A 138,299-nucleotide genomic window follows, 5' to 3' on the forward strand; every position below is an offset into this window, starting at 1 on the left:
TCTTGCAAACGACTCCTGCGTGTAGGTGAAGGTGTGAGAGATGCCTTACATGAGGTCTGATCCAGCCCTATGCAGCCAACGACTAAATTCCCAGTGACAAGAGAAGAAGCACAAAGCCTGTTGCAATTCAGACTGCTGAGGTAGGAAGGTGTCAGAGCTGAGGACTGTTGCATCAGTATTTTCAGGCTAGTAATAGTGTGGTGAAGTGCTAGTCCAGCAGTGGAACAGAGCTGGGATGGAGAGTGGTGGCTTTGCCCTGCTCTGTTCAGCTGGAGTTGCCTGCTCCAGTATGAGTGTTGTGCCTTGTAGTCCAGGAGATGGTATTGTCACTCAAGAGGTTTCCAGCCCATCTGATGTTTGAGATTATACCTTGGCACTTCCTGCATGTTAAAAGTGTCTAGGCTAATGTGAGTTTTCAGCAGAACTAGTAAGATCCTGGGGGAGCATGTACAAGGGAGGTTGTGGAGCAAAAACCCACGAGGAGGAAGCATCCCTGTGGCTTCCAAAACAGCTGTCCCTGTATGCCAGTATGCCCCTTTGGAAGATCTTCTGCCTTCAGAGGTCTGATTTGTGCCCAGCAGGATGCCTGCTCTGAGCAGGAGCAGGACAGAGCCTTCATTTCTTGCTGGATATTAGTTGCACAGGTGTTTGAGATGAATGTTTAATGTCTTTACAAAGTGTATATATATGAAGATCTGAACGATGAGTTGTTGAGTGTTGATGCCATCAGTTTCTTCTTGTTTGCAGTGGCTGGGATTGATTGTGCTTATTTCTGGTGGAAGCATGTTCTTTTGTCCTGTTTCAACGTAGCTTCCAGTAATTCCTCTTGAGTGCAAGACTCAAAGCTGTCAGATTTCACCCTCCACATGGGACTTGCACTCCCTACCCCGCTTTTGTTTTCAATTATCTCTTTATTCAGAACAAAGTAGAATTAGTGTCTACCCAGAACTACTTGGTGAAATAACGAGTTCAAAGCAGCAAGTAAAGCTTTGAGAACCAACTAACTTCATTATATTAGAATGGAAAATGCTTTCCCTGCTATTGGCATTTGGGAACACTTTCTAAGCGGGATGGTGTAGTAATGCTGTAACCCTTGAGCATCATTTTGTCTGAGCCTGGGCGGTGAATCAGAGAAGTCACAAACTCTGAGCCTAGGGTGTCTCAGCCCTTGTTCCCTACCAGGAATCACAGATTGATAGAATGGTTTGCGTTGGAAGGGAAGTTAAAGATCAGCTAGTTCCAACCCCTACTCCAATGGCAGGGATACTTTCCACTAGACCCCATTGCTGAAGGCCTGGAACACCTTCAGGGAGAGAACACCAGGAAAAGTGGGTTGTGTTTCTGCTGTGTGTGTCTGTGTAAGAGGGGCTGCTTGGCTGCTGGTGTGATGCTCAACTTCTCTCAAGGCAATAACAAAGCATAAAATAACTGAATCAGCCAGATGAGGACACTGCCTTGATTTGCCTGTTTACTTGAGTAAAGACTCTCTGTGTGCTGCTCAGTTCTCCATGCAGCTCCTTTGGAAGGGGAAGAGATCTTTGTGCAGTTTTTACTTGGGTGTTCTGCACAGTGGAAGTTCAGGTGTTTAATTTTAGAACATGAAGTGCCTGCTGTTTGCGTTAACAAAATTGCATGTCTCACTCCAGTGGGTTTATTGGTCTCCTTCCCCCCACCACCTTTCTAGCTACATGGCTTTTAATCATGTAAAGTGGAGACATTAGTTTTGCTGCATTTTATTACAAAACCTTTGTTGCAATAAAGATGCTGCTAAATAAATTGAATTAAATGGGTTCCCCCCCCCCTCCTATTTTCAGCTGTCTTTCTTCTTGATTTAGTAGTGTTTATGTGTAATTAAATCTCTTCCCTTGTTGTGCAGTGGAAAGCAGCAGCAATGGAAAATGAGCCTGTTTCTGTAGATGGTGGGTGTTTACAGAATCACGGAACGTTAGGGGCTGGAAGGGACCTCAAAAAGTCATCTAGTCAAAACCCCCCGCCCCTGCCAGAGAAGGATCACCTAGAGCAGATACCACAGTGATGCATCCTGGTGGGTTTTGAATGTCTCCAGAGAAGGAGACTCCACAACCAATCTGGGCAAGCCTGTTCCACTGCTCTGTCACCCTCACAGTGAAAAAGTTTTTCCTTATGTTCATGTGGAACGTCTGCTCCAGCTTGCATCCATTGCCCCTTGTCCTCTCATTGGACATCACTGAGAAGAGCCTGGCACTGTCCTCCTCACACTTGCCTTTCAGATATTTATAAACATGAATGAGGTCACCCCTCAGTCTGCTCCAAGCTAAAGAGCCCCAGCTCCATCAGCCTTTACTTATAAGGGAGATGCTCCACTGCCTTCAGCATCTTTGTGGCTCTGTGCTGGACTCTCAAGCAGTTTCCTGAGGTCCTTGAACTGAGGGGTCCAGAACTAGACACAGTATTCCAGAGGTGGCCTCACCAGGGCAGGGTAGAGGGAAGGAGAACCTCTCTGGACCTACTAACCACACCCCTTTAACAAAAGCATTTGTCATTTCTCCTGTCCCTTGTGATTGGGTAAATGGCTACAAACAGGCAGATCAGGCATTTGCTAGGTGTAACTGCATTCCCTCTCTTGAATGTTTTTCACCTGTGAATGCTGTCAGCAGCCCTTGGCAGCCACCAGCTGGAGCTCTCGCACCAGCTATGGCACAGCCACAGCTTCACTGGCCAAGGTGAGCCAAGCTCACAGGGCAGGAGGGGGCCCTGAGAAGTATGGAGACACCTGAGTATAGAGAACTGGCTCTGTCAAGTCTCTTCATGCAGTCATCTCATGCTTAGCCCCGTGTGTGTCCTTGTGAGCAGTATGGGCTTGGCAGCACCCTGGTTCTGCTTTGTGATGCCCCAAAAGGGTTGGGTGGGCACTCAGGGCAGTTACAATTTATGTTGTTACTCGTTCCTGATTTTTCACACACAGGGAAACACTTGCCCTCTGGGTGGCTTTCAGAAATATGCTGATAACCAACCACGTTTTGATACGTTGCATTGGCTCCTCTGGAGTTCATGTAGGTCCTACCATAGCAAGTCCAAGGTTTTCCAGGAGCCTCCATCAGCCCTTATGCAATTCAAGACAGGACGCAAGTATCAACACAGCAATTGGCTGTGGGCTTTTGGGTTGTGGCTGGTGGTGGGACCTGCTGGTAGTGTTTTTGAGCTCATTGCATAGCTATCTTGGTCACCAGAGAACAGGGAGGACACAAGTATCACACCAGCAATTGGCTGTGGGCTTTTGGGTTGTGGCTGGTGGTAGGACCTGCTGGTGGTGTCTTTGAGCTCGTTACATAGCTATCTTGGTCACCAGAGAACAGGGAGGGAAGTTCCTCCATATGCTGTTGTGTCTGGAGGATTTTATTATGGCAAAGCATTTCTGTCCTCTTCCAGGTGTCCACATGATGTCCTGCAGTTTAGGGTGGGATAAGCAGGGAGAGCTACAGCCACCCTACAGCCACCCCTTCTACAGTCTTCAGAGATAGAGGAATCCAGGTGAGCTTTCAGCAGTGTCATTTCATACAAACTCTGGTGGTTCTCTGTGCTGCTGAGAAACATCAGTGGCTCTTATCCTGGAAACATTAATCTTGTGAACTCATTTTCCATCTGCTGTTGTGCTGGTTTATAGAATGTTCCTGCTCTGCTGGAGCAGAGAGCCTGGCTCACACTGACACACTGGGACAAACCTGAAGCTCTGTAGTTTCATCCATGGGCTGTGCTGACTGGGAGTAGCTTCAGGATTAAGCAGCTGTCCCGTGGAGATGACTCCTGCTCCTGTGTGAGTGCTGCAAGCAGAGGTGTGTTCCTCAGGTTGGACTTGACAAATTAACAGCTTGCTGTGGTTCTGCGTCATGCTGACAAACGAGTGTTTGTGCTGTCCCTCTAATTCTAAATGACTTCAGAAAGCAGGTTGTGGTCTCTTAAGTAACCATTTATCAACCTGTGTTCACAGAAGAGGAGGAAACCAATTCCATGAGCCATTAGGCAGTCCTGCTCTCTGCCTTCCCACAGCCCATTTCTTAAGCTCCAGAGACTGGTGCAGCTTTTTGCATCATGTGAGGCAACCAGAGCCTTCTGCTCCAGTCCAGTATCCTTGTTTGGATGACAATTATTGCCTAGTTATTCTGCCAAACATGGGAGGCTTAGCCCCATGTTGGACAGAGCTGCCTGTTACCTGTTGCTACCCATCCCAGGGGCTCTGGGTTCAGGTGCCTTGGTAATGAGGTGATGGAGGCATTTGGAGCAGCTCAGCCCTGTGTGGGGTAGAGCTGCTTCAGGGATGCAGCCCTTCTCTTTACCTTCCCTATCACATCCCTCCAGCCATGTGAGAGACATGAATCTGGACATTCTTGGAGTCCAAAACACCCCAATCAAGAGAAAAAGGAGCTGAAGCACCCAGCCTCCTTTGCAGTGTGTGGTACCTAAACACATGGTGATTGTGTTCTTCCAATGAGCTAAGAGAGAGCTCTGACTCCACATTTATAGAGAAGACTAAATTCCTGTGAGAAACCCAGGGTGAGTTTAGCTGCTCTTGGAGTATTTCAGCAGGTGGGTTGAATGGCTCCCTCTGAGTTCTGTGTCTCCCTGTCTTTGTAGCCGCCCCTTCCACAGGAGCAAACGCCTGTTGAAATCCTCACACTTTGATTTTTGGGTTTTTTTTAGTAGGGAAAGGCTTGTTCTAGCAAATGCTCATGCTCTGGCTACAGCAGCAACAGCCCTGCTCTGAACCTGCCTCCAGGATGCCAGCAGAGCCCTTTCCTCACTTAGTTTGTTTTCCTCTGAAATTCTAGGAATATTTTAAGTTGGACTTTTTTCCTATTTCTTGGAAGAAGAAAAATCTGTTCCCCCTTACCCTGGCAGGGTCAGTGCCTAGAGAGGCTGTTGGGGTGCAGGATGCTGCCCCTCCCTGTGCACCTCAGACCTGGCCCCAGCCCTGCCTTGACTACTGGGAGAGAAAACACGGGACAAATAGCCACAGCCTCACAAGTCACTCTTCAGCTGTGACCCCTGCCACCCAGTTAGGCTTTTGGTGCCAGTTTCCCCCCACTGCTGGCGAGATGTCAACCGTGGCACCTGCCGAGGCCACCTGCCTGCCTGTTGGAGCTGAGCAAGTGCGCAGTTCCCATGGAGACTCCTCCCTGCTGCCACAGCGCTGTGGCCAGAGCCCCAGCACTTCACAGCCTTTTCAGGCTGCTACAAAACGTGTTTTCCACCATGTTCTAAAAGGGAGGTTTATTTGCAGTTTGGTGAGCTGGAAGGCATGTGTGCATTCTGTTGCTTGCTGCTGGAGGGAGCTCACCTCAGGGAAGGTGCTCACCTCTGCTCTTCACCATGCTGGTCTCAGGCACAGTGGGGCTTTCCCCATGCTGCTCTTGAGCTTCATGTGGCCAGGCACAGCAGCAGCCCTGAAATCCCATACCAGCAGCTGTGGTTGTGCAATGCTTAAAGCCAGTCCTTGGTGCAAGAAGGCACCTTGACTTCCTTTGGCTGCTGGAAGTTGAATCCTCCTGCAGAAGAGCCTAAAGAGTCCTGTGTGGTCCAGCCCCAGCCTTGTTCCTACATGAGGATGGCAGTTTACAATCCTTAGTGCTTGCACCCACGGAGACCCAAGAGAAAGGATTGAAGATTTAGCAAAGTCCTTTTGAGGCTGAAATCATGGTTTATTTTTCATGTTTGGGGTCACAGTGCTGGTCTGGGACAGGGTAAGGGGAAAATACTTCCTTGAAGAAATTACAGCCTGGGCAAAATAAACTCTCTCTTCATTTATGAGGTTGGTAATGAAATTGCAAACAGTAACTGAGATTAAAGGGCTAAATTTTCCTCCCCAGCCTCAAGTCTTCTCTCAAGATGAGCATCCTCCAGGCTGCCCCTGCCAACAGGCCTATGAAGAGCTATCACCATTTAACTCTGTCTCCTGAGTGTCAGGAGTTAAGTTTGTTTTCCTCACATCTGCCTCAATGTTGTTTGTCCCATGATGCTTTGACACCATTGTCCTAAGAAGATAGCTGCTTACCTACAAGACCACAAGCTCTGTGATTATAGCAGCTGATAACCAGGCAAGGCCACAGGTTCCTGGTTGAAGAGTGCTGTATTGCAAGCTGGGGCTCACTGTGAGAGGTTTATGTGTCTTTTGATGGAGAGGACCCTCACAGATGACCATGCTGCAGTTCAGAGCCAGAAGAGTGTGCAACATACTGTGGGACCGAGTCTGACACAGGTAACTAACCGTGGGACGCTGCTGACACCAGTTCGACATGCTATAACCATGGCAACTGAGTGAGAAACTGTGATCAGTATGAGACTGGAAAAGGTATAAACCCTTAAAGGTAACAGGGGAGTTTGGAGCTCCCCCACTGATGGAAGCTTTCATGATCGGCAAGACGTTGCTTGATCTTCAGCGGTAACTGTCTCTGCTTTTGCTATCTTTTGCTTTTTTCCCTCCTTTTCTATATTTCTTACTTTTCCCCCTGTACATGTAAGTGAAATGGAATTCAAGTGCTTGACCCGGCAAACTACTTAGTTCCTTCTTGGTTTCATTCGGGGCACCCATGAAAGACCCATCTCTTCCACAGAAGTGGATTGAGACATGGGGACAGGTGAGAGCCATCACGTTCACCCCACAAGCTTCCCTGCTTGCTCCCCATGCAGTGCCAGGCAGTAGCTTTCCCAGAGAAGTGCCAATTTCAGGATTTCCTCTCTTAAAAGCAAACAGCAAAGGGCTGCTCTTGCAGGCAAAATCCTTTGACAGGAAAACTTGAGATGCTGCACCCTAAATTAAGCCTTTTACTGTGGTGTTTGACGGTTGTTCAGTTGAAAATGTAAAGTTTGTTTGCAATGGGAAGTCAAACTTGCAGGAATGGAGTGGAAACGAAGTGATTTGAGCTTCTGGAAGCTTTCTCCAGGCTGTCTTCCAGGCAAAGTTTTGTCTAAATAGTTGTGTTGTTGTAGAACTTGACTGGGTTACAGTTCAACTCCCACAAGCAGATGCAGTATGGTCTGCTGCAGCACAACCAGCTCTCCCAGCAGTCATCCCTGTGCAGCTCCATCCTGGAGGTGCTGGGCTCAGGTTCCAGCTCCTCACAGCAGTAGCAGGTCAGTCTCGGGGAAGGATGGTGTGGAGCTGCCATATGAGCTCCGAGACTGTTGTAGTGTCTAATAAGGAGAAAACCAAAAGCATGAAGACAGGCTGAGGGAGCTGGGGTTGTTCAGCCTGGAGAAAAGACGACTCCAGGGAGACTTAATGTTAGCCTTCCAGTGCCTTAAGGCACTACAAGAAGGCTAGAGAGGGAGTGTTTACGAAGGCCTGCAGAGATAGTACATGGGGCAATGGTTTGAAACTAGGGAAGAGTAGATTTAGGTTGGATGTTAGGAGGAAGCTCTTTAACATGAGGGTGGTGCAACACTGGAACAGGTTGCCCAGGCAAGTAGTTGAGGCTCCGTCCTTGGAGATAGGACTCAACAGGGCTCTGGGCAATCTGATCTAATGGAGGATGTCCCTGATCACTGCAGGTGGGTTGAACTAGATGACCTGTGGAGGTCCCTTCCAACCCAAACCATTCTATATTTCTATGATGACCAAAACATGTTGTGTTAGGAAAGTGCCAGAGGGAAGGGCAGTGGTGCAGGGCTGGAGCTTGGGGCTGGGGCAGCTTCCTGCTCACTCAGTGCCACACTGCTTTGCGTTCTGCTTTAGGTCTTCACACCAGGCAAAAAATCCCTTTTGTGTTTCTAACAAGGATGGTTTTGATGGTTTGCTTGTACCTTACTCCGCCTTCCCTTTTCCTTTTTCCTTCTGCTTCAGATTTTCTTGGGAATAGATGAGTAAATACTGTGTACATTTGTGTGGGAGCAGTGGTGGCTTGTGGTTTTATGATTTCCCCCCCAGCTGTGATTCATTGCTTTTTACATTTTTTAATATATTCCCCCACACCCCCTCCTGCTTCTCCCTTTCTCCTCTGCAGCCCAGCAGCTGTCGTTATCAGTGAAATGACTTGACATTATTTTGCCATACTTTGTTTCTATTCATTGATTTGTTGAATGAAAACTATTTATCCAGCACTGACACATGAGATTGGAGCCTTTCAAGAAAAGCCAACTCTGCGCTATAATTTTGCTCTGAAATGAGCAGAGTGAGAGCTCCACATTAAAGCAGCCTAGCCCGAACCCCTGCTCCTGTGATCATGCAGAAGCAGTGGCTGCAAAACCTACAGAAGTGTTTAAAGGAAAAACATCTCTCCTTTCCCTGCCCAGCCCCCTGGGCAGCCCTGCTGCAGACAAATCTGGGGTTTCTCTAGAGGAAGGGAAGCAGGTGCTGGGCAGCAGGCATCTGGGTGCAGACGAGCTCTTCCCCTTTGCACGATGAGCACAGTGGTGTCAGAGCAGTGCCTGAGCATGCTCTTTGACCTCCATCCCATTCTCTGTCCCCTGTGAGTGCTTTCCACTTCATCCAGCAAAAATAACCCTCAGGATTCCTCCTGGGACCAAATAATCCTGGAGAGCAGGTTGCACAGCTCCAAAAGTCGGTGCTGCCTCATCCCCAGTCAGAAGGGATGGAGTTCTGCAGGGAGCACATCCCCACCAGCCTGGCTCCTTGGTTTGTGCATTAACGGTAGGCATCGCTTTGGGTGTTGAGGTTGCAACATCAGCAGGGTTACAACATCCTGGGTTGAGGCTGCAGCAGGCATCGATGCTCATCCTCGTGAGGACTGGTGGGATGTGCAGGACAAGGTGCATTGACAGAAGTAGGGCTGGAAAACACATCTAGTTTTCTCGTTGTCCATACTGTGCTGGCTGCTGTGATTTTAGTTTAAAAAACACCCAAACCTGGCCACTGTCACCTGAAACAACATAAGCTGTTTCCCTGCCAGTACTGCTCAGAAAACCCCACATCTTTGGCTCTGTCACTACCATCCCCAGAGCCTGAAGGACAGGTTTTGCCTGGGGAATACACTCTTGTTTGAGGGATTGAGGATCCCTTTTTCCCACAGAGCCCCGGGTTTTCTTCCCGGCACAATCAGCCCTCTTGCTGCTTTTCTTGCCTTTTCTTCTACCGCTTTCCCACATTCTGTTCACACCTTCATGAATATTCAGAGCCCATTGGCCATATGAAGCTATTGAGAGCTCTTGTTAACACTCCTCCTAATGACATGCACCTTCAATGGAAAACAAAAACACAGATAAGAGCTTGTTAGCAGAGACCCTTGTTCCCCACCTAACAAGGTTTCCATTGACTCGGACACTTGTGGTGACACATTGCTTGCTCTCTCTGTTGCCTCTTTTGATTTGCGAGTGGCTTTTAGGGAGGGTTTTTTCTTTTCTTCTTTTTTTCTTTTTTTTTTTTTATTGTGCAGTTTTAAGCTAATTAAGAAAAAGGTCAGGTCTCCTCGAACAATGAGTTACGATGCCACAATGAGCCCAGGGAGCAGCGGGTGACACAGCCCCAAACTGGTGGGCACTGAGCTCGCACGCCACAGCGCGTGGGAAAGTTGTGCCATGAGTGGCATCCCTCTGCCCGCGCCAAGCGAAACGAACCCTAGTTGGGTCAAGAGGTGATTAGAGACTGACAAGAGACTCTGAGAAGGGGCTGAGACCTCCTGCCACGGTTCCCAAAGGCTCACCGGGTCCCAGTCTGACTGGACATCCCCAGCAGCCAAATCAAGGCCTTGCCACACATCCAAGATGCCCCTGGTGCTGTTGCTCCTGATTTGTGTCTGTATAAAGAGAAAAGAACCTCATACAGCACAGAATTCCACAGGGCTTTTCCCTGGGACAGAAATTCTATCCAGATTCAGTAACTATTTCCCCCCACCCATCCTCCAGTTGTGTTTCTCCTTCCTGCAGCCATCCCTGTTATTTGCTAGGCTTTCATTAGGCTGGGCCCACCCACTCGATACTGCGAGATGCCTTGCTTCTTGTTGTTGGGGTTTTTTTTGGCCACACCTCATTATTTCTGCTATTATTAAGCTCTGGAAGCATTGTTTGTCATCTTGTCAAGGCCCCTGAGTTTCTATGGAGACTGCTCCCCGAAGTGGCCACACTATCAATTAAGACAGCTTGGTGTCTGAACTCTTCCAGAGGACTTTGCGAAGAGCCAGAGATAATTTCCCTGCCGTGCTCAGTTCGTTAGCACGCTGCCTTTTCAGTAACGAGGGCTTGGTTAGAGCTCAGGGTATTGGGGTTTCTAAGCATCAGCAGTCTCAAAGGCAGGATCACCTGCAAATAGAATTAGAGAGAGGGGGACAGGGGTTAGTAATAAACCAGATAATATGCATATATATGGTGGGCTGTAATATATAAGCAAAAATGAGATAACCACCATAGTGATGGAAGTAAAAGGTATCAGCAAAAATATCCTGCCATGGAATAAAAAAGACATTTTCTTTATTGTGCTCTTTTGGGACTCTCTGAGGGGAGGAAAAGCCTCTTTTTTTTTTTTTTTTTCTTCTTAATTCCCAGAATGAGGACAAACATGTGCAGAGTTGAGAGGATGCTGCAGATTTCTTCTGCAAATGAGACTGCTTGAAAGTTTCCAAATAGAGCAATTAAAACTTGTTTACCTCCTGGAAAGCAGCATAAGCAAGCAAAATGAAAGGCATGGTGTTTCCAGTGGGTAAAGCCAGCAGAGAAAGATCATGCTGGGCTTATTGGACTTCCCTGGGTAAAGGCTGAGCGCAAGGAGCAGCTTCGCCCATCATCCAGCAGTTTCTCACTCTCCTCTTGATGTTTCCTGCACACCCAACCTACTTCCATGTACAAATTTGCTTCACCTGCTGAATTTGTTTTGTGGCTGATTTGGTGTCTAACAGTCCTGTGAGAGCCAGTATTGTCTCCATTCCTGTCCCAGCTCATTTTGCTCACCCTGAACAGGTGAACAGGATGGGGGCATGTTGCTGGAGGGATGCAAACTGCTGCCTGCAGCACACCCTGTTCTGCCCTCCCAGTTCTCTGACAGCTGCTTAATTTTTCTATGTCTTTCTACAACCATAAAATGCAAATATTTAGTGATTTCTCAGAAATACCAGGAGGTTTGCAGCCTTTCTGCTGAACAGCAAGCCTGAGCACCATTTGCAATTTACTCTCTGGTGAGAATTACTATCTGGGGGCAGGAGGCAGCAGAGAAAAAGGCTTTGATTTGGATTTGAGTTTTGGCTGACAATTACAATTCTTTATACGCTCTGAACTAGTTTATCTATCCCTAGGTGCATGTGTGCTGCCAGCAGAGCTCTAATATCCATTGAGGGCTGCCCAGAGGTAGAGGGAATAAACTCATATGTTATTAGCTAATACAGGCAAGTGATTCGATATGGGTCTCAGAAGCTGGAGTAGATAAATAGGATGATAAATGTTGGCATTAGCAGACGTGACTGACTCCTCTGTCTCTGTGATTTGGTGGTGCCCAGTAATTAAATAGTTGGAGTCTAATGTATTTTAAACTAGAGCCGCAGCCTGTAAATCATGGAGATTATGCTCTTCCCCGCTGCGCGCTCGCCGGGTCGGCAGGAATTTCCACTCCCATGTCGCAGCTGTCCGCGGGCTCTGGCTGGGGATTGCATCAGTCAGGACTGGGAAAGGCAGCACCGTCCCTGCTGCTGCTCCTGGGCTACAAACCCATTCCTGCAGCTTTTCTGTCCCAGCAGGGTGTCGTCTCCAACCCTGGAAGGGTCCTAGCTCTGTGTCTTTTTCGTCTTGGGCTGTCACATCTGTTCTGGAAGGAGCAGCTTCATGTGCGCATGTACCTGAGATCACTGCAGACCCTAAAAACAAGGAGTAAAACGTGTTGGGGGCACGCTTTGCTCCCCAAAATTGTGCTGTGTCACTGTGAGAGCATCAGCCGCTTGGGCTGTCTTTGCTTTCAGATGTGATTTTCATGATTGTTGTTTTTGCACAATCCCAACGTCATCACTATATTTACACCAAGGTTTAGTTTTCTTTGCAGCCAGTGGATGACCCTGTACTAAATTTAAATGTTTTGGGTTTTCTCTAATATGGGCTGTTCAGAAGTAAAGTCCAAGTGACAGCGTGAGAGGAAATGGCCTCAAGTTGTGCCCTAGGGGAGGTTTAGGTTGGACATGAGGAACAATTTCTTCCCTAAAAGGGTTGCCAAGCCCTGGAACAGTCTGCCCAGGATGGTGATGAAGTCCCCATCCATGGAGGGATTTAAAAGCTCTGTAGTTGCGGTGCAGAGAGACTTGGTTTCATGGTGACCTGGCAGTGCTGGCTTAATGGTTGGACTTGGTGATCTTAAAGGTCTTTTCTAGTCTAATTGATTCCATGATTCTGTGAAACCAGCTCTTTTGAATGCAGCTTGAAACTGAACTGAAGTCAAAGTTACTTTTTATCCTTATACACAACTAGTTTTCATTTCTCACCCTGTTATTGGACTGACCTGATTCTCCTGCCAGAGGCTTGTTGTATTATGGAGGGTTTCTCCATTAACATTTAGCAAAGAACAGATTCAAACATTTCCATGCCATTCAGCCAATTTACACCTTTTAGCATTGTACCTGGATTAGCTCAGGCTTTCATTTGAAAATGTCTCTGCTATAAGTGGCCACACATTCAGCAGACCTCACTTTGAAAGAGACCTTCTATAATGACCCTGCCCACATGGAGAAATGCCACCTGGAATGGGTGCTGGGATAAAACCTGTCCCTGCTCTTCCTGGATACAATTGTTGGTAATAAAATCTGTTTATACCTTGAATTCTTTCTTCTTCCAGCTCATGCATTTTTAAATAAAACAAATAATTCTGCCATGTCGTTACAAATTATGGCCGCTGAGGTCTGTGTGATGTATGCACACAGCAGCCATGAAAAACCTTTCCTCCCACAGGAAGAGTAAAGATGAGTTCTCCTGTTTTAGCTCCAAAATGTTTCTTCTGCTCTTTTTATTAGCAGAAGCTGGTGATCTTCAATCCTCAGCCTGAAGCAACAACTAGTATTGCTTGCAGCAAGATGAGTGGCAGGTTAACGACTGGTGTTGACAGGGATTACTGCAGAGGAGTCTCTGTTTTGGAAAGTATAAGATATAGCCCTCACCAGTGGGCTTTGCAGGGAGTTTGCTCATCTGTAAATCATCCCATGGCTTGTTTTTTCCATAAGCTGTTGCTGTTCTGCCTTCCAGTTTATTTTTAGCCTGCCTGTTCCAGGTACAACTGTGATACATGACCTGCACAGGCACAAGGGACATCACCCTGAGAATGGTTGTGTGTTGGCTGCACTTGGAAGGGGGAAGGTGGAGAGCACAAAACCTGCAGACTCTTCTGGCTCTGTGGTCGGCTACGGTACAGTCACGAATCAACCCTCTTTCCCAAGTCCCACGGCACCCCCCTGCTTTCCACACTGCTCTGTGCCCCATAGTTTGCAAGGAGGCTGCTCTAAGGCTTTATAGGTGGGGCACGAACCAAAGTTACAAAGTTTTACAAGATATTGCTAACAGTTTGAGTGAAGGAAGATGTGAGCTAATCTATCTGGAGATATGCTGTTGGACTAGAGAGGTTTTGATATGAGCAGGGAGCTACTGAAAAAAGATGTTGCTAAGTAATGGTGTAGAGCTGGCAGAGCTGTAGCTGCCCAAAGAAAGTATGGGGAAGTTTTTTTTCTATGACAAAACATCTCTGGAAGGAATGAATTCCCAGTCCTGGGTGACCTGCAGTCCGAAGCTTTGAAGAGGAGTGGAAGTTTAGGTTTTCTCCTTTCTGGTCCCCTCCTAACCAAAGTCTCCCCTCCTTCAGCAACCTTTGGTTGCTAAACGTTTTTCTTCTTTATCATAAATATAAATTACTCAAATGAGGGTGGTGTGTGGAAAGCAATAGAAGGCAACTGATCTGATCTGACACAAAAGGGATTGGGATGTTTTAGCCAAGTGATGGCTAATGGAAAATGGAAAATGGAAAATGGAAAATGCAGCTGGATGTAAATGCGAAATGATAATTGAGGGCAGTGAACAGAAAGTGTTTGCTAGCAGGAGCATACATGAAGTGTAGCAGCCAGAGAGGTGGCAGGGGGTGCTGCAAAAAATCTTCAGACCCTGATGTACATCAGCAAAGGTGGCAGTGGGGTCTGCAGAGCTTCCTCCATGTTAGCAGCCAGCCCACAGTTTTGCAGCAGGAGCAGTCAGTGTGGCTGTGGCCCTTAAACTGGTCCTTACAATGCCTTTGCGCTGGCACCTCTTTTAAATTAGCAAAGATGGGTCATTTCTCCAAGCACAAATGTTGTTGAGTTAATTCATTGGCTTTTGTGTGCGTGGAGTGGCAAACAGGAAAGCAAAGGGGTCCAGGTTTGCCCGCAGCCACCTTTTATGGTCCAATCAGCCAATTTTCTGTGTAACTATAATAAATCAAGGTGACAGACACAGAGGATGGTGTTGTCTTTATGTAATTATTCCACAAATCGCCCCATTTTCTCCCATAGAAAGCCCTCCCATTTCCTTCCCTTTTATTTGCTGGAGAAGGTTGTTATTCTGAACACAATACACCAAATGCGTTTGAAGAACTTATTTTGTAAGCAAAGGGTAAAGAGATGGAGCCTGCTCCTTTTTCCATCGCGGCTGCTTGCTCCAAGGGGGGATTTGCAAAGCAAGGGAAACAATCTGTCCCCCCTCCAAGGGGGGATTTGCAAAGCAAGGGAAACAATCTTACAGCTGGGGAAATCGAGCGTGAACTCCAGCGCTAAGGCACAAGCATCTCTCTGAAAAGCCAGGCACCACAGAGCCAGGCTGCCCAGGGCCCCAGTTGGTGAGGAGCCGGTGGGCTGGGAGGTGGTGGAGGGCAGCGGCGAGCCCCAAGCGTCGCTCTCCCTCCTCCTCTAGCTCGGTGCCTCCCTTCACCTGGGCTGTGCAGTAGAGGCGTCTCCTGTTCTCTCTGTAATGAGCTTCCCCGTGGCACTTGGCTTTGCTGCACCGATGAATTTTTGAAACCACACACCGTGGTGACAAAGAGAAGCTTTTTCCTCTTTAAGCTGTCCCTGTGCAAATGACATTTTAGGGTGTTCAGGCTTTCCAGCTGCTGCAGATGGCACCCATCACTCAGCCAGGCAAAGTCACCTTGCTGAGACGCTTTCCACACCAGCCCAGCTCCTGCCTGCAGACCGTGTGCTCTGCCACAGGTTTGCTTCTGAAAACCTTTTAATTCTCCTCTTATTCCCTTTCCATTCCCATCCCCTGGCTAGCTGCTGCTTCAGGCTGCTTAGCAGCAAGCATGCAGACCAGGGCAGATTCTGCCTGCAAGAAGCCAGATAAGCTATTCTCCTCTGGGCACTTGCAGTTATAAAAGCCACACAAATTGTGTACAGCAGGACTTTGGGGACCTCTTGGTTTGGCTAGTGTTTTGGTAACTGAGTTTGTATTGTTTCTCCCTCTCCCTGCCCTGTGGATGATATTTTTTAAAAATACAAGTGGGAAGGTAAAAACCCAAGACCTTTTCCCAACCAGGATATAAACCTTCCATCAAATCAGTCATGTCGCTAGAGACCCGAAGCTAATAAGTTGATCTTACATCTGTATAATAAACTCATTTATTAGGTTTTTATTTTAAGAGTAGATGGTATTAATTAGATTGATATAGCCCGTAAATCACTTGATTTGGCTGAGCCCTCAGATACTTGTGATTTAAATTAATACGAGTGCAGTTTAATTAATCTGATTAAATCCTGGAATAAGCAGTGCTGCTTGCAGCATCCAGGAATATGTTACAGGGAAAAGGAGGATTTTAAGGCAATGCTGCTTATTCATCTGATGGTCACATTGGCTCATCTGGTGAATTGAGGTGCAAGAGTGGAGCTGTAGAAGATGCAGCCCATAAACAAGCACAAGGTGCAAGGTGGGAAGCTAGACCTGCAGAGGCAGGCATCTCAGATACCATAAAGTCTGTCCCCCTTACAAACTCATAGCAACCACTCTGGTTTTGCGGGGTCCTGATCTTTTTTCATCCTTTGGCACCAACAGATGAATTCCCCAGAAGGTGAGTTGAGGCTATTAGTGAGCATAGGCCATGGCCTGGTTTCCTTTGCAGTCACTCTCTTAATTTTTTTCTCCCTTCAGTGCTGCTGAGATAATGTTTCCCTCGAGGAGAGAACAATCAGTGAATTGGTTCTTCCTTGCCCAAGGGACTGTGTCCCTGCCAGACACAAGCTGCCTTGTTCCCCAGGGTGCTGGCAATGAACAGACCAGGACAAGCAAACAGAGCAGGCTGATGTGGAGGTAAGTTGATGTACCCCATCTGACACATACTCACTCTAGAACTCCCTTCCCATCAAGACTATTTCTCCTCTGGTGATGTTTCTGGATGGTGGTGGCGATTTTCTTGTGGCTTGTCTGTACAGAGGTCTAGATGCCCCCTCCTGGGGCACATGCATTGCAGTGTGTGCTCACAGGGGTGCACCCTTCTGCTTCCCAGCATCGGGGGTTACTAAATGTTTGCCAGGCAGGCAACACCAGATATTTGACTGGTGTTTCCATCAAGCTTTTTCCAGAATGCTCTGGGCTGACAGCTCTCAAGATTGATGCTCCCCGTATGCACAGTCCAGACAACTGCTGGGCAGCCTTTTCCCTACACTCCTGCTAATTTGCCTTAATCCCAAGTTTAAGTGAGCTCCCCTATGGATAAGAGTGGAATTCAGACCTCATGGTCCACCCCAGCCTTGATTCTTCTGTTGCCCACAATGGTTCATGTGGGACAGTGGCATAAATGTGATATTTATATCAGTTTTCTCCAGAAGCGGGAGGAAAAAACAAGGACACCACAGCACCATTAGCAGCAAAGCACCAGCCCAAGGCTTCTGCAGCCACAGGTTGTTTCTGTTAGAGTACAGACACCATAAAATATATTTTGTTTCAAAGCAGGAGATAATGCTGTTATAGCTGTTGGAATAATCTAATATTCTCCTTCATCTTCAAAAGAGAATTGCCTAAATAGCCAGAGAGAGACACATTTTATGAGTCCTGCTTAATGGCTATCAATCAAACTTTCCAAGAAAGGAGCTGATGGCCATTTTGCTCAGGAGAGGGATATTGGATTCCTCATGGCTTTGTTTTCAGCCTGGTGTAGCCTTGCAGAGTAATAGCTGCAGCACAAATGCTCTGGACATCCTTTTCTTCTCCTGGTCCAGAGAAAATACCCACACGGAGGAAACCTGTAAGAAGAGAGGGAAAACAGCCCAATTAGAGGCAATGATCTCTTAGCTCCCTGCCCTCTGTCCCTCCTGGATGAAGCAGATGTAAAACAATAGCTTTATTTGTGAAAATTTTAATTGGGTAGTTCAAAGGAAGCAGCGGAGGCTCTTTTGATCTCCTGGTGTGTTTGAATGGCACGTTGCAATGGTGCCTGCTGGCCACAGGAGTGACCTCTTGTGTTAATTAGTGTTTATCTGAAATCGAATTAGCTCACGACTGGGAGAAAGCAGAGTGAAAATCAGAGGATAATGACAGATTTGGGTGGTTCTCAATTAGAGGTAAAAGCAGGTCTCTGGGTGCAGAAGTTTGCATTAAAATAATTCTGAGAACATTACATTTTTGCTTTGTTTCTCTAATACCCGTCATCAGAGGGTACTATTTCTCTTACTAATACCCCATGCTGCCTTCATCTTTGCTGAGTCTGCTGGTCCGTGGTGCTCATTGGAACTTAAACCATAAACCAACACCGAACAATGATGCATTATTTATAGCAGACCGAATGCTCCAAGGTTGACAATAGTGCAAAGCTTCTCTTTCTTGTGGTCAGTAATCCATAAATAAATACATCATCTATTTAGGTTTGCAGAACTGTCTGACTGATGGGAATAGCCTGCATCAAACACCGAGGGCACTCGCAACGCTCTGAAAGCCAGCACCTTCTGTTGGTGCAAAGTGGCCAGTTCTGAGTACCAGCATTCAAACTCTTTCTGTAGATAAGGTGTGCAACAGCTGCCCAGTTACCTTCCTGGTGCTCATTTAGATGACCTTTAAAGGTCCCTTCCAACCCAAAGCATTCTGTGATCCGGGGAGCTCTCTGGAAGGCAGAGGGCAATGAGGGTTCTCAATGCAGGAATAGAAATGCATAAAAGCATCAGGTTCTGTGTCTCGGTGTGAAACACAAGCAAAGCACAGAATTTCTTGCTAAAACTATCTCAAGAGGCAAGCATATGGGCCCAGTTTCTGAATGAAGAATAGCCAGAGACATAGAAGTCAAACATCTGCCCATCATGACCATCTGCAGACCTTCAGTGTGTTGGACTGGAATGAAATCCCATCCTCAGATCAGCTCCAGATCCCAAAGTTTCCAAAATGCAAGAATGGTTTTACCCCAGCCTGTTTTTTTGCCGCTAAGGTAGCTTCAGCTGACACTGAGCTATAAAGTGGATCTTGCTGCTTGCATCAGCATGGAGCAAGGCACTCTGAAAATAGCCTGGTGGCACTTATACCTCAACCTTGGGTGAACACAACTTTGTTTTCTGGGCTTAGCCACAAGAGGGTGGCATGATGATATGCACCAGGCAGCCTCCCTGATTCTAGCATGGCATTTTCTAGTCAGCTCTGTAAATCTAATAAAACTTCAGAACAGATCCTTGGTTTTGACACATGAGCACATTTCCCACTACAGAGGAGCCTGATGGGTGTTTCTGAAGGCAGCTCTGACCGTGCAGTGTTCCTTGATGTCACGTCTTCTCTATGCTCAAATCCAGCCTTAGTTAGGAGGTACCAGAGCAGCATATAAAATTTAGACTATTTAGGGCTGAAAACTTCAATTGGTAGCGAGTTAAGTGCTGTAAGGAGAAGTCCACAGATGTTGTTTATGAGCAAATATTATTTTTCATAGTCAGGCAAGTTTACAAGACAGTGATGTTCTTGCACAACTGCTTTATAACACATTGGGACGTTTCTAGTGGGACTTTATTTGATTATAGCTGACAGTGAACAAGCCGGTTAACAAATACACACAAAAACGACTCACATGGCAGCAAGGGACACTAACTGAAAAGAAACAGATTGATTTTAATCTAAAATCTACCCCAGCCTTGGCATGATTTTCTCAATCAAACCATCAGTAACCCAGCCTGAGTCACTTTGAATCAGGAATGAGCCAATGTGTCTCTGTGTAAGGCAAGTTAGTATTTGATTTTGCAAAGCCTCACTCGGGTAACAAGCCACAGTTAGAGCAAGAAACAGGTTACAGGGGATGTCCAGGTAGCAGTAAAAATTAAAAATACAAAAAACCCTACTCAAGAGTTATGTGCAAAGCTTTATAAATGCTACTTGAACATGACAGCATGTTACCTTAACAGGACAGCTCTCCCTGCAGAGACAGAGAGGGGAGGTTGGCACTCTGAATACACCTTAGCTTTGCTGTTGTTTCACAGCCTGGCATTCACTGGAATCAAACTCCCTCATCCTGGATTCATGCAGGTCTCTGCAGGGTGCAGGAGCCTCGGCTCACTCGTGGCTCTGGCTGCAGGGCCAGGGCCCTCATTTGCAGAAATCCCTTTTGCCGTGAACATATTTTAAATGCAAGCTTCCGAATCTCATTACCTGCTGTCTTTTCCTCTTCCATTCGTTTTTCACCTAACAATGCACCTGCCAATATCTGCCCCTGAGCCCCATTTTAAGTAGCATTTTCCATAATTAATGTCACACTCCTGTTCCCTATCTATCTTTGGCAACTGCCGACCGCCTGCAGCAGGACCAGAGGAAGAGGGAAAGCCCTCCCTGGGTATAACAATAACACAACACCCATTCCAGGAAGAATGATGAGATGGGCTGTGTAATAAATATTTATAAGAGCAAGTGTAATGAAATGAATGTGTAGTATACTGAGGCTCCCTTAGGGTTTGGTCATCACATGTTTTTTTCCTCTTTTCTTTCTTCTCTGTTATACAGAATTGTCCTGATGTCCCTGGGTTGTCGAGCAAATTGCTTATTGTGTTGCTCACTTACACAATGCATGTTATTATGTGCAACCAGCTGCTCCTGTTTGGCATTGCTCACACACAGAGAACAGGAGGCTGCCCTCACTTCTCTTGTCTGGGAAGTCAGTGTTCCCTCTAGCACCAAAGTTGCTGCCAGACTGGAAGAAGTCTGGCATTGAAGTGAGTCCTGGTGGTAAAGGTCCCTGAGAGACTCCTTTTCTGGGAAGACTGAGGTTGTGGTTTTGCAGTGAGTTTGAGCTGATCCAGCTTTGTGCTGCCACTGAAACCTTCCTCATGCCCCTGTCTGCATATTCCCATTGCTTTCCTCCTGCTGGCACTAACTCTTGGGTGCTTGCAGGGTGAGCTGGAGCAGGGCACTGATTTCATTGTTATTGTTGTTGCCAATTAAGTTTTCAGCACCATCCTTTCCTCCGTCCATCTCCCGGCTCATTCAAGCACTAATGCCATCACAAAGGAAAGAGAAGCCAACTCTTCTAGTAATTAGAGCAGCTTAAATCCATTAAAAAAACTCAGCTTTGGTGTTGCAGACCTGTCTGGAATCAGAGATCGTCAGAAACCAGAGCAAGGCTGTATCTGAGACTGGGAGGTTTAATCCTGCTTTGGAAAGAAAGAACCTAAACATGGTCCCAAACACGCCCCAGACACTGACTCTCTGTGAAACAGGGACTTCATACCTGCCAGACTGGGGGGCACCAAGCCCCCGGGGGGAAGCTTTCACTGAGGAGGAAAGTGCTTCTGAACAAGTGCATCTGCCAAAGTCCTCTAACTTCGGAGCTGTAGGGTCTGGCACCATGGGGATTTGTGTCTGAGCTGCTTTTCCTGATCTGGAAGGGGTAGGGAAGTGTGGGGGCAGGCTCAGTCTGCAGAAAAAGTGCTAAATTTAAACAGTCCTCTTCAGTGTGAAGTGGATTAAATTAAGAGACTGTAAAGCAACCTTTTCCTGGAATAAGAACATCCTCATTGTGATTTTTTTAAATAGCTCTTCTGTTTTAAACTGTTCTCTCCCTTAACTTTGAGTTAACTTCCATTTCTTTCTTTAATTACTGTGACCTTGGGACACAGCCTCTTGATGCTCTGAACCCCAGCCCACAGGAGGCAGCCAGACAGCAGCTCCAGCAGTAGGATTCGGAATGAACCTGAAACTGGATGCTGTGTGTCTTCTTGTTCCTTGCTGCTTTCTCTTTGAAACAGCTTTTCCCTGTTTGTTGGGTTTCTTTGATTTTAAGGGGTCTTCTTTGGGGGCAAGCAGCGTTCTTTACCTGCATTTGTTTAGTGTCTTGCACCGCTGGATCCCAGCAGTCTGAATCCCATAGCTGCCAGCTAGAAGTAGACAGAGGCTGCTTAGTATCTGATTCAGATACTCTGTGACATGTGCTGTTGTGCTTTGAGGTCTCTTGCAACTTCTCAAACTATGGATCCTCCCTTGGCTACAAGCTGGCTGCATGGAAAAAGCTCCTGCTGAGCTAGATAAATTTATCACAGCTCCTCCTGGATTTCCCCAACAAACTCTTCATTGCTGGGATCTTATACACACAGAGATGTGTCCCATATAGTATCCATATACCTGACTCACCAAGGATTTCTTTTTTTGAACACAAAAATGTCTCCTGAAGGGGGAACAAAAGCTGAACTACAAACACCAGCTGCTTGCTGCTGCTAGTCTTTGCCATTCACACTTTCTGAGCTCAAAGTATCAGAGGTTTGCATCTATTGAAAAGTACAAAAAAACCCCTCCTGGCTGGCAGGGATGGAAGCACTGGGGAGTCTGCAGCACATAAAAAGGGGCTTTTGCTTGCCATAAGTATTTGGGCAGAAATGACATTATCTGGAGAAGGAATGTCCCTTCTGTTGGCATGTCTGCTGTCACTTTGTTCTTTATGGACTTTCAGCCAGGGAGTTATCTGATCCTTCCCAAATCTACAAAGTGGTTCTTTTCCCAGGCTCTCTTTTCTCTGTAAGCACCACAAAAAGTCATTTCATGCAGGACAGGGCATCCCTGTGGGCAGCTGAAGCAGCTGATGCCTATTCAGGAGGTGTGACACTTCTTGTAGCCACAGGACCAGCTCCTGTGAATGCACATGTCAGACAGCATTGGCTTCAGTTGTGAAGGAGCTGCCCTGCAGAATCATTGGTTGTGGTGAACTCAGTTTGTGATGGTGCAGGTGAGAGAGGTGGATGGTGGGGACTTGGTGTTACTCTCACAGAGTACGTGTGTTGTCACTGTGAAAGGAGATGGTGCTCTGGGTCACATTCACAGTTCAGGGGCTGTTTGCTAAATCTGCTTTTTGACTTTCCCCAGGGATAGATATTCAGGGATTATATCTGTTGGAAGCTTGAATTTGTCAAAAAGCTGCATTAATTCCTGTTTCCACTGGCATGCAGCAAGACAGAGGTGCCAAGAAGGAATCAAGTAGCACTGTAATACCAGGCAGAGAGTGAAGAAAAGAATTAGACCTGGGTCTTTTGACACTAGTGCCTGCTCTTAGCTAACCTGTTTGCAGGAAGCTGGGTCAATGGCTTAATACAGGCAGGTGCTGTTAACCAGTGTGCAGAACTTTGCAGACCACTGGCAATTTTGTTTATTTATATTATACCACACTTGCCTGACTTTTAGGTAATGGTTTCCTTGCTTCGAGGGAAGCAAAACAAGTCCAGGATTTGAGGTAAAAAAGACAGGGGTGTGTCTGAAAGCAACCACTGCCAGACATAATGAGGAGACCTTCTTGTACTGCCTCATTATAGCAATTGGACAGCAACTTTAAGACCATCTGAGGCAGAAAAGAACAGATGGGAAAGACCCAGAGAGAAAGGAGGGTTTCAGGAGCTTGTTAGTCTTTAGCTCCATGCTGGAGTAGTGCAGAAGGAAGCATGGCTGTTCCTATCCCCTTTCCACAGAAGGTAAGTGTATGGGTGGTGCAGGCATATGATGAGTGGATTCGCTGTGGCCTTATTACTCCCTCCTTCCTTCCTCCTTCCTACCCAGTGCTGGGCAAAGCCTCCCTGCATGGCTGCCCAGAGCAGGGGGCTGCTGGCTCCCAGGGCTTTTCTGTTCTGAGAGTGCCAAGGACTAACAGAGTTGCACAATTGATACACGTGGGAAACCTGCTTCCCTCCAAGCAGTCTTTCTGGTTTCATTTAAGTTTTTATAGTTCATTATACAAACTAATAAATAGGAGAATCTGGATTAAAAAGGTTTCTTTTTTCATATTCTGCATAGCTGGAGCCCTGTCTGCGTTCCCCACTGCTGTAATAACTGGAGCGCTGGGCAGCCTCTTCTCCTTTCAGAGGCCAAAGGAGATTCCTTCCTACCCATTCTACATGTGGCTGCCCTTCTGCTTGGCACCAGCCACTGCTGCCAACTGAAGATCTCAATGTGATTTGCCCTCAGGACTAAACCTGCACCTGCAGCTTTACACACAGACCTGCAGCGTGACTTTCTCTGGGACCCAGCCAAGCTGGAGAGACAGCAGCTTCGCTCACCATCTTTCAGCACCCTTCAGATCCCCACCTCTCTTCCACTGCTTGGCCTGGCTGGTGGATGTGTCCTGCCCCTCTTTGCAGCGATGGGGTGTGGACAGAGTCTGCCATGTATTTTATTTACTTTATTTTTAAAGGCAGCTGAGAAGCATAGGCTAGACTTCAATCCCTGGAAAGCACAATGAATGATATACACTTAAGGAGCTGTGCTTTGAAATTAACCCCAATGGGACTACAAAGTGGATGGAACCATGGAATCATGTAGGTTGGAAAAGAGCTTTCAGATCATTGAGTCCAACCCTTAACCCACCACTACTAAGTCACCACTTTAACCATGTCTGTCAGCACCACATCTACATATCTTTTAAATCCCTCTAGGCATGGGGACTTTACCACTGCCCTGAGCAGCCTGTTTCAGGGCTTGGCAACCCCTTTGATGAAGAAATTGTTCCTAATGTCCAACCTAAACCTCCCCTGGTAAAATTTGAGGCTGTTTCCTCTTGCACTATCACTTGTTCCTTGGGAGAAGAGACCAACTCCCACCTGGTCCCAGACTCTTTTCAGGGAGTTGTAGAGAGCCAGAAAGTCTCCCCGAGCCTCTTTTTCTCGAGGCTGGACAAACCTAGGTCCATGAGCTGCTCCTCACAAGACTTGTGTTCCAGACCCTTCACCTGTTTCGTTGCCCTTCTTTGGACAGACTCCAGCACGTCAAAATCCTTCTTGTAGTGAGGGTCCCAAAATTGAACCCAGTATTTTAAGTGCAGTCTCACCAGCGCCCAGCACAGGGGTCTGCTGATTCCTGCCCTGGTCCTGCTGGCCAAACTATGGCTGATGCAGGTCAGGATGCTGTTTGCCTTCTTGCACACTTGTACACACACTGGCTTATGTATAGCTGGCTGCTGACCAACACCCCCAGATCCTTTTCTGCTGGACAGTTTCCAGCGCATTCTGCCTCAAGCCTGGAGTGTTCATGGGGTTTTGTGACCCAACTGCAGCACCCAGCACTTGGCCTTGTTGAACTTAACTATAGGCTGTGGCCCATTGTTCCAGCCTGTTCAGCTCCCTCTGCGGAGCGTCTCTACCGTCAAGTAGATCAACGCTCCTGCCCAACTGGCTGTCATGATACCGTCACTGGTGCCCCTCCGCAGCCTGCCCGGGTTGTGCCGGGCAGCAGGCTCACCTCCTCCCTGCAGACACAGCAGGGCCTACGGGAGGGCGACCATCAGCCCTCTGCCGCCCACCCCCCCTGGGCTGGATGTGGCCCGGTGAAAGCTGCTGGATGCCTTGTGCCCGTCCGTCTGTCGGCGGAAAGCAGGGGCAGGCAAGGGCTCCTGCAGCCCTGATGGGACAGAGGGGTTATCAGAGTTTTGTCCCGTCGGAGCCCCGTGAGGGGGAAAAACTACGGTTTAGGAGCAGCGTGGTGTCCTCCACGCTCACCTGAGGCAAAAAAAATCCTGAAGAGAGGCGGGGTGGGTGTATAATTAAAAAAGCACATAAAATGTTTATAAGCCCGCCTTGGCCAGCCTGGGGAGCTGCCGGCCCAGCTGAGGAGCCCCGCACCTGCCGCGGCAGCCCGCTCCCCCCGAGGGAACGGGGCCGCTCCCCGCTTCGCCGCGGGCTGGCAGCAACCTGTTGGTCCCGCCGCTGTCGGAGGAGGGCGGGAGGAACCCCCTTCGGCTCGGCGGCGAACCCACTAACAAAGGCGGAGCAGCGGCAGGGCCGGGGCCGCCCCCCGCTCCCCCCCCCCCCCTCCCCCCCCTCCGCCCCCGGCAGCGGGGCCCGGCGGCGCCGGCGGGCAGCGCGGGGCTGCGGCTGGGGCGCTCGCACAAGATGGCGGTGGGGCGGCGGGAGAACGTGCTCCCCTCTTAGATGCGGCCGCGGCGGCCCCTGCTCCCGGCGCCCGGCGGGGCTTACATGGCGCTGGAGGACCTGCTTTGTCTCTGCTTCTCCGTCGTCCTGGCCGTGCAAGGTGGGAGAGGAAGGAAGAGGTGGGAGGCTGGGAGGGGGTCGGTCGGTTGTCCCCAGAGCCCACGGACGGTCGTGCCTGGGGCCGCGGTGCCACCTGCCCTCAGCGCTGCGCCCAGCTCGGTCGTGGGCAGCGGCCGGCTCCCCGCGGGGATGCGCTTCTCGGCCGGGACCCTTTCCGTTGCCATTTCTCGCCCTCCCGTATCAGCCCTGAGTGGCCATTACCCCACCAACAGTCGCCTTTACCCCTCGCCGCCAGTGACCGCCCCCCGATAGCCGTTTCTCACCCACCCCTCTCCATCTCCTTTTTCCCGGCCGCTTTTTGTCCCCTGGAGTCGGGCCGCAGTCACACTCATGGCCTCGACCTGTGTCTGGACGGTGACTGATTTAGAGTCATCTTTTGTGGGTGACATGGGGCATTCTCCACAGGGAGCCCCCTCGCAGAGGACCGTGCTGCAGAGGGGGAGAGATCCAGCAGGAGTGACCCTCGGTCAAGTTTCCTCTGGAGGGACGGCTGCTGCTCCAGGCTGGCCTGGGGACGAAGAACTTGGCTGGCCTGGGGCTGGCCCGGAGCAGGCCAAGGTGTCTGGCAGGGCCGTGGCAGGGACCCTCATCTCCCCTCGCCCCGCACCCAGCAGTGCAGGACGCCTTGGCGGGCAGATGTCCCGCTGGTCAAGGAAGTGACCCAGAAGTAGCCGTACTCCTCGCACCCGTGTTTTGCAATGGTTACGCAAAGGGTTCCGTGCGCGGGCACACGTACGCCTGGATGGCTTTCTGCCTTTGCCGTCGAAGTTTGCGTCGAGGGGCCTTAGAGCTGTGGACCTTGGGCTGTGTGATTCATTCCCTGTGCCTGCATAGACCCTCCAAAGCTTTTGTCCTCATCCTCAAGAAGGGGCTGGAAAGGTGTAGGCTGATGGAGCTGCACCAAAATATGTGAGCCATGTGTATGCCCTGGAGTTGCTCTCGTTTAGAAGAGCCTCCTAGACAAGGGGAGTGCAGTGGAGGAGCCATCCTCATGCCATTGGACATTTTAATTCCTTTTTATGATGCATTCAGGTTGGCAGAACATAGTAACAGCATGAAGGATGTTTAGGCTTTATGGCTTCAAAAATAGCCCTTTGGGGGGAGAATACGGTGTGCTGGACAGCTGCAGGGTTGTTTTGCTTTCCTTTCTTTTTTTCAGACCACTTTGAGTCCCCATAAGGGGTGGGATATCATTTGATATAGGTGGTTGTGTGTAGGAACAAATAACGGCCCATGTCAGTAGCCCATTGTCAGCAGTGCATGTGGGTTTGTCTAGATGGATGGCAGTCTGTGACCCCACCAGGAGACAGACGGCTAAGCTGAGGTGTGTGGGAGCTGTTTCTCCTGTGTGTTTGAGCAAACAGCTAAGTGGATCCCTAGGCTTGTAATGGAGAATAATGATTTGAAAGAGAGAAGGGGGGTGGTGGAGTGGATGTTGTTTTTCAAACCTACTTCAGTGAGAAAACTTCAAATGCTTTGCGGGAATTCACAGTCTTGGCTTCTCTGCTTTATTTGCAAGCAATTAGGCAAGTAGTGGAAATTGGTTCTGTTTGTTTTCTAACAGTGGGCCATGTATTGTGTAGAGAGGTAGTAAGTGCATCCATGCAGGCTGTGGACGTGCTGCTTGGTACATGTGGATGTGCTTTCCAACAGGTGGGTTTGATTCTGGAAAGAAAATCATGGACTTGTTTCAATCTGAAATTAATTTGGCAGGGGGTTGGAATGGTTTTGGGAAAGTCTGCATTTGATCCCAAAGCCCATGTGTTTTGATCCGAAGTTCAAGCCTCACTAGGTATGAAATACATAAAGAGAGAAGTAGACAGGAAAACTTGCCCTACTCTGTGGACTTATGGAAGCTGTGCCAGTTTACACTAGCTGGGGATGTCATCCTGTGTTTTGAAAGCCTTCTGCCTGCCCTACTTTGAGACTGTTTTCCCTGCAGTACCAGGAAAAGATTTAAGAGAAGAAACGAAAAACAAAGCTACCCCTCTTCATTTGGCTCTAGCAAGGGGGTTGTGCTGATTGCTTTCCTTGGGGCTCTCTGCGGGGGCTGTGTTGGTGGGAAGTGGGCTGAGCTTTCCATCTGAGGGATCAGCTGAAATCCCTCTGGGTTTATGTCGTTTGGACTTGTGGTTGAGTCCTCTTGCTGCAGAACAGATTTCCTTTACCTAACTTTAGTTGTGATTTATTTTATCCTTCCTGTTGCATTTGTCTTGATGGTGTCACCACGCAGCCCGCTGCGTGCCTGGGGAAGTTGCTGTTGCTGTCGTTGGGGATTCTCATGTCTCCGCTGCTCCTGTCATCTGCACTTTGCAGGATGTTGCCTGCATGCAGAACCGTTTGCCCTCTCGGCTGTGGTGGTCTGTTGTCACCTGTCCCTGGCTGGGTGGCAAGGAGGCAGGGTGAGTGGTGCAGGTAAGGGGGGGGCACAGACGGTGCCAAAGATTCATGTGCATCACATTAGAGAGATCTTTGCCTGTATCATGATTCCAGGGGCAGGTTTGTCACCCAGGAGCTTACTGCCATCCTGCTGTGGCTGTCATGACAGCCAGTCTCCAGGCTGCTCCAAAGTGGAGAATGTTTCTGCTGGTGTTTCTCTGTTTCTCTTCTGGTGTGTGACTGAAGGAGACACACTCAGGCTTGGTTCTGGTTTTGTTTTCCTTGGTTTCCCTAGCTTTTTTCTTCTCTTTTCCCTTTTTTTGTCCCCTTTCCTTTCACTCCCTTGGAATTCCAAAGTGAAGCAGAACTCGAAAATCTCCTGATGTTTCCCCACTTTCTGCAGCAGACTTTTGGCAGCTGTAGCAAGTTTGATCTGCTGCGGGGGGGGCCACATGGGGTGGGTGTATCACTGATGGTACACGAGCTGCTTCAGAGTGGTGCAGGTCATAACTGAAAAAGAAAATGTTCGACAGTCTGCCTTTGCTTGGGGATGAAGGGAATGATTCTTCCTGCATGCAGGCTTGCAGGAGCTAGAGGCAGCTTTTGTGGTATGGCACAGCTCTCTCTGCGCTGGGGACACGAGAACCACCTGCAGGGGTGGGTTGGGTGTTGCAGTACAGAACATCTTGCCTAAGTGCCTGCTGTGATGTTACACAATCACAGAATGTTAGGGGTTGGAAGGGACCTTGAAAGATCATCCAGTCCAACCCCCCTGCCAGAGCAGGATCACCTAGAGGAGGTCACACAGAAATGCATCCAGGTGCATTTTGAATGTGTCCGGAGAAGGAGACTCCACAACCTCTCTGGGCAGCCTGTTCCAGTGTTTTGTCACCCTCACAGTGAAAAATTTTTCATTGTGTTGATGTGGAACCTCCTCTGCTCCAACTTGCACCCATTACCCCTTGTCCTGTCATTGGACATCACTGAGTAGATCCTGGCTCCATTCTCCTGACAATGCCCTTCACATCTTTAAAAGCACGAATGAGGTTATTCCTTATTCTTCTCTTCTCCAAGCTGAAGAGCCCCAGCTCCCTCAGCCTTTCCTCAAAGGGAGGTGTTCCACTCCCTTGATCATATTTGTGGCTCTGTGCTGGACTGCTTCAAGCAGTTCCTTGTCCTTCTTGAACTGAGGGGTCCAGAGCTGGACACAATATTCCAGATGCAGCCTCACCAGGGCAGATTTGGTCCAATTGCTGCATCTGCTTTGACATCCTCAGGACCCATCTTCAGACAAAAGTAGAGATGCTACACACACCTCTCAAATGTGTTGAGAGGATGAAGTCCATCAATGAGGATAAAATCCATCGGTAAGGATGAAATCCATTAATAAGCATTCAGCACATCTGTGATCATCACTATAGTGTACAATTATCACAAGGGCAGGGTGCTGCATTGTCCCATGTTGGCTCACAAACTCCTGCTAGAGTACTGCTTGCTGGGTGATTTGAGCTCTGCCTCCCTCAGAGCCCACCTTCCCAGAGGCTGGCTGTTCTTCCCAGGAAAAATCCCAGTGCTCATGAACCAGTTTGGACGTTGTCAGCTTTAGAGATGCTGCTCACACGATTTACACTCCCCCTCCCTGTTTAAATGGCTGCCTGGCCATTAAAGCCTAGTCATGGTTACATAATTAAATGGGAATTAATATTTAATCTGATTGTAATTTGTTGCTGGAATCCATCCCAAACTGTATCTCTGCACGAGGTGAGTGAGTACCTGAGGGAAAACTGAGGCCAGTGGTACATGCAGAGGATTTTCTGCTTGGACACTGAGAATTATAAGCCTGCCTTGGGTGATGGCAGAAACCCTAACCTTCACAAACCCAAAGTGATCCTAGTTGTTTTGTTATCTGTGGGAAGCAAATGTTTGCTTTATAGTCAGCTGTAATGCTAGAGGGGATATGGTAAATCCTTGTTATCAGTATTTGCCAAGTGCACGTTGGGCCAAAATCAACTCTGCTGCAATTGTGTTGCATTCTGGAGGAGAACTGGACTCTACTTGTCTGCAGTCTTCTTAGCCTAGTTTTCTACTTAATGTAGTCATGCTGTCTGGTTGTCTGTCCATCTCCCTTTCCTTTAACGAGTGGTTCCTGGACCTGCTGGTCAGTCATAGCTAATGTGGATATGGAAAATTCAAAGTTTTTTGAAGATAAGTGATCAAGTAGAGGAGAGAGATGCATTTTCTGCATGAGCTGAAGGAGAGGCACTTGAAAACCCACCTAGGGGAGGAACCTGAAGTGCTTCAGCTACAGGAAGAGCTTTGAACAGAGCTTGCACCTCGTTTGGGTAGGACAGGGTAATTTAGTCACAAGACAGAAAGCTGCAGGAAATCACAGGCTCAAGTCCTTGTATCCAGTTGCTTATTTTATTTTGGAATTCTTGTATGCTTTAAAACACGCTTTGGTGTTCTGGTAATGCCAGCATTCATGTCACAGGGCTTGGTAGCTGTTTTGTTTTCCTCTCCTCTTGGGAAAGCATTTTTCAAACACAGGACTTGGAGCTACTGTGACATGGGCTCTTTCTGTTGTCTTTGTGTGAGTCTTTTGCCATCTCTGCCTCAGTATCCCTGTTTGTTCCAGCTGGACAGAAGCTGCTGTTGAACACTGTAAACATAAGAACAACATTGTCACTCTAGGTACCCTTTTGGCTTTTATTAAAATCTCATGAATAAGTGACCTCTAAGTGCTGCTTATACTTGTCTGATTTAATGACTTTTTGGTGAGGAAATTCACAGTTGTTAAAACAGCATCTGCTCTCAAAGAGCAGGGTTGAGCTGTGTTTTCACAAGCCCACACCAGATGTAAGGTTTGACTTTCACTGGTATGCTAAAGTCATCCTTGAAACATGCTCTTTCTGAAGAGCAACGGAGCCTTGGTGTGGAGGGGAAGAGCTGGTCAGTGCTTATTTCTAGGAAGGTAGATATCTGCTGAGAAGTTCTCTGGGAGAGCTGAAACTCTTGTCATTAAGCCTTGTGTGACCATATCTAACGCTTTCCTGTTGGCAGGTGTAGGTCATGGTGCTTCTCCCTTGGATGTGTTTTTGTTCATGTCACTGGTGCCCTTTGGTGTCTGTTTGAGTCGGATTCTTTCCTGCCCTTAATCCATGGGATCCTGCTATTGTCACATGGGCCTACTTTATCTGAGAGTCCAGCAGATGTAGTCTGTTATCTCTGTGGGTAATAAACATACTTTGTGGTGGTTATGATAAGCAATTTCTGTATTCCACTGAAACTTTCATATCAGACATTCTGAAATTTCTTAAAAATCTGTCTCTGTGTTTTAAATGCAGTTGCCTGTTACATTGCGTTCAGCTGAGCTGTTGAACAACCTGCTTTATTCTACGCTTTCCTGGGTTTTAATATTTTAATGTTTTTTCAAGATCTCTTGAGTAGATTTCTGGAGGACAGGTCATTAATATTAAAGGTATGTTAATGACATGTAAGCATCCCCAGAGGTTACTCTCAGCCCAAATTGGTGGGAGAATTAAAATCTAGTGTGTGAAGCTGTTGCATTTGTGCTCAGACTGCACTGGTCCTGTCCTTTATTCTGCCTGAGTTCCTTGCTCTCATTTCCTGCTTGGGTCTTTGAAGCACTTTCCCTTTGGAGTTGGGATGATTTAGCACCTTGTTAAATGTAAGAATTTGGGAAATAATTAAAATGGAACTCCAGAGAAAGGTGCTGGAATGGCAGAACTTGGAGCAGAGGCAGAGCAAACCTAGGCTGCAGAAGTGATAGCAGGCTGGCCACAGGTTGTGGGGAATGTGCTAACGTCCTGCTTTATGTTTCACTGTCTGTGCTGGGCAATGTACATCCTAGATAGTTTCTGAATTAACTGTTGATAGATGATCAACCTAATTGGTGTGACCAAATAGGCCATTACTTAATGGGATGGGTTTGCAGTGCTGTGCTGTGTGAATGCGCCAGGGTTTTGGCAAAGCCTGGCTGTTCGTGCATGCAGGGCTTTGATAAATCTTCTTTTCCAAAAGTATCAGCAGTGCTTATAGGTTTTAAAAGTGCCTGAAGTTTGTACTTGATGCCAAACTGTCCTCTCTGTGCCTCCTGGCTGATTAGTTGTATCTGATTTGCAGACTGGGTGCATGTATTTTCCAAACAAAAGTGGAATTGTGCCCAATATTAAAAGAAAACTAGTCAAGTGTTTACTGATTGGTTATTACTGCAGCTGAGAAAGCTTTCATGTTCCTTTGGAAATCTTTGTCCTCTTTGTCTCTTTTTTTTGGTGGTGGTCTAGCAAAAAAACAGTGTGCTCCTTGTAGTGCTAATGTGATGTGCTGTTAGCTTTCTGGAGATACCATTTCTACTTTACAAGGATGAGATGTGTAGTCCCTCTCTTAATCGTGTTGACCCAGAGGGACTGGGCTAGTTGCAGCCCGTTTATGCCCCACCAGTCCCTCTTGTCTGTCTGACACCTGGCAAAGCCTTGAGAGAGCTTGTAGGAAGGAGATTTGGAGCTTTTCATGACCAAAAAGGACAAGGGTCTGGGAGGGCAGAGAATTAGCAGATGTTCAGGCTGATGTTTAGGGGGTTTAGCCTGCGGTGTTGGGATAGAAGATAAGGCTCATGTATGAGATGCTGGGGCTCCTTTGAGGTTATCTTCAGCAATGGGGCAAGAAGTGTGGCATGGGGTGGAGGATCTGTGCTGCTGGCTTGGCTCTGTTACTTCGTGTTTGATAGGTATTCTCCCCTGCCATGGAGGCTTAAACAGCTCTGCTGTTAGAGAATCCAGGAAGGTGACCATGTGCTTCACAGGTCTGTGTGGTGTTGTGTAAAAAGGCATCTTGGCAAAATAGACATAGAAAAGAGGAAAAAGAAACCCAGCATCTGATCCAATCCCAGCTCCTTTGCTGGGTTGGCAAAAATTGTTTAGATCTTCTTTCCCCAAAATGATTTTGTAAACATTACCACTGTCATTGGTGGCAATTGTGATGGAAAGATAAGTGTCTTGAAACTCCAGTTTGATTTATTCCTCCTGCCCCCCACCCCACCCCTGCTCTCCCCAGCTTGCTAACCAGTTGTTTGTGTCATTGCTGAGTGTGGCTTTTGTCAGAGGAATCAAAGTATTGAACAAAATTATTTAGCTCTTTTTCTTAGATCACCGTAAATGCAACTTTTCTTCCTTTTCTTTTGTACATTTTCCTCTGTACTGAAAACAAAGTGAACCTTTCCTCAAGGAGATGAGCTGTACGTTCCTGAAGTCAAATGTCATCCACTTGAAGAGGGTCCTTAGGAGGAGGCTTCATATCTGGAGGCTTTCCTCAAGAGCCTGTCAGCTGAAAATCTGGCTAGCAGCTCTACCTCAAGTACTATTGTGAGGTTTTCTTTACGTGCAAAGTGGGGAGAGAAGGAAGTTTCTCCCAGCTGCTGGCAGAGAAGAGCTTCCCATTTACTTAAAGCTGGTGGCTGCTGCCAGGATTTTCTGTGGAGCAGCAGAGGGAGTTAAGTGTGGGGTGAAAGGCTTCGGTAACACTTCAGCATCTGGGCACAAGGCTCAGCCCTCCAATAATTCTTCTCTCTTTGTTTTTTATATCAGTCAAAGCTCTTGGGTAGTTCTGTAGGTTTAAGGCTAGCAAGGTTGTGTTGCCTTTGTATGTACTGCAGGCAGCTGAGGATGTTTCTTGTTTGGGGTTTCATGGTTGTGCTTGAACAAGAACATCTCCTAAAGAGCAGCACCCACTCCTAACTTAAAAACGTCTTGTGGCTGCCTATCCATTGCAGCTCCTTGGTAAGCTGGTTTGATGTCCCCACTCAGTGATGTGCATCTTGTTGGTGCTGGATGTGGCTTTCCAAATGTAATGGGATCAGAGCCAAGCAGAGAGAGGAAAAGTCAAGAAACCTCCAGCTCTGAGAGTGCTTCTTCAGTGAGTGGTTGAGGCAGAGTTCGGGTTTTGCAGCAGGACGCTCACACACAGGAAACCAGAGGAAGGATTTATGGGGCAAGGGTGTGCAGCTACCATAGAGCTTCTAGAGAGAGGAAGGCTGCTGTCTAAGCTGCAGTTACACTTGCACAGAAAAATCCTGTCCTAGTCTTACAGCAGCTTTCACCAAATACCATCTTGTCTACATCCTCCATCAGTACGTCAGGTACAGTGTGGAGCTCCACAGGAGCATGTGGAGCTTTGCCCTCTTCTCCTCATCAAGATGCCTCTGCCCTTTTCCATGTCTCCTACACAGCACAGTTTTTATACTCTTGTGTAAATGTTTCCAGCCCCTGGCCAGCTGTGTCCGTGGAGCAGCACTGAGCTTTCAGAAGTAGGAAACCAATAGTAGTGCTTCTCAGGCTTTAGGATGGAGACATTTGGTTCCCTGCTGTGTGACACACTTAAGAGTAGCTTTAGGCAACCCTTTGTTTGCATCATAGTTTTTAATTTGTAAAATGAGGTATTAAAATTATTGTCTGAGAAGCTGAGTGTGGGGTGCATGTGTCCAGAGGCTGCAAGGCAGTGTGCTTTAGGTGTGTGCTTCAGATGTGGAGACCTGGGGAGTGGGGAATAGGTGCTGTACAAAATGCATCTGGTGATGTGGCTGTGCAGATGTGGTTGTGTCTGTCCATGGTGTGTAAGAACTGGATGTGTGCAGGTGCAGTGTGAACACAGAGATGTGTACATGGGCTGTGCAGGCCTGTAAATGAGAATTCCTGATTACTTGTTTATGGATGGTAGGGTTTGTAAGTTTCAAAAAAATGCTGGCCTTGTGGGGAATATTTTCTTCTCACCAGAAGCTTATTAGAGTGGAAATTTCACAGAACTTACTTTTATAGTTTTTTCCTAAGGTGAATTAATTTGCTATTTTGGAAAGGGGAAGACAAAACTGTGGATATGTGGTTTTATGTAGGTGTCATAAAAAATGTGACTTGGATTATCCTGTGAGCTAGCTGAGAGGAGGGCAGATCTCTGCTGGAAAATGCAAGTGATTATAGGTTGGTGACTAACAAATAATCCTTGGCTAATATGGAGTGGGCTCAATTAATGTTAATCCCTGCTCAGCAGTAGTAAAAATTGGATAAAGTCAAGGCGATTTTGTAAGGCTGTTACTGACCTGAACATGGGAGCGATCACACAGTGTTCCCTGAAATGAAACTGGTTCTTTGGAAGCAGCAGCATTCTCATTGTCCCCCTCTTGCACTAGAGAAAGAAATATTCAGAATGGCCCAAAATGACCTGGTTGTGAAGATGAGGATTTCTCTTGTGCTGATGTTATGTGCTGTGGCACACAGCACCTCATTAAAAGAGGAACAGCAGTCTAGATTAATGGAAATAAATCTCGTTTTAATAATAAATGAGGTTGTGTTCTTTGGTCCCGAGTAGTCACTATCTATAATTCTCATCTGGCAGTCTGATTCACAAAGGCAAAACCAGTCCTCATCATGGAGAAAAATGGGTGATTTGGGTGTTTTGGCTGAAACCTCCGTATCTAAGTCCAAGTGTTGTTACGAGTGTTTTGGTGAAATAAGCAGAATCACAGAGACAGTGGGGAGAAGCATCACATCCAAACCTGGACCCCTCCAAACAGGAGGGCCTCAGTATGGTGTGACGGTCCCCACAGACATTCTGCTGCTCAGATACTGTGGTGTTGAAAGTGTGCCCTTCACTGCTTGGAAGCAGACGCAGGCCTTTTACTGCCTTGTCCTCAAACTGTCAGGTTTCAGCTGGCTGCAGCTTTGGAAAAAGGGAAGATTTATGTGCTCCAAAGAGAAACTTGGGCTGACGGTGGGTAAATGCACTGTAGATGTTGGAAAGTTAAACAGCAGGGTAGGTGTGAGGGAATTTGGAACACAGGCTATGAAATGCATTTTCCTCCAGTTCTTATGATAGAAGCAAGTGCAAATTTGGAAAATGGGAGGGCAAGTTCCCACCCATTCTGACTCTCAGCACTAATCTTCTTCACTATTCCTTGTTTTCCTCTACCTTCAATGATGTCCCAGGATGTAGGTTTTATTTTGCTGTTTCTCCTAACACAATCCCTGCATTTTCAATGATAACTGAGTTTCCAGATGACACTCAGATGCTGTCTTTTGAAATTGGACTAGGTGAGAAGTTACACCAGGAGGATGCAAAGTCCTTGCTAAGGTCATTGTGTTGTCTAGCTGTGGGCACTCCTGTGACCAAACAGTTTGGCATTGCCTGTTTCATTGTTTTCAGTGTCTCTTTCTGAGACCTACCCTCTTATCTGCTATTGTCCAGGTAGGACTGGCTGGCTGGCTGTATTGATAACGGACCTTTGTGAGTTAGGTGATAACAAAAAGGAGCAGAGCGTGGCTGGATAAAGCCAGGGGTAGTCCACACCCGTGGAGGGAGCTGGTCTCTGACATCACAGCCAGGCAGTGAAGCAGAGATGGGGTTTGTGACTTCCCAGGGGCTGTGTGGTGGATGGTGGCAAAGCTGTATCTGGACAGAGCCTGGTTCTTTGTCTGGACTGCTTACACTGTCTGTTCTCTGCAAAATTGCCTCCTGGTTAAGCCCCCTCCTCTTGTGTCCTCATGCCGAGTGGGTGGGGTGTGTGGTCTGTGGTCCTCATGTCCACCCAGAGCAGTGAATCCTCTCTTAGGGTGATACAGGCTCTTGGTGGCAGGTGTTTGCAGTGGGCTGTTAAACCATACTTGCCTGTCAGTTTTCTTCATAGTTGTTCTGAATTGTGTTCCCTTCCCTTGTATGTTGGCTCATTATTTCTCATTAATTGAAGGTTTGTGCAATTAACTGGAAATACAGAAGAGTTGGCAGGAGTTTGATGAGCCTGACTTTTCCAGGGTAGGTGACTTTGTTGCAATACAAGATGGAAGAGTTGGTTCTTGTCTTCTTGGAGGGGCTCGTTGCACACCCAAGCCCTCCTTTTGGTCCTCTCTGAAGAGAGTTGGAAAGCACAAGGGGCAGAGAGAGGGTCTGGGTGTGCAGACCTCTTTGGTACTTGGAAGGGCTGAAACCAGAGCTGTTTTTAGTGTTTTGTTATTTGGTGCTTTATGCCCTGTCCTGAAGAGACTCTTCAGACTTGAGCCTCAGCCTATCAAAAATACGTGAGCAAACGAGGGAGGCTCTTTGCTTAACTTTTGGAAAACTAGAAGCATACAACAAATAGTTGTAAATACCTGCCAGGGTGTTTTTCTGTTGTGAAAGCTTCCAGCTCAGTCTGAGGGGTGCATGTGTCTTGGGATATGTGTCAGAGCAGCGTCGCCCCTGCGGAACGGCTCTTTGCCCTTTCTCTCTGCAGACAGCATTTCAGGTAAGAACAGAGGTGTGATTTGGTTCTGGTTTTGCCAGGAGAAAGTCAGCACCCAGTGAGATAAAAGGGCTGTCTCTGATTAAAACATCCCAGTTTCTCTGCCTCTAGCTTGTGTTTTAACAGCAAAGACATTGCGCCGCTGGTTTCTCCTTGTGAGTGCTCCTCCTTTTTAACGGCTGTATTCATAGATGGACTTCCCAGCTGCTAGGAAGGACCTCTTCATGGAAGCTGACAGGTGTTTTCACAGTTAGAGCTTAGGCTGTTGGTGGAGAAGGAGCTTTACCTGCCCTCCTCCTCCCTTTTTTTATTTTCAGGTGAGCTGCAGAATCTCATTACCAAGGGCAGTGGCAGAGCTTTGAAGATTTCTGACCTGATTTTCTCATTTGTGCTGAGAAGCAGTGAAATCCATGTGCTGTCAGGCAGACAGCTATTGTGCCAGCTCTGCAGGGTGAGAGAAGAAGCCCTCATGAAAGGGCTTGTGTGGAGAGCTGGTTTCTGATGATGCAGGCTTACTTGGGCTGTATGCACGTTCTTCAGCTCCACAGGTGTTGCAGAATTTCCTACAAGACCTGGATGGGGTGAATGAAGTACAAGTGAGAAGCTGCAGCCTTCTGGGCTCCATCTGTGGCCTTGTAGGTAATGCTTGTGAAGGTCCAGCTTAAAAGGTTAAGTTCTTTCTTCATCATGTCTTTCTTCATCTTATCTGTAGATGCAGATAAACAGTATGTAGGATCTGTCAGTTGCTAAACATCATCTACTGTCCTTCAGGCCAGTTTTCTGCAGATGTGACTTTTTAATGGCTTCTAACAAGAGAGACATGCAGAGCAAGACTGTAACCTTGAGAAAGCTCCTTCTGCCACTGTTTATGTTTAGGACCATGGTCCGTGGAGGACTTGCAGATTCTTTTAGCATAGATAGAGGACACCTCTGGAAGTAATAACTGAACAAGGCACAGCTATGGGTTATGACAGGACAGGCCAAAGACATCCAGGAAGGGAAGAGCTGTTTGCTGAGGATGCATGAAGCAGTTTCACAAGTAGCTTAAGGAGCAGAACCAAGATGGATATTCCAAAAGAACACAGCCATAGTGCTCTTTTTTGGAAGCTGAGGCAAGATCCTGGAGCCACAGAGATGGGCAACTCCATCCTGTCCTCACTTTGCATGCAGATGTGTCTTGTGTGTCAAGGTGGGCCACGGTGAGGTGGCAGTGGGGACTGAGCTGTGCCTTGTCCAAGGTTTTCCCTCTGACTTGGGTAGAAAATGTTGGGTGCTTCACAGAGGCCTTAAGTGAACAAAGATGCCTAGCAGCTGCTGTGGAGATTCATCCTGTTCTCTCTTTTTCTCCACAGAGAGACTGTTCGACATGCTATGATGTATAATTGCAAAGGTGATGAGTCAAACATAGCAAGTTTCAGTGGTGTGGGTGCAAGGGCTGTGACAGAGCTGTGTATTTCCACATCTTTTCCAAGACTCTGATAGAGACATATTTGTATTTAAGCTCAGATACAAGGAATCTTCTGCTATTTGAGTGAAATGGTTCAAAATACTATTAACTTTAGCTGTTTCCATCCTGCAGCTTCGGTGAAGTGTTGCCATACCTCTTACAGCGAGGAGCTTCTGAGGCAGATGTGGACTAAGTAACACTAAACGCCATGTACCAAGAAGGCAAGCAAAAGGAGTGCCTTGATCATCAGCTGAAGGCAGAGGGATGAGAAAGATCTTTGATGATTAAGATCTTTGATCTTTAAGATGATGAAAAATTCAAGAACAGTAGATTGTATTCCATCCTGGCACTGTTCCCTGGGTTTTCTTTGGGTCAGTATCTCTGTGCTTGTGTTTCCTTATGGGAACAGGTATGATCCAAACAGACCCAAAAAAGCATCAAGGAGTATAGTTTATTTTTCAGATGCTGCAGGTGACATGGCACCGAGGAGCCTGTAAGAGCTGTTTTTTTCCTGGCCTTCTGTCCTGACTGGTTTTGTATGCATTGGGAGTCATCTTTCCAGTTTATGTGCAGTTGTGGCTGGGTAGAAGGCCATCAATTGTGTCCTGTGGCAAGCTGACCTGGCGCAAAACGCTAGTTCCTGTTTGCATGACTTGAGAGGTCTGAGTGAACCCTCCCAATACTGATTCGTAGGGGAAGCCAACCAGTTTCTACAAGGCTATTGCTTACTCTTGATAATATTCTCTGTGGCTTGCATGTCCATGGGGAGTGCTGAATAAAATGAGTGTGCAGTAGTCCTTGCACATTTCAAGTGTTGCTTTCCCTTTCTCTGGTTCCAGATAGCAGCTGAGAGAAAGTTGGTTTGGAAAACAAAGCTGTTAGGAACTGTTTGTTTAGACACAAGGCAAAATAGAAGTAGAAAACATAATCTGTGTGTTCCACTCAGCCTCCCACCTTCTTTTTGTTTGCAGTGTCCACATACGGTTTACTTTCAGTAAACAAAAGATGTTTCTTATAAGCTGATGTTTACTAGTTGGGAAATGTGATTTATGAGAGAATAGAAATCCCTGCTTGTGTCTGTGTTTTCAAATTGGAGCAAGAGTTCATAATTTTATAGACCTTTCAAGAATAGATTTCCTAAAGCAAACAGTGAGGAGCTGGTAAATTACAGCCATGTAAAACAACAGTGTAAGAGTGTGATTGCTCAGTACTAATGGCTTTATTATTCTGTGCCAAACAGGAGTGGTTTGGATTAGTGGGAGATAACATGTCTTTCCTGAGATAGCTTTGGAGCTGATTCAGAGGAGAAGACAGTTTTAGATTCTTGGGTAACTTCTTTTCCTAATGAGTGAGATAACGACTGTATGGCTGTGCTCTTACTCCAGCTTTTTTCCAAGACCGTGCAAGGAGAAGTTCCAGAAAAGCAGCCTATAGTCTGAGAGCCACTGAACTCTTGCTGCCTCCGATTTAGACAGGATTTCAGGTTCCCCAGCATTTCCTTGGGGAATCTCTGTGACTTGTTTGCTCTTTTGAGGAAATAAAAAAGCAATTCATTTCCCCCCCAGAATAATGGGTATTGATGCCTCTTCTCACCCCTGTCTGAGCTCACAAGCCTCCAGGACTCTCAGAAGTGCAGTGTCCAAACCAGGGGCTTTGGGATGGAGCTGCTGTGGGGGCTGCTGAATTCCTCAAATCACTAGACAGGACCAGAAATGACCTCAGAGTGCTGGGCGCTGACATCTGTGGATGCTGTTGAGACCCAGGTTTGCACCCTATCTGCCCACTTCTTTCCACAGCTGCTCACATGAAGCTTAAGCAAGTTGAGATACCAGATGGCTGATCTTGCCTCTCTCTTCCTTGTGTCTGTCATCTCCAAGTGCTGGTGTCTTAGAGTTGTGCTGACCTGGCTGGGAACGAAGCTTTGAAAATGGCAGCCATTTGAGGAAGGTCTGTGCTCCCTTGTGCAGCTCTGCCAGCTGTTACCTGCTTGGCTCTGCTGGGCAGTGTTCTGCAGCTAGTGTGAGGCACAGGTGTACAGGTGGTCTCAGTTTGAGCTCCTGCTTCCTCTGGTCTTGCAGTTAAGTCTGTGTCTGAGGATGTATTCTGAAGCATGAGTGGCATCTCTGACAGATGTATGCAGTGACCTCTGCTGAGACATGTATGTTGATGGACCAATCTTGTGTAGTTCAGTTTCTTTCTCCTGGTTCTCAACTTTTATGTGATATATTTGGCTTATTTTTGGCTGCCCTACACGTATGCATGCTGGAAAACTTCATACCAGCGTAGTTGGGTTCTTGGAAGAAACTGTCTTTGCAGAATGAGCTGTGGATTGTAATGAAATAGCTTTGCAGTGACGTAGTTTCAGTGCTGTAGTGTCTGTGCTGGCTTTCAGGTTGTTCTGGGCTAAAAATATGGGCCATTAAGACTTCTGGAACAGAGTGTAACCATGTTTTAAAGATACTTTATTCCTTATGTGTTATTGCTAAGTGATTTAACTGATACTGCATTTGGAGAGCTGCTTTGTAAGAGTACTTTGTCTGAAGTGGGAGTTGAGGAAAGAACCAAGCGTGTGTGTGTGTTTCTGATGCTGAGGACATGGTGCTACCTTAGAAGGTTGGAACCAGGGAGATACGACTTGGGAGCTGCCCTGGTATCTGGCACTAACTAATCAGGGCCACTGGACCAGCTGTTGCCATTTCTGATCTTTCCTGCTGCCAGATGAGAAGAGATTCAGAACTGCATGACAAAGATTTGCATTAGGAATTTTACCACCTACTTCATTTGAAACTGGATGCGCTTGAGATGTGTTGAACAAATGGACAGTGGCCTTTCTTCTCCCTGAGGACAGCTTTGACATGGTTGGCAAGCTGCAGATGGGGCCCAAGGCAGAAATGCAAATGGGCAGTGCTGTGATGGGAAGCATTTGGCAGCATCTCAGGCTCCAAAGCTACCTCCTCACGGCTGCCTGCTCCTGCACTCGGGGTTGTGCTGACACAGCTGGGTGCGGGCTGCACTGCGAGCAGTGCGAGTGGAGCTTTGGCCTCAGAAGGGTGGGATTAGGGCCTGTGCTGCTGGCACTGTGAAGCTGGCCAAGCCCAGGCCGTACCAGTGCTGCTTGTGAGAAGCCCTCAGAGGTATACTGGCTTCAGAAGGACTGCTTTGATTACAGCTTTGCAGGGAAGTGTGGTAGTGAGCATGAACAGCTAATGAGTTTTTGTAACCCTTGTTTGTTTGCCTTTGAAGATGCAAGTCCCTGGCTTGCCTGCCTGGCTCCTGCTCAGTGTGGTGGCAATGTCAGTGCCGGTGTGTGAAGCTCATGTTACATGGCAAGAGTTCAGGCAGGTTTGGTTTCAGCACATGTCTTGTCCCTGAGCTGTTCCAGCACTTTCCTGACAGGAGGCCATCAGTGTCAGAACAGGTTTGGCCCTGAGACTGTGAATTTTCAAAACAGTTCTGAGGGGCAGATTTCCCACAGTGATGAGTTCAGTGGTGGGTTGGCTGTTTTTTTGTCAGATCTGTTGCCTGAGTTATGTGGAAAGGTTTTGTTCTGGAACAGCCTGCTCCTGATCACCTGCTATCTCCTCTGAGCTTTCAGGCATTTATCTGAACAGTGGTTTTCCTGACAGTTTTCTCATTGGTGAGTGTTGGAGAGGCCACTTTTTCCTCCTTTTTCCTCATCACCGAGTGATGGAGAATCTCCTTTAAGGTAAGTATGTTCATTTAAGGCTGGGAAGTTTTGAATCCAGATCAGCAACAAATCTAAAACACCCCTGATTTTGAGCCTACCCTATCTGGAGTTTGGTTTTAATCACAAGTTTGAATAAATTAAGTCTATTGAAAACATTCTCAGTGAAACACCCTCTTCTTTTTTTTTTTTTCCCCAGAAGCTGTTAGCTGTCTTCAAGAAACAATATTTTAATTGAAGCCATGATAAAAGCAGAGCAGCAGTGGTTATTATAAAGCTTAATTTATTAAACAGCTTTGTTTTTAATGCAAAAAAAAAAATTGTAAAGAAAAAAAAAAGCTGTGCACTTTAAAACTGTCAAAATAAAACCTACAACTTTGAAGTCTTAAAATACTTTGGGAAATGCTGAATGTTTTTGACTGGTTATGTGGAACAGCTGAACTGACTTAACTGGAACAAAATTAGAGGAACAAAGAGGTTTTGTTTCCAGAGTGTATTCTTTGCCCTTTGACAGCACTGTCTGGCTTACACTCCCAAGTTAGATACCCAGAGCAGGTCACTGTTAGCTTGCCCCCTTTGGTTAGACTTTCTCCTTTGTTTTAAAAGAGCAAAAATTAGAGGAAGATTTCAAGGTAAGAGAAGAACTTGAGCCTGCTATTGTGTTGTTGTTTTGATGGAGTCCGAGTCTCACATTGATAGTGCCTCTTCCCCAGTGCCATGTGTTAGTGCTGATTTTAAGGATACCACAGCGTAGCAGGGGTTTTCCTGGCTAGTGATTGATGTCACATCCGTGAGCTGGACCCTCTCAACATGACCTCAGAGTAAGAGACTCACTTTGCATAGAAGATGCCCTGAAAGCGAACACTTCCCTTGTACAGAGCAGCATTCATCAACACAATGCTGGGATGGTTTTTAGTGCATGGGGTATCCTTAGCATGGGATACTCCATGGTATCCCATGGGGTACACCACCTCTGGGAGCTGCTCATGTTCTTCTGCAGCCAGGGCTATTTGCATGAAAACAGGCGCTCTGTAAAGTCAGTCTTCTGTTAGGGAAGGAGAGACAGCAGGAGGAGATGAGCAGCTGAGAAACAGAGCTCTTGTTTCCATGCAAATACCCCAAAGAACAAAAGAGGGTGAGTAGCATGCTCAGAGATGGAGACTGCAAGGAGAAAGGCAGGTCCATGTGAAAGTGATTTTTACACTGTTGTGCACCATGGGTCTCATGGGTGAGTCACAGATGCTGCTTTTGTTTTGAACTTCTCTAGGTTAAATCCTCCACTCTCAGTCTGTGGGAATGTTGCTGCTGACTTTGCTACACCAGAATTAGGACTTTTAGGGTCTGCTGCCAAAATCACAGAATCAGGTTGGAATGATGCAAGTAACCTATTCTTCCCAAATCCCAGCTTCTAGGGGCAGCAGCATGCAAAATAACACAGAACTTGCCTCGTCTGCCCTAGTAGTGCACTCGCTGTGGCTGGCTCTGAGGGTCTTGGTCATATTTCACTGTCTCTAGACTGCCCTGTGATTTCTTTCCCAGGGTACTGGAGTGCTCTTATTTCTCTTTTCTTGGCACCTGAGGGTGAAGGGAAGGTGACAGAGGATGGGAAGCCCTGTGTTGTAGGTAAACCCACTAACAAAACAATGTTGGGAACGGCAGCTTCACTCGAGTTGCCTTCTTGAGGCACTGCCAGGCTTGAAGGTCTTTGAGCAGAGTTGGGACCGGAGGTAGACTGGAGTACACCACAGCCCTGTGGTGTACTCAAAGTAATGAGGCATTGGCAAAGAGCTCATGGATGGATTGACATTTGCTGCAGCAGACAGCTGGGATGCTTTGAGACTTGGCTGCTCAGAGCTGCTTGTCCCTGTGGAAGATAGTACCAGGCAGAGGAGCAAATGCACCTCTCCCTCTTCTTTCACTGCCCTGAGCAAGATGCAAACCTGTTCCTCAGCGTTCATGTCCTTTTGACCTGCAGCTACTGAGCAAGCTGCAAGCCAGTGTGCTGCCTGAGCAGATGCATGCTCAGTTTAGTAGCTTGCTTAGGAAGAAGTATCAGCAAGATGTCAGAAAGGTTAGGCTCATTACTAGATCTCATTAATTCTGTGGAGTACCCTGTAGAGAATATATTAATATTCTTATTCTGTTGACATATATTAACATATATAATCGTTGTATAATTGTTACTAATGATTATGATGATAATAAGCTTCGTCCCATAGACAGTAGTCAAAATGGGTGTTCAAGAGTCCCTGTAGATATCTTAAATCAGAGTGATGGACAGAAAAGTGCTGATGTGAGCAGCTTTCTGCCTGCTTCTGCCTGGGAATAGTGTGGACATGAAGGCCAGATTTCACAGGTACAGCCTAATGTGCTTATCTGTGCTGGTTGGTTGGGTCAGGCACTTCAGGTCAGTTAGTTCCTGTGCTTTTATAGCTGGAAATTGCTGTTCCTTACCCTGGCAGTTGCTGCTGTTCAGCAGAAGCACAGTGATTTGATGCGTACGTGCTCTGATGATGTTGCAGTGATGCAAAAGTAAGAGGACATTGCTTAAGTCACCTTGAGCTTGAAGTGTCAGTTTGGAAGCCTGTTCTGATTTGCCTTGCAGGAAGATCATGGTCAGTGATAGTCTTATCTGGGGGTGTCGTTCCTGGAAGCGCTCTAACTCCAAGCTTTCCAGAGCACTACCTTAGATGAGATAAAGTTCTTAGTTGTCTGTGTGATGTTTGCCTATATAGTTGTTACCCTTCTAGGCCAAATCTTGCCATTAGTTACAACAGAAAAACTGGGTTTTTTTGGTGGATGCTTTGATTATTGGATCATTAAAAGAACTAAGACGTGGAGCTCAAAAGGTTCTGGATTAAAATGTCTTCTCCTGTTTTCTTAAGTATCTGCTTGCAATCACATGGAGACCCACAGCAGTTACAGCCCAAGGCTTGGCCACACCCTGTGGCATATCTGAAAGCCAGAGCCTGGGTGGACAAACCAGCATGATTATAGCAAAATAGTATTCAGGATTGTCCACAGAAAGATGAACTTTTCAGGCCAGCTTTTACTGATGCAAATTGCCAACCGCTGTGTTGCAATAAAGAGTAGAAAAGACTAAATCCAAAATGCTGGGTGGGAAAGGGGAGTCATCTAAAGTGCTTTATGTTGCAAGATTTCATGAAAATGGTTTTGAACTGTTCTGCTGCATTTACCTTGCAGCGAGGCCAGCTCTGCCAGCTGGCAGGTGCTCTGAGCAGTGCATCATCCTGGAGATGTTTGGGTGGAGCATGTGTGCTAGAACATCCCGTTCATCTCATTGGGGTCAAAACAGGATTGTTCCCAGGGGTGCCTTTAGTTTAGAAACATACATTTTTAAAAGGCTTCATCCAGTGCAAGTGTAAAAGTCTCCAGCTTGGTTTTCAGTATCTTTTTTTTCTCCAGGGCAGCAGGTCCAGGTCACTACCTTCCCAGACAGTGTGATGGCTCTCTAAAATATGTCTTGGGGTTCCTAGACTGTAGGATCAATGCATTCAGTGAACATCTCTTTCATTAAGTTCACATTATATGATAAAAAGGACATTTTTCTTCTTTCCTAGTGGTTCCCATTGCTCTATAGTAGTTCCTTTGCATCTGGTGCCCACTGTTGGAGCTCCTATTGCCTTTATGAATTCTTCTTCCTGCTGCTTTCATTGATATTCTTACCTGCTTTGGGATTTTGTGGTGTGTTGGGTATCTTGTGGTATATTTGGTTTGTTTGAGGTTTTTTTGTTGTTCTTTGTTTGTGTTGTTGTTGTTGTTTTTTCTGTTCAATACCCTGGATTAAAGTTGTGTGCTCTTTGCAGCAACCATCTTGGCCTTGATTTTTGTGTTCACAAGAAGCATCCAGTGTAGTTTGGCCTTGATCTTCAAGCAAGACCACCCCAAGGAAAACAATACAGTCTGCAGTCCTTATCCTGCTTTAGCTTAGAAGTTCTCATTTCCAGGGTTTTTGCCAAGACCCTGATGGGCCAGGTCCAAAAGGTGGATTCAGATATGACCCAGCTTCTTCAGAACTTTGTTTCCAGCTTCAATCCTTGCATCCTCTCCCGTTAGTCTAATTAAAATCCGCTGTAACAAATGCTGTGAAGCCAGCTGCCGTGCTTTGGCAGGTAGCAAGTGCAGGGCAGTGAAGCCTCTAGCTAATCCATCCATGCTATGAAGTCATAAGAATCTTGTTAATTTTTAAAAAGCCCTTGATGCCCGCTAATCCAAATCAATTTTCATTTCTTTCATAAAGTCGTGCTTCCATTTAGGCTTCAGCTAAGAATTACAGCTAATTTGTTCGATTTTATAACAGTATAATTGAAAAAGTGATTTTAATGTCCTGGCAACCATATTCCCTTTCTTTGGTTGTTAATGAAAGAATCCATTAAAGTTAAATGATTTGGGCACAGATTCAAGTTGAATCGCCTGAATATTCTAGGGGAGTGTTCCTGACCATCTGCTGCTCTGTCATTGGCGTTTTGTGTTGTAAATGGGACTGAGAGAAGGACTTCACAGATCTTGGTCAAACCATTAAGCATTAAATGTCATTTTAATTTTCTGATCTTGGTGTAAATTGTGGGAACACTCGGGAGAGTTGGGACTGCTGTGGTCTATGCTGTCCTTTGCTCCTAGGTGTGAGTGCTGAGCTGTACTTGAACGTCCTTTTCTCAGCTCTCATGGCTGTTTGTGTTGATTACAGTACATCACCCAGCGGCGTGTGGCAAGTTCTTTTTAACGGCAGGTGAGACAACTGGAAGTGGAGGCTGTGAAGGGGAAAGCACGTGGATGGAGAAGTGTTTCTCCTGCTGCCTCGAGTCCTGCTCGGTGTTTCCATCTGTTTGCAAATGGAGCAACGCTGATGAGCGTTGAGCAGAGACAACTATTGCATTAGAGCAGCTGTTGTCATCACCTTCCTTCTTTGCCTAGTGCCCTGGTGAGTGATTTTAGGGCTGCTAAGCCAGGCTGAGGTTTGGAAGCCAAGCCTTGTGTACCCAAGCAGGGGCCGTGTCCTAGGGCTTGTGCCCTCCTTTCCCTGTAACAAGCTCTTGCTCTTTCACAGCACTGTAGAATCCTTTTGGTTGGAAAAGACCTTTAAGATCATTGAGTCCAACCATCAGTGCATGCTGCCAAGTCTGCCACCAAATGTCCTTCGCTGCCGAGCTTTCTTGCAGTCCTTGGTGACACATGACATGGCTGACCTGCTGGCAAGCAAAATGGACAACAAATGAGGGCATGAAATCCTCTGGGGCTGGCTCTGGCTCTCACTGGGTTTGAGCCCATGCCTTGGAGGTGGCTGAGGCTCTGCATCCTCTGTTAAAACTGGAAGCATGTCTGTCTTGTCAAGGGTAGCTCCCATCCCCATGCTATGACCTCAGGCTGCTTATCACAGGGTTAATATTTACCCACTCAGCTAGAGTGGTTCTCAGTCCCCCTTTCAACAGCCCTTCAGTGTGAGGAGAAGAAAACCAAACCAAAATAAAACTACAGGTGGTGCCTTTCTTTGGGGATTATAAAATGTAGCCCAAGTTTCTGGAGGCCTTTAAAATGAGGGAGAGGCAGGACATGCTCTGTCAGTTTGCTCCAGAGCTTTGCACTGCATTTTGCATCTAAAAGTCTTGAGTTGCAAAGGCTGAGGAATTGTCTGGCAGAGAGAATGGGATTTATTTGCTGGGAAGTTTGGCTGCTGGCTTCAGACCTGCAGTAGGGACACTGTTTCATTCCTCTGTGCACTGACTTTTCCCAGAGGTTTGAAACTGAGTGAGATGTTTTTTTTTTTTTTTTCCATTTCTCTGTAGGATAATGAGAAATATTCACTGTTGGAACAGAACATTTTTCAGTTTAATGTGTTTGTATTTGTGTCTTAGGCTCTACAAAGCCACTAAGGGAGGGGAAAAGAGCTACAAAATATACTTCAGAGTTTTAACTGTAGCCCACAGGTGAAGGATCTTTGTGTGTTTTATTTGATAATAATTTCTGTTTGAGTGACTGTTCTCAAGAGGCATGATAGCAAAGCTTGTATCATATTCCATACTTTCATCTTTTCATGCCTGAGAAAGCTAAAAGTGTATCCTAAAAATATGCTCAACTTCGATATTTTCAGTGCAAGAACAGGTTAAGGTTGTAGCAGGAGATCTTGTTTCAGGCTCCCCTGTGTTGTTTGCAGATCAAACGTTTGTATCCAATGCATGAAATAAACCCAGGAATTTCTGCAGCTAACAAAAGCAAGATGCCTGGCCTTCCTTTCCAGTGTCAGTGAGAAATGCAGGAAGTGGTTATGTGTTTAAATGTTGTCCCTGAAATCATACAAATCCACACCAGTTGTTTGAGCACGATGTGGTCCTTTAAAATGGTAAATATCAGGCTTGTTCAGTTGGCTGCTCAGCAGCAAAATTACAGTCAGCACAGCAAATGGGCCTTCTAATGTTAACACCAGCAGCTAACAAAAATAGCATTTAATAACTTTCATTAGAGTTAGTGTTTCTAGGGCTTTGGGGCTTTGCTCTTTCAAATAATTTACATAAATTGCAGGTACAAGCTGCTGTGCCAGACTGTCCATCTGATTCTCTCTCTGATCAGAGCGTATTAATGCACTTGTTTGATGGTCTGTTACCAATAATTACCTTGGATTACATTAGGAGCTTTTCCAACATTGCAGCTGGTCTGTATTTTTCACTAAGTGTGTTTCAGGGCCCAATTACAGGACTCTGATGTGTTATTGTTCCAGTGCACTTGTTCAAGCTTGTAATTTTAATATGCCTCTCCACTGCAAGTTGGTGAATGCAGGCTCCCCATGCAGCCTATAGCTTCTGCAGAGGTTGTCTCAAATGCCCTCATTGGCTTTTGAAGAAGAGTGGTGACAGCTAGGAGATGGAGGCTTCTTCAGAGAGATTTCCAGAGTGAAGCCTGAAGTTGAGCATGCCTTGTGTTTGGGGTGGGGCAGGTGTGAAAGGGACAGAGACAGCTTAGCCCTCCCTGGGGTGGGCAGTGTGGGGAATTACAAAGAGATTTTGAGCCAAGTTAGTGTTTGTCACGTTGATACTTTCAATAAGCATCCTTCAATGCAAGGAACATTATTGCTGATGTTCTTGCACATGGGGACGGCTCTCACTGTTCTGCTCTCAGTTCAAGACACCCTGTGAAGAAGACCTGAACAAGACCAGGTTTAACAAGTCTGGATATTGGCCTGTTCTATACTGCAGCTGCTGTTTCAGAAACCTTTCTGGAATTAGAGAGGAGAAAATATATGGGCTTAACCTTTGTTATGGGTGTGGTGGTGTTGGGTTGATGGCTGGACTCGATATTCTTGGAGGTCTCTTCCAACCCAAACAGTTCTGTGATTTTGTGAAGGAGTCAAACACTTTACTGTTATGCTTGCTATTGGTAATCCAGCTCGATGAATTATTACTGCTATTGATTTGTTTCATCTTTCTGGAGCGTGGTTGCAGGGGATACCTCAGAATGACACCCGTCTCAGTGAAACTGAACTCAGTCTTGAGAGCTGCTTTTGAGTTTATCTCTGTCTGCTAGCCGTGTCAGAGCTTTGGACAAACATGATGCTTCTGCAGAGGCATGAGAACTTTTAGTCCCTCCTAGAAATCAGTGGACACTTCACTGGGTTGGAGTCTCCATGGTTACATGAGCCATTGGTGGCTCCAGTGGTCTTGGGTGGCTCACAGGAGCAGCTGCAGTTGTCTTCAGCATTAGGAGTATCAGAAGTGTCTTTAAAGTTTCTTAGATGAGGACCTTTTCAGCCGTTTTATTTCCTTGAGGGCTGGTGTATTATATTTATACACAAAGATATTAGTTTACCCAGGGCTTTGGCAGCCTTTGCTTTTATCTGAGTCCAGTCATTAAGCTATTTACTTTAATGACAGCTTGGAAGCTTTTCAGGTATGGCCTATGAGTGCTCATGTGGCATGGCTTGTGTTTTAGATAATGTTTCTCCTATGCCATCCCTTCTGCATCTCTGATTTTACAAAAGCAAGAAGCTCTTGCCCAGCATCATTCTTCAGGGAAAGCTGCATTTGGAGCATGCTGCAACAAATCAATAAGTTATAATTAATTTAACTTTTCCGAGGAAGGGCTTCGTGTACATGTGAAAATAAAAGAAGGGACCACCATGAAGTGAATGGGTTGGATCGATCTGCTGAAGCCACACAGCCTTGTAATGATCTGTTAGATGCAAAGATCTTTCTAATTGAGTGAAGCAGAGCTGTAGGAAGAGGGTATTTTCATGTGTACTCCCTCCACTGGTCTGGTTGCAGTGGCTGGGCTCCCTTTTGATCTTTCCAGGGATGTGCAGCCCACCTTCTTGGACAGAGGCAGTTGATAGTGCTCAAGTATGTTTGCTTCCATGTAACACTTTGCTCAGAAGGAGCATGACCCTCCTAAAGTTTAAAGCAAAGCATGTCACCCTGAGAACACATGACAGTATTTCTGTCTAAAATGCAGCTCTAGAGCAGTAGCTGTTGAGACTGACCTAGTCTGTGGCCAAGCCTGTACTCAGCAGCCAGCTCCAGGATGCTTCCATTTGACTGTGTGTGGCCACTGCTGAGCTTGCCCTGCCAGTGCTTATTCTGATGTGTCCTGATATGTACCAGGGCATGAGGGACACTACCATGATCCCAAGCCCAGGCTGGGGCGTAACTGTGGCCCTGCACTAGGTCCGTGCAGGGTGTGAGGGGAGCTCCTGACATGGCCTCATCCCCTACCCCTTGACATGGGGACAGCGTGACAGTCTGAGCACAGTCTCTTGCTGCATGCAGTGCCAGGCTGCACCCAGCTGCTCATGAAAGGCTGGGATCTGCTTGGTGACAGGGGATGATCTGAGAGTCCCCTGCTACCAGCTGGATAAATATTCCTGCAGCAGTGGGAGATGCTGCATTATTAAATAAACCATCAAGCTTGCTTGGATGCAGAATTAGGCTGAAGCTTGCTTCCCACTGTGGAGCTCTGCTCAGCACTGGAACCACTCTGATGTGTGTGATACTAAGTGTTAATAAAATGATCTTTGCAGCAGCCTTGGAGATAGTTTTAGGAGCCTTCTGTTCCAGAGAGGTTAAATGGAGGGTGAAGGTGTAATTTTTCTTCCTCTTAGCTTGTTTGTGTTACCATTACAAGGTGGAAAGTTCCAGTAACATCTGGGAAAGGAACGTAGAGATCTTGATCCCTCCATCTCACAGGCCTCGTTACAGCTGAGCAGAAGAATGTTTTTGCTTTATTGTGCAATAGGGAAGCTGGAGACCTGATGCAGAAGGGGATTTAGGTGTCCGGCTCCTCTTTAAGCTTCCTGTCTTTGCTCCAACCCTAGAGCTCCTCCAGTTCTGCTTTCAGTGCTGCTGTTGCTGAGCACCCAGAATGCAAACTTCGTCAGAGACCTCCGTCCAGATTTCTTTCTGGGTCACCACTTGCCAAGTGCAGTTGCCCTAAAAACAGGCTGAGACCAAGCTATTGACTTTTAATTGTCAGTGCATGAAGTTTCCAAGAAGAAAGAGGGCTTTGTGTTGCTTTAATGGGGACATACTGAAGTATAGTCACTCTTTGAATTAGACAATGAGAATGTAAAGATTTTCTACAGCTCTAAGAGCGTCTGAAGAGCATCGGCAGAAGGTTATGCTGAGCAGAACAATAGCACAGTAGTTGGCTTGCTGAGAGGTAGGAAAACCCTTTGGAAGTGGTAACTCCACTTTTCTTCAGCACTGTTCACTCCTGATTAAATGAGATTAATTGTGCTGTTGAGTTCCATGAGCTCAGCATCCAAAATAAATACATAAATTAAGCCAGACTCAGCTGCAGTTTGAATTCCTGCCACCTCTCGTGGGATGTGGAAGGGGAGAGTGGAGCCCTTTCCTCTTTTCTCCTGATATCCCACAGAACACACACGACGACCCAGCCCTCTGCTTGCCTCGCTTGAGCTGCTTTCCTTGCTCCTGGGAAGGTTTTCTTTGGCTGGAGCTCTGCAAGGTGCACAAGCCAGTTCCAAAGTGCCAGATGTGTGTGGAATAGGAAACGTGCTGGCCAGGCTCCAGGCTGTGGGACCTGCAGCACAACAGCAGCTCCCCAGGAAAATCTCCGGCTGCCAAGAACTAGAAGTGATGTCAGCTCTGGAAGTGTGTCAGATTAGAAACCCTTGTACTTTGCTCTCTGTGAAGTATTAATCTCCCAAGGCCTGTGCTGTAATGGGTCGTGTCTGGCTCAGAGCAACTTTATTTGTTTTGGGCTGGAAGCGTTTGAGGTTTTTGCATGAAGGCACTGGAAGCTGTCAGTGGTTTAGCTGCTTTGGGTTGGGTCCTGTCCTTGAGTTGATCATGGGGCCTCATTCAGCTGTGCCAAAGATGGGCCTCCCCTGCCTTGAAGTGAAGGTCTAACTAAGCTTTGTAGTTGCCAGGCTGTGGTTTGTAGGAATGATTGTGCCTCAGGATCTTGTGTGCCTAAATCTCTTCTACTTTCCTCAGTGGAATCACTTTGTCAGAGAAGAAAATACATCCCCCCAAACAGATAGTACCTTTCTACATGCCTCTGGGACAGCCCCTTTGGGTGTTGGCTTGGTTGTTGACAACATTGTGAATGTGATGAAGAGCTGTTTGGGCTGTCCTCACACAAGCCAGAGTGGAGCCTGAGCTGTGGTGTGTTAGTGGGATGGGTTATGGCAGTGCTGCATTTGGAGCTGGGGCACATGCATGACAGTGCTGTGTCCTCATGATGGTGTGCAGTTTGGGAGCTGGCAGTAAGCTTTGCCATGGACCTTACTTAGGGATTGTGGATCAGCTGATTTCTGCTGTGCTAAGTGTTGTACCAAAAAAAAAAAGGCAGCATGGATACAGCAGTGCACAGAAACGCATCCCTTTGGCTTGAAGCCCCTATGTTTTGGTTTTAAGGTAATTACTAAACCACAACTCGTCCTTCTCCAAACAAAGCCAGTTGTCTTCTTTTGAACAGTATCCTTTCTATTTGCTCATGCTGTGTAACAGTGCTCAAGAACATGGTTACTGCCCAAGCCAAAATTTCACCAAAACAAGCATCTCCCTTCTCTAGGTCTAGGTCTTTCCTCCTTGGTTTAAGTGATTAAATCCCAGGGAAAGGAAATAACCCCATGTACAAGGAGACAAGTGGGGTGTTGTTCTGATCTCAGTCATGGAGTGCAAGCTCCCACCAGATCTATGGGAATATGCATGTCATGGATGTGAAAACGCTGCTCTGAAGGGCTTGCCTCTGACCAAGTAACTGCAGTGTCAGGACTCTGTCAGATCTCACTGTTTTCCTACCTCCTAGTTTTGAAATGACAAACCCAAGAGAATTCACTCTTGTTCCTCTTTGCTCAGTGGTAAGTTGGACTGTTCCTGCCTCTGTTTGGTGCTGGGGAGTGGAGCTGGCAGGAGTGGGCTTTTGTTGGATGGTTTAACATGCATTTTCAGATCCCTGCTTTGGATCTGGATTCAAGCCTGCTGCTGGCAGGGGCTGTGCTGCTGTGGAGGGCAGAGGACAGCTTTGTGCCTTGAAGATTTTACAACCTTTGTTCATCCAAACCGCCCTGGTTTTTATGCCACTCAACAGGAGACTTTTTAATTTACTTCACTGGGCCTGGACACTGGAAGTGGATGGATAGCTGATGGAAGTGAGGAAATAAATGGGAGAAAAAGAACGTTTTTCTCCTGGGCTGTTTTTGTGTGTAATGTAGCCTAGGGGTTAGCAACACAGGGGAGAGTAAAAAGCCCCTGCAGAGCCTGGGTCAGAAAATGTAATTTTCATGGTAACAAAATGCTTTTAACTGGCTGCATTAAAGACTGTCCATTTCAGGGCATGCTCTACATTTGAGTAGATCTGCATTGCCTCAGAAGCCTGTGCCTGTGAATGCACAGGAATGTGGTCTCTGTCTACCTGTAAGTCTGCATTTGCACATAGATCTATTATCTCAAAGCTGCTGGGCTTAGTGCAGTTTAGTAGGAACTCTGCTGGTTACCTGGGGCTGCATGGGCACAGACTGTGCTGTTCCCCTCTCCCTGCAGCTCACCACTCTTGCTTTTGGCCACTTCCCTTGCAGAGAAGTGTTTTGAGATGTTCTCAGTTGTGTTGGGTCATTTCTGGGTGGTTAATGGATGGTTTTGTGTGCTGTGATGTAACCCCCTACTTTCAATGTATATGTGATATTGCCCACTGTACAGGGTTCCTTGGCCTCCATTTAGAGATCCATGAGCTGAAAACGTCCAGTTCTCTGGGTTTGATGCTTGAAACTACATCTAGGAGAAGCCAAAGGCAAAAACCTCTTTGGCTCCAAAACACAGACCTGTAGGTGAAACACCTCAAAGTGTTTCCACCTGCCACAAAGTGACACGTGGAAAGACCTTCTGGCTTCTGACTCAGAAGCCCACTTCTATGTCATTATTGATGTCCATTGGAATAGCTTCATTTGCTGTGTGAAGCAAGTGGCTGTTCTGAGTAGTCCTCATTACATCCATGACAGCATCAGCTCAGGTATGAGGGGAAGGTGAACAGGAGGCTGCCTGAGCGTGTGGCTGTGTGCTCAAACAGGGTCGTGTCCACTTCTGTCGCTGCACAGTGAAGAATGGAGGTTGGAAATAGCAGCTGCTGTAAGCACTTAACATTCCTGGCTTCATTTGTCTTTGATCTCATTTGGAGTAATTTTACTCTCTTCTGATCCTTTTCCTCGAAGGGGCTTTTATCTCATTGTCAGGCTTGCTAATTTAGTGCAGTGTTTTGAACCAGACCTCCTCCTATGTTTCCAGAGCCTAGAAGGTATTTTTTTCCTTAATCAAGGAGTGTTTATACAGTTCTCTGAACATCTCAGGACAAGAGTCATAAGAGGGCTTTTTGCAATGCCAAGTCTGGCTTCTAGGCCTCTGCACATAAACATGGCCTGTGCCCCAAACCTGCAGTATCTGAAGAGCTAAAAGGGCAGGAAGAGAGGACTGCATGATTCAGGACAGGTTAGAACAGTCTGATGTTGGTTGGGGAGCTTCATTTGTCCAGGTGGAAGCCTTCTGGGGCTGTATTAAATGACAGAGATCCATGGATTGTCACATGTTTGACCTTGTCATGGTCTTCTTTCAGGTGCTCAGTTCAAGTCCTGAAGGTTGTGAGTACATCTGGGTTTTTACATGGCTTCTTGGTCTATAAATGTTTTTGGTGCTCCTGAATTAAAAGACAGTGGTTTCAGTGTGGTCATTAGCTCTTGTCATTATATGGAGCCTGCATTGCTTGGTGATTGAAATAGCCACTTGGCAAGTAAAAACATACTGACAGCCTGGGGGTTGGTTACGTGTAGATCGTGCTGTTACTGGGTGGATTATATAGTTGGGGCAGGTTTCCAGCGTGACAGTGACTATTGCTCTTTAAAGGTGTTGTGTGATTGTGTGGTTACTGGTGTGAAGGTATGAAAGAAGGCAGCCTCCTCTTGTGGATAGCCATCAATATGGTATTTTCATGACAGACCACTCTGGTTGGTGGTTGAGAATCCATTGCTTGTGGTGTTTGTGTGTGCCTTGGTGAATGTGCTCCTAGGCTGGGTCCACCTCTGAGGTCTAGGCTTCAGATACGCTTCCCTCCAATGGTTTTTTCTCCTCTCCTGGTATAGCAGAGAGATACCTGGACCAGGCTGCTGGGTTTGGTGTGGGTGAGCTCTGCAGTCTGGTGCTGAGTTCTGTACCTGGTCCTTTTTTCTCTAACATACCAACCAGAAGCTTGGATCCAGGTGGGTTTTGAGTTTGGGGAAAAGACCTGGGTGAGATTTAGGGATATAGAAACATGTTTTTAAAGAGCAAATACTTCTGCTGGGATCCCAAGTATGGAGCTGTCTGTTCTTATTCCACCACAAGCAGGTTGAGTTGATTTTTAAGGGATTGAAGTTTGAGAGGCTGATAATTGCTTCTCAGTGACCTGTGGTGGCGTGGGAGGCTGCACTGCAGAACTCTGCTCTATTCCTGACTGCCTGAGCCAACCAGCTGTCCCCTCGTGCTTCACCTTTGGAGGAGGAGGAGGAGTATTTTCAGCAAAATGCCATTTTAATTGCTGCCTGAAGAAAATAGAAAATAGGACAGAGATATGGGCTGCTTCTCCAAGTGACGAACAGGAGTGCCTGGCATGGACGGGGCTGACGGAGAACATGGAGGCAGGAGGACAGGCTGTGTGTGTGGAAGCAGAGGACATGTGGGAGGGCCAGGATGCAGAGCCAACTGATTCCACATGGCCATGCCCACCCAGCCCTGCAGTGTGGTGGGGCAGAGGTTGGTGTTGAAGGAGGTAGATTTAGACTAGATAGTAGGAAGAAATTCTTTACAGTGAGAGTGGTAAGACACTGGAACAGGATGCCCAGGGAGGTTGTGGCTGTCCCCTCCCTGGAAGTGTTCGAGGCTAGGTTGGATGAGGCCTTGAACAACCTGGTCTACTGGAAGGTGTCCCTGCCTATAGCAGGAAGGTTGGAATTGGGCAATCTTTAAAGTCCCTTCCAACACAACCATTTTGTGATTCTATGGTAAGAGTATGCACAGGCAGCAGTGATGCCCATAATGCTGCTGCTGCTGCTGCTGCTGCTGCTGCTGCTGCTGCACAGGAGCTGTGCAAGATGTGTTGATGTGTCACTGCTACTAAAGGAGGAGTCTAGGGAAAAGATGCAGAGTGCAGGGAAAAGAGCTGGAGCCATGGGCTAAGGGGACTGCCTTGTGACCTGCCTCTTCAGTCTCCACTTGTACTTCTAAAGATGACAGATTTAAGGAAAGGCAGAGGATTGAGACTTCAGCCACTAAAGTTTCAACATCTTTTGAAATAAGCTCTGCACCAGATGTCTCAGCCTTTGCTGTAGCAGCCCTCCCTCCCTGGAGCTGGGCTGTCCACATGGGCTGGCCGAGCCCTCTGCAACATGCTGCCAGGAGCAGCTGCTACAGGGACATCCCTTCAGAGCAGTGACTGGTTTGCTGTTCCTCTGTGGATGGGGATTCTCAGTGTGTGCCTCTTGTCCTTAACTCAGCAGAGTTTTTGTCAGCTCTGGACTGTTAACCCTCTCCTGTGTTTGGCCATGTCACCTTCTGCATGTATATTTGGTGGTAATTTGCTTGGTACTTGATTTTTCCCTATTTCATACAGTTTTTTGTGCTGGCTCTCTTGGATGGAAGGCTTCCAGTGATAATATCGTTACAGAGCATTTGGGGCAGCCTTTCAGCTTCATGTCCCCCCTACTTCTAGCTTCTTGTAGAGCCAGTGAATGAGTTTTGTAGCTTGCTGTGATCCTCAAAGTACTTATCTTCCTGAGGAGACATGAATAGAAAGAATTGTCCCTACAGGAGGGCATTTGGTGACAGTCCCTGTTTGGTGGCATTCCTCAGCTTTCTCCCTGGGCTGAGGAGGCCAGGCAGCAAGGAACCTGCCAGGACTGTGCTGCCTGAGAGGTCCACACATTACACTGCTGTGTGTATGCTGGGAGCTCAGTGGTGCTTCTTACTGTGCCTTCTCCCTGCAGAGCATGAGATAGCAGCACAGTGGAAGCATCCACGTGGGAAAACCCTAAATCCAGGGACTTGCAGGCAGCTCTTTGTCATGGAGTACAGTGCCTGGCTCTTGCACTGGCTGTATAGCATGGTATGAAGTGGGCATCTCTGCCTCCTTCTGGGGTTTGGCTTTGGGACCTGGGAGATTGTCTCCTGGACATCCTAGTGAAGATGACAGTGCTTGGGGCAGGGTCTGTTCTGCCCCATAACGATGGCTATCAACAGGCAGCAGATGGCTGGGTTCTTGTGTAGTCTCCTCATCATTGCTGGCCACCATCAAGTTGTCTGTGGTTGTTCTGTAAGCCATCAATGCCAGCAAACCTGACAAGTTCCCATCCCCAGGGTTTTGGGTGGGCACCAAATGGACCCCACGCACGGGCAGGGTTAGGCTCTTCCTGTCAGGGGCACCTGGAGTTCCTCTGGCACACGCCTTGAGATAATTCCATCTCCCTGCACGTGTAATTTTGCGTATCATTGCCCCTAATTGCATGCTTAACACACACTCTTTTAAGAGGCAGCCCTTTTATCAGCAGTAGGTAGTAGCAGGTTTAATAGGGTGTTTGAATTCCTATAAAATTAATCTGTAGCCTTCTGCTATAGAAGACGGGCAGGGCGCCATGTGGTTCATATCCATTGTTGATAAACTTGTTACAGAGGCAGGAAACATTTCTGATTGGAGCAGTGACAAAATAATTTGGAGCAGAGCCATAAAAAGAGTGGATGGTGATGGTTTGAGCACAGCAGAGATTGAAATTGCTGGTGTGTGGAAGCAGTGCTGCCAGCTAACATTGACTTAGTGTCTCTGGAGAACTCTAACAGCAAATGCATTTTATTAATGGCAATATTCTTATAGGAAATGCTGAGCCTTGTTTCAGAGGTGGAGCTCTCCTGCGAGTACATGGGTTTGGAAATCAGCCAGACCAAGACCTGTTCAGCTTAGCTTGCTGCTGGTCGCTGCTCTGGCCTCTGGCTGCAGCAGGCAGGTTGCCTAAGGGCATGTTCTGGATATTCTGCTTGCAGATGGGATATTCTTCTCTAGTGGGGAAAACACATCATCCACACTCGTTCTGGATTCACCTAAGAGGGATAAAACACTCAGAGATAGCAGGTCATGTTTTTAGCCATTCTTTCACAGGATCATAGAATGATATGGGCTGGAAAGGACCTCTGGAGATCATTCACCCCTCCTGCTAAAGCAGGTTTCCCAGGATCACATCCAGGTGGGTTTGGAATCTCTTCAGGGAAGCAGACTCCACAACCTCTCTGGGCAGCCTGTTCCAGTGTTCTGTCACTGTCAAAGGAAATAACTTTTCCCCTCTTATGTTCAGATGGAACCTCTGGTGGTTTAGGTTGTGCCTGTTGCCTCTTGTCCTGTCATTGGACACTACTGGAGAGAGTCTGGTCCCATTGTCTTGACACTCACCTCTCAGGTGTTGCTAAGCATTTTGTTTTCCTTTGAAATGAGTTCCCAGTACACAAACATCAGTGGTAGATGGTGTCTTTCTGGATTCCTACGCAGGGTTGACCTGTCACTACCAGTTACCCCTGAGAGGGAACTGCTCCAACCAAGTTGTGATCACTGGCAGTGGAGTACCAAGCTGGGTTTGAATACTGTTGCTTGCATTTAGTTGTCTTGTAGGGGTTGATCAGCCTTGGTTTGCAAGCAGATGAGGGAGACGCCTCACTTGTCATGGTCAGCCATGACAGACTGGGGCCCTTACTGCATTTTCTGTCCTTGTTTCATTTCACCTTCTTCCATTTGTTCATACCTGCTTAAATCCAGCATGGAAAAATCAAGTGTGGGCAGAACGATTGCAGAAATGGGGCAGATTGTGCAGCCCTAGGGATGTGTGATGGAGAACGCAGTGCACCAGAGTCATGGGAGGTGCTGGTCACCTAACAGGGCTGAATTTCACCTGTCATCTCCAACCACACTCCTGGAGAACCATGCTTCCTTCCTTGTGTAAAGTAGGATGGGATTAACCGAGGAGGGCAACCCCCCACTGCAACACTGTTTTTCTTTGCAGGGAGGCTGTTGGAAGGGGACTCTCTGGAGCTGAGCTGTAGTGCTGGTCCTGCAAAGGTGATACTGGAGGCAAATCAAAACGTGGTTTTGGATTGTAACCTGGCCCCTGGTGAGGCGGTGACCAATGTCACATGGAAGAAGAATGGGCTGCTGTTAGTGGAGCAGGAGCATCTGCACGTACTTCCCAATGGATCACTCTTCATCTCATCCCAGGCTGTGGCAAAGGACAGTAAATACCCTGAGAGGGCTGATGCTGAGGGTAATTACTCCTGCGTGTCTCACAGCTCCCTAGGAGCTGTCACCAGTCAAACAGCTGCCGTCAGACTTTCAAGTAAGTGTGGAAGTTTTTTGTTGATTTTTGGGTTGCCCCCCTCCTGGTGTTTATACAGACCATCTGCCTCCCAGAGAGCTTGAGACATTGTCCATGAAGTGAAATTCTATTAATGACTTGTAGGTGGGATTTGGAATAGCCCACAAAGCAGCAGTGGTGTCTTCCAGTTATCCCAGCGTTAACATCCTGTGTGGCTCTTCCAGGAGGTGCCATCAGCCAAGAATTAAAACCAAGACCCTCCTCACTCTCAACTCTTCGCAGCCCTGAGTGCAGCACCCTCTGCCTGGGGAGGTGTCTGTGGGGTTCTGGCTCTCCTGCCCAAGGCTGTGATGGGCTTGTTGCCCCAGTGACATAGGTAAGGAGCAGTGTCCAGAATCAGTGAGCACTGGCTGAAGCCAAAGGGCCAGATGATGTGGAAGCAGCTGGGAAAAAGCCCTGTTGGGATGGGGCATTGGTGAGCTGTGTGCTCTCTGCTCCCAGCTCTACTCTGCTGTGCTCCTTATCCTGTCCAAACCCCAGAGGTGGAAGTGGGTGGCCTGCAACTCTGTCCAGGTCAGGATCTGCCCTGGGAAAGAGTGCAGATCCACTGATAAAAAGAGAGTTAATCACTGAGAGACCATCAAGTGGATGTGGGTGGTCGCTTGAGGGGCAAAAAAGTGCTGGCAGTGAGCCAGGCTGTGCTCAGGTGGTCCAAGCTGCCCTTTGTCCCTGCTTTCAGTAGCTGGTTTTGATCCTAACAGGCTTCTAGGGTTACTTACTGCTATTTAGAACTTGTGGTGACTTTGACAGCTTTAGTGTGTCTGAATATGACCTTATGAAAATAATAAAGACATTGGGAACTGATACACCAAGGGAGGCCTTGGGATCTTTCATCTTCTGTGCTGTGAGACCCCTATGGATAGGATGTTGGATGTCTCCCTTTCTGATGGCTTTTGTTTGTGAAAGTTTAGCTATGCCTTGAGCCCAGTGAGCAGAAGATTAGCAGGAGCTTAGTCTTTGGCAAAGCAACCTATCTACTGAGAGGCCAGGCTGGTGAGAGTAGTGAACAGGAGTGTTGAGGCTCTCTGTATGTCTGTTGGAGCTGAGCAGAATCCAAGTGGGCACAGATGCTCTGCTTTAAGGTAACATATTTGGGGACTGAAATTTACAGTATTGTTGATTTCAGGTGTGGGAGGAGAAGAGGTAAGCCAAAACAGTTTACAAGACTTTGGTGCCAGTGAGCATGTCCCAGCATGGAAGGATGTATCCAGCACCCTGCTTTTCAACTGCATTATGCAGTGGGAGAGAGCAGTGTGTTTGGGCTTTCTGGATAAGGAAATCTTTGAGCATCACCATGGTCTGAAGTGCCTATGATAATCTCCCTTCATGCAGAGACTAAACTAGACCCTGGGCTTGGACCTGTGCTCGCAGGCAGCCTTCTGCCATTATCTGTTTCTGTGTCTGACAAATCACATGCATAGGCAGGACCTAGAGTTCCATGGCTGCCTCTCCTCTCCCTCTCCTCTTCTGAACTGTTCTTGTCCTTGACTTTCTGATGGTGTATCTGAGCGGTGTTTGCAGTGTCAGAAGTGCAGAAGGGGAGTTTGAACTGAAACAGGCAGGCAGAGCAGGGTAACCTTTTCTGACACCTTTTTGCTAATCTGAAGGTTCCCCTCCTGTGGTTCTTGGTGCTGGGCCTGAAGAGCTGGGCACAATGCAAACGAGGAGCTGGTCAAATACTTTCTATCCTGTCCTGCTGCGAGGGTGGTGGTCTGATCTCATAAGGACTTGGCAAAGCTCTTCTGTAAGGAAACTGAGAGCAAGTTCAACTGGAGAACTGCAGGAAGGAGGTCACAGCTCTGAGCAGAGAGGGTGGCAGTGCTGGGAACATGCTCTAGGTCTCACACACTGGATTTGGCTGTGCACATCAGCTTGACTGCCTCCAGGTCATCGTTGATCTCTCCTGGCATCCCTGGTGAGCAATCAGCATAGTTTGGGAGGAGGGTGGAAGGAACGTGGGGAGTTGACTGCTGAGTAAGGAATGTTGAGATCAGGGCAGAGCCAAGCAGCTGTATCTCCCTTAGTAGGTGCCACTGGGTTTGCTCGGATGTTCCCAACTGGCAGAGCAAATCTCTGAACTCCAGGAGAAACTCCAGCCAGTGAAGAGCAGTGTGGAGGCTGGGACAAAGGGCTGTCTACATGACAGAGAGTCAGCAGGTCTGCTTGGTGTCAGGACTGTCTTGTGTAGTGACTCCCTCTTTGTAATGGCAGAGATGAAAGAAAGGGCTCTTCAGGCTGCTTTTCAATTTGATCTCTGAGAAGGGCACTCCAAGATCTGAACTGCTGCATCTTTGCAAAGTGTTCAAGAATGAAATGCCTTTGTATTCAGGAATGGCTTCTGGAGCTATTTTAAGTGTGTGAGTGACAGTAAATGAGTCCTTGACCTACCAAACAGGTGAGGTTAGAAAACAATGCAAATACAGTAACACTTCTCTCTAGTACAGTGACTTATGTAAATGCTGATGAGTGCAGCTGCACAGCACACCACAGAGGTGCTTTTGCCCTTCTCAGAGCTGTGGTAGGTGAAGATTCAAAGTGGTTTCCTCAACACTCACTTCACAACAAGGTGTATTTAACTTCTGGCAGGGTAGTTCAGGTTTGGCCAAGTGTGTGTTTCAGCCTGTGAGCACTACTGTAGGAACCTGCACTCCTGATGGCAGATGAAGCTTTTGCCAGATAGGGGAAAAATCTTTGACCTTTCAACACATCCTCCTTTACTGCTCAGAAAATGTTTAGCATGCAGCACCTGCAGATTGCTGGTCACCCATCCCTCCTGTTCCCTCCTTGCAGTGATTTGTAGTGCCAGATGAATAGCTGGTCCCAGTATTTCATTAAGTGAAGGGACCCCTGAGGGCTGTGAAGAAGCAGTCACAGATCCTGCCTGCAGATATTGTCTGGGAAGGTGGGAGACCTGGAGCAGAAAAGGCATTATTTATCCAGGAGGGTATATTTGGCTGCTTCTGCCCCAATCCCAGCCACCCTGAATTAATTAAATTCCCTTTTATGGGTGACTTGTGTTGAAGTTTGCCCCATGCCCCTTGCCTGGTAACAATGGTTTGTGCCTCTGTTACAGTCCTGTGTTTGTTTGGTGTCTCACAAGTGAGAACTGAGGAGAAATCTCAAACCCCAAAATTGCCTTGGCATCCCTCTGGATTTTTCCCGAGGAGCCTATACAGGTGACGCATCTCTCCATCCCATTCTGAGTTTCTCCCAGAAACAGGGAATTTCAGGTGAACCCTCTCCTCCTGCATACTCATGTCTCCTTTTATTACCATCTGCACAGGGAAAGTGCTGCTGCTGTGGCACACGCAGACACCTGGCATAACAAATTCAGTTCTGAACGGGGAGCAGCGAGGGAATGGAGTAATGAAATGCATCTCTGGCTTCCATTTGTTTTGTGGCTTGGGCAGAAGCACTCTCAGCATCAGCATGTAGCAGGTGCCAAGAGGGTTTGTAAAGGCCTGGGTTTTATTCTTGCCACAACAGAGTGCAGAAGCCTCTCCAAAGCTGTCTGTGTGTGGGTGGAGTTATTATTTGTGCTGACTGGCCTGGGCACTGCTGGTCTGCAAGGGGCAATAGAAGAAAACCTTTTCAGCAGGTGGGATCTGTTATCACAGAATCATCATAGAATCATGGGATGGAAATGACCTTAAAGGTCATCTAGTTCTCACCTCCCTGCTATAGGCAGGGACACCTTCCACTAGACCAGGTTGCTCAAGGCTCCGTCCAGCCTGGCCTTGAACACTTCCAGGGAGGGAGCATCCACAATCTCTCTGGGCAACCTGTTCCAGTGTCTCACCACCCTCACTGTGAAGATTTTTTTCCTAATATCCAGTCTAAATCTCCCCTCTTCCAGCTTAAAGCCATTCTGCCTTGTCCTATCTCTATAAGCCCTTGTAAAAGTCCCTCCCCAGCTTTCCTGTAGGCAGGACTCCTTCAGGTACTGGAAGGCTGCCATGAAGTCTCTCCAAAGCTTTCTCTTCTCCAGGCAGAACAGCCCTGCCACCAGCTTGTGCTTCTGACCTGCAGCGTGTTTTCTTCCCCAGGCTAGGGATCAGCCATCCACACCTCATGGCTGTGGCTGATGAAGACGAGCAAATCTGTGAGGGCTCTTGGTGTGAGTGTTCCTGTGCAGTGAACAGCTGCTCAGGCTGCTGGATTAGCTTTGGGGGGTTCTCCAAGCCCTGTGTGCTCCCACGTGGAAATACCAGGGACGTTATTTTAGTTGTGGGAAGGTGTTGTTTTCTACCTGTTAATAACTACATTGGGGAAGATTTGTTAAAGTTGTTAATATAGCTTAAACATTTTGTGTGAGGGAGGTTCTAGAAAATTACAGTAATTGTGACTGTCAGATGAAGATGTTTGCTGTGCCTGGAGGGAACAGGCCTGCCTTGTGTGCCTGCTGGCAGCCAGTGCAGGAGAAGTTTGGTGTGTTACTGCCTGGGTGTGATGCACATGGGCTGTGATCCACTCTCCACAGGGAGAATCTCTTCACCATGATGCATAGTGGGTCTGGGGTTTGAGGAAGAGCAGCTTGGGATTTACTCTAATTTTTAAGGATTTATTTCATGGATTTTATGCTATTTATTTTGTGGATTAGGTGTATAGGTGAGGGAAGGCTGTAAGCAGAACCAGGCTGGGCAGGAAAACCTCCAGCAGATGAATGCACAGGCTCTGGACCATCCACAGGTGTGACTTTCAAATGTTGTTTCAAGTAGGTGTGGAAGTGGGTTTTGTGAAGAGGCAGGAACAAGCCATGTGTGGACTAGCTGGGCACTACAGGTCCTGTGCTGCCATGTGGCTGTTCTGGCTCTGCCTCTCCTATGCCACGGGGCTGTGGCAAATCACTGATGTGATTTTCTGTGTTTCCCTTCCACCCCACGGCCTTTTGAGAGGTAAGCCCTTCAGAGACAGTGTACCTGATCTCTGGGGGGGCTGAAGTTACCCCCATCTTAGAAAAAAAAAACCTAATAATAATTAGAAAAGGTACAAAGAGGACAAGCACATGGAGAGTCTGGGGGCAAAGCGCTGTGGGAGAGAGCAGCAAGCCCATTTCAGAAGGCTGAATTCCTTGCATAGACTGCATTTTCTGCCTGGGGTGTAGTGTTGCTGGCTGGCAGTCTTTCCAAGCTCACAGCCTCCTGCACTGATCAGGCTGCTGGGAGAGGGGGAGGGTGCTGGGTTTTACCATGCTGCAGTCACCCCTGGGTTTGGGGCTAAAAGCCTTGGCACACACGGCTTGGCTCCAGCTGGGTTTAGCGTGTCAGCAAGGAGAGAGCTGCATGCTCCATTCCTGGAGACAGAGCCTGGAGCTTTGGCATGTTGCTGAGGGCAATTTGCTGTAATGCTCTTCACCTTCTCACCTGCAGTGGGTAATTTTTGCTGAGTGGCCTATTAAGGTGTTCAGGGTAATCAGTGCAACAGGACTGGGAGGTGTTTTGTGGCTTGGGGTGGCTTTGCAAGCTAAACTCTAGCTGAGGAGCTGAAAATAATGTTGAGTACCTATCCGTCGTCCTTATTTCCCTTATCCCCTCAAGCATCTCCTTTCTCTGCCTTCCTGCATGAAAACCTCTCACTTCACAGACCTTCTGCAGCAGTCCTTTCCATCCGAATGTGTTTCTGGAGGAGAACAGCCCCTCCTGAGGATCCCCGTGGCCCTAGGGTGAGCAGTGTGTTGAAGCCTGTCTTGCTCTTGCTGTGACCCGCATGCACATCTGTGCAGTGTCAGATTGGCATGACCTGCTTCCACAGCAGGCTTGACTTGCTCTAGCTGGTTCTCTTCTTTTCTCCCAACACTAGCTCTGAGCCTGGGTTGGGTTGGGAGGTGCTGCCTCCTCCATTCCACCTTGGTGCCTCTTGGGATGAGAGGAGGGACACAGAGGATCACAGTACATGGTGGTCTTGGCCTCAGGCTGGTGCAGAGGATGCTAGTGGAGCAGTGATGAGCCTGGATAGAAGTCTCTCTTTCTGCCTGAGCCTTGCCTTGCCCTGCTGAGGTCCAGGGTTCTTGTTCAGTCCTACACCAAGGAAACCTTTTCACCATTCTTACCTTGCGTTGGTGTTGTTTCCTGTGCACAAGAGATCGTGTTTCCATTCCCTGTCTTCTCCTTCACTGCGGAAGCTGCAGGCTGCTTCTGTCAGAGCTTGCAGAAGTGATCTGGTTTTTCAGCCTGTGAATCCCACCCCAAGAGTTATCATGAGAAGACAGTAACAGACAAAACTTTGGTATGCTTTGTGCTGCCAGGGTCAAACTTCCAGCACCCACCCAGCTCTCAGCCTTTGCTGGCTGTGCTGAGGATCTGGGCTGTGCTCAGGAAGCCTGGCAGCTCCTGCTTGCAGGGAGAGGGACGCTGCACTCCCTAATCAGGGTCCCTCTTTAGTCATGCTCCTCCACATCCTAATGAGAAATCTGTCACGGGTGCATTTCTTGGCTCTTTGCTTTTAAAGAGCCATTCTGGAACCCAGCACAGCAGGCAGATGGGGCTGGATGGAGGTGAAGGGCAGGACCCAGTTCTCAGCAAGGAATTTCAAGCTTGTACATGCAGGTCTGGCAGGTGGTGGGGAGGAATAACCAGGGGCCCCTGGCTTTGGGACAGGTTATTTTCTGGGTAACCTTGAGGAGCCCAGGAGGCACTGTCACCTTTTGTATGCCAAAACCTGCAGAGTTCAGCCTAAATGTCCTGTCTCTCTTTCCAACCTGTACAGTACACACAATGCATGCAGCTGTAAGGGAGAGTAAAGAAGGTGGGAAGCTGCCTGCTGGGATTTATGGAGACTTTTCACCACTGCTGTGGACTGTGGCATTGGTGTTCATGTAGATCATGTCCTGCTTAGGTTGTCCAGTCTCTGGAGAGTGCTCTAAAACTCTTGTGAACTTTGGGATCACATGATATCAGCTTAGGTGATGCCACTTAATAATGAATAGAAGAGTCCAGGTGACCTGACATGAAGGGAACAGAGATGCCTACAGATTTCATCTTTCTAGAAGGATTCCTGTCTTCCATCATGACCTTTCTGGGCACAGAGCCCTTCAGAGCCTGCCAGAGTATTCTCATTTACCCTTGTAGGATGAAAAGAGGGTAACAGGAAAGAGCATTAAGGATATGTGCTGCCAGGTAAAGGTTGTTTTGATGGTTCTGAACATGCACTGGCATTGGTTGGATTTCTTCTAAATTCTTGGGTTCAGTTTTATTAGCATCATCTTAGAAGATCTTATAAATTACTCAGTGTTAAAGTGGTCTGCAGCATATATTTGCAAATACTGCAGCAGTTGGCTGAATTGGGGCCTTCCATATTAATGTCTTTTTCAGAGTTTTCCAGGAAAAGATTTCTCATTGCCATTTGTATGGAGCTGAAAAAGTAGACTTGGCAGACAGCTGGTGGGAGAGCTCAGTCTGTAGCTGTTGAGGAGAGCAATGAGTTGCTTTAAACATGTGAGAACTATTTAAATTAAAGAAAAACAGTAATGACAGCTGAGAATATGCTGAGGTTAAAATGGGTCATGCAAAAGCATTTAATTTTCAGAACTGTACCTACTCTTTCCAGCTAGCACTGCAATAAAGTGTGTATGATTGTGCTTGTGTGCAGTGCAAAGGAAACTTCTGGAGTCCTGTGAAATCCAAAGTGATGATGGATGTTCTTGGGAAGCGGCGGTGGGACAAGCACAGAATTGTGCTGGAGGACCAGAAGGTCACCGGGGGTCCTCCTAAGCACAGTGCTGTGCTTGGCCCAACAGTCAGGCCTGTTTTCTGGCTGAAATGTGTGTTTATTGTGCCACATTCAGGACTTCTGGCACTTGTGTTAGATGGATGAATTTGTCTGACTGGGTAAGTTTAACGGCAAAGGCACTTTAACAGAGAAGCAGGAACCAGTTCTTGTGGTGGGGAAGAATAAAAGCTTTCTGCTCCCATCAAGGAGTGTGCATGCATATTCAAAGCTCCACAGTGTGACTGAGATGCCTTGGAGTTATGCTGTTGATAGGACAGATGCTGACAGCCCCAGGAGGAGGATTTCAGCTCTGCTGAAGTCAGTGGGGTTTTGCTGTCTGTGTGGAAGGGGAGGAAGATGAGGCAGCTGCGTATGATTGATGGGAAGGGTGCAGTCCAAGAGCAATCACAAACCACAGCAATTTGTCTCCAAAGCAACTATAGCCTCTCTAGTAGAGAAAGAAGCATATATAGATAGGGATGACACTTGGAGGACAAACAATGTCCTGGCATATATGAAGCAAGGTGTTGTGTCTGTATCCCTTTGGCTGCATCTCATCTGCTGCAGCAGGATGGAGTTGGTTTCTGCAGGCAAAGCTGTTCACCATGGAGGAGAATCATAGCCCCCATGGTCTCTTCCCTAGTCTCCAGCATTGCCAGGCTGTGGGCAGTTGGTTTATGTAAGTAACTTGACATCTGGCCTTGTTCTTCCTCTTGCCTTGTTTTAATTTCCCGTGGCTGGCGGAATGCTACAAAGCAAGGGGAAACCCCTGCCTCTTTAAGTTGTGTCATTTCCCCTCTTTTCTCATTCTGTGTGTCCTTCCCAAATGGAGCAAGTGAACAGACAAGGAAGCAGCTTGGGAAGGTAACTGCTGAACTCAGCTAATTGCCTGTCTTTCCTCTCATGCTGTTACCTTCAAGGAGAAAATGAGGTAAGAAGCAAATTTGCCCATTGAAACCTTTCAGCTGCTGTTGTTAGGTCTGCTGAGAGCCTGTAGGTCAGGGAAAAGGGAAGAATTATGTTTCAGGCTATCTTCAGGAGAGAAAAGCCTTCCTCTTGACTCCTACATCATAACAGGTTTGCCTCTCTCAGCAGAAACACGGAGTTATTAACTTCCCTTCCCTTCTTCTTTCCCCAGCATTATCACACTTTTTCCAGCAGCCAGAGTCACAGGCAGTGGAAGAAAATGGCATGGCCCGCTTCGAGTGTCGCATCGAAGGACTGCCCTCCCCTCTCATCACCTGGGAGAAGGACCATGAACCTGTTCCAGCAGAACCCAGGTGATTCCCTGATGGCTTGAAATAAAGCAGACCAAAACCTGACCATTTAGGATGTGGAAATCCTCTGTCAAAAAGCAGAATGATGAGAGAGGTGATAGACCAGTTTTGGACCTGCTAATTAAGTGATTAGGGAGCAGGTGTGCAAAGGGCCCATGCAAACAGGTCCATAAAACACCTTAATTAAACTAACTTTCCCCCAAATCCAACCCACCAGAGGGGAAAAAAGAAAAAAAAAAAAAGAAAGAACCAAGTCGTCTATCACTGATCTCTCATTCTGGAGCCTTTGCTGTGAAGGACCAAGTGCTCATTCTATGAAAGATAGTTTCAAGGAACCGAAATGAGCTGGAAATTGGCTGATAAACAAAGTAATTGAGACTCCAGCCTCAGTTCTCCAGTGGCCTGGAAGGGTCTGTATGCAGAGATATGTCAGCCATTGTTTCCCCATCCAGGGCATTGGAGGGAAACCAGGAAGAGTAAGCAGAAGGACGGACAGCATCACAAAAGGGAACAGAGAATCTTGAAATGGTGCCAGCTCTGACAGCACAGAACCTGCACCCCACAAAGGCCTGTGTGTATGGAACAGGACACAGCAGGCTGTGGCATGGCTGCCTTTGGCTTGTCCTCTTGTGAGGAGGGAAGTGAGGGATTTGGGCCTGGTGTGGGGAATGTTTCACCAGCTGACTGTGGGGTTACAGAGCTGAGGGTACTGGGTATACCCAGCTGAGCTCCATGATGTGGTTTTTCTCTCATTTTGGTTGTGGTTTTAGGGTCAGTTGTTTTCTTTGCTGTTTTCCCCCACAGATTTGTCTTGGGATTAATGATTCTTCTGGAGCACTGTGTGTGCTCAGTAACCTGGGAGATCTTTCCATTTGTTCTGTTCCAATGTTTAGAGGTTATCTAGTAAAAGACCTTGAGTTTTCTTTTCTGGGGGAAAAGATAAGATTCCTGCAGCATGATAACTTTTCCTTAATCAAGTCAGATACAGGCACAAGAAGAGGATAAACCATTAGTTGGCTGTTAGTTGGCCTGTGGGCATCACTCCTGCAGAGGATAAGTGACTGCATTGTCCTTTAGTTCTTAAAAAGTCATTTTCTGTTCTGCAGAAAGAGCTGTTTCCCTCCCAGGAAAGTTAAGCCAAGAGGCAGGAAGAGAGGCAGGAAAGAGGGGTGGGGTAAGGTTGAGGAATAGCTTTGCAGCAGTGACTGTTTCTGTAGTAATAACTGCTTATATCCCTGAGTCTGAAGGTTTTGAAGAGGGTGTTGCTTTGTAATGAGAAGAAAATTAATTAATCAAAAAAGAAAGGGGAAAAAAACCCCAAACCCCAAAAAAGAAAGGATTGAAGTGGGAAGCATGCCATAAATAGGGCAATGGCTTTTTAATGAGACAGCTCGATGGATGTTGTGAAATTACTTGCTCGGAGATTACTTTCAACACGGGCAGCCTGAAAATTGTTTTCCTTGTAAAAGCCAGACCATAATCTCTGCCTGCTGATCTTGCTTTTTAAATCATGTTTTAGCTAATATGCTTTTTCAGAAGGATTTGCTTTTTTGTTGTTGTCTGGTAGTTGTTGTTGGATTTAATATAACTGGCTTTCGAAGGAATTAAGTGAATTCCAGGAAACGCTGGCTGCCAACCAGCGCTCTCTTATCCTTACCGCATCATGCCTAAGGACTGGATTTCAGGCCAGCCTGATTACTGTGGACTCCCTCCTGTGCACACTTCTGATGAGCCTGGGAAGATGCAATCATTTGGATAGGTAGGCGGCAGGATGATGATTTCATCTTCCAGAATAGCTTGGTTAGGTGTATGTACAAAATCAGGCTCTGGGGCTGTAGATACAAGCCTGAAGATGATAATGCTGCTGCATCAATGTTTATCATTTCTTCTAAGAGAGCTGGAATAGTCCTGGACAGCTGACACTGCTGCTTTTCTTTTTTTCTCCTTTTCTTTTCTTTCTTAGTGTTGATCTTACCTTTGGGCACTCTTCTCACCTTTGCCCTTGGGTGCAGATTCTAGCATGGTGCCACCGTGAAGGTGCTGCGGGCTGAGCTTAACTACTCTTTGAGTTGTCTTTCTTAAGTGCTTACTGATGTTTTAAGAGTACTTTGCCTGCCCTGCTGAAGTCCAGGACAAAATCTAACTCTCATATATGAGTAAGGCACAGAAAAATTTTGCAGTCCTGGCTCTGAGGTACTTTTTAAAACCATGTCTTAAATCTGCAGCAGCTGCTGAGAAGTGGCTTGCAGGTTTTCTCTGGGTTGCAGTTGTTTTGGGGTGTACATCTCTTGGTGTACTCTATTCTCTGTTTCAGGTGCTGGCTGGGTTTTACACCAGCTTCCAAATTGCTGTTTATTTTTCCTAGAGCCAAGATGAGTACTTGCTAGGAACTGGAGGTCTTCGGAGGTCAGCACATAAACACATACTCTGCAAATCACATCTGCAATCACAGTGTCTTCTTCCACATTTTGGCTAAGTGAGAGTTTTACTGTGTGGAGTGTTCACTTCTGTCGTGAGTCAAGAGTGCCTTAGTGTGGCTCACATTAGTGTGCAGGGCCCTTGAGCTGTGAGTAAAAGGTCTTTCCAACCTTTGAGTCCATGTCAAAGCTGCAGATTCCTGACTTGTCCTCAGGACTGCTACTTGAGTCTATTTAAAAGGCTATGAGGAAGGGTATGCCAGAAACTTACCTAGGAGAAAGAAGGAGAGTTTGCCTGTTAATGCTGGAATATTCTCTGCTGTACACACAGTTCCTGAGCACTGCCCTGGTAATGAGCACAGAGGAGGTGAGCAGCTGTTGGCCCCTCTGTGCTCTCTTCTCTGCCCCCACTCTTGTGTAGAATCTGCTCAGGGAGGAGCAGAGAAGGGAGCAGCTACTTATTCGTGCCCTGTTGCTCTGGCAGCTTGCTGTGTTCCCAGTAGCTGGACCCTGGTCTGAATGTGCTGCCCTTTAACCAGTTACCTGCTGCAAGTAGGGGATTTGCCTTCTGTGAGTCTCCTGAGAGATTTTGGCACTATAGCTGTCAAACTCCTTGGACTGCAAAGGTGCCAGAATTTCTGCTTCTCTCCCTCTGTCCTTTGGGTTTTGTTTTCTACTTAATCCATAGTGAAGGTGAGCAGACAAAAAAGATCTGCCCTTTGTGTGGAAGGAAAGGTAGCACCCAGTGTCTTCTCTGAATCATCAGGCAAACTTGTTTCCTTGCAGAGAGCCTGGGCAGGGTGCAGAATGCACTTGAAGGCTGCCTGGAGGCTTCTAGTCCAGGGCTGCTGGGAGCCTAAAGAGCTAGAGGCTTTGTGAGCAGCTGTAAGAAATTGTGTATAGAGAAATCCTGCCTTTCTTCCCTTCTTGTTTCCCTGGGAGAGCAAAGTTCATTCTCTGCTGTGCTTTCCTGACAGGATGTACTGCATTAAGTAGATCTCTCTGCTGCTGGACTCACTGCAGGAGGCATCTTGAGCTATGTGTTGATTGAATCTCTTCACTCCTCCTTGCCCGAAGCTCCTCTCTCTTCAGAAGCACAGTAGCTGGCTTTCTGCTGTCAAGCGAAGTTAGGCATGTAGGCTGAGCATGACCCTGGACGCAGTTCTGAGCAACCTGGTCTGTCTGTCCCTGCTCTGAGAAAGTAAAGGCCATAGACAACTTTGAGAGGTCTTTCCCGCCTCAGTGAGTCTGTGCTACATAACTGGAGTGTCTTTTTGTGGCTGGGAGATGCCTTGCCTAGTGTTTGAAATATGTTGCTATTAATTACAGACTCAAATAGCAGATGCACAACGAAAATAAATATTATCGCAGTGGGAGGCTTTCCCTCACAGAGCTGAGAGGATGCAAATATTTGTCTCCTTTCTCCTGTGTCCTGATGAGACATCTTGATGAGGGACTTCTGGGCACCACCTCTTCTGAGGTCTCTGGAGCTTGATCCTGAGAAAAGCCTCTCTGTAAGTAGTGGGAGCATGGCTTTAGGGATCGTGGGAAGCTTCAACAAGTCTGTCTGTGATTTAGGCTGTAGGATCGTGCCAGTAGAAACAGTCTGGTCACTGGAGGAACTCTGTTAGCTCTTCTCTTTCTTCATCAGCTGTCAAGATGACAAGAAGTGATGAACTCAGATTGCCAGTGAGGTTCAGGATAGACGCTAGATTTGCAGCAAGGGTATTTCTCTGGAACAGACTGCTTAGGGCAAGGGAGGCATTCATGTTACACGAGGGTTAGGATAAACGTATGCAGTAGCAAGTGTGCTATTGGTGACCAGGGCATGAATACAGGATGAATGATCTCTTAAGATCCTCCTGGTTCTGTGACCCTCTCTCGTGGTACTCCAGTTACCTCAGCAGCTGGACAGCCACGGTTTTACTTGGAGAGTTTACTTATTGTGATCTTAGTGGATGGAAGGACTGGCATTCACGCTTCTGACTTGTCTTTATGCTGTTCCCGTGGAATAGCTGCTGTCCCTCCCCTTAGCAATTGCCTTTGAATGTGTCCTCTTCATAATGAAGACTGATAACCCAGAGCTGCCTGTCAAAGCTCAGCAGCTCTGTTTATAGAAGCTTGCAATTAAAAATGGATCTCATATATAATTAAAAAGGATCATGCAGGCTTTGTGCCTTGCATTCAAGAATAAAGAGGCTGCCATCTAGGAATCCAGGCAGAAAATGGAGATGCTGACAGCCAGCTCCTACTTTTATGCTAATTGCTAATCATCTTCTTTGTTCAGTGTAATGCAGCAAGGATTGTCTTCATAGTATGAGCATGTAGTCATTTCACTCTCCATGGAAGTGTTGCCCAGTAGCTCCCCATGGGCAAATGTGGGGGGATACTGAACGCTCAGCTCTAAGTTTGTTAGCTTGTGAAAGCCAGAAACTCGTGGAAGAGCAAAAGGAATCAACCCAGGAATGGTGCAGCTTCATGTAGCTGTGTCCTGACAGTTTTGGGCCATGAAGGTGCTGCTGTGTACTCACTATGGGACTTTTAGGTTGGACATTAGGAAAAATTCCTTCCCTGAAAGGGTTGTTAAGCCCTGGAACAGGTGGCCCAGGGCAATGGTGGAGTCCCCATCCCTGAAGGGGTTTAAAAGCTGTCTACGTAGATGCAGTGATAAGTGACAGGGTTTTGTGGTGACCTGGCAGTGCAGCAGGGAAAAGATGATGTTCAGACTTCTTTGCAATGTATTTTTTTGTCTGTCTACAAAACTTCTGTGAAAAGCAAGTGGTGAGACTGGCTGTAGTGTGGGCACTTGTTCACTTGGAGTCATCTGCAAACCTGTGTGTAGAATGTGCCTGTGTAGTTGTTCTGTACTGTACAGCTGCTTTGTATGTGCAAAACTTTCTTGACTTGATCTCCCAAAAGCAGATCCTGTTTTGTCAAGACCTCCAGGCCAGCAGAGGTCTGTACCTGCTTTAAGAACCACCACTTGTGTTGCTCAAAGCTTTCATTTTGCTGTGATTACCAGAACCTGCCCATGATCAATTTACAGGAGGAAAGGAAGGGATAAAATGGCTTTGAACTGAGGAGTAGCTCAAGCAAAACATAGCCTGTCTCACATTCTTCCTTTTGATCACTCAGGTTTATAACTCTTCCAAATGGTGTCCTCCAGATCGTGGATGTGCAGGAGAGCGATGCTGGTGCTTACCGCTGCCTGGCAACTAACGCCGTCCGGAAGCACTACAGCAACGATGCAGTCCTCAGTGTCCTGAAAGGTAAGGAGCAGGCAGGAGCCTGGTGGGCTGGGCACATCTGCCACGCAGCCACTGCATGGCAGGGATGGTCAAGCTGAGCTGAAACAGCAGTGATGAGCTCTCCTGCTGGTGTGGCTCTGCACAGGGCAGGCTTTGGTTGGAACTTGAAGGGAAGGCATTTCAGTGAAGGTTTCTCTTTCCTTCAATGGGATAAGCAGGCTGGGTGGGAGGTGCTGTCACCTCTGCCCTGCCACAAGACTAGGAGGCCAACTAGGAGGACTAGGAGGGATTGTTTCTCTCTCTGCCCAGGGACTTTCTTTGGCATATGTATTTTGACAGCCCTAGAATCCTTTTTTCCTTTGGGGCTTTTAGAAGAAGGGGACAAGCACCCTGCTTGTGCCTTGGGGAAGTGTTGTAATCTTGTCTTGGATGGCAGGACAGGAGGAGGCTGGTTTGGTTGGTTCCAGAGATCTTTATGTGGTATTTGGGAAGAACCTCAGCTGGGATTTCTTCTGGTGACACAGAAGGTTGGAGCAAGGCTTTGGGTGTGAGCTGTCCTTTGCCTCCTGATTGGGGCCTCAGTCTCTGAATGAGTTTATCTTTGTAAACCAAGAGTGCAGTGGGCAAGTCTGGACATGAGAAGGTAGCTGAGAGCAGAAGTGCAGTGGGGGTCTCCAGACTCCAGCATCCTTCCCAACAGGCCTGTCTGCCTCCCCAGTATTGTATAATCCCTGCCTGCACATGGACAAACTCACCAGCACAAGGGGTCGGGCCAAGCTGTGCCTTCTCTTGGGACAGTGCCCCCTGCTGCTGTCCCCAGTTCCTGCTGACCCCAGTATGTTTCATAGGCAGCTTTAACCTTGGAAGCTCTGCAGTCGTTCCCAGCCTTTCTTGTCTTTGTTTGGGGTTACATTGCTTGGCATTCCGCTACCAGCGGATTTTCACGGAGATGGCTTTGCTGTTCATCCATCAGCAGGGAATGTAATTAACTGTGGAGCCTGAGAACACACCTCTGATCAATGGATTGCGTCGTGGAGGTAATCTGTGTGGAATCTGCAGAGAATTCGTGAGCAGTTGAATGCTCTGTATCTAATTACCAGCCCCTGCCAGATCCTCTGTGTGCCTAATGAAGCAGAGGCAAGGGGAACGCTGGCTGTGGGCAGTTCTGCACTCAGAAATAGTTCCTATCTTGGGTCTGGTTTGCTATTAATCACTACTATTGATCAAGCTACAAAGGGGACTGTGCCATCCTTGGCATCATAACTCGTTCGGCATAATTGTATCTTGTAACTCTGCAATGTTTAATCTGCTTTGCAAATGGAGGCAAGGAAAGAGGTTAAATGGGAAGCATTCCTTCTGGAGCACCAGCCGGCCCCAGCAGATTTCTGCCTGCAGTTCTCACCCAAATCTTGTTTCTGCAGCACCACACCACCCGCTGGCTGCAACAACAAATATGTGAGGTTGAGTTTTTCGCCAGATTGAGCAGATAGTGATGAAAAACATGCCTGTTAAATCTCTGGGTTTTTTTATAATTGGGGAGAAGTATCTCTGAGACAGATGGGGAACTGCAGTGACCTATGCAGGCTGCAAACTCCTCCATGAGTGATGGGCAGGCTATCGATCCCTTTTTTGTTTCAGCACTTCACTAACAGAGGCATATTTTTGGATGCCTGGACTGACTTCAGGAGTCTTTTCCTCCCTGTTCAGAAGCAGCTTATAGTAGTTTGAGCGGACTGATGAGGCAGAAATCCTTTGCCAGTTGCAAAAAATAAACCCAAACTAAACCAAAATGAACAAAAAATTTCAGGAAAAAACAAAGCCACAACAAAAACCAATCAAGCAAAACCCAAACAAAAGACCAATAGGCTGAAATACAATTATTTAGCGTTGCTTGAGCTGCTTATTGGGAGATTTTGGCAACCAAACTCCTATGTGTCTGCAGGCAGGAGAAACTAAACTATTTCTTCCCTCCCTGCTGATGGCTCCAGAGTCATTTGTGCTGAATTTGTCAAGATTCCTGTCTTTCAGCCCCACTGCACTGCCAAGGCTCCTGGAGAAGGCTTGTGCAGTGGGACCTAGTGTCTCCTTACCAACTGTGCCTGCAGTTTTGGTGTCCCACTGACGGTACTGGGCAGTGCTGTGTGCTTGTGATGGATTTTTGGGGCCACGCTGCTTATAGTACAAACACCTCCACTTGCATGGAGTTGCCAGCCCTCAGGCCTGGGAGCAGCTCATGTTGTGCCTCTGTGCCTGCCAGACAGCCCTGGATTTGAATGGACTATGCATAGCAAATAATCTGTTTCCCTATAGCTTTTCTGTCCAGTTGTCCTTTTCTTTCCCCTTCTCCCCCTCGTTCCCAGTACAATGGCTGGGAATTGTTCCATCTGCCTTATTAAAGGCCTTTCCCCAGGAAAAGCAGTGATTAGTGTGACCCCCTTCTGTCCTATTTATGTGGCCTGAAACCCCCCCAGAGGGGGCTTCCCCTGACAGTGTGACTTCTCCATCACATGGGGAAGACTGGATTGTGTATCAGTGGCTAAATACACGCTGGCCTTACCCAGGCAGGGCAGAGAGCTGTGCTCAGTGCTGTTGGAAGTGCTGCAGATGTTTTGGCGGTGCAGACTTCATGGTGCAGATTTCCAGACGTTCCCTGGGGAAGCAGCATTGTGAGCTGGAAGGGAAGAGAGCAGGCTGGAGAGCGGGATAGTCACACAGCCCTCAAACAGCTTGCTGGCCAAATAAGCATAACTCAGATTTTCCCCTTGGATCTTCACTGCTCCCTGGTGGATGGAGCACCACATCTGGCAGCTCTCCATCCCTTCACCCCTCGCCTGGACACATGGACACTGCAGCTGTGCTGCCTGAGGAAGTGTTAGGTGCTGGCTGCAGGATGCTTTTCCCAGGTGCTCTGTCAGTGGCTGCTGCCTTTCCCCCCTCTACTCTGCCCTAGTGAGGCCACATCTGGAGTACTGTGTCCAGTTGTGGGGTCTCCAGTTCAAGAGAGACAGGGAACTGCTTGAGAGAGTGCAGTGGAGGCTACAAAGATGCTGAGGGGAGTGGAGAGGAGGAAGGGCTGAGAGACCTGGGGCTGTTTAGCCTGGAGAAACACAGCCTGAGAGGGGGTGTGCTTAATGCTCAACAGTAGCTGAAGGGTGGGGGGAAAGAGGATGTGGCCAGAGTCTTTTCAGTGGTAGGACAAGGGGTAGCAGGCAAAAAGTGGAACCCAGGAGGTTCCATCTGAAGATGAGAAGATACTGCTTTCCTTTGAGGGTGCAGGAGCAGGCTGCCCAGAGAGGTTGTGGACTTTCCTTCTCTGAAGAGATTTCAAACCTGCCTGGACATTGTCATCCTGTGGGTGACCCTGCTTTAGAAGGGGGGTTGGACTAGAGGATATCCAGAGGTTTCTTCCAACCCCCACCACACTGTGATTCTTTGCTCAGGGTCAGTTCTCAGTGGGGCTGTGCCTTCCTTCTGTAGCTGCTTTTTCTGGACGCAGGCTCTGAAGCCCTACTCTGAACTTGTGCATAAAAAGTTAATCCCTGTGTGTCCTGCTCGTGTTCGTAAGTCCTTGATACACAGAAGGAAGTGCTGCCATGCTTCATAAAGCATCTCTCAAAGAAGAGTGGCAGAAGGGCTTGAGGAAGATGACATTGTGTGGTCTCAGCAGTTCACTTTGCCTATCACTTCACTTTTTTCCTTCTTCTTATGCATGTTTGCTCTTTGTGGATTTTCTTGAGGACAGGGACTATCTCCTGCTCTGTGCTTGCCCCATGACGGGTAAAATGTGGCTCTGGCATTCCCATTGCAGCACAACCAGCCATCAGAGGCTGTGCTTCTGCTAGAACAGTACATTTTTGCAATAATTTTATCCTTTCTGGTTTTAAGTGACACAAGGCATGTGGCTCCCCCTAGCTCCTGCTGCATCCTTCCTAGTGAATGGATACTGGGGTTTCTCTGCTCCACAGCTGGCCCAAATTTCACTTTCCTGCAGTTCATCTTACTATTTTTAGTTGCACAGTGCTGGGAGGCTTGAAAAACTTCTCCTTCCTCCTTGGGTTTTAATCCCTTTGAATATGTATAAACAGTGTGGTGTTCCCTGAGTGACCCAAAGAAAGTTATAGGTCTTATCAATTTCAGACCATAATAGAGTTTGGCTGGGCTGGGAGAAGGACAAGGAAGTAAAACATGACTGTTTGGAGATCCTGACCCCACAGCTTCTTCCTGGAGATTTCAGTGTTTGTGTCTCTTCACATTTACAGGATGGTCATTGCACAAGAGGGAACAAAGCACGGTTCAGGGAGCCAGGACACTTGGGTTCTTCTCTCCTCTCTGTTGCTGGGCCACTGAGGAGACTCAATTCCTTAACACTTTAATTTCTGCCTCTAAGTAGAGGTGATGGAATAGCCTTGGAGTTGCCCTCTTAGAAGTGATGGGTCAATCTGGAGAGTGATTATGGGCATTTGATGCTGGAGGTCTGTCTGCTCAGGTGAGCTGGACATCGAGGAGAAGAAGAAGATGCAGACACAGACCTGGTTGTGGGTGTGAGGTCTTTCATAGTCACAGAATGTCAGGGATTGGAAAGAGACCTCCAGAGATTATCTGGTCCAACCCCCCTGCTAAAGCAGGATCCCCTAGGGCAGGTCATACAGGAATGCATCCAAATGGGTCTTGAAAATCTCCAGAGAAGGAAACTCCACAATCTCTCTGGGCAGCCTGTTCCAGGACTCTGTCACCCTCGCAGTAAAGAAGGTTTTCCTCACGTTGAGGTGGAACTTCGTCAGTTCCACTTCGTGTCTGTTGCCCCTCGTCTTGTCACAGGATGCCATGGAAGAGACTGGCCCCTTGTGTCCTCTACGCCCTGCCCCAGGCCTGTGCCTGCAGAGTTGCCATGGTTGCTCTGACTTTTGCCTTGGACCAGGCTGAGAAGAGCCAGAATGCACAATAGCCTTCCCCTGACACTAACAAAACATCTGTGCATTGATGGTTGTGTGGTGGTCTCAAAGGGGTGCTCCATGGGATCCTCTGCCTGTGCTGCAAGAAGTGCAGGACTGGGGAGAGCAGATGAGCTGAAGAGTTTTCCAGCAGCTGAGCACGTCCCCCATGAGTTGGGATTTAGTAGTGTGTTATTAGAGATGACACTGCAAGATTGCCGTTGGCAGAACATCATTTACGTTGACAGTTGTAGCAGCTTGCTGCAGCAGTGTCCCAGGAAATGTATTTTTCAGCCAAATATTTGTATGAAATATGATAACAGGGACAGAGCTTGGAGGCAGCTGAAACACCTTCACTTTTTTTGTTCTTTTGGTGTTTGTATTGCAGTGGTTTGCAGGGACCAAGGGAGAGCCAGGCTCTAGGTGCTGGGACCTGGGTGGTTCCTGCTCCAAAAGGCTGCAGGAGAATATATCTGTTGAATGGGATGAACACTGGGGATGGAGGGGAAGGTGGTGATGAAGTGAGCAGCGCTCGCAGTTGGCCACCACCTCCCAGAAACAGACGTGCTGTTAGCACAAGTGGAGTTGCAGTCCCTGCATGTGTGAATGACGTGCTGGCTGCTGGCTTGGCACTCAGCCTGAGCCCTGAGCACACGTGCTGGGCTCCCCTCACAGCTCTTGGATGTGGGCACCGTGCAGTCCAGGAACAGGAAAGTTCAGATTTGGGGCAATGCTGCTTTGCTCTGACCTCTCTTACTACAGCTGGACATTGGTCTTGTTGTGTGTGCTGCTGGTGGTGGTGAAGGGCAGCATCAACCAAAGCAGGGTGAAGGTCCTGTCTGGTCAGAGATGGTCTTCCTCTAGCAGGAAGGCAGAGGCAGAGGCAACCAGGCCTTGTGATGTTATGGGGTAGAGCTGTTGGAGAGAGAGATTCCACAGCTGAGTTTGTGGGCACAGGAGGCTGGTAAAGGCTGTGCTGCGAGGCAAGAGCGCCTTGGAAACATGCAGGGGGAGAAAACATGAGATGGCATAAGGCAGCATAATTTTTGCTGTGAGTTGTTGATTGAACCATCAAGTCATGCCTCACTTCTGGAAAAGTAGACTTCCCAGGTCCAGCCTGCAACGGCTGTGTCCCTGTTGCTTGTGCCTCTTCTGCTGGGTACAGACCTGTGTTGCTGTCCCCTCTCTTTTAGCATCCTGTTTCTCTTTGCTCTCTGCTCTTTCTCGTTACTAATAGTTAAGCAGGGAGCTGCTCTCCACCTGACATCCCAGGAGCTCAGCTGCGAGGACTCTGTGAGTGTTTTGAAGCCCTGGTTTCCTGGGTGGCAGGTGTCTGAAGCTGTTTGCATAATGCATCTGCTGGCTTGTGAAAAATGCTCTTGATCCTCCTCTGTAGCAGAGGATGCTAAACGAGCCAGGGTAAGTGTGAATTCAGAGATGGCAGGATGAAGGAGGAGACGCACAGCACATCTAGTTTAATAAATAGATCTTTAAAGCTAGGAGTGACCTTCTGCCTAACACGGGCTGCAGACTTTCACTCCATCTCCCTCTCACTGAGCCTAGCAATGCTAGGGATTTCAAGCACGCATGGAACAGGATTGAGACCACAGATTTTGGGTGAAACTTGTGAAGGGCTGGTGCAGACACACGTCAGGCACCCACCCAAACACAACAGCTCTCTGCTTGGCTAGAGTTCGAACAGGGCCAGCAGGCATCACAGTGCTCGCAGCGCCGAGGGAGAGCTTCTCCAGCTCCTGTGTCAGCAGCCTGCTCCCTGGAGCTGAAGGGGGAGTTGCAGCTCAGCTGTCTGTGAAGTTTGGTGGGGCTATGATATGCCACGCTCCTGACAGCTCTAGCAGCCTGCGGTGACAGAGAGTTTGATACAAAATTCAGAGCCCTCACCTCCCATTAAGCAGAACAGCTAAGCCCAGGGTTGGCACTGAAGTGAGTGGCAACAGAGGTGTCAAGGATAATAGAGCAGAACAAGAGAATGTACAGCTGGGAACAGGTGAGCTCTTTCTAAGTCCTGAGGGGAAACTGGTCTTTTTCCACATGCAGTGCTGGCAGTGTGTGGTGTTTGGAGCTGTCGGATAGGGCCAGCCTCATGTGTTACAGGCAGCTCTGCCTCCTGAAGACCAGAAATGGGTGGACTCAGGGGTGTTTGTGATCCTCCAATGTTCTCCACACACATCTTTTATTAGTCCAGATCTCCCACACTTCTGAGGCTTCCTGAAAAACAAGAACGGATGTTTGGTTAAGTCTCTAACTGAAGCAGGTTTTTAAGCGTCAGGCTTCATTCAGCTCTTCTCTGAGGACCTTCCGGTGGTGGTGTAACATTGTGGTACATCAGCACATCTGCACTGCAAGGATCACACCTGGCCCGTCCTGGAGGATGTTGAACAGCTTGTGCCTGTGTGGTGAGGCTGGACAGGAGCTAAGAATAGAGACCATAATTAGGTCAGCAGCTTGCAGTGGGCTGTGGGACAGGAAGGTTGATGTGGTTGAGCTCCTGATGGCACTTGTTAATTATTAATCATCTGTCTTAGTGCAGTGCCTCAGTAGCTCTCCGAGGTCGAGGGCTGGCGGTGCCCTGCAGCACTTACAGCATCCAAACAGCTGGAGTGGAGATGTTGCAAGTGTCCAGAGGCATAGCAAAGCTCACAGTCCCATGGCTTTAGATAGGTGACAGACATCTGGAGCAGGCTTGTCCCTGTCTCAAAGGCCTCTACCAGTGTCTACAGGCCTTGTAGTGCTAAGGACCAAGAATGGAGTGAGTCAACCCAGCTCGCAGGGAAGGCTGAACCAGGAGCTGAGCTGTGCTGCTCTGAATCCTCACCTGGGTATCTTGGGTGCCAGGGATTGCTCAGGACACAGTTGGGAGTTTGCCTTCAGTAACTGAGAGGTTCCCATGGCACTGCAGCTGAGGAGCAATGCCCCATGGATCGTGGATGAGAGTGATAAGCAGGAAAAGAGAGGAAGAATAGGATAAGGAGGGGCAGGTGGTGTTACCAAGCACTGCGTCTTCAGGCACAGCCGCAGAAAGCTTCAGGCTCTCAGCAAGTGTCCAGATGAAGGGCTTTGACAGAGTCTGTGGGTATCACTAGTGATCTTTCCCCATGGAAAGCCAGCTTTCCTTCCAGACTTTCCCTACAAAAACAGATTTGCATTGTCCCGAGTTAATGCAGATGCATCCATCTGCTTTTACTTCTTCCTTCCAAGTTGGCAGTCTTCATTGCTGCCAGACTGTGTTACTGTAGGCTCCCAGCATGTTGTGTGTTCGAAGCATAGCTTGTAGGAAGCATTCTGTGTACCTGGCATCAGGGAGACCACACTATGAGGAGGCTTCCCATAATGTTTCTCTTTTCAAAGCTGTGCATGACAGTAATGGGGACATCCATTGCTGGCAGACTGAACAGGGCAGAGCACAAGCACAAGGAGAGCAGGTTGTGTCCTTCTGCACAGCCCATTCCTTCTCTGCTGTCACTGGGTGTAGGTGAACTGCAGATAGATCTGGTGCTGCTAATAAATCTGAATTGCAAATAGGTCTGATGAAATACATGTCAGTGCCCAGGAAACATCAGCCTCTGAGCATAAGGAGGAAGTTCCTGGAGTGAAATGGCTTCAGTCACTGAGACAAGTGAGGTGACTGAGCAAAGAGGAGTTTTGGACTTGTGACCTGTGAGTCAGAAGGGGCTTTTGTTCACATCTCTGATTTCTGTGTGAGAGGTAACAGAGTATCGTTCCCTGCCTTACAGCTTTTTTCTTGGAGATTTCTCCTGCACATCCTGGGCGGTGGTGTGCCAGCCTGGGAAAATGGCAGGGACTGCTGGTGTTGTGATGGTTAACAGAAGCATGGGAACTTTCCCACTGAATCCCAGAGGCTGACAAGCTTAGGTCATCAGGGCCATTTGGTATTTACTGATTTGGAGGAGAGGGTGTATAGATATTTAAACTTCTGATACTGTGGGGTTTGTTAAGGGTCTTCTGATATTTTCTGGCTGCTACCTTTGCACCTTCTCTTATGTAAATTAGCTGTGTTATGAACTCCAGGCAGATGGAGTCACAGAGGTGCTGGGAGATGTGCCCACAGCAACACAGTGAAGTAGTGGCAGAGACCAAGGGGAACTCTCTCTCTTTTGAATGACTAGACCAGAGCCTGGCTGTGCTGGTGAGCTGGGATGGTTGGTCAGGGCTGGGGCACTGTGCTGGAGCTGTGTGAAGGATTGCTGCCCACAGCAGCCAGGCTGGTTAAAGGCCTTGACTGACCAGCGTAGGACCCATCAGAGGCAAGGTCTGGCTGTGCCCTTATGCTACTGAGAACAGTGTGTTGCAGCAGCACCAGAGTTGTAAGCCACAGGACTTGCCTGGTGAAGCGTGGGGGTTTCTTCTGTGGTGATAACTTTACAAAGCATCCTCTTTCAGCCCTTGTCTGTGTTTCTGGCAGCTACTGAAGGATGTCTGGGGCTTGCAGTGCTGTAAGGGCTCAGCCTGAGTAACATAAGCTGCCTGGGTCTTAGGGTTAGGGCGAGGAGACTTCTTTGCCATTCCCCAAACTACTTCAGAGACACTGAGGCTGGGGGAGCTGGGATTTTTTAGCATGGAGAAAAGGAGGCTGAGGGGAGACCCTCTCACTGTACTACTCCCTGAAAGGAGGTTGGAGCCAGGTGGGGATCATAATAAGTGATAGGACCAGAGGACAGAGCCTCAAGTTGCACAAGGGAAGGTTTAAGTTGGACATGAGGAACCTTTCTTCCCCAGAGGGTTATCAGGGCCTGGAAAAGGCTGCCCAGGGCAGTGGTAGAGTCTCCCTCCCTGGAGGGGTTTAGCTGTGTAGATGTGGTGCTGAGGGACATGGTTTAGTGGTGGACTTGGCAGGATTAATGGTGGGACTCAAGGAACTTAAAGGTCTCTTCCAACCAAAGCACTTCTCTGATTCTATTCTGCGATTCTTGGCTGCTTTCCTGTTTGCAGAGCTGTGCATGGCTGTGTTCAGATGAGAACTGTTTCAAATACTAGTTGCTAAGCATGCTCAGGTTTGAGATCCAACATTGTTTATGTTGCCCCCAAAGCAGATATGCCAAAGGAGATGTAGTCAGGCAAGAAACTTCTTCACTGAAAGGGTTCTCAAATACTGGAACAGGCTCCCCAGGAGAAGGTTGAGTCCCCATTCCTGGAGGTGTATGAAAGTCCTGGTGGTGAGGGACATGGTTTAGCACCAGACTTGGTAGAGTTAGAGAATGATTGGACTCAATCGTAAAGGTCTTCTCCAACCAAAACGTTTCCATTATTCTGTAAGTGTCCTGCCCAGAGATGTTACATCCCAGCTATCTGCTGCCCTGGGTCTAGCCCAGATGCAGAAATAAATTGTAGATAAATTTCCAGGACAGTGTGAAGGAAGAAGGAGGGCAGGTGTGGAGGATGTTTTTTCTCCTCTGTGATTTCTGTCAGCTTTCCCCTTCAGCAGTCCAGGAGGTCTGTGTGTTGTCTGAGGAAAGGGAGAGAGCTGGGGAGCAGGAGCAGGACACGCTCTGCAAACACAGTGCCTGCATTTTTGAAGGTGTGTGCTTTGCAATGGGTAATTTGCTCCTTTATTGTCTGCAGAATAACAGCAGTGACAGCATTGACTTTCTCTAATGAACAGCTGCTCAGTGCTAGAATCTATTCCCAGAGGAGGCTCACAGGGATGAATAAGGTTTCATGCTCCTCCTCTGGAGAGGGTGAGAAAGTTCACAGACCAGAAGATGGCTGCTTGATTGTTGGATATCTCCAGATCTTGAACTGCTGACAGCTGAGAGCTGAGCATGTCACCATGCAGGTCATGTTTAACCTTCCAGCACTCTCGCCCAGGCAGGGTGTTTATGGAGGCAGGAGAGAGGTGTTAGTTCCCATCTGAAGAGTCATCCTCTTGTCACTGCAAACAACCATGGCAAATTGGCTGAACAAAAACTGTTTTCCTCCTGTTGCACTGCCTGAATTCTGCGCTGGTACTCAGCACTAACAAGAGCAGGGAGGAGGTGGCTGATGAATTATGGATGTGTTAGAGGCAGACCCAAGTTGTAAACTCGTGGAGTTTGAAATCACTCATGTATGGTATAACTCAAGCTATAACTTCAAATAAATCGTTGGAGCTTTGTCTCCAGCAGCTCCCCATGGTGCCTCCCTTCACATCCCTGCTCACAGTTCCCCTTCACTTTGAAATGACACAGGTTGGGTTTTCAGAGGTGAAGCAGCCTGTGTGCTGAGATCTGTCTGGCACATTCACCTGCTGGCACAAGGCTCCCTGTGTTGCTCCCCTCTCCACCTCCTTTGGGGTTCCTACTACACTTACACTACACTAGTGATTTGTTGTTTTCTCTGTGCCTGCCCAACCACCTTGCCCTGGATCCTAGCTCCAGGTGCTGAGAGATGCCTGTGGGAGCAGTGGTACAAGGAAGTGGAGCACACAGATTTGGCCTGACTTTCCTGTCTTGGGAAAGTGGAAAAACACATAAATTGAAAATCTGCTGCAGTGAGTGATTCATAAACAATAAAAGCAAGGGGAATGCTTTGAAATACTTCTGCAGTTCATCAGTAAGTCTTGTCCCCTGGTCTGTGATGGCACTGTTGCTGTCTCCCTGTGCAAACACAAGCACACGTGACAAACTGTGCAGAAAAGAAGGCTTCCTCTCTTACTCTTTCAGGCCCAGAGGATTTCTCTCAGTCCTAGTGCACTACTCCAAGCCATCCCACAGCCACATTTGGCACCCTACAAGGTGTTGAGGTTTTTTTTGGTAAAAAGAGGGTAAAAATGATCCATCTGATTCAGATGGGCAAAAAAAGGCCACAAAGGCCATCAGTAACAGTGAGTTCTGATGTCATTCTGTGGGTATGTGCCTTGGGCTGGGCAAAGCTTTTGCATAGAGCAGCTTTGCTGCATGGAGAGAAAAAGCAAAGCTAGAGGGGGAAAGAAATCTCAAAGCCCAGGTTTTAACTAGCAGCACTGTGAAAGCTTTGGGTAGCACAGAACAGACAGCATGGCACAGATGCGTTTGGTGACCTGTTTTGTTCAGGCACTGAAAGATGTCTTGGAAACTGCAGCTCTTTTTTCCTTTGGTTCTAATATTCCCTCTTGACCTGAAATTATCTTAATAGCAATGGAAACAAAAAAACTCATGTTGGTTTTACTCTTTGTTTGTTGGAATCTCCTGTGTGGAGGTTTTCCTGCTTTACTTACTATGGTTCTTGGGAACTTTTCAAACCGTTTGAAACCCAGTTTGTAGCAGTTAACCTGTGATCCACCCTGTCCAACCAGCCCATTGACATAGCAAGTGAGAAATGTACTCCAAGGGGCTCCATTTAAAGAGGAGCTTGGCTGGTAGACCTGCTCTGAGAGACCCATGGTGAAATACAAAGCTGGAGAGAAGCAGTTTGTGTGTGCAAGCCCTGCATGGGGCATTCATCCATGCACACACCCAGGAATGCACTGGGAAAACAAGCAGAACTGTTTGGTTTTGTAACATGATTTCAATAACAATCAGAGACAAACAGACCTGGGGCTGGGCTAATGTGTTTTCCCAATAGTTTTTCAAGGCTGAATCCAGAGTTTTGGCCAAGGCAGAAGGAAGCTGAAATGGCTGTTTGAGCTACAGGTCCCTGTGGCTGTTATGCTCTTGGCAGAAAGACTTTGACTATCAGGAAGCCCTGATACCAGCTCTCTTTCTGCCTCCTGCAATATGGAGCTGATGAGTAGCTCGTCACCAGCCCTTTTGGGTCACCAGGCCTGGCTTCTGCTGTCTCCTTACCTGGCCATCAGCAAGCTCCTTGCTGTTTCACTTCCAGGGCATCCAAGGGACAGGATGGGCAGCCCCAGAGGGAAGGTCAGCACATGCTGCTTCTGTGGGACTGCTCAGGGTGAGGAGAATGAAGCTTTTTGTTGGTCCTTCCCTAGCCAGAAGGTAGATGAACCCCCCCAAGGAGAGGTGAAGCTAAAGACTTCGCCTTCACAGCTGTGCTTCACAGCAGCTCTGCTGGACCAGGAGTTGGTGGCTCCTGGGGCTGTTTCAGAGCTTGTAAAATCCCTGTTCTACTGAGTGGCAGCTCTACAAGGCCTTGGTCTAGGAACCAAGTGATATAGGACAAGTACCTTCTCATGATATTTCTATAACCTGTGAGGTGCCTTCACCAGCTGGCACCTGGAGCTATGCACCAGATGAGTGTTTAAGTCAGGTTTGGGGAGCTTTCTCTCCTCCTCTGCCCTAAGCTGGGTAGAGAAAGCTGTTTGGGAATCTGGCAGGGAATATGCTGCCATCTGGCTGGTGATATTTTTTTACTTTAGATCTATTTTTTCCCCCAGCAATACAGAAAAGGACAGGTTTTTGTGCACAGACGTGTTTCAGCCACATCCTGCCCAGCAGGTACTTGGGCAGCTGGTGGTGTTGGGTAAAGAATCTCACTCCTGTGGTAGTCTGTCCCGTTATACTCCTGCTCCCAGGAGCTGGGATGTAGGTTGCTGCCCTGTTGGTTTTCTTCAGAAGCTCTGTGGCCCCACAATGGCTAATAGGTCTCCAGGGTGGGCAGATGAGGCTCGCTGACCCTTGTGCAGGCTGAGATGGGCCTGAGCCTGTGGTTGGTGGTGATGTGTGGCCAAATCTAGCCATGCTGCCAGCCCCTTAGCAGAGAACAGCTCTTCATATGGCTCCTTTGCATTTCTTTCCTCAGCTCACACTTGAAACTAACCTCATCACAACTTGTTGGGTTCTGTAGTGTCTTCCTAGCACAGTGGCCTTCCCATAATGCCTGCTATCAAAGTATTTTTCTTTGCTTCTGGTGCTTTCTCCTGGTGTTTCCTTTCAAATCATGGCTGGAAAGCTGCTGCTTCTTGTTCTTCCTGTAATACTGCCTCATCCCTGTCTGCTGTATGGCATGGAGAAAGGGGAGAAGCCTCACTTTAGCAGTGTGCTGAACAGCCTCACCCATCTAGTCTGGTTTCTTTGGAGTCCCTGTGCGCAGTTGCTTTGCAGGACTTACGGATTTTAGTGCTTTGTTGGACTGGAGCTGGAGTTCAGAGAAAGCTGCTGCTCCATAGAGCCTTGCATTTCTCTGATCCTTCAGCTTACGTGCCTGTTGTGGAAGCTGTCCTGCCTGGTTGTGCTGTAAGCCCTTTTTCTGTCTCTGTAGCTCTCAAGCCCGGTCTTGGCACTGCAATTAAGAGCAGCCAGGACTTTGATCTCTTTGTCAACGAGGCCCTGATTCCATAGTCTGATGTGGTTTCTTCTTGTCCCTGTTCTGTCCCCCATGGTGTTCTGCTGTGACTGGATGGCTGAAAGTGTCTGTAGGCATGAAGGATGTGAACAGCCAATGTATGTGAATGTAGCAGAGCCTTGGCCAGCCCACCCTGTGCTGTAAGCACTGAAGATGACACCTGCCTGTGCACACCAGGCTCTCTGTGTAGTGTGCTGGTTCCCCTGGAGGAGGGTGTCTGGCCTGCCTTTGCTGTGGTGCCCCTTGGCAGCTCTTACTGCTGCTTTGCCCAGCGCTGGGGCTGCAGTTCAGCATGGTCCAGCCGTTGCCTCAGGGAGGGGACCATGGGTGCTCCTCGGTCTCTGCTTCCATCTGCTGGACAAGCACTGACTCCTGCTCTCTCCCATTTTCCTTCAGTACCTTGGGAATTTTACTAGCTCCTTTTAAACTGTGCTCACATAATGCTGTAGATGGAAATCCCTTTCACATGTGTGGACTGCAAGAACATTGCAGTGTTGAGCCAGCTCTCTCTGACGAAGATTTTTGTGCTAGAGTAAATGGCATGAGCCTGGAGGTGGGCTGAACACAGTGTGTTCGGTGTAGCCTCCTGCCATGCAGGCAGGCCAGTGTGCTGAGACCAAAGCTTCTCTGGTCTCTATCCACAAGAAAGTCAACTATAGAATCATAGAATTATTTCAGGCCTCCAAGATCCTCAGATCAACCTAACACCACCATGGCCATTAAATGAGTGTTGAATGAGCGTTCCTTGGATGCCACATAAATGACTAGTGTGAGTCAGGTCACAGGCCCAGTTGTTGCAGTGGCATCTCCAGAAGTGCCCACAGCAGATGCTAGAGGAAAGCATGTGAAAAACAATGGACAGGGACGAAATAGTAATTTCCTTGGATGTCTCCTCAGAATATGGCAATCAGGGATGTGGGAACATCTTGGGCTGGGAGTAGCAGTGAGACCTTTGTGTTTAACAATCCTGGTAAGTGTGTCTTTCATGAGCTTGTCTGAACCTCTTGGTTTAGAATTCTGCAGCATCCTGAGGCAGTGAGTTTAACTGTGTGCTGTGCAAGAAAGCTCCTGCTTTTATTTGAGACCTGCTGCCAAGAATTTGCTCTGCTAGAACATGGGAGCACCTGGAGCAAGCCTAAGAATTACTTGCAGTGCATGACTTCTCTGTAGTTATTTTTCCCTTCATGAAGACAACAACAAAAGTGTCCCTCAGAGTTAGACATATTTGTGAGATCTGGAAGAGCAGGGTTGCTGCTGTCAAGGGTCATGAACAGTCTGGTCTGCTCAAGAGTGCTCCGGGTGTTTTCATCTGACAACAGAAATTTGGCTGCTGCAAAGGCATTTCCTTAACCTTCCCTTAACCTCTGCTCAACAGTGGGCTGATGCAAGCAGAAGCTTGATTTCACACAAAAAGTCCCCATCCCGTTCTCAAGACATTGTGTGGTGCAGCATATAGATCTTCCCATAAAGACTGTTTGAAGTACATGGTGGCTGCTCATCTGTGCACCTCTGAGCTGAGCAGCATGCTGTCCTCTGGCTGTGGAATGACTGATGGAGTCTTTGTGCCATCAGGTGAAGGGCTGGACACAGAGGCTTGACCTCTCTTTGTTCCAGTTTACAGTTCCACACCTGGATGTTAGAATGTCCTTAACCAAGTCATTAGATTCCTTCTGAGCTGTTACAGTGCCTTGGCAAAGGGTGTCTTGTGTGGCTGCTGCTCCATTTGAGGACAGTGATGTCTTTCGTGTTCCATCTAATTAACAAACATCCATTCAGCAGCTGAGGAAGGTGCTGGCTTGAAACTATTTATTTTCCATGTGAGTTTCCTGATACTCATTTTTACTGAGGCCAGGGTGATTAGAGTAAATCTGCAGGGCAACCCTTTGTTCATTTCTTTAGCAAAAATATTGTAGTGTAAAAAGCAAGATCTGCTTTTCTTCTGACATGGGCATGAAGCCAGTGAAGGGTCTGAAGAACAGGTCTTCTGAGGAGCAGCTGAGGGAACTCAGATTCTTTAGTCTGGAGAAAAGAAGGTTGAGAGGAGACCTCCTTGCTCTCTACAAGTCCCTGAAAGGAGGCTGGAGCCAGGTGGGGGTCAGTCTCTTCTCCCAAGGAACAAGCAACAGGACTCAAATTGCACCAGGGGAGGTTTGGGTTTGATAGTATAAGAAACTTCTTCACTGAAAGGGTTCTCAAACACTGGAAGTGGTTTTCCAGGGAGGTGGTTGAATCCCCATTCCTGGAGATGTTTAAAGGTGTCAGAGATGTGGTGTTGAGGGACATGGTTTAGTGCCAGACTTGGTCAAGTTAGATAATGGTTGGACTTCATCATCTTAAAGGTCTTCTCCAACCAAAGCAATTCTGTGATTCCATGAGCCATTACTACACGTAAGACTACCTGGGGAAGCCCAGCCAACGTGTCTGGAATCTACAGTCTGTATTTTTCTTTGCAACTTGAAAGGATTGACTTTGCTTTTTATTTTTGACATCAGGTTCCCAGCCTTCAGGAGGAGATGTCACCATCATCGCAGCTCCAGAGAACACCACGGTGGTAGCTGGGGAGAGTGTGGTGATGGAGTGCATGGCAGCCGCCGATCCCACCCCCTTCGTCTCCTGGATACGGCAGGGTGAGCCTGAGGGACACAAGGCAGCTGTTGTTGTCAGGTGGAACCTGTGGGTACTTTATTTTAAAAATCAGGAGGGGTGCTTGTTAGATTGGTGTCAGGTGTGTGTCAGTGTAGGGTGTCCTTGTTAAACTGGAGTTACTAATGCAGTCTACAAGGGGCAAAGCATGCGATTCACTTCATAGTTATTTGACCTGTGAAGTGCCTCAAGTTCTAGTGCCCAGATGCCTTTTGATCTAAATTAGTCATCCTCACTGTGTGAGCTTGGACAGTGAATGTCATGAGGTGGGGTCAGGTCTGTGCCACTCCTCTGGGATCTCAGAGGTTAGTGGGGATTATGTGGAGTCTGCCATTGCACTGAAGAAATCGCTTGGGTTCTCTTTCAGGACTACAAAGCACAGTAAGATCTGTTGATCTTTGGAGTGGCTGGGTGCCTGGCTGGGAAGTTTTATTCAATATTGTTACTGGGGTCAGATTGGTAATGGAAGGATCGAGAAGGTGCTTAGGTCTCATCAGAGCTGTATGAATGAGGCAGACTGACAAACATTACTCAGGGCTAGGAGCCTAAGTCACAAGTAGGATGTCAGTGTCACTTTACCAAGCGTCACATCCATCAGATGTGTTTCTGAGACTCTCACTGAAGATGTTCTCAGCTCAGGAAGGGACTCCAGAAAAGGCTCTCAGTCATTTTCATAAATCCAGGTCACAATTTACAACTCCTCTCCCCTGTAACCATTTATTGTGATTGGTCTGCAGCCCAGACTTGTCCACAGGCAGCAGTTTCAGTGTGTATAAATATTTCCTTTTACCCACAAAAAAAGAGCAAAAAAATCTCAGAGGATACAACTTTGGAAATCAAATGAGCAAGGATGAAATACTCTGGCAAAAATTTTTCTGCTTCATCATGTGCACTTCACAAGTACCAAAACTCAGCTTTCCCATCCTAGATGACTGCTTTACTGAGAGCTCCTGATGCCCATAGCAGAGTAGATTAAAGATTTTGGGTGGTAGAAGAGAAAGAGGAAGTGGGGAGTGGCTGGTGAAACAGTTCCTTCTGTGCTTTATTTTATAAGGGCTTGCTTGGCCCTCCTCTGCTACCTGGTGTAGACTCTTCAATTAGAAAAGATGGATGAAGAGTGGTAGCAGCTCTATTTTACAGCCTGTTTCTGTCCAAGGCTTCATTAAGGAGCAGGCTGGGTTACTGGGCCATTAGTCATGTAGGTAGCACCGAAGATCATACCTCCAGGTTGCCAGTTTGGCTCTTGCCAGCCTTGGTAGTGTCAGCTAATTGCTACCATCTGGAGTCAGGTTTTCAAACCACTTGAGTGCAGATGGGCTGCCCAGATTTTCTCCTCCTCTGAGTGGGCAACCACTGAACTGTGAGGCCTTTGAAAGACCCCTAAAATGCCTGGAATGGGCAGAGGAGCTGATCTCAGCTGCATCCCCTGCTGATGGTGCTAAGTAGGTGCAGCTGTTCACAGCAGAGGTGCAGAGCTTGCTTCTGTCTCAAGATCCAGGCTCAGTGGAATCTGTGAGAGGGGAAGGAAAGCCAGTGCTGAGTTTTTGCTGGCTGGAAGACATCAGTGCTTCTGCAGGTGGAGAGGAGCAAGGTCTGGTGGTTGCACTGGTACTGCACAAATTGGCTGGCTCTCTCCATCTACTGACTGTGCCAGAGCTGGCCCTGGGCTCTTGACCTCCCATTCGAGTCTTTTCTCAGCCAGACTGTGCCTGCCCATACTCTGTCCCCAGCTTGACTTTGTGCCTCCACAGTCATTCAAAGGTACCAACACCTTGTGCCCTGTGTTTCTCACATGGAAGGAATGTCCAGCACCAGCCTACTGCCTTGTCCATAACATGTTGAGGAGCCTTAGAGCTCTTGGAAGCTGTTGAAGAACAGTTCAGCTTCTGGCTAGGGAGCGGGAGCCACCCGTTCCTCCTTCCTTGCTCAGCAGCACTGAGCATCTAGCCAGGAGAATGGGAAGAGGGCATCTCACAACCCAGGTCTCTGACCCAAGCAGCAGAGCCCCAAGAAGAACCAAGTGTCTTCCTGATCTCTTGCAGCTCAGGAGCCAGTGTGGGGCAAAGAATGAATTGGGGGTCCAGGAAGTTTTGGTTCACATCCAGGACCCAGAGGAAGGAAGACCCCCTGAGCAGTTAGAGATTTGGTGCTCTTGCTGATGTTTGCATTAAAGTGTGAGGGGAGGAGGTGTGTGATTGTGCATGGAGGTCACCAAGCAAATCCAGCAGCTTTTCCAAAACATGTGTTAGCATAGATTTCCCTTGAACATGCTATTCCTGGGGGGGGTCTCTTTGCAGGCACACCCAAGGCATCAGAGACTCTTGATCCAAACCAGAACTGCTTCAGTTATTACAGGCTAAACTAAACCTTGGGCCAATGCTGGCTTAGTCTTGCTGATGCTTGGTCAAGTACTGAGGAGCATCCCACCAGAAGTCCTCCTCTGGGTGGGATTTGGGATTTGGGGATCTTTTCATTCCTCAGCTGATCCTGACTAGCCAGACATGTGGTTTACAAGCCCTCATAAAGGGCAGCCTGAGGCTCCCTTCCACCTTTGTGCACATTTCTTCCTGCAGATGGAAAGCCTGTTTCCACAGATGTGATTGTGCTGGGCCGCACAAATCTGCTCATTCCTTCCAGCCAACCCCATCACTCAGGGGTCTACGTCTGCCGCGCTAACAAACCCCAGACCCGGCAGTTTGTTACGGCTGCAGCTGAGCTCCAGGTCCTTGGTGAGTAGAGAGCAGGATAAATGCCCCAGGTAGCTGTTGACTACCTGGAGCAACATCCAGGAGCTCCCCAAGAAGTTGCATTTGTGGCGTGTGCTGGATAAGAAAGGAGGCAGGTTAGAGCCAGAAGGCCCTGGATTGGGATAGGTCTCTGTGGGAGAGTCACTTCTTTAGTTTGGGGTTTAGTTCCTTGTATTTACTGAGCTGTTTTATGCCTTATTCTTGTTCTCCAGGGTTCCCCCATGGAAATCTGTATCACCAATTAACTTCCAGTATCATGAAAGCCAGCAGGGAGAACAGCCTAGGATCAGGGAACGCAGTCCATGATTGATACAGAATTTATTTTTCCTTTTGGACAGAGTCTAAATTAAGCCTCTAGAGCCTGCCTGGCAAATCCTATCTTGTAAGCAAAGCTACTACTGAATAAAACATAGCACTGAGTGGGGAGGAGAAGGGATTTGCTCTGCAATCTTTTCCTCCTCCTTCCTGCATTAATTTGTCCTTTCTCCTCCCAGCTACACCCAGCATCTCCCAGGCTCCTGAAACCATTTCCCGCACCCGAGCCAGCACAGCCCGGTTTGTCTGCAAGGCGGAGGGTGAGCCAGCCCCGGCCATCCACTGGCTGAAGAACGGTGAAGTCATCCTCTCTAACGGCAGGGTGAAGGTGCAGAGCAGCGGGAGCCTTGTCATCAACCAGATCGGCTTGGAGGATGCTGGCTACTACCAGTGCGTGGCCGAGAACAGCCTGGGCATGGCTTGTGCCACTGCCAAACTCTCGGTGATCGTGAGGGAAGGTTTGCCCAGCGCTCCCAAGAAGGTGTCAGCCGTGTCCCTCTCTAGCACCACAGTCCTTGTGTCCTGGGAGCGACCAGAGTACAACAGCGAGCAGATCATCGGCTTCTCCTTACATTACCAGCGGGCTGTGGGTAGGTGTCACCTGCCTGTGCAGCACAGCTCTGCTGCAGGTACAAGACACGAGACACAGGTTGACTTTCTTTCCCAGCCAGTGGGAGATGTGTGAGGAATTCCAGTTAGCTTTGCCCTTTTTCTTTGCAGGTAAAGGAATTTTCTCTTGGGAGTCAGAACCAGCCCATGACAGTGCCTGTGGATTAGCCAGCATACACTGACTTTAGACCAGCATGCCCATTTAGCTGAGTTCTCTGGATTCTAGTGGAACCAGGCACTTCAGGAAATTGATTTCATTCATTTACTTTTTCCTCCAACACATTAATTTTCTATGCAAATGGTGTGATGATTAATGTTGATATCAAACAGCTACGCTATGTTCAAGTAGTCACTAAATTGTTCACACCCAGAATCTGAAGTGAGGTACTTGAGTCTCTTGGGATCTGTCTTCCCAAACAGCCAGCAAGCCAATACTCTTGCTGAACTGCTGCCAGAGCTCCTCTGAAAATTAAGCTGGTAATTTCAGCTGCCATAGCATGGATTGAGGAGCTTGAGTCAAAATGGAGATGTTCACACTGAGACATTGAATTTTCTGCCCAAAGAATTCATATAAGGGATGGGGTTTGTGCAGGTACTGGGGAAATTAGCAAAGACTTGGTGATTTTTAAGGTAGATTTATATCAGGGACCTTGGGGAGTTAAGTGATTTTTTTCAAAGAGTGTCTTGACAGTTCACTGACCTGCTGATCAGTGTTTCCTTGACTCTAGGAACAGATAATGTGGAATACCAGTTTGCTGTCAATAACGACACCACTGAGCTGCAAGTCAAGGACCTGGAGCCCAATACCAACTATGTCTTCTATGTGGTCGCATATTCCCAGCTCGGAGCCAGCCGGACGTCCTCTTCCATCGTTGTTCAGACCCTGGAGGACGGTGCGTTGAATTAGATGGGTGCTAAAGAATGTTCTTGGCCTGTTTTGTGGTGAGCACTCAATGTGCTCTGGAGAATAGTATCAGCTCCTAGAAACTGAAACCTGCTTGCTGCTCCTACAGCTTCTTGTCAGAAGCCCTTTAAAAAGAAAACCAAAGTGCTCTGCTCTGGTGATCATCAGTGTGGGTGATGAAGAGCATGAAAAAGACCTTGCTGACACTGGGGCCCATGAGAATCCTGTGGTAACTACAGTCAGCTCCTCTGGGTTTTCACGTAGCTAATGTGATATTACTCTAAACCTGACTCTGAGCCAGACTCAGAAGACAAACATCTATTGCAATTTGTAGGGGTCGGAGCTGCCTTGAGGTTGAGTCCCTCAAGAACCAGTAGTTTTATGTTGATTTCACCATTTATCACATAGCGTTTTGAGAGCAGTAGAGGCAGAGTGCCAGGAGGACAGCTGCCCCACAGAGGAGGACATGTACAGCTTTCAGCAGGCTGCAGGACAGAGGCAAAAAGCGATGGTTTTGGCAGACCTTGTGCAAGCCCCTGCTGCAGGGTGCATTATGTGCTTTTAATGCTCCTGACAACATCAGACTGCATGGTCCCACGTGGATGTGTCTGAAACCTGAAAATCTGAGCTGAAAGCATGATGCCTGCCTGCTGCAGGGAGCTGTGGTTCTCAAGGGAAAGGGCATTCCCAAACTGAAGTCTGGAACTGTGAGCCATTTCCTCTGTGTTCCACAGTACAGCATAGCCCAGTCAGCTGGTCTGTCCTAACCTGTCCAGTTTGCAGTGGGCATGGAGTTCTGAGGGAGCAGTGTGGTGTGGCCAGCAGGCCTGTTGAAGCTGAGCATGTCCTCTCCCTAGACATCCCACCGATGCTCTGAGCTGTTGAAGAGCTGTGGGGTATTGGTTGCCCTCCAGGAAAGCCAGCCTGTCACCAGTGGCTGTGTCAGAGGAAAGACTGGTAGTAGCCTCCAGCCAACTCAGAGAGCTGACAGAAATGTGTTAAGGTCTTGCCTTGGTCTTTGCTGACGTCTGGTTGTTGTTTCTACCCAGTTCCTAGTGCTGCCCCTCAGCTGTCGCTGTCAAGCATGACTCCTGGTGACATCCGTGTGACATGGCTGCCTCCTCCTCCAGAGCTGAGTAATGGCAAGATAACCAAGTACAAGATTGACTACTGCACCCTCAAGGAAGGTGAAGGGAAACACCATTTTGGGGGAGATTGTGTCTTCTGCTCCAGCAGGGCTAACAGCATGTCCTGTTGAAGGGAGGAGGTGCAAGGCTGAAAACAGAGGGACCCCTTTTTACCCAAGGGAGAGGAGCAGCCCTATCTTAGCCTGGCTCTGCTGGTGGTGGTCACAACAGTGCTGGGGTGCTGTGCTAATTCTGTGATTGTGGAGCAGCCTGTGTCCCCAGGGCTGACACCTGTGTGTTTGTGCTGCCCCATCAACGTCTACGTGAGCCACCCTTTGGTGCCATCTGCACTGCATGTTTTGGGGGAAGAGCTTTATGCTGCTTGGGGAAGAAGGGTAAATGCTTTGGATTCCTTTAAAATGGAGTTTGATCAACGTGATTCTATGGAAGGAAGTATCCTGGCCAGGCTGTGTTGTTCCATTGTTGAGTTTTATCCAGTTTTATTGATGTTGTCAGACACTCTAAGAAGCCTTCAGCAGGACTGGTAACATTTACCTATGCTGGATGGGGCTGTTCCTGTTCCACATGTGCTTGCTTTGCAAATCCTTCTGGGTATTTGCTCTTAAAACTGTCAAAGCTCTGCAGCTTCTCACTTTCCAGGGTCATGATTCTTACTGAGGGAAGGATGGGGAGCATGATGAAGTGCTGGACACGTCCCCATGTGTTTGATCTGGATTAGCAGTCTCTGCTGTGACTCTTGGCTCTTGTTTTTTTTGCCCTGAGCCTGCATATGGCTCTGTGGCATCATAAAACCTTGGAAAAGTTTGCAGTCCAGGGATGACACTCAGCAATGTGCGGTTACCTAATAGGGACAGCGCTCCCAGCTGAGTTTACACCAGGTGAAGCTGAAAAGCAAGACCTCTACATTCACCAAACAGGCAATTTGAATCTTCAGCAAGACCAAATAGCTGTTACAGTGAAAGTCCCAGGCCATTCTCAGTTCAAATATCCTTATGAACGTGGGTGGGCCAAAGAGGGAGCGATAAATGCTCAGTCTGGCATGAGTAAAGGTGTGATTTTTGCAGAAAGCAGAGCTGCTGAACAGTTCTGATTGAAATGAAGGTGAGGATTTAAATACAGCAATGAGAAGCACTGGAATGTACCATCAGCTGCCATTGGCTGTGTTCATGGTCTGCCATCAGCAGGAGCAAGGATTCTGACAGCTCCCCTCCAGGCAGGCTCAGTGGTGCTGAAGACAACCTGCACTTTGGAATGTGATGGAGGGAGTTGTCACTCAGGATATCAGCTCTGCCCAGTCTTTAGTTCTAATTTCTGCTGGTGGCATGAGACTGCACTGAGCAAAGCCAAGCCAGCCTAGGCCCTGTAGACCGTGTAGGGGTAGCTGGGCTTTGTAGTTGCTCAGCTGTGTTTGCCTCTGACTGGAAAAAACACATTGTCAATGGTATCACCTTGTTCCCAGCAGATCAGGTTACCTCCATCGAGGTGGGTGGGAACGAGACCCAAATCACACTCTACTCGCTCCACCCCAACAAAGTCTACAAAGTTCGCATCGCCGCCAGCACCAGCGTGGGCTATGGGGCTCCTTCTGAGTGGACCCAGCATCGCACCCCTGACAGAGACAACCAGACACATGGTAGGAGGCTGGGTCATGCCTGGGATTCAAGGCTAGGTGTGCAGGGCACTGGGGAACTTGAGGCGTGATTTTCATTAAGGAATTAGAAGTCTTGGGTTTAGTCAGACCCACCTTTATCGTTGTTGAGCAGCCCCCAAATGTCTTGCTGCTTGCCTGTGGGTGGATCTTTCCTCCTTCCGTCTGCAGCTGTGACAATTCTTCCCAAATGAAGAAAGAAACAAAATCCTCAAACCCCAACTTTATGGCATTAGGGAGTGGATAGACAAGTCTGTCAAAAAGAGCTGAGCCAAGCAGACTCCAGCAGTGGTTAAAGACATTGGTATTTCAGAATACATTGAGAAACTCTCATACTGGCTTTGTGATGCTTTTTTTCCCCAGCTACTGAAGTCAGAAGAGGAGTGTAACTGCACCACTCTCCCCTGTCAGACAGTGGAGACATCCCACTCACAGGACATCCTCACACCCTTCCCTCACGGCCAGGGGCAGGGAGGATTTTATAGAGCAGGGAATGCAGACAAGTGGCTGAACATTTTTCTCTCATCTTGTTCTTCCAGTTCCGTTTGCCCCGACAGAATTAAAGGTGCGAGCGAAGATGGAGTCTCTCCTGATAACGTGGCAGCCCCCAGCCAACCATGCCCAGATATCTGGCTACAAACTCTACTACAGAGAAGTGGACCCAGAGGAGTCCAGTGATGAAAGCCCTCTGGATGGTGCTGAAGATGAGAGCTGGGATGTAGGACCCATAAAACTAAAGAAGAAAGTGAAGCAGTACGAGCTGACTCGACTAGGTTAGCTGGTTGCATCTTCTTAGCAGTTGGTGTGGAAACCCAGGGTCTGCTTCTTGCACTCCAGGGTGCTTCCGGGAGGCTTTGCTTACCTGCTTGGCCACAGATATATAAATCCAGGACCATAAGAGCTTTTCGAAGAGCATTCAGAATCATGACTGGAGCAGGGCTCTTGGGGCTTGTTCTAAGCAGAGTTTAAACCACAGACATTCGTGATGCCAGTGGAGTAGGGGTTGTATTTTTAACCAAGAACTACTGATACACTTAGTGTATGTTAATAAGTGGATCTGAATCAATTAGTGGTTTTTATTATGTCACTGTAGTGCCTAGATTAAACTCTCCAGGCAGGACAATGATCTCTTCTTCCCTCTCTGTTTCTAAGAAGCTCTGTAATTGCAGGCGATTGGAAATCTCTGTATTAAAAAGCAGAGAAAAGGGTTGATTCACAGTGTGCTAAGTTTGGGTCAGAGTTCTTCTTCACCTTCCAAGGGAGAAAGGATAGAAGAGTGAGTGTCCATGGCTGGAGAACAAGTCTGCAACCATGGTCAGATCTGCCTGCCTGGCTACTTGCAGGTGGTGTTTCCTGTAAGGAGTTAAACTTTTAATATCTGATCATATTAAACAGTTGATTTGTCCATTGATGCAGGATGGAGAAAGATGAGAGAGTCATGGCAGATGCATCCTTGAAACAGGAGTCTAAGAGTTCTTCCATCCTCCATTTTATGCTTCATCCCTCTTTCCCATCCCTGAGACTGCAGGACGAGGGTTTCTTGTGCTGACTTACCTTACACATCTAACATCTGTATTATGCATGGTGTACAGGTCAGGCTGCAACACCTGCAAAGACAGTTTGTGTCATTACTAAGCAGGTTTCCAGCTATGCTGCAACCATCCTGCCATGGAGAGGGTGTTAAGAGTCATGGGTTTTGCTGAAGAATTTAGTTCTATAAGTCTAGAGGAAACCACATGTGAACATCATCACAGGCTGCTAACCATTGGCAAGTCAGTTAGCAGAGGGCTTCAGGAGTGGGCTGAATTGGTTCCAAATGCTCTGGCATGATGATGCTGAGAAGGCTGCTTGTTCTCCTGTAATTACTTCCTTAAAGTTGGGCATCTGTTAAGCCCTAATGATTTCCTTATGATTTGGTGGCTGCATATCAGCTATCAGTGTGTCAGGAAGAGAGTTTCGGGTTTCCCCCAGACATGGCTGTTCTCTTTTTCCCCCTTGCACTATTGGATGACATTCTCTTGCACATGTACTGTAAAGGAAGGGTTGGGAAGTTAACTCTGCTGAGAAAGGTGGGGGGGGCTGGACATGGGACAAGAAGGAGGAGTGGTTGGGATTTAGAAGGGTTTAGTTGTGTGGCAGGGAATTACCTTGCATGAGTGGTCTTGCAGGCAGAGTAGGTAGCCTGGAAAGGTTGGCAGCCCTAATGTGATCTGTTGGCTGACAGGGAGTCGTCTGAGGGTATTTCCCAGCTCATGGATGTCTGCCTGGGATGCATGGGGTGAAAATCAACTTCTCCTAAGATCCCTCTGCAGAAAAATGATCAAAATACTCAACACTGTCTCACTGTCCCTTGGGAGTATTTCCTGATGTCAGTGTAAAGGGGTGCATGTGGTGAACGGTGCTGTCTGGTGCTGAGAGATTCGCCCCGGCCCATGTGAGGTGGCTGTTGAAGAGGTGTCATGTCAGGAACTTGAAGAAATAAGAATGGAATGGAATGGAACACTCTTTATTTACACAGAAGGGATCTACAGTGATCATCTAGTCCTGACTACTTCAGGGCTGATCAAAAGTTAAAGGACATTCTTAAGGGCATTATCTTAAGCACTGACAGGCTTGGGGCATCAATCACCTATGTAGAAAGCCTGTTCCAGGGTTTGAAATGGTGTCAGGAGATCCCAGGGTTAGGCACTGGGAGTGAGAGGCTATAGCTCAGGTGTGGTTACACACCACATCAGTGCAAACAGGGTCAACCTTCCCCGGTGGGGGCTTCGTGCTGCTACAACACATCTAAATGCCCCTTGGCTCCACATCTCTACAGTATCACTGAAGTCCTTGCTCTGCCCCTTGGCTTGGATTGGAGCATGGCCTGACACAAAATTCCTGCCCCACTGCTTATTCTTTCATAACTCTGTGTTCATTTCCTGATTTTTCTTGGTGTTTTTGCAGCAGAGCATGGCAAGAGGGGAACAACTTTCTGGAGAGACCAGTTCCTTTCAAGACATGCCTCAGGCTGAGGTGATGTACAGGAAGCTCTTTGAACAGGAGCTTCTTGAGCACAGTTACTCTCTGCTCCCAGAGACAGCACAAATACTACATAGCAAAGAGCCCTGCCCACGTTTCCCTTCCCTAGTCTCCTGTAACATTAGGCTGTGTTTGGGCTGCAGTGAAGTTCTTTGTGCTGCTCCAGTGCAGGATTCTTGTCTTCTCTTGCACTGGCTGGTCCTGCTCCTGAAATGGTGCCAGCTTTGTCCACCCCTTGTCCTCCATGCTGTAGACTTCTTCATCTTTTGCCTTACCCCCAACATCTGGCCTGATTTTTCCTGTGGTAATGACTCAGCTCTGTCCATCTGAGTTGTCTAACATAAGAGAAGACTTTTCTCCCATGCCCATGTTAACCTCTGGAGCAAATCATGTCTCCTTGGAGAGGTATCAGTAGTGACACACCTTGTACCTTGTCAAGAGAGGTATGTGCTGAAATCCTGAGAGACAGGTGGGCAGCTGTTCAAAGGCACTTAAGAAATGCAGCAATTTCATGAGTCTACAAAGTCAAAAGGAATCTGCCCTGAGTCACTGGAAGGGCTTTTCCCTTTAGAAATCCTTCCTGATTTCCATCTGTGTTCTGCCAGTTAAGCTCTGCAATGGTGTGCAACTGCCAGGACCATAATCTACATGAAAAACAAATGGTGAGGATTTGGTCCTGCCTTCCACAGTCCCTTGAAGAAAGCCTGTGTTCCTGTGGGAGTCACTCCCTGGAGATCAGGGTATTTCCTCACTTCCAGAAAGGTATGGCATATGGCATCTGGCCAGTCCAAACACCTTGGGAAAGTGGAGTCAAGCAACATCTTTAGCATATTGGATATATTATGCAGTCATGCAGATTTGTGATTTGAAATGACCTGGACTAGATTATTCTGCTTATATTTATGTATGATGGAATGTAGTGAAATACATCTGTTTTCATGCTGCCTACTAGCTTCTTGACAGCTTGATAGAGCTTTATATCTGCGTGTTCCAAGAGCTTGAACATCTGGGCCTGTGTGTAAAAATTGAAGCCAAGCCTCTAACTGAGAAACCCAAAATACCCCCATCTTCAGAATGTGGATTGCTTGATCTTGCAGTAAAGCTCCCCTGGCTTCATGTCTAAGTGGCTGCTGTATTGATCCTACCCAGGGATGGAGATACAGGACTTGTCCTTTCCTTCACTCCATTCTCCTCCAGGAGCTGTGCACAGCTGCATCACATCTGTGAGCTGTTCCTCATCATTTTGGATCACATCAGCTGTGATGAGCTTGGATCCCAGTGAAGCCCAGACACAATGCTCAGGCAGGAGGAGTGTGTGTGCTGGCCACAGACAGGTTGTGGGGTTCTTTGTTCCACCCAGCCTGTGGTCCCAGCCATTTGGAATTTGAGTGCCCTTTGGTCTCATGCCCCTTGTGGGGGTTTGAAATGTTTTCCTATGGCTGGAGAGTGTAGAAATGCAGATCAGGGAGCCTTGGAGGCAGACAAAACTCTGTTTGCTTTTGGGATTCTTTTGGGAAGAAAAATGTGGCTGAGCTGTTTTTCTATTCTGAGCGCGAACATGTGTTGTGGAGCAGAGAAAGCCTTTGGTAATTGGTACCATTAGCCTCTGGGAGCATAATCAGTGCAGTAATAATAAAATTGGCATCAATAAGAAAGGTTTTATTCTGCTTACGTTGTCTGGCAAAGAGAGTGGTGATCTGTCAGGGCAGGGAATGAACAGGCACGTCCCAGATGAACAAACTTCATCAATGCGCTGCAGCCAAGGCAACCAAAGGCAGCCCTGGGCTGCTCTCACTGAGCTTCTGAATGGCCTGGCTGCTGAAGGGAGAAGCTGGTGAGTGTCATACTGCAGAACTTTGTCTCTCCCAAGTTGTTTCCTTAATTAAACATCTCCATTAGAAAACCCCTCAGATGTTAGTTAACACAGCAGAGGAGTATTTCAGCTGATGAAAGGCTGGAGGAAAGGGAAGTGAATTTTGGATCAGGGTAGCACTGTTTGGAGACAGAGCATCCTGTCCTGCAGCTCACTCGGGGTCCACGTGTGAAGTTCCCCACAAGAGTATGTGGCTGTCTAATGGGAAGAGTGTAATGGGGGTGCCCAGGTTTTAGTGTGGGTTTTGTGTGTGCTGTTGCTTTTCTAATTGCAAATCTGAAAACAAAATAGTCACCATACAGCAAAAGCTGCCAGTGACTTCACAGGGCATGTGAGGACGTGCTGGAATGAAGATCCTCATAGCAGTGAATAAATCAGAAAGGACTTTAGAAATGGGAGGTGCATTTTGGAGAGCAGAGGATGTCCTCACTCCTCAGGAGCAAACAATGCAGTGCTTCTGCTTCCACGAGGGAGAGTGGAGTCACTGTGCACAGGTTTCTTCAGCATTTTGCAAAGGAGAAAGATCAGGAAATCGTGAGATGATGTGCCACAGGTCATGACATTGGTTAACCCTTGGTGGCTGGGGCTGCTGATAATTTCTGTAACAAGAGAGGGAAGAACTAGAGGGAAGCTGTGGTGTCTACCAGTTGTGACAGTGTTTGCATGTGGAGGTGGAAGGGGGCTCCTCCCTGCTGTATTTGTAGCAAATACAGCTCAGGTCAATGGGCTTTCTTGGATGGTGTGAAAAGCTGGTGAGATCAAAGAAAATGTGGCTAACTCGGGAGGTTTGGTAACAAAAGTAACCTCAGACAAACCCTGATTTTTTTTTTTTTTTTCCAGCTCCTGGGAAGCTCTATGAGGTAAAGCTGGTGGCATTCAATAAGCACGAAGATGGTTATGCAGCGGTTTGGAAGGGCAAAACAGAAAAGGCACCTGCAACAGCAGTAGGTGAGGAATGCCCTTCATGTGTTGTCTGTCTCTTGGCATGTGGCTTCAAAGGAAGGGTAGAGGGAAGATGGGGATGGTCCCAATATAAGAAAACTCCCTTTGACAGTCATTGTAAATTGCATTGGAGGAATTATCTTGGAAAGGAGAGAAAGGAGGGAAAATTCTCCTTCCCATTAGGGTTGTTTTTGACTGGGTGTGGATGACCTTCACTGTGTCCTCTCTGGCCCTGTTACTGGCTCAGGGAATGACAAGTGACATGGAGTTCATCTCTTGTGTTACAAAGATTCGAGAACATGAATTAGCAGCATGCCAGGCTTTATGCAGTCTAATAAAGAATAAAAGCTCTGAAGACCTAGGCTCCACTCTCAGCAATCCGTTGTGGGATGGTGAAGAGTTTGGGCTTCTTAACCTAGTGTGGGGCTGTCAGTTGAGTAGCTTTGATGATGACCTCCTGTGCTCCACTGTCACCACCTTGGTGCATGGTTTTTCATTGTGATCATTCCCATACACAAGGAAGAGCATAAATTGCTGCATGCGCAGAAGGGCTGAGCTGGGCATCTAGGCTTACACTGTGGGCCACCATGTTGGTGCAGGTGTCACAACCAAGGCCATGTTCCATGTTTTCTGTGTCTGTAATGGCTATCTTTTGCCTTACTGTCATGTACAACTCCACATCTCTTCTCGTTTTGTCTTGCACCATAGATCCTCCTGTGCAGAAGGGTCCTCCACTGCCTCCAGTCCAAGTCTATGCAGAGTCCAACAGCTCAACTTCCATCTGGCTAAGGTGGAAAAAACCTGACTTCACCACAGTCAAAATTGTCAACTACACCGTGCGCTTCAGCCCTTGGGGCCTGAAAAATGCCTCTCTTGTTACGTACTACACAAGGTAAAGAGGGACGCTGAGGGTCCATCTGCCACGTGTTGCTCCTGTCAGGAATAAACACACAGGGCAGGAGGAACCTGCATGGAATTTCCAGCACTGACCAAAATCCTTAGTGTTTCACGTGCTGGAAACATTTGCTTTGGTGATAGATATTTCCAGAGCTGCTGAAGTGTGGGACTGGGATTTGTCTCTGACTTGAATACCAAGGGAATCATTAACTATCTGATTTCTGCATCTTTTCTGCTCTGCTAGGACCTTACATGCCTGTTTCCATGTTAATGATATAGCTAGGTGCAGTTATGGCCAGTCACAAAGTATTCATGATTTGCGAGATGATCTTCACAAGTTTGGTTTAAAAACTATTGGAGTTTAAGCAGTTATGATAATTTGGGGGTGTATTTTGTATCTGGATTCCTGTGCAGATTTTCAGCATATAATGGGGATGTATTTTATATCTTGATTCCTGTGCAGGTTTTCAGTCTCGAACCAGGCTGTTTTCAAGCTTTTCTCTACATGAGAGATGGTCCTGAGGGCTGGAAACCTGCTTTGCCCTGTGTCTAGGAGCTGAGTGCTCTTGCATTCACATGACAGCAGGAGATGAAGCTATAGGTGAAACATCAAATACTCTAAGAGTTAGGATAATCTCTTGCAGTGTTCCTGGTAAGGTACCAAGGTGACAGTGGGTGAGAAAACACATAGTTTCATGGCCTTGTGAATGTGTCCTCTCTTGGCAGCTCGGATGAAGACATTCTCATCAGTGGGTTGAAGCCCTACACCAGGTATGAGTTTGCTGTGCAGTCCAATGGTGTTGGCATTGACGGCCCCTTCGGCAGCGTGGTGGAGCGATTCACCCTTCCTGACCGTGAGTGTTGATGGGAGTTGTATCCTGATTTCTCCTGGCTTTCCTGAATCTCTATCAAATCCCTCCTAATGTTCTCCAGATAGATCACTGTGGAAGATGGAGAAGAAAGACACAAGGTGGGAGGGTGTGCTAGGAATATTCTCTCAAATATGAGTGATGTTACACAGCCTCAAACTGAGCTGTGTGGCTTCATCAGCACTGTTATATTTACCCTGACTGGTTGACCATGGTACACAAGTCCTGCCCTGTACTGGGCACAGCAACCTCCTCTCTCTGCTCTCCACAGCCTGTTTGGAGAGGTGTGCAACCACTCAGGTTGGCCTTCATTTCATGTTTGCAAACAGAGCTGCTCCACCACTGAGAAAGATTTGGAGAAGGCAGAGCAGTTGCCATACGCTGCAGGTTGAATGTTCTCCTCTTTTCTGCTGTTCATGCTGGCTCACTACTTGTCTGTGGCAGGTCCCTCAACTCCTCCATCTGACCTGCGGCTGCACCCGCTCAACCCCTACGCTGTGCAAGTGCACTGGTGCCCTCCTGCCGAGCCCAACGGCATCATTGTGGAGTACCTCATCCTCTACAATGCCAACAACACGCAGCCTGATGACATGTGGACTTTGCTGACACGAGAAGGTGAGCCTCCTTGAGGTACTGTAATACTCCTCCCCACGTCCTCCTCCTTCTTATGCCTTCTTCCCTGCCAGGGAGCTCTGGTTGGTCAGAGCCTTACTTGGACAACATACAAATAAACATTCCAGAGGTCCTGCTACAATGAGCTTGTGCTCCATTCTTGGAGCATATGCTGGGCTTTGCTCCTAGTCATACAGGAGAGTCCAAGGACACAACTACTGAGAGACATGAGGTGTATGAAGTACCTCTTAGAGATAATGACACAAAATCCCTCACTTACGAGGGTCCAACTGAATTCCACTGCTGCTTTGCTGCAGCCTCTAAATGCTCTTGAAGCTGCACATTTTAAACCTCTTTTGACTTGCTTTTGATCAGGAAATATCTTCAGCACTGAAGTGCATGGTCTGGAAAGTGATACCAGATACTTCTTCAAGATGGGAGCAAAGACAGTTGTGGGATCTGGTCCCTATTCAAATGTTAAGGATGTGCACACCCTCCGGGAAAAGTTGTCTGGTAAGAATTTCCCCTTTGTTCTGGTGCAAGAAGTGAGCTGTGTTGCTGAAGACCACCATTTGTCAGCAGTGATGTTTCTGTTCGCCAGCAGAGTCCTCAAATGTGCAGTTCCACAGGCCTTGGGCAGCTGCAGAACCTATCCTGCAGCTGAACTTCATCTTCCTTCCCCATCCCAGCCCCTGTGGCAGTGCACATGCTACCTGCATCTTGCTGCCTTTCTGTTAGGCCTGGAATTGCTGTATGTGCAGAGCTGGCAGTTTGCTTTGGGCTGCTCTGAGTTGTCACAGCCAAGTGATCTCCATCCTTGGTGTGTCTAGGGGCTGGTTTTAGTGAAGATGGTGCTGCTCTGAATGTGAGACACTGTGTACCTTCTTCCTGCTAGCAGCTTAAATGCTTTCTCTGTCCTTCCTCTGTAGATGTTCTGGATATCCACTCTGTCACAGGGATCATCGTGGGAGTCTGCCTGGGGCTGCTCTGCATCCTCTTCTGCATGTGTGCCAGCTTCCGCAACAGCAAGCACAGGTTGGTGTCACCTCGCCTTTGCAGGTGTGGAAGCAGACAAAATACACTGAAGTGCTTCTCATGGTAGAATCATAGAATCATTTAGCTTGGAAAAGACTTTTAACAGCTGGATTCAAGGATGTTAACCCAGCACTGCCAGGTCACCACTAAACCATGTCCCTCAGCACCACATTTACACTGATTTGAAACCCCTCCAGGGATGGGGACTCCACCACTGCCCTGGGCAGCCTGGTCCAGTGCTTGGCAACCCTTGTGGGGAAGAAATGTTTCCTCATATCCAACCTAAAACCTCCCTTGGTGCAATTTGGGGCCATTTTCTCTCATGCTATTACTTGTTACCTGGGAGAAGGGACTGACCCCCAGTCTCACTACAACCTCTTGGGGAGATTCCTATTGGATTCCAGAAGAAAATGTTTCCCCATGAAAACAGTTAGACACTGGAATCATCTCCCATGGAAATTGGTGGATTACCCTACCCTGGACAGTTTTGAGACTCAGCTTGACAGGGTGCTGGGCCAGCTCATTTCAACTACACCTAGAAAGGTTGGACCAGCTGTTCCTTGGGGTGCCTTCCAACCTGGCATTCTGTGAAAATCCACAATCAGAAAACAGCTTTGCTGTTGAGAAGAGTTTTGAGCTGCTGGCAGATCTCAGGACTAGGAACAAGCAACTTCTGAAATCTCATCCTAATGTCGTCACCAAACTTCTCTGTCCTATTGCATCCCTTGTCTGTAAAGCAGAGGTGACAGGAGTAACACAGCTCCCCATGGGCAGGGGCCAGAGAATCCCTTCTCTTGTGCTGGAACTTTGGCAGTCCATGGCTGTTTGGAACAGAGGAAGGAGGCTCATGATTGATGTCAAGTCTTGCCTGTTTTCCCTCAGGGAGGCCCTGCCAGGCCTGGATTCCCAGGCAGCTGGCAATCACACTTACTACCACCGGAGCAGGCAAGGGGTGGCAGCTCCCAGTGCCACCTTGGATTCACATGAGCTAGAGTCCCTGATGTCCCCACTCCCAGAGGATGCACCCATGCCCCTGGGGGACATCACAGAACTGTCAGAAGTGCACAGCCTCATCCATACAAGCCTCCCTGAGGACACCATCCACGTGAAGAGGAAGGTAAGGAAGGACCCATGCATGTGGTGACTCCACCTAGGCACCCATGCATTTATCTCTCTGTAAAATTGACTGGCTTGGTCTTGGCTGTCAGATCTACGTTTGAGATCCCTGTGCCATCTACCACCCCTTGTCATCTCCTGGGACAGTGAGCCCTTATTCCTAGAGAAGGAGCTACCAAACTTCCTGCTGCAGAAAGCTATACTGTTGCTGTTGATGTGGCATGTAGATGGTGTGAGAAGGTGTTATGTCTAGAGGAGATGCTCTACCTTCCAGAGTACTCTTTTGCTTAAAGTAAAAGGAGCTTTGTCCATAAATGGTATGTTCATTGGAATACCTCTGAAGATATCATAGAATCATAGTCTGGTTTGGGTTGGAAGGGACCTTTGAAGGTCATGTAGTCCAACCCCTCTGCAGTAAGCATCCTTAAAGCATCCCCAGACAACCTGACCTGGAATGGTTCCAGGGAATGGGGCATCCGCCACCTGTCTGGGCAACCCAGGCCAGCATCTCACCACCCTCAAGAGATGAAATTACGTTTTATTTGTGAACCTTTCTTTTCTGAAGTGGTCTTTTCCTGCCCTGCTTGATCTGTCTGACATTGCATTGTCTTTCATTCCTCCCTGCCCATTTTCTCCCTCAAGCTTGCCTGAAACATTTCATTCCATTAGGGAACCTTTAATTGGCCTAATTTAGTTAATCTGTTTATGTCTGTCTTTGTAGCCCAGGGAGAGCATGTAAAGTAATTAGGAGGTTCAGTAAAACAAATGCATAGTGAGCACAGGGGATTTCACGTTGGCGCCGGTGATGCTCTCTGTGTGCCACTGGTGGGAAGGTGAGGGCAGGGTACCTGGCTGGCAGTGAGACCTGCCTGTCCTGCTGCTGCCTGGTGTGGTCTTTGGAAACAAAACATCTTCTGCTGGCTTCAATAATCCTGTGAGCTGGAGCCATGCTCCTGGCCATCCCTAAGCACTGTGGCAGATCAGTACTCACCTGAAGGAGGCAGTTTGCAGCCAAGCTGTGTCTATGGATTTTGGTGGAATGTAGCTGCCTGTCTGGACCCAGGGCAAAGGGTGTGAGGAATTTCCTATGGCTCTCCCTCTTAAATAAGGAACAAATGTTTTCAGTGATGATGACTTACCCTGAGAACAGGGCGGGGTGGGGAAGGTTCCTACCCTTGGGAGTCCTTGGGGGCAGCAGAGCCAGATCATAGAATCATTAAGACTGGCAAAAATTAAGATGATTGAGTCCAACCATAACCCAACTACTATGACCTCAAAACTATATCCTGAAGCACCACTTCTACACGCTTCTGGAACACCTCCAGGGATGGTGGCTCCACCACCTCCCTGGGCAGCCTATTCCAGTGCTTCACCATTCTTTCAGTATAGATCAGATCTCTCTTTCAAAGCAGCAATCCTGTCTGCAGAGTTTTACAGAAAGATTTTGAGGTGCGTGGAGCAGAGGTTGGAGACGGCAGAGCCAAGGCCTGAGAGCTTGGAGCTCCCAGTGTCTGTCACAAAGGCTGGCAGTGTCCAGCAGAGCAGGGAGCTTCAGGGAGAAGTGATTCTGGTTGTAGTCTCTACCTCCATAATTGGATGGGAAAAGGCCACTGAGAGTTAAATTCCCTGAGTATTTTTGCCAGCAGAATAAAGAGCTCGTTTTTTTTGATGGATGTGAGTAGGGAAGCTGGGATCACTGAGGAGCAGCCACACGCAGCCACCCGCAGAGCAGTGCTGTCACCCGTGGCGACCGGCAAGGATGACCTGGCAGGTGAAGGAGAGCTCGAGTGGTGGCCGGGAGCAACAAGCTGTTGTTGCCAGCAGCGGGCACTGGAGGGAGATGTGCTCCCATGCAGGAGGCCCTGCTCCCTCACTGCCCGGTTCCCTCTGCAGGTGCCACTTGCGCCAGCCCTGAGCATCGTTGCATCCTCTCAGTACTCCGAGGTGCATAACTGAAATGAAAAGGCTCAGGCCAAAACCATCTTTATACTGCAGTTGTCAAGAGGCCATGTGTCTGGATGATGATGTGATTTTACTTGGCTGGGTGGCCCAGGAGCTGGGCAGGTCTCATAAGCATGGCTGGACTGGTGCACACATGCCTGGTTCCCACAACAGATACAAATCAGAGTCTGGTGCTGTTGTGTGTACGTTTCCTTGTATGTGTGGACAAAATACTTCTAGCCAAGGCCCAGCAGTGAGTTGTAGGTTCCTTGGGTTGTCTTCTGTGCTGCAAATGGCTTCTTCCACCAGCCAGTTAAGCTGGGCTGCCAGAACACCCTGGGGACCCTGCCTGGAACAGAGCATAGCCTGGAGCTTTGTGCCCTACAGTGACCAGCTGCCTTCCTTGCCTTCTCTTTTCTTCTCTCACACCATGAGTGGTTGGAACCCATGGCAGGGAATGTGATGGAACCACAGGGAAGGGAAAATCCTTGTGGATTCCTGTTGCAGCCTGGCGAGGGGAAGCTTCTGGGGGTGCTCTAGGTTGGATGCTATCACTCGCAGTCCTAGTCAGTAAAGAAAAGGGAGTGAGAAATGTCCCAGGGATTCCTTTTGTTTAACAGCATGCCACATCACCACAGGGCTCAGGATGATGCCTGGGACAGACTTAGTCAGCTGCTGCTGCTACTGTTGGGTGGCTTTGTGTAGCTGTTATGACAAGGACCTGGCAGCTCCAGGCCCGTATGACCTTCTCCAGTTGCCTGCTTGCCTCTCCATCCTCAAGTTACAGTCCTGAAACCTGTTTTGTGTTGGCTGGGTGGCTTTTGCCATTAGCAGTGGCAGTGCTAGCTGCCCCCTGCTTACAGGCTTTCCATGTGCTGGCTCATTACCAGTCATGGATTATTCTTCATTGGTTTTATATTTGTGGCATCTGAAGGTTCCAGTGGAGATTGGAGGCTCTGTGTTATTAGATGCACAGGCACAAAGAAGGGGCTGTTCCCATGCCATGTCACTTTGCTGGAGTGAGGCCTGGAGACCAAGGGCAGAAAGACTTCAGGAAAGCTCAGGTTTGAACTGACTCCTGCAAAGAATCACAGGCAAGGGTTTTGAGAAGCCCCCTTGGTCATTTTCAAGTCAGGGCCAGCAGTTCCTTTGAGCATAGGGCTGTGACTTCTCTTGAGTTGTTACAAGTCATGCTGGTGCAGGATGTGTGAGTGGAAGGTGGGACAATCTGTGCTGCTAGACACCCCACTGGAGCCAGCTGGCCACCCTGCCCCTGTGTACAGGGCAGAGAGGTGCCACTGCAGCCGAGCCCTCAGCTCAGGGCTGCTCTGGACAGCTGACAGCTCCATTAGGCAGGAGCACACTCCGCCACTTAGCAGCCTCTTTTTCTTCCTTGCTGTGTGTTTCCCAGTGGTCACACAGGAGGATTTGTAAATACACTGACAAGTGATTTTCCTCTTACTCTCTTACCCTTTCAAGTGACCCCCAGGCTGATGCCCTCAGTAGCCCATGTTATAAATGACACCGTAATGCACAGGCCACAGTGATGCAGCTCTGCTTCCCCTGACAGATGGACTGAGGATGATGAAATGGCTCTGCTTCAGACATCTCTGTCACTGCTGCTTTTGAGCCAAGCAATGTAGGGGGTGGGGGAGAATGTTAAAAAGCATCTGCTTTCCATGGAAGGCTTCAGCTTTTCATTGAATGAAGCCAAACCCAAGCATTTTGGCTTGGAAATGTTTGACATCATGCTTCTTGTGAGCTGGAACCTTCCTTGCTTACTGCTCCACTCCTTCCTTGAGGGCCTCCTCCCCATGGGGACTGCATCCCATGAAGCCCGTCAGTAACTTGGAGAGCAAAAGCTGGAATGCATCAGGGACCTTGGATCCCCCCGCCTTGTTTGTCATTTTCATGTTGAAATCTTTCTGCATGGAAAAAAGAAGTCCCACTGTTTTCTGAAAAAGTCTTAGATGAAAGCTGTGTTCCCACGGAGAGTCAGCAGAGGTTCTCCTTTGTCTGGTGGGGGAGAAGTCTGTGTTATGTTGCATCTTGTTTGGAGGCGCAGCTAAGGACCTGGATGCTTCTCTGTTTACATGTCATGGAGCTTTCACAGATTCAAAGGTTGCACTGGACTGGAAGGGATCCTCAAAGGTCAGCATGTCCAACCCCCTTGCAGTCAGCAGGGACACCTCCAACTAGATCAGGCTGCCAAGGGTCACATTGAGTCTGATCTTGAATGTCGCCAGAGATGGGGCCTCAACCACATCTTTGGGCAACCTGTTCCAGTATTTCGCCACTCTCACTGTAAAAAACTTCATCCTATGTCCAACCTAAATCTCCCCTGCTCCGGTTTCAAACCATTGCCCGTCACCCTATCACCACAGTCCCTTCTAAACAGCCCCTTCCCAGCCTTGCTGTCGGTCCCCTTTAGATATCAAAATGTAATTGTAAGGTTTCCCCAGAGCCTTCTCTTCTCCAGGCTGAACAGCCTCAATTCTCTCAGCCTGTCTTCATAGGAGAGGTTCTCCAGCCCTCTGATCATCTTTGTGGCCCTCCTCTGGACTTGCTCCAGCAGATCCATGTCTCTCTTGTGCTGGGGGCCCCAGAGCTGGACACGGTACTGCAGATAAGGTTTCACCAGAGCAGAGCAAAGGGGCAGAACCACCTCTCTCAATCTGCTGGCTGTGCTTCTTTTGACGCAGCTCAGGATGCCATTTGCCTTCTGAACTACAAGTGCACTTTGCTGGCTCATGTCCAGCTTCTCTTCCACCAGCATCCCCAAGTGCTTTTCTGCAGGGCTGCTCTCAATTTCATCATCTCCAGCCTGTATTGATATCTAGGATTGCCATGACCTAGGTGCAGGACCTTGCACTTTCCCACTCACTGCTGTGGTGTCATTCAGCAATGACTCCTTTCTCTCTGCTGTGACACCTTTAAAAGCTGGGTGCATCTGGAATGCCAGCAGCCTTGTTTTGTACAGGATTGCAAGCTAGTTCAAATAACCATCCTCTTACAACAGGGAAGGTTTCAAGATCAACATTTCCTACATGCTCATCCTCAGCTCATCTATTTGCATGAAATCATTACTTGTCACAAGAAAGGTAACGTGATCGAGGCACAGTTTTACCACTCGGAGTTTCTACACAAAGGGTGAAATGAAAAGGCTTGTTTGCTTTGATAAGGATTTAGCTGTAATGGAAACACCTTCTGCTGGAAGATGTTTTTATTAGTTCTCATTCTCGTGTTTGCAGTGAACTGACAAAGGGATTTTTCCCTCTTTAAATTAGTATTAGACTGACACTTCTTGCCTTTGTTATTCTGTTGTAAGAGAACGTTTCCTTGTCTTCCTTCAGACATTCATAGATTCATAGAATAGTTTTGCTTGAAAGGGACCTTAAAGATCATCCAGTTCCAATCCCCTGGTGTTGGCAGGGACACCGGATTGCTCAAGATCTCAATCAACCTGGCCTTGAACATCTCCAAGGAGGGGGTCTTCACAACCTCCCTGGGCAACTTCTTCCAGTGTCTCACCACCCTCATCATAAAGCATTTCTTCCTCATCTCCAGTCTAAATCTCGCCTTCTCAATCTTGAATCCATTGCTCCTGATCCTATCGCTACAAGCCCTTGTAAAAAGTACCTCCCCAGCTTTCTTGCAGGCCCCTTTCAGGTGCTGGAAAGCTGCTATATGGTTTCCCCAGATCCTTCTCTTCTCTAGGCTGAACAGCCCCAACTCTCTCAGTCTTTCCCCATAGGGAAGGTTCTCCAGCCCTCTGATCATCGTCATGGTCTCCTCTGAACCCATTCTAGCAATTCAATGTCCTTCTTATGCTGGGGGCACCAGAGCTGGATGCAGTGCTCCAGGTGGGGTCTCCCAAGAGCAGAGTAGAGGGGCAGAATCACTTCTCTTGTCCTGCTGGCCACACTTCTTTTAATGCAGCCTAGGACATGGTTGCCTTCTGGGCTGCAAGCTCACATGGCCAGCTCATGTTGAGTTTATCAACTGACACCCCCAAGTCCTCTTCCTCAGCACTGCTCTTGAGCGACTCCTTGCCCAGCCTGTGTTTGTGCTTGCCCCTGCCTCAAGTAGCAAGTACTAGTATCATTTATTACACCAAAACACACTGCTTGAAAAAGCAGAGGAGCTTTCAGGCACACCAGACCTTCTTCAGGTCTGGGATGAAAACAAACCTAAAGTTAACTGCAGCTGCCTGACTTTAACGCCTGAGCCCCAAGAGGATTTTTTCCCCCCTCTTAAACATAATGTGCTTGAACAACATGTGGGATCTAGGCCATGTTGTGTGGCTGATGGTTTTTTTTTTCTGTTTGTTGAAAGTTGCAAACTGGTACAAAACAAGTTTGTTCTTAGTTGCAGCCAATTTCAGCCAGAGCTGAACAGGCTGTTCCCAGAGTCATCAAAACCTATGTAAACATGGCAGATTGACATTTCTGCTAACAGATGGTCCATGGGAATTGCAGCAGAACTGCCTCTTTCCACATTTCTTGGTATTCACGAGACGCTTGCAAGAAGGTTTTCAAGTTTGCTCTGTGTGTGTGCGTACGATGCTCAGCTCTTTCTGATGGCAAATATGCATGGAAGCATCTCTAACAGGACACACGTTTGTGTGCATGTTTGTGTAGGTTCAAGGCTGAGATTTCCAGGCAGTATTTGCTCAGTAACGTATGTTCCTTGGAAAAGGCACAGAAGCCATCAGTCAGTGATGTTGCTGCCGAAAGCCTCTCAGATGGCAGCAGAAGCAAATGGAACACGTTCCTTAAGTACCTACATGTGGTGCCACTCCTTATTGGGAGCTCTGTGCCATCACTTGCTTGATTCCTTGCTATTAAAGTGTGGTTTAATGGTTGTCCACTTAGAAAGAGAGCAATCAGGGAACGCTCTTGGCTCAGAGTATTTTGTGGAGGGTTGTGGAGAGAGGAATGGCAAAGACACTGCCTCCAGCACCCTTCTGAATCAGCGAATGCTTGAATGCCGCCGCGCTGCGTTCAGACGTCGCTGTTCTGCAGGGTGCTGCCCTTCACTGCTTGTTGGATCCTGAGGCTGCTAGCAGCAAAGCTCCTCTGACTTGGGGTTGGTGCTGGGATGTCACACTGCTCTGCCTCCCTCAAGGTACCACACCTTTCTGGGGCTTAAGTTGGGGTGGACAGGGAGTGCTGAGGCAAAGCCAGGGCAGCTCTGCAGCACATACAGAAGAGCTTCCGTGCACCTTCTGCCAGCACCCACAGCACAAGGCAGCACTGGATTCTTGATAAGTAGCTGGGTTAGGAATGCCTGGCTCATACACATCTGCTCCTGCATTTCTACCTCATTTCCAGCCAGATGGACTGAGGCATAAGGAGGTCAAATGACTCATGCAAGGTCAGGCTGATGTCAGAAGCCTCCTTGCCATCTTGGCTGGACTCATGCTTACACTGACTGTTGCTTGGAATAGCTCTGGTCTAAGTAGTGGCCACGTATGCAGGGCAGTTTCTCCTGCCTGGCAATAAGGGCTTTGGATAGTTGTGCCATGTATCTTCACCCTTCACAGACACAGAATCATAGACTTGCCTGGTTGGAAAGGGCCTTAAGATCATTGAGTCCAACCATAACCTAACATCTCCCTGTACACAACTGTAAGACCATCTTCATAAGCAACTCATCCAAACGTCTTTTGAACACCTCCAGGAATGGTGTCTCTACCACTTCCCTGGGCAGCCTGTTCCAGTGCCCAATGACCCATTTTTCCAAATATCCAACCTAAACCTCCCCTGGAGCAACTTGAGGTCATTTCCTCTTGTCCTATTACTTGTTACCTGGGAGAAGAGACTGGCCTCCACCTCACTAACCTCCTTTCAGGGAGTTGTGGAAAGTGAGAAGATCTCCCCTCAGCCTCCTCTTCTCCAGGCTGAACAACCCCAGCTGCCTCAGCCACTCATAGGACTTGTGTTCAAGACCCCTCACCAGCCTCATTGCCCTTCTCTGGACATGCTCCAGCACCCCAATGTCCTTCTTTCAGTGAGGGGCCCAAAACTGAATCCAGTATTTGATTTGAGGTACTCACCAGTGGTGAGTACAAGGACACTATCACTTCCCTGGTCCTGCTGGCCACATTATGGCTGATGCAGGCCAGGATGCTGTTGGCCTTCTTGGCTACCTGAGCACATGCTGGCTGACGTTCAGTTGGCTATTGACCAGTACCCCCAGGTTGTGCACATGAACACTGGCAGTAGAGTCAGGTCTGGGTTTTCTCTTTGTTTCAGCCTTGTGTTGTCCTCTCACTTCAATCCAGACCACAGGTAACATCTGTGGGACAAGGCCAGAGATAACCAGCTGATGTGGTCCTTAGTATGCATATGTATGTGAGTCACTAGCAGGGCTGAGCTCAGGTATATGCAGGACAGCCCAATAAAATAAAAACGTGGAAAGAAAATACTTTTGTGCCTGTGAACTAATAGTCTGAGCTGTTAAATAACTTCAGCTCTTAAAGGCACACATTTCCCATGCACAGAGGTGTGCATTCAACAGTTTATTGCAAGGGGAAGCTGAGAGAACCCAGAACAAATTGTGTTCAGCCCATATAATTTAATTAGATCTACAAACAAGGTAACACTGGTTGCCCAGGGGATTTAAAGCTGAGCTAAGAATTGCTTGGTGGTCTGTGACCAAAAAAAAAAAAAAACGCCCCTAATTTTGTGCCTGTGTATTGATGGGGAATAGCAGAGTGTTTACCCAAGCCCCAGCTTGAAGTAGGAAATCTGTGCTGCAGAGCAAGCAGTGTAGCATTGTCTTCAGCTCTGGCTGGAGCACACGTGCCAGTGCACACAGGTGAGGGTCCTCCTCCGTGCTGCAGAGCATTGCCTATACCAAAGCAGATGCTGTCATCATTCAACTCCAGCTTTCTACCGTCCTTGTTCCTTTCCAGCTTTGCAGCAATTCTCAGTAGGCTCACACAGCTCTGGGTCGTTTGTGGCTTTCCAGGGAGTTGATTTTGATGGACTTTTAAATGAAGTCTTGTGTCACAATAGACTCCTTGGCTTCAGATTTTGAAAACTGGTGGAAAGCCCCTTAGGAGACCAGTTGTGAACCATTTGGCAGCTTGCATCCACTTGCTCTGCATCGGGCAACAGAGCCATAGAGCCTGTGGTGATGTGCCTGTGCCAGGCTGTTGCAGGGAGCATGCTTAAACGGCTGCCATCCGAAGCCTTCTCCACGTTTAACTGGCATTTCTAACACCGTGATATTTCCCATCCTGCACTTTCCTTTTCCAAGCTGTTTCTCATTTCAGGTTTATGAGGATAAGAATCTGTGTCTGTGATAATTGGGTCTTTTCTCCTTTCTGCAGTCTTCATGGAATAAATCAGCCAGCCAGCCCTGGACAAACAGCATCACCAGATACGGGGACACGATCACAAAAGAGCCTCTCTCTGCTGTCAATGGCTCGCTGAAGCTCCCTTCCAGCGCGGGACAGAAGCTTTTGTTGCAGGCTCTGGTTTATGATGCTGTCATGGTGGGTGTCTTTGGGGCTTTAGTGACTTGTGGATTCTGATGTGCCTTTTCCCATTCATGCTCTCCATCTCCCTTTCCCTTACTTTGTAGCACAGCAGAAAATGTTCCCTTCTCAAGGCAGCTTTAGTTGGCTTTATGTTTTTTCCCTGGGTAAAGGAGTGTATGCCAGTGAGACTCCAATGGGATTGGAGTAAAAGCTGTTTTTTTTCAGGCATTGCTCAAAGCCTCAACTCCCCCCCTGATCTGTCTTGACTCCAGTCAGCCTTTGAGGGCCTGTGCTGTGGTCTTGTTCTGGTGGTGGTGGTCAAATAGGGCCAGACAGCTCGGCTGTCAGCAATCCCAGTTCCTGAGGACCTGGAACAGGCACCAGAAGTCTGCTTTTGGGTGTTTGCTGTGGCTGTGCAGCAGGCTGCCTGCTGAATGAGTTAGGAGCTGCAGTGCTCAGCACAGTCAGTAAGATCTACAGTGTGCTGGCCTGAAGGAGGGATTGCATTTTGTCTGTAAAAGGAGTCAAAGATCAAGCATTGATTTAAACTCCTTCTCCAGAGAGGGTAGAACAATTTCTGCTGCACTTGTCTTCTGTATGTGGGTGCAGAGATTGAGAGGAAATCCTGTTTCTGGTATTTCTTCACTGGACTAAGGGTTCACTCCGGTGTTTGGGGGGATTTGCACAGTGTCTATGCTACAGCCTTATCACAGCAAGCTGACACCTGATCCAGCTGTTTCTGTAACACATTTCTTGGGCTATTGTTTTAAAAAGTTCACCCCTCACCCTCAGCAACTTCAGAGTAACTACCTATGTTTCCTTCCTAGATAGTGGTGTGAAAACCAATTATACACAGGATGCAATTAACATTGTGGCTAGAGTTAAGACAATGTTTTACAACCCAATTACAGGGCACTGCTTACAGCACAGCTCACCCATCAGTTGGTCAACAAAAGGGGAAAAGTGTTAAAATATGTAAATGATGCACAAAGTTGGCTTCAACAGAAAGTGTGAGTGACACATGGAATATCACTTCTTCCATACTTTGAATCATCTTCTTGCTCCTAAATCATACTCAGCCCAGAATCTGAGCACTGGTTGCCTAGAGAGCACTTTGTGAGCTTCCAGACTAATCTGTTTTAAATTACTGAATGATAATCTGGAGCCCCCAACATGAGAAGGACATCAGACTGTTGAAGCAGGTCCAGAGGAGACCATGAAGATGATCAGAGGGCTGGAGCAGCTCCCCTGTAGGGACAGGCTGAGAGAGTTGGGGCTGTTCAGCCAGGAGAAGGCTCCTGGGAGACCTTATAGTAGCCTTCCTGAAAGGGGTCTACAAGAGAGCTGGAGAAAGGGACATTTTGCAAGTGGTTGTTGTGGGTAGGAAGAGGGGGGATGGATTTAAGATGGAAGAGGGTAGATTTGGACTGGGTACTATGAACAAATTCTTTACAGTGAGGGTGGTGAGTCACTGGAACAGGTTGCCCTGTTCCCTGCCACAACAAGGAGGTTGTGGATGTCCCCTACCTGGAGGAGCTCAAGGCCAGATTGGATGAGGCCTTGAGCAACGTGTCCTAGTGGAAGATGGCCTTGCCCATGGCAGTGAGGTTGGAACTAGATCTTTAGGGTTCCTTCCAACTCAAACCATTCAATGATTCTATGATAATCTAGCAAGATGATAATCTCATCAGCTAGATTCCCGCCTGTAGGCTGAAGTCTGCTCAAGCACCACAGAGGAGGACTGATTGTTTTCCGAGTTCAGATGCTTGAGTGTACACCAGCTTCTGCAAGCTGTGACCAGGGCTCTGGTGAACAAACCTGTTGTGAGACATAAACAAAATTAAACCAGGAGAGTGAAGGGAGCCCTGGTGTCTAGTTGTGGGTCTGGATCATGAGCTGTCTCTGACAGAAGCAAGTTTCCTAAAGTGTTGCCCACTCCCCCTCTAGAATTCTGGCCCTTAATATAGAAACAGAGTGGTGAGTTTTGAAAATTGTGGACTTTGACAGAGGCTTGGAGGAATGGTTGCTCCACCCTGCCAAGAAACTGGGGGCAAATCACTTCACTCTCCTGGGACTTGCTTTCCCCAATGTAAAATAGGAATTATGATCCTGAGGTGATTTGAGACCCTTCTTTAGACTTCAGCTCTGAGAAACGTATCAAGATAATGCTTAATGGAGGCATGTGGACATCCCATTGCACTCTGTGAGATTAAAGAGAAATATATTCCAGTGCTTGGTTGGGTCACAGCCTCAATTACCTGAATTTCATTTCCTTTACCTTTTTTTTTTTTTCTTTTTAATTTTCCCCCTGTCTGATAACAGAATGAAGCAAAGAAAAGCCACCCACCAGCCAACCTCCACCAAGTGGAAGCAGAGGTCATCGTCCATTCTGATTTTTCAGCCTCTGACAGAGACTATGACCCCCAGCTGCACACCCTGGAGAGCGAAGAGACAGAAACTGAGGACCAGGAGCCTGAAGAGCTCCCATCTGGAGAGCTGGCTCTTTCTGGCTCTCCCAGCACCCAGCAGGACACTAGCCAAGTGTTGGCGGACTGCACAGGCAATGCTGAGGTTCAGGCCCAGGAGGAGACGTTATGTCCCGACAGACAGACTAACAACACAGAGGCTGTTGGCGCCTGTGGGCTCACCAATGGCTTCCACAGCCACGGGGAGAGCCTGGATTCAGTGGAGAGCGGAGATTCAGACTCTGTCCAGGAAGGCAGGGGGAACATGCAGCCACTCAAGTGCCAGTCAGTTTCCCCATCCCCTGAAGAGGCCCCCCTCTATAGTAACTCTGGTCTAACCAGTTCATCCTCAGCATCTGAGAACATGGCATGTGTCCACAGTCATTGAAGAGTGAACCAATCTGATTTTGATCATGGGAGAGCTTGAAGCACTAGGAAGGGCCTGTCCCTGTGAGGTTGTGTGTACCCTTGACTCACTGGGCCCAGCAGCAGCTAGGAAGGTACAACATCTCACCAGAGCAGGATTTGGACCTCTCAGCTCTAGATACTGCTTTCAACAGACGAGTAGGTAGATCAGTAAAGACCCATCTCCTTCCTGCTGAAGCCTATGAGTGATGATGTTTGTGGGAGCAGAACTGACCCATCTGCCAAAGCCTGATGTGAAACCAGAGCTAAACAGACTTCTGCATTAGACTGGAGCTGTCGCTTTACTGCAGTCCTCAAGGTGACTGGCAAGACGTCTTGCAATGCTGGGAAGAGACAGAGCACACCGAGCCATGCTTCTCAGCTGTCTCTTCACTAGGCAGCCCCTTGGCACTACCCACTGCCTCCCATCCTTGGGATGAGTTTTGTCAGAGGAGTCCCACAAGGGGGTGGAAGCCAACACAAACAGACTCGGCGAGCTGTAAGCACCAGCCTTTTCTGCCCTCCCGTGGTTAAAAGGATTATAAGGCTCTCTTTGTGCGCTACCGCAGTAACTCTCGCTAGCAGGCCTGATGCAGTGGCCTTTTATTACACACTCTACGAGTGCCTCTAACAACTTGTTACTATACAGAACCTTCTTCAGTGTCTGGGTCGTTTCACCAACCTGGGCTTTGTTTTATGTAGGTTCTTGTACCTAATATTTTAGGTGCACATCTGTCCTTTTAATGTACAACATGTATTTTTATTTCCTTGGAACATCTTTATATTATTTAATTTTATAAAGTGGAGTAGTGTGTGGTATAGAGTAGAATTTTTACTACTTCTCTCTCTCTTTATTTTTTTTTTCCTCCCTAACAACAAAACTACCTCATGTCTGTTGGAGAAAAGAAGCAGTAAACCTACTGTTTTGTTCTAGTCCATTATAGGTTTTAACTTATTCTTATATTGCCTTTTTCTAAAGAATATGTTTGCACTGGTTGTTGACTCTTTTTTAATGTGTAGTGCTCCAGAGCTGATGTCTCTCTTGCTATGTTTCTAAGTGTTGCTGTAGGGCACCTTCCCTGGAGCTGGAGGATTGGGTTGTGTTTCTCTGTAGGACTGGGTTTTGCAGGAGCTGGTCAACAGAGACTGGCAGGATGTTGATCCATCTTTCCTTTACTAGCTCATACTAGCAAAGAGAAAGAAAGAACCAACAATTGCAAAAGCAATTTGTGATCTGGGAGGCATCTATTTCTTCTTCCAGAGAGTGGCTTTCAGCCTCCTGTAAGTAGTGGAATTGCTGAAGGCTTTGAATGAACACATGAAATTTTCCAGTTGTTTGAGAGTCCTGGCCAAAGAGCTTTTGGATTTTGGTGCCTTTTTTTTATTTTTTTTATTTAAGAGTAGATCATTACCAGATCTTAAAAGTTAAAATCCAATCTTTGGTCTTGTACCAGTCCATCTGGTTAGAAACTCATCTAGTGGCTCTTCCTTGCTGACACTTGTTGCTGACATGTCCCTCAGCCTGGCCTTCTGCTGAACATTTCTCTACCATCTCTTTAGCCTGCCTCTGCCCTCTTCCAGGCTTGCAGACTTTGACTGGGAATGCCACAGACTGCACCAGCTCCTCGAGGGTAGCAGGGATTGGTAATTCTGTTCATTGGGTGTTTAGTAAAGGTTCTGCTGTCCTGGAGGTCTGGCCATTTGTTTAAAAACTGAGGGACGAGATTACCCATCTCCCTCTTCTCTTAATGAAATTCATCTGAAGCCATGTGGGAAGCTGTGTGCTGACTTGAGATCCTGAAAAAGACTTAATGTGTTGTTTTTTGTGTGAAGTCTGGACTGAGATACCACTGCTTGCAGTAAGGAGAACTGTGTTCCACCAGCACCTTATCCCTTCTTCTGTTGCGAAGAGCCATGTCACAGTTTGCCCTGTGTTTGGAGCTGAGCTGGATCGCTGTGTCCTTGCGAGCCTCCATCAAACCCTGTTAGCTTCAGCTCTTCAGTAGAGGAGTACCTCCAAACCTCCATGTACCCTGCTGGGAAGGACAGTGGAGCTTTCATCTCTCCTTATCCTGCAGCATCTCTTCCCACCATGAGGTTCTGGTAAAAGGCTGTATTTCCAGTGGTTGCACTTGCTCTGTTTCTCCAGCAGCTGCTTGGTGTCTTGAGGACTCTCAGAAATGCCTGAAGTGCCATGACTCCAAAGGGCTCTGGCACAGAGACTGGAAATCAGTGGCAGTGAGCAGGGTACCAGAACAAGGCTGGACAAGGCAAGAAATCAGAGGTGGGCAGAGGAAATGTGTCAATAACCTCCAGAACTGACTGCCACCAGACTTTGAAACTGACAACTCCACAGGGTTAGTGGTAAGCAGTGAGGTGGTGTTGCTGCAGGCAGTAAGGGCAGTTCACAGCTGTATGGCAGAGGTACCAACCCTCCAGCTGGGGAGTGTCGGCCACTGGCTGTAGAGGATGAGGGAGGGTCCTGCAGCTGGACCTCAGTTTGCAGCTAATTTCATGGAAGAGACCTTGTCCTTCCCCAGTGACAGGACAGACTCTGTAGAAGCCATGTTGCCACCGCTGATGTGCAGGAAGGGAGAAGGACCCTTCTCCAGAAAGCTCACTCTAGAGGAATTCCTTTCACCTCCAAAACCAAGTTATCCACCTGCAAACATGACATTATGGTGAAGGACTGCTCCTGCTGAGTGGAGGTCAGCACTGGGATGAGTTTGGCCAACAGTGGGTATGACCAGGGCACCCGAGTTCTCCTGGCTCTCTGTTGTGACGCTGTATCTGGCACAGGCCGTGTAACAGCCCTCAGCTTTGCACCCAGAGGCCTGTGGGGATGGAGGCTCAGTCCTGTGGCTGGCTTAGGAGAGTGCCACAGTTTCTGTGCATGCTCTGCTTTATCTGCACTGACTTTATCAATCCCCTAGCCATGGGGTGAGTGTTGCTGATCTACCTGTCACTAAAGCCAACACAAGCAGGTACAGTGTGGCACCATTCGCCTGGGTCACTTTGGGCTGACCACAAAACCACCAAGTTAGTTACGTGCTCCAAGAGCTTTGAGGAGATGCAGCAGAGTGCAAACAATTCTGTTTGCACATCACAAAAACACTTTATCTCCTCACGTTGGGGCTCGTTCTGATCTTGTTACATCCCACCAAGGGGTACCAGAGAGTGAAACTGGCAGCGTTTGGAGGTCCCAGTACCCTGGTGGCCATGGACTGCTACACCAGACCTCAGCTACAGAAATAAGGCAATTCCCTCAAAGCCAGGAAGGAGAGCACCTCTGACCAGCAGCAGTGAAGTTGCTCTGTATGAACACGTATCCACACTGAGCATGGGGTGTCCCCTAACTTGGCTGCGCCCAGGTCCCTCCTGTCTTGGACACACGTGGGACTTCTCTATTCTCAGCCCAGGTCCCTCCTGTCCTGAACACAGGTGGGACCTCTCTGTTCTCAGCCCAGGTCCCTCCTGTCCTGAACGCATGTGGGACCTCTCTATTCTCAGCCCAGGCCCCTCCTGTCCTGAACACCTGTGGGACCTGGCTATTCTCAGCTAGAAATGAGCAGAAGAAGACAGATGACACCTATTTCCCATGTACTCTGGAAGCAACCAGTGCATCTATTTTTTTACCAGGAAATACGTTGCTTTCTTGCCGATTTCTCACAGACACACAAACTGTTGATACTTTTAATTGCCCATCGCACTTAATATACGTCCCTAGCCATCAGGCTCCTTTCTGCCTTTCCTTCCTTTCAGTAACACTAAAGATTATTGCTCTCCAACTTTTTGCTGGCGAATCTTGTTTTACATGGTTAAAATGCCAGGGTTGCCTCACTGGCATCATTTTGTAATATTGATGTAACTGTTTGGATGCACAACTGTATATTCCCTGCGCTGCCGTGAGAGTCAAAAGCCTCATCCTTTTATTACTTTTTAATTCCTTGCTATGTGAAACACATGGCTTGGATAAAAATCTCTTTCACCTTTTTTGTTAATTTCTTATTTAACAGACGTCAAAGTTCTGGTTTAAATAGCTCAGAGGAGAGAATTTATAATCTAGGTTTTGAGAAGCTTTCGCATTTCTAGCTAACAATCCTGAGATCAGCCCATGAAATAAGCTGTGTGAGAAAAAAACCCTTTCATTAGAGCACTAAATATGGTTTTGATCTCATTAGAAATAGATGTTTTGAGGGGGATCGTCATGGCTTTTCTAATCAACGCTTCTGTTAGAAAAAGGTGTTTAGTCCAGCAGAAATCTGCCATCTAGTTTTGTTATTGTATTCCCTTGTCCTTTACAATTACATTTCATTTTCTACACAGTGCATAAGGGGTGTGTAACCAGAACTTGATCTTGTTTGAAGATTGTGTCTGTGTTTGGTTCCATGCTGTACTTAATTATAGCTTTCTTTCTTCAGAGACTGTTCTTACTCCACAAATACTCTTTAGTGTTAAAGTGTAAGAAGACATTGTCCTTATATTCTTTAACTAATGAGTTATTAATAAAATATTTTGGAAAAAAAAAAAAGTGAAATTTGTCTCATGATTCAGTCTCTTGCAGCTCTTATTCCTCACATCTCAAATCATGCTTACCTGAGTAACTCACTTCTGAATGGATCTAAAACCAGGCCCTGAGTCATGGTGGAGCACCTTCCACAGCCAGCATGTTACCTCACTGGTGGGAAGCAGCATCAGGAGCAGGACACAGGATTCACATTCGTGCCGGGTCAGTGCCTGAGCTCCCAGCTGTAGAGGTTGGGAATGTGGGATGATGATGGGTGCCTGATTCCTTAGGGATTCTGCTAGGATTTCAGGTATGGGCAGAGTTTGGATTCCTTAGGTGTTTCTTGATGCTTAACTCATCTCTCAGTTTTGAACTGATTCCTAGAAGATAAAAGGAAAATACTTGTCCAGTTTGGTGCTTCATCTTGCTAGGGAATTTTTTTAATGGGAAAAATAAGCAGAAGCATGTAGCAGATGCTAGATGAGACTTCTCCTAGATGGTGCAGTGGGCTGGTCAGTGGCTTGCATCCAGTGAGAGTGTCAAAAGGGTTAGGGTGTCGAAAGGCAGTGCCTGAGGATGTGCTATTAACTTCCCCTGCATCTCCCTTTCTTCCTAGGATGCATTCCCTACTTCAGCAGATAGTTTTCATTATTACTTTATGCTGCCAGAACTACAGAGCCATAAAATCTCATTTTATCTGCATTACAGAGGTAATAAATCTGCATTTGGCATAGCGTTCCCTGATAGTGCTTTAAAGGGAACACTGTAAGGCTGTGTAACTCTGATGAGTTTTCGTCCTAATGACAGGTAACCCCACAAATGAGCAAGGAAGGACCTTGGGGGTGTGATAGGTGACTGCAAATCCCTTCCAGCTGTCACGTCGCAGTATAGGAGGCTGACAAGAGAGGACACTGGAGTGGCATGAATGAGCAGCGAGATGGACGGACATAGCAGTTACAGGGGACCATGGAGAAGCAAAGACAGGAGTGAGGCATTGGTGTTTCTTTCTGTGCCCAGTCTTCATCACCCTAGTACACGATGCTGTGATGCAGCTGGCAGCATTGTCACAGTGGGCTTGGGGTCTCATGGGGTCTTGGGTAACTCAGGAAGTTACAAGAACCCAGTGCACCGCCCTGCCCAGCTTAGCCCTCTGGGAAGTAATGCTGTGTGATGCAGCAAGGCAGCCAGGATGCTTCTCAGATCCTCAGCAGACACCCATGGTGTAAACTGCATCTCAGGAGCCCTCCTCCAACCTCCCCAGGAGCAGTGGGAGCAGTGGTTACATCCAACAGTCAGACCTCTGTGATTTGCATGGTGTGTAAAATTGTGTGGGTTTCATTCTTCCTGTTGGCTCCTTACAGTCATTTCCACTGATGGCAAAACTGCTGGATCGGTGGCACCATGGTTCTCAGTTAGTGAAGAACATGCAGCTCCTCCTCAGCCAGGCAGCTAAGTGTCAGGAGGCACCCCTTGGTGTGGTGACAGGTGCTGGCTGCTGCCACCATAGATGCATCCTTAGCCAAAAGGGGCTGAAAAAGGGTTTCTGCTGGGGAAAGCAGTTTACAGGAGCACATCCTGTGGCTGTCCCACCACTGCTGGGACAACTCTCAGCTCAATGCCTTTAAGTAAGTGCTATCATTTCAGCTCCCCTCCCTGTTGCTCACTGACCACAAAACAGATGCTGAAATCCTGTATGTATGTATGGAAGTGAAAAGTTCCTGGGCTGTTAGCAGACAGGGAAACCACAATAACACAGAGAATAATAAATGGGGTGAATTCAGACAAGTTAATCTTCCACTTTATCTGCTGAAACTACTAATGGTGTCTCGGGGACCTGTCTCGGGGACCTGTTTGCAGTTAATTGGTGTAAATCAGGAGCACTCTTTGTGCCAATAGAAATTCACTGTGCAAGGGGTGAGCAACATCCTCTGAGGCCAGCTCTCATGGAAAGGGAGGACAGATAGACCCTGGAGGGAAGACAGAGGGATAGACTCCACAGCCACTCTGCAAGGGAAGGCGTTGGAGCCTTGGTTCAGGCTGTTGGAGCCTTGTTCACTGTCACTCCTGTAACCCTGCTGCTTTTCAAAAGGCTCCAGTTTCTGCTTGCAGTGTAATAGGCAAATTCCTGCTTCCAGTACAAAGCAACTTTCTTAAGCCCTAATGGTTACAGAGGAGCACAGAAAAACAGGAATGCTCCAGATTCCTGCTGTTAGGTGGCTCAAAGAGCCCTAAAGCTGCCTTTTTCTTTAGAAATCTTACATGGCTTTGACATTTTGGAATGTGACACTAGCAATGTCACCAGAGTCATCTGCAAGATGCAAGGCTGAACTTGGTGGTGTCCTCAACTCGTAGTTACCTCCATGGGCTCTTGGGTCCTGCCACTGTGCATAGGAACAAAACACCCCAAACTGGAGTTTCTGGGGAAAACAAGCCCTGCAAAGCACACAGTGCTTCCTTTCCCTTGGAATTATGAATTCCCACAAGCTGTCCTCAGTGCTGGCAGCACCCTGTGAGGTGCCACCAACCCATGATAGCTGTGAGGGTTACAGAAATGCTGGTGGGGCCCCATGGCAGGAGCCAGGGAGACGGCTGGGAAAGAGGAGCAGGGCTGGTGCCAAAAGGTCAGGGACAGTGCAGAAATTCAGATGTTACTGAGAGGCTGATGGAGCCAGAGCAAATTCTTCCCTGGCTGAGAGCAGCCTCATACAGTTCAGCCCTCTGCTAAATGAGAGAAGCTTTAATGTGGAGCAGATGTAGTGACGTCTTCTTTCCTTGTTAGCCAACTTCAGCACGCTCAGAGTGCACTGTCCAGGGGAGCCACACATTGCTCATCTTTACAAAGAGTCTTCCTCCAGGTTTTTGGGCATGGTTACAGGCTTTAGTAACCTGGTTCATCAAGTTCTGGTTTTATCCTGAAAAAATTAAATTAGTTAGGATCCACTTTTATTTTTTTAGTTGTTTTGTTTTGACAAGTAAACTCCACACAAGACACTGAGCTGTCATTGCAGAGATGACTTTTGCTGCTGATGATGATGAGAGGGGTTATGTTTGTGAAGAATGTGAGCCATGGAACTGGGCAGGATCAGTTGGAAGCAGCAAAATACCAAGTGGGTGCTAGAGTTGTGCAGAGCTACAGTATCCTCATTTCATGCCAGGAGGGTGGATGAATTATCTTGAGGGCTGTGGCAGGGTTTAAGAGCAGACTCATCCCTTACTGGGTCCATCATCACTGGGGCCTCTTCAAACGTGAGCTGGTTGGTCCAACATCTGTGTGACTGACCTGGGTAAGTCACCTTAGGACATTGTTTAAAATAAAGAGCACTGAAGTGGGACGAGCCCAAGATCTATGTAGCTATTGTTGCGATCCCCCTACCCATCTTCCTGGGAATACCAGTCACCTCCAGCTATTGCAAACAACCTTGGTGGATGGTTTTGTTCTTCAAAACAAAGCCCCAAAATTAAATGCTTGGTGGAACCAGTTGAGATTCATGTTATCTCATCAGCGTTTTCCCTTGGTTTAATGCTGGATTTTTGGATCCCATCCCTAAGGGCAGGCAAGAGGCAGCTCCTCAGCTGAGGACACAGTTGCCAGAGGCTTAGGGATAGGACACTAACTTCATCTGCTGCAGCAGATGCAAACACCATTGCTGAAACTACATTTCTTTGAGCAGTGAGGGGCAGGGGAGAGGCTTGGGATCAAATACAAAGGATACAAATATCATTACCACAAGCTCAAGAAGGAAGGCCTTGTGCTGGCTGCCATCCCCTGGGCATGGTGGGACCAGCCAGGACTGGGCGGTCCAGGATGCACTCCTGGAGGGATCTCCTACTTTGAGGAGTGGGGCATGGCCTCAGACAGGTCCTTACAAGGTACCAGTGAGGGGTGACCCCATGGTGAGGTAGCCCAGAGAGAAGGGAGCCCCAAGAAGTGGAACGATGAGGGGACTCCTGTGAGAGGAGACCCAGGATGGGGCTCCATTGTAAGAGCTCTACGGGGACCCACGAGGCTGCCCTGGTGAGGGGAGATGGGTGAAGGGAGACCTATGAAATGACTCTTGACGAGAAAGCTCCGTTGAGGGGAAACCCATGAGAGGAGCCCATGAGGCTGGTGACGGGACTCTGGTGATGGAAGCCCCATGAAGTGGACCCCGTGAGGGGAGTCCCGTGAGGGGAGACCCGTGAGGGGACTCTGACGAGAGGTCTCCGATGAGGTGAGCCGCATGAACGGGCTCCGGTGACAAGACTCCTGCAATGAGAGCCTTGGTGGGGGTCTGTGCACAGATCCCGGGCGTTGAGGGGCCCCGCACAGGGACCGGCCCCTCACCCCTGCCGGCCCCTCACCCCCGCCGGCCCCGCCGCGCCGCTGCCGGCGCTCTGGCCGATGCGCAAGATGGCGCAAGGCGCTGCCCGCCCGCCCCCGCCCGCTGGCGGCCCCGCTCCCTCAGCGCCGCCCCCCCGCCCGCCCGGCGCGGCGGCGTGTTCGCGCGGAGGGGAGCACCGCTGAAATCCGCTTTTCCCCTTTTTTTGCCTTTCTTTTTTTCCCCCTCTCTCCCCCGCCTTCCCCAACCGGGGGGTGGTTCTCGTTCCGTCTCCCTCCTTCTCTGCCTCCTGCGCGGGCTGCTCCCTCCCCGTGGGGCGCAGGGAGGCAAGCCCGCCCGCCCGGGATGCCATGGCTCCGCCGGGCTCCGCGCTGCCCGCCTGCCTGCTGGTGCTACTGCTTCTCGGCTGCCGCGGAGGTAAGAGCCGGGCCGGGTTTGGGGAGCGGGCAGGGAGAGGGGACCTGCCGCCGCCGCGCCCGGCACCGGCGCTGCTCTCCGCCGCCCTCGCCCCTCGGTCAGTGCGTCGTTCTGTCGGTCGGTCGATCTCGTCCGCAGTGCTTTCCGCACTTCGCGTCCTCTTATCACCCGGTGGCCCGTGTTCCTCCCCAGCCCCGCGCTCGTCTCCAGCCGGTCGGTACCCCTCACGCCTGCCCGGTCACTCCCAGCCCCGCGCTCAGTCCGTCCCGGTGGCATTGGGCAGCCCTGGAGGTTGAACGGGGCTGAACAGCTCCGAGAGGGAGCTGGAGGGACCGAGCGCTGCTCCGACACGCGTGTGTCTGCCTGTGCGGTGTGGAGGTGTGGGGCCACGGCTCTTCGTGTCACCCGCCGTGTCTCCATCCCTCTGAGGGATCGGGCAGCTCGTCTCTCTGGGAAGGGGACCCCGTTGGGGCCGTGGCTTTCGATTGCAGACTTCTGCATCAGCCCTTCCAACACGTTAATCTGTGTTTTCAGTTGGAAACCCCACGCGTGTGGAGAGCTCCAGGGAGGGAACCGTGATGTTTGTGGAGCCCTCGCCCTCATGGGCAGCGTTGGGGGTGGGATGAGGGGGCTGCCGTGGCATTGGCGTGGTTCGGTGTCGGTGGTGGTCAGGCGAGACAGCGCCTGAGCCAGCGAGTCGTGTTTGCTGGCAAACGCGTGTTTGGTAGCTAGAAGAGAGATGCTGGGCTGCAAGTTGAGGGGATGACGGCAAGCTACTTTAAACCTTCCCGTATTGTGCTCTCCTGTAATGACTGGCTCTGTTCACACAGCCACAGCCGGTATCACCACCCACTGGATCAGGGCCGAACTACAAAAACATCAAAGGGGTTTTTCTCTGGACCTACTGTCCTGCTGAGAAATTGCAGTATTTTCCTTCTGCTAGTAATGCTGCTTGAGCATGGGGCTAACCTGAGAAGGAAGCGGAGAACGATGCTGTTCTGCACTGGAACAGCCATGTGCATCCTGTTCCCTCTTTATTCTGCAGCCTTAAAAATAAGAGAAAAGTAGGAATTGTTTTTTTAAAAAAACATGCTGGCAGCCCAGGATGGTCAGAGGGAGAAAAGTGAGTGTTAGATGAATCAGAGAGTATCTGCTGAGACGTTTAGGAAACCAGGCTGTAGTCTCTGTCCATAATAAATATCACCACGTGGTTCGTAGCAGCCACGGTGAGGAAAAGCCAGTGTAACGTGCGGAAAATCCAAGTTATCTGTGAGGTGGATGCACGGAAGCAGGTCTCCTTACTCTGTTGGGATTTCTGGGTACACAGGATGGTTGATTAAAAAAAAGTTTATTTTAGAGGGAGGAAAGAAAAAGAAGTGAATTTTGAAAGCAAAAATTTAGTAAGTTGAGTTCACGTCTAGTTTATTGCCTGCTGCTGTCCAAATCTCCCTGTATGTTTGTTTATGCTGCAACTTGGCAGGTCAGTGACTCCTGACTTTAGGATGTGTTTTGCCGGCCCCACTGAAGAGTGCTTGGCTGCACTTTAAAAGTTTTTGTCTTGTGAGGGTGTCCCCCCCATCCTTCTCTTGATGGGTTTATGTGCTTGGACACGGTGAAGAGTGAGGTAATGTGCTTCTGTGCTCTGCTGAATTTAATAAACCCTCCCGTGTTGGTGTCAGTCAGCGCTGCAGCAGACAGCCTTGCTGCGAGGACGGACGCTGCATGAGATGGGATGCTCTGCTCCCACCTCTGTGGGTTTCTAACTCCCCTGTCTCTCTTTCTCTCCCTCTTTCTCTCTCTTTCTCTCTGTTACTGTCTCTCTTTCTCTCTCTCTCTTTTTTTTTTTTTTTTTTTTTTTTTGAATTTCCTGGATCTCTTTGTTCTGGGTGGTGGACAGCTTTTGTCTCTGATTGCTGAGCCTGGCCTTCAAAGGCGGGCATAGGATACGAGAGGTTCCCTGGCTCTGCTCAGTAACAGCCTTGGAATTAAACATCAGAATTTATATTTAAGTAGGCTTAACTTCTAAATTATTTAAGCTATAAGCTTTCACTAATTCCTACTCCATGTGGCTTTGTTGTTTTTGATGCAAAATAAAAGATTGCTTTCTCCTAAATTGGTGTAATATCCCGACTATTTTTCTTAACATACATAGAGAGTATCAGGTATCATTTCCCCAGCAACACTCAGGGATGATCTGTGAAATTCCAGCCCACGTTTGGGCTCAGGGGTTCAACAGGAGAATCTCAGGACGTGGTTTTCCCACGTGGTGCATGCAGCAGGCAGCCCATAAAATGGGGTTGTCGTCTCACAACTGTATCCTTGTGCACCACGGTTGGGGCTGGTGCTGGGTGTGAAGCTCATGCAGGGGTGCAAATATGCAGCCACCCATGCCAGTGGCACCCAAACATCTGCTGGGACCACCACAGTGCTGAAACTAAACTTCTCATTGAAAGCTAGCTGATAGAGGAGAATAGGGCAGGTTGGTTCCCTTCTGATCTGTCCTTCCACCCCTCATGTAGGGAGTTAGAAATCTTGTAGTCTAATTGCTCCTCTTCCTGCTACCTGTCAGGTTCCGGACCTTGTGCAGCGCAAGCTCATGTGCTCACTTATGTGCTGGCAGAGGGTCCCAGGAAGAGAAGCTGGGCAAAGGGTCCCAGATCTAAGGTTATAGCCTGGTTCCCTGCTCTTTTCCTTCCTGCTCAATCCCAGTTTTGGTCCATCTACCCTGGTTCAATCAGCCCAGTATGGGTCAGTATGGAGCAGCCGAGGAGCAGTGCTGCCTGGTGGAGAGCTGCAGAACTGTCCTCATTTTATGTCTGCAATGAGGAAGCCTTACTCTCTCTTTTCTGTCTGAATCCCATTCTTTGATTTCCTCGTTTCTGGAGAGTCCCATGTCACAGCATGGAGCTCAAAGCAGTGATCCAGTGCAATGCCAGCCCCTTGCTTCAAAAATCCTTGCTGCTTCCCCACCCCACTGCCTTGAGACATCTTTGTTGTGCTGGGGTGGCCAGACCTGGCCTGCTCACCTCACCACACCATTAAGATCCAGCAGGAGCAGGATGGGGCCCTGACGTGGGGCTGTGGCATGGGGAGCAGCATGTGGCAGAGCTGGTGTGAAGCCGCTGCCAGCATCCAGCTTTTCCCCCAAAGCAGCGAGTGTTCACGCAGACCATGCACTTCATTTTGCAGCCTGTGACAGATCTGGGACCAAAGATACCTTTTTCCATGCCCCTTTTCTCCCCCTGTATTTCATACTTTGCTCTCCTGGGCTTCTAACTCCGGATATTGTCCTTTTATTTGCCTTAACAAAACAACACAGGAGCCCCCCATCTGCAGGTTAAGAAATCTCCTTTAAACCACCCGAATAACATAGGGCAGGAACAGGAGTAGTCCGTTTGAAATTACTTTGAAATCACAAACTTATTTGAACTTTACTGGAGCTTTTAGTTTTACAGAGTTTAGAAACTAATAAATTATGTAGCAGGGCTCATGAAAACCTACCTGGGTCCGTGTATCCTGAAAGAATATGTAACATTTTGGTTTTGCAGGAAAATAAAAATAATTGTTTACACATGTTCCAGAGTCATTGGCAAGCATATAAAACTGATGGTTAAGGAGGAGAACATGTCAATAATTGCACTTTAAGAGAAGAAAAAGGCAAGTGGGCGACCGCAGGGAGGAGAGCACCCAGCGCGCTGAGCTGGCCTCGCTGTTGCATCGAATGTCACCATTGTATCGCGCCCTCCGCTCAGGAGGAGCATGGTCACTTAACAACCCAGAGCCCAGTCACTTCACAGCCCAGATCCACTCCCTCATCCATAACTGAAACCCAAAGTTTCAGAGCAGTCAAGGATTTGCTGCCTGATTTTCTCTTGGTCTTGTACATGGATTTGTGTTGATGAAGCTAATGGCAAGTCAGGAAGACGTGGGTTGTGGTGGGTGATTCTGCTGAGCTGTGAAGGTGCTTTTGCAAAGGATCTTTGCTGCTGAAACTTGAGAGTCCGTGGAAAGGGACAGAAGTGCTAGGAAATGGCTCTGGTTTGAGGTGAGCAGGATTGGTGCAGTGCTTGGCTCCCAAGGAGGAGCACTGTGGTGCTTTCCTCCAGCCTGAGTTTCAGAGTGGGAGGTGATAAGGCAGAGGGAATGGCAGGGAGGAGAGAGTGTTGTGTTTGCTTGGGGTCCCTTGGATGCCTTGAAGAGTTTCACATTGAAACCTTGAAGAGGTTTTCACACGCACATAAGCTTCTCTTCCTCCAGAAGGACTTTGCCTTGCCTTTCCTTGTACACTCTTCAGTCCCGCTGGTTGGTACTCAAACTGAATTTCAGGAGCTGAGCGTTGGGACTATACTGGCTGGTGGTTTTGGCACTGTCATACCAGGATGGCTCCCTTGGCAGCCTTGTGCCATCACATTCCTCCCAGCCATCATTACCCACCATGTGGCAAGTCCATTCTGGGTCCGGCCATGGGGACAGCCACCTCCTGTTGCTTTCTTGCAGGATTGGGGTCTGAGACTGGGAACCTCGGCTATTGCCCCATTATGCCTTAGAGCAGTTTTGGGGGGTGAATCCTGGAGGGACTCCTGCTCTGGGCACAGTGTTTGCCATCTTGGCCACTGCCTTTGCTGTCCTCTCATGTGTGGTTGTTTGCTGCTCCCTATTTGTATCGCTGATGCCTCTGGGGTATGGCTGTGATCTGGTCAGGGCTGAGAGACATGTGGGGAATGCAAATAACAACACATCCTAGCTCTCTGGGCTTGTTGCCGTGTTCTGTGGGTGCCTCACTGTGGATGGAGCTACTGAGGGCAATTAACTCAGAAAAGGTCTTTGCCCTTTCCAGCCACACCAACAGGTTTCACCCCACTTTTTTCAGAGATGGGGGAGCCCATGAGGACTCAGAGCTCATCCTGGAAAGGGTCTTTGTGCTCTGAATGGTTCCTGCTTCCACGCCGTGTTTAACAAGCAACCTCCTGGGATTTGCCCAGTCTGGCCTTAAACATCTGAAAATTATTTGGGGCCACTTTTCTGGTTCTTTGGGCTGTGTTTGTCTTCCTTGGCTGAAATTTGTGTCCCTACCGAGGGCAGTGATGCTGGGCATGTCTCTGGGCTCTGCATCAGGTGGCTGAGAGGTCATGTTATCCTCAACAGAGACCTCCTGCAATCGCTTAATGAATGGATGTGGTTTATGTGTCCTGATGGAAAAATCACTTTATATAACCTCCTGTCCGAAAGGAAAACGAATAAAAAATTCTGAGCTAGTAAACTTTACTGCCAGCAAGATGTTGGGCTTGTTACAGCCAGTTCTCTTCTTCTTTAAACGTATATTTTCCTGGCTGCCCTATAGAGCCAATTTGCACATTACTGCAGTGCAGTGCTTTTCTCCTTAGGATCTGGGTCAGCCTCAAGGAGATTTAAGGGGGCAGCAGCTGGATTTTTAGGCTGCCTATTTCATCAACCTGAAACCTGTTTTAATCTGCTGAAGAATATCTTTCCAGATCCAGATCTCCCTTCATCTCATATCCTCCCATTTGCAGAAGGATTTTAAAAAACAAGAAGGAATCAATTGAAAAAAAAAGAGGAAGCCCTTTTTTGTAGGGCTGTCCCAACCAGGTTTTTAGTCTTAATACTCCCCTGCATCCCACTATAAAATACCCTCAGAGGACTTCAGGGGCACCTTCTTTTGGCTTTATTGAAACAGGACTAGCGTGGCTATCCTTGGTGGTAGTAAGACTGCATGTTGGGTCACTGCTGATTTATGCTGTTAGGCAGGGAACAAACAGGATAAATCAGAGAGGGCAGATTCTGCTCCTGAGAGGCAGTTTGCAGGTGGATGTTGTGCTGTTGGTGTGATGGGATTGGAGCTGGGACCGCCTCTATCTCCCCACCAGTGCTCCTGATGATGCTGTGCAATATCTTGCCTTGCCATGAGCTCAGAGCAGGCTCTTGGCAGGTTGTTTCATCTCTCTGTGATTAATGTTCCCTGTCTAGAAGGGGAGTAATAATACGGGCTTCATCTGTCGGGACCATGTGCTCCCAGGGCAGGGATGACTCTGCTCGCTGTGGGGCTGGACAGGCTCCAGGAAGATGAGCAGTGATGTGACTGAGGTCCTTTGCAATGGATGTCACTGCTAATTAAAGTGGTGAGATTAGCTGCTTGTGTTTTTCAGTGGCATAGGAGGGGAAAGCCAAAATCGGGTTTCCTGAATGGAAAAGGACAATGCTAGGGTATGAGCAAGTTCTTTTGAAGCTTTGAACATGAATCACAGTGTCAAGTAAAAAATAATTAAACTTTTTTTTTTTTCCTAAACGTACTTCAAAGTGTCTTTTAAACTTCCCATTAATTCAGAGTTCTTTCTCTCAGCACTAAATAAATCTCTTGGTTCAAAAGCAGAAGTGCTAATTGGTTTCTCTGAGTATGCCTGTCTGCTTGATCAGTAGGGAAAGGAGTTTTTGTTAAGTATTTGCACATATAGTCAGATATTGTATTGCTCAGGGAGATGGTAAATGTTTCTCAAAAGGAGACTTGTAGAATGAAGGTTCCAATAATTTTCTTGTGGCCTTTATGTCAGAGCTAATAACGCTTCCTCCCTCCACCCTTTTGCAGAGAGCAAAGCAATTTTCCCTCACACTCTTCCCACCACAGCCTGCCAGCGCTGAGCCAAGCCTGCCTAACACCCCTGCTTCTAAGTACAAACTCAAGCTGCCGTGGGCAGAGTTTTACAGCTCCTGCCTCAAGCAGAGAGCGGCTGTGAACCACACTGCCTCACACTACCTTTCCAAAGGTACCTGGAACGCTGTGTGGGATGGTCTGGGTCTTGGATACACAGCCTGCTGTTGGAGAGGGATGGGGTTTTCCGAGTTCTCAAGTGAATGCACATAGCCTTGGCCATGTCCTCTTTGTCTCTCTCAACTAATTGCACTTTTACTGTTTCCATGTGCCTTCAGAGTGTTGTTTACCTGCAACTTTGCAGTGTTTCTTTGCTTTGCTGGAAACTACAGTCAGTTATTTATGCTAACGGAGCTGGGTCCCCTCTGTCCCCTGTCACCCCCGTTAGTCCCTCCGGCCCATCGGAGCTGGCCTTTAGAGCAAACACCAGAAGCCTTCTTGGCCTGCCATGGAGATTCCTCTGTGAGCATTGCTGTCCCTTTGTCTCATCCTAGGCATCCCAGGGAGGAAGGACTCTGCATTCAGAGTCCCACCTTCCAAGACCTGAAGCCCCACAGCATCAATCTTGGAAGGCCAAATCCAAACATCCCTATTTGAACCCTGATCTTTGAAAACCATTTTTAATGCAAATAATCTCTGGGTTCAGCCAAATGGATGCAGGAGGTTCTTTAGAAGGGGATGAGAAGGTGTAAAGCACACAGTTTCTGTTGTGCCTTTCACCCATTTCTCTTCAGTGGATGTTCATCAACCATGTGGATTGTAGGTTGGGCTGTTTGTGGGCCACTTTCTCATAATCTGTTTCTGATGGTGTGCAGCAT

General features: G+C 48.0%; 1 protein-coding gene across 1 annotated transcript; it reads left to right on the forward strand.

Annotated features, from left to right (window-relative positions):
* The first annotated feature begins 25,259 nt into the window (after positions 1-25,259).
* IGDCC4 (immunoglobulin superfamily DCC subclass member 4) lies at positions 25,260-121,557 on the forward strand. The gene is made up of 20 exons (XM_054388147.1): positions 25,260-25,359; positions 59,707-60,036; positions 68,921-69,062; positions 74,612-74,745; positions 91,388-91,522; positions 94,112-94,267; positions 94,780-95,190; positions 95,938-96,102; positions 97,163-97,300; positions 98,721-98,894; positions 99,449-99,682; positions 104,644-104,751; positions 105,454-105,637; positions 106,369-106,496; positions 106,956-107,126; positions 107,499-107,636; positions 108,053-108,158; positions 109,041-109,275; positions 118,555-118,719; positions 121,027-121,557. The coding sequence occupies exons 1-20, from the start codon at positions 25,260-25,262 to the stop codon at positions 121,555-121,557; spliced, it is 3,885 nt and encodes a 1,294-aa protein (XP_054244122.1).
* Positions 121,558-138,299: the final 16,742 nt, after the last annotated feature.

Source organism: Indicator indicator, chromosome 16 (genome assembly GCF_027791375.1).
Source record: "Indicator indicator isolate 239-I01 chromosome 16, UM_Iind_1.1, whole genome shotgun sequence".
Taxonomy (NCBI): Eukaryota; Metazoa; Chordata; class Aves; order Piciformes; family Indicatoridae; genus Indicator; species Indicator indicator.

What these genes read in the sequence shown, in the direction of transcription:
- IGDCC4 (XM_054388147.1), top strand. Translation starts at nt 25,260, where the DNA reads ATGCGGCCGCGGCGGCCCCTGCTCCCGGCGCCCGGCGGGGCTTACATG. An exon ending in CGTCGTCCTGGCCGTGCAAG is followed by an intron (nt 25,360 to 59,706) that starts GTGGGAGAGGAA and finishes TTTTCTTTGCAG; the next exon opens with GGAGGCTGTTGGAAGGGGAC. An exon ending in TGGTTTATGATGCTGTCATG is followed by an intron (nt 118,720 to 121,026) that starts GTGGGTGTCTTT and finishes GTCTGATAACAG; the next exon opens with AATGAAGCAAAGAAAAGCCA.